The sequence below is a fragment of the Harpia harpyja genome, chromosome 4 (genome assembly GCF_026419915.1).
Source record: "Harpia harpyja isolate bHarHar1 chromosome 4, bHarHar1 primary haplotype, whole genome shotgun sequence".
In the NCBI taxonomy this organism is placed as follows: domain Eukaryota; kingdom Metazoa; phylum Chordata; class Aves; order Accipitriformes; family Accipitridae; genus Harpia; species Harpia harpyja.
This window is the reverse complement of record NC_068943.1, coordinates 75,634,799-75,774,454: the sequence shown is the minus strand read 5'-3', so window position 1 is coordinate 75,774,454 and position 139,656 is coordinate 75,634,799. Positions and strand designations below refer to the sequence as shown.

At 42.4% G+C, this 139,656-nt stretch overlaps 3 protein-coding genes across 5 annotated transcripts; 2 read left to right on the top strand and 1 right to left on the bottom strand.

The window, feature by feature from the left end:
• The first annotated feature begins 30,872 nt into the window (after positions 1–30,872).
• On the top strand, positions 30,873–62,446 carry LOC128140654 (plasminogen-like). 3 transcript variants are annotated; one of them, XR_008234801.1, is made up of 20 exons: positions 30,874–30,987; positions 34,455–34,590; positions 35,233–35,339; positions 41,088–41,202; positions 42,280–42,443; positions 42,964–43,099; positions 43,223–43,341; positions 44,817–44,979; positions 45,872–46,002; positions 46,860–47,019; positions 48,480–48,670; positions 49,669–49,817; positions 50,530–50,623; positions 52,547–52,664; positions 53,707–53,781; positions 54,335–54,475; positions 57,850–57,956; positions 59,799–59,944; positions 60,958–61,175; positions 61,920–62,446. XR_008234801.1 is itself a non-coding variant. In XM_052784851.1 (19 exons), exons 1-19 carry the CDS (start codon positions 30,939–30,941, stop codon positions 61,114–61,116), a joined length of 2,460 nt encoding a protein of 819 aa, XP_052640811.1. In that variant the 5' UTR covers positions 30,874–30,938; the 3' UTR covers positions 61,117–61,235. The 3 variants fall into 3 exon arrangements, 2 of the variants coding, with proteins under 2 accessions (XP_052640813.1, XP_052640811.1); XM_052784851.1 differs by lacking the exon at positions 61,920–62,446 and having other exon boundaries at positions 60,958–61,235; XM_052784853.1 differs by lacking the exons at positions 49,669–49,817; positions 50,530–50,623; positions 61,920–62,446 and having other exon boundaries at positions 30,873–30,987; positions 60,958–61,235.
• Positions 62,447–70,410: 7,964 nt separating this feature from the next.
• Positions 70,411–95,653, top strand: PLG (plasminogen). Its single transcript, XM_052784854.1, has 19 exons — positions 70,411–70,596; positions 73,897–74,032; positions 76,098–76,204; positions 80,660–80,774; positions 81,630–81,769; positions 82,364–82,484; positions 82,607–82,725; positions 83,634–83,796; positions 84,365–84,495; positions 85,236–85,401; positions 86,136–86,302; positions 87,212–87,360; positions 88,844–88,937; positions 90,456–90,576; positions 91,320–91,394; positions 91,754–91,894; positions 93,043–93,149; positions 94,041–94,186; positions 95,367–95,653. The coding sequence occupies exons 1-19, from the start codon at positions 70,548–70,550 to the stop codon at positions 95,526–95,528; spliced, it is 2,409 nt and encodes an 802-aa protein (XP_052640814.1). The 5' UTR covers positions 70,411–70,547; the 3' UTR covers positions 95,529–95,653.
• A 1,896-nt stretch (positions 95,654–97,549) lies between these two features.
• On the bottom strand, positions 97,550–133,610 carry SLC22A3 (solute carrier family 22 member 3). Its single transcript, XM_052784856.1, has 11 exons — positions 132,895–133,610; positions 120,904–121,007; positions 118,778–118,932; positions 115,681–115,846; positions 114,555–114,672; positions 106,440–106,537; positions 106,089–106,303; positions 102,727–102,835; positions 102,372–102,484; positions 100,859–100,958; positions 97,550–100,100 (listed from the first exon to the last, which is right to left on the bottom strand). Exons 1-11 carry the CDS (start codon positions 133,306–133,308, stop codon positions 100,043–100,045), a joined length of 1,650 nt encoding a protein of 549 aa, XP_052640816.1. The 5' UTR covers positions 133,309–133,610; the 3' UTR covers positions 97,550–100,042.
• Positions 133,611–139,656: the final 6,046 nt, after the last annotated feature.

Below are 139,656 nucleotides of genomic sequence, written 5' to 3'. Positions count from 1 at the left end.
TCTGTTTTGGAGCTTGTGGTCCCATCTTTGTTCCAAGTGCCAGATGACATGACTTCCTGGACTATTGGGATTACAAAGAGCTGAGGTCCAAGATACTATAAGGTTTCAGAGAAGAATAGGTTATCTGTTCTACCTCTCTGTCCTACAACAGTACAACTTCTACATCAGTCCTATGAGAGGTTTGTCTAACCTGTCCTTAAGACATCTTTTCAGATTATCTATTCCAGGGCTTTCTTGTTACGCCATGGCAGGTTTTTCTTCATGTCTGTCCTGAGTCTTTCAAATTTAAATTTAAGCTTATCCATCATGAGTACAAGCCTCTTAAACACCTGAAGGTTTCTATTGTGTCTACCCACTGCCACAGAACTGCAAGTTTTCTCTTAATGACAAGAAACATATGTCTTGCAGGCTTTCTTCACAGATAATATTTCAAGATAATTAACCGTTCTTAATGTCCTTGCTCAAGCTGTCTTTGGAAATGCTGTGCCAAAACTGGGCAATTTTGATACTAAGCCTTCCGGCTTGTGAACAGTGGGAAAGCTCAGTCTCTTTTTTGCAGATTTGCTATACATCTAGCTAGCTCCAGGATAAGAGGGGGATCAGGCCCAGTCAGCATGGGTTTACGAAAGGCAGGTCCTGCTTGACCAACCTGATCTCCTTCTATGACCAGGTGACCTGCCTAGTGGATGAGGGAAAGGCTGTCGATGTTATTTTCCTAGACTTCAGCAAGGCCTTTGACACTGTCTCTCATGGCATACTCCTTGAGAACCTGGCGTCTTGTGGCCTGGATAAGGGCACTATTCACTGGGTGAAAAACTGGCTGGATGGCCGAGCCCAGAGGGTAGTGGTGAATGGGGTGAAATCCAGTTGGCGGCGGGTCACGAGTGGTGTTCCCCAGGGCTCGGTGTTGGGCCCTGTTCTGTTTAATATCTTTATTGATGATTTGGATGAGGGGATTGAGTGCACCCTCAGCAAGTTTGCAGACAACACCAAGTTGGGAGGCAGGGTCGATCTGCTTGAGGGTAGGGAGGCTCTACAAAGAGATCTGGACAGGCTGGATCGATGGGCTGAGGCCAATCGTATGAAGTTCAACAAGGCCAAGTGCCGGGTCCTGCACTTGGGTCACGGCAACCCCATGCAGCGCTACAGGCTTGGGGAAGAGTGGCTGGAAAGCTGCCCGGCAGAAAAAGACCTGGGGGTGCTGGTTGACAGCTGGCTGAATATGAGCCAGCAGTGTGCCCAGGTGGCCAAGGAGGCCAACGGCATCCTGGCCTCCATCAGAAATAGTGTGGCCAGCAGGAGCAGGGAGGTGGTTGTTCCCCTGTATTCGGCACTGGTGAGGCTGCACCTCGAGTACTGTGTTCAGTTTTGGGCCCCTCACTACAGGAAAGACATTGAGCTGCTTGAGCATGTCCAGAGGTGGGCAACCAAGTTGGTGAGGGGCCTGGAGCACAAGTCTTATGAGGAGCGGCTGAGGGATCTGGGGTTGTTCAGTCTAGAAAAGAGGAGGCTGAGGGGAGACCTTATCGCTCTCTACAATTACCTGAAAGGGGGTTGTAGTGAGGTGGGTGTTGGTCTCTTCTGTCAGGTGTCTGGAGACAGGACAAGAGGAAATGGCCTCAAGTTGAGGCAAGGGAGATTTAGGTTAGATATTAGGAAAAATTTTTTTACTGAGAGGGTTGTCAAACATTGGAATGGGCTGCCCAGGGAAGTGGTTGAGTCACCATCCCTGGAGGTATTCAAAAAGCGAGTGGACAGGGTACTCCAGGGCATGGTTTAGTGGGCATGGTTAATGGTTGGACTTGATGATCTTGAAGGTCTTTTCCAACCGAAATGATTCTATGATTCTATGATTCTATTTTCCACTCCATTTTGCATAACTATTTTGTCTGGATAAAATTAAGGTCTTGCACTGCCCTTTTTTCCTGACTGGTCCTCCTGTTTGTCAAGATAGTGTGGAGTGCTACTCCTGTACTCGAGTGTACCTGAACACAGTCAAGCTTTGGGTCAATATTAATTATTCCATCATACAACTGAGCCATGGAGACTCTAAGTGCTAGAAGAGTCTGGTTGGTAAAGAAATTAGACCTCTGAGGTCAAATGCCAGGACCATTGTGCATTTTGTAGTCTTTTCAGTCCTTCTTTCTTGAAAACTGCAGCTGCATAACAACAATACATTGTCAAGCCAAAGGACAATGGAACATTACATACTGCTTTTTCTCTGTTTTTCTCTGCTCAGCTGTTTTTCCCCATCTGTGATGAGTCTGGCTTTCAGGTGGCACCTATGTCCCTAGACTAAACCATCTCTTTTCTGGCTGTGGAGCTACGAACTTCCATAAGGGAAACTCAGTTTTAATAAGCTGCCGGGACTCCAGGCAGAGCCTCCCTCTAGGGACACTGTGTGGCTCTAGGCTTTGCCTGGTGCTTTCAAGTAGTTTTCAGTGCAAAGAAACTTCTGTTAGGAGATCCTATTAGAGAAATTTAACTTAGAGAGAATTCACTCCAAACTCTGTGAAATTTCACAGTCTTGTAAATGATAACTCATCCAACTCCTTCCCTATTTACAACAGTCCTTGCTTTCATGTTTTTACCAGAGCTGTAAGAGTTAAGAACAGCCTTCCTGATTGGAGTAGTATGTAGGAGATAAGCTTTCAACATACACAATTTTACAATGGACTTTGATAATATTTTACGTGTGACAGCATGGTACGAGAGGACGAGAGGAAATGGCCTAGGAGGAGAGGAAATGGCCTCAAGTTGCACCAGGGGAGGTTTAGATTGGATATTAGAAAAAATTTCTTTACTGAAAGGGTTGTCAGGTATTGGAACAGGCTGCTGAGGGAAGTGGTTGAGTCACCATCCCTGGAGGTGTTCAAAAAACACGTAGACATGGCACTTCAAGATGTGATTTAGTTGGCATGGTGGTGTTGCGTTGACAGTTGGACTCGATGATCTTAAAGGTCTTTTCCAACCTAAACGATTCTATGATTCTATGAACTCTCCAATTGCAGGGAACTAGACTGAAGGTCCTTTTCAGTCCTGTATTCTTTATCTTGTAGGTAACCCTTTCATAGCACAGGCAATTGGAGTTGACCATGCAGAGTCCAGGATTCTGCTCAGAGACATTGTCCATGATTTTCAGCAATATTATCTACATCTTTAGTTAAACAAAATGAGGCATAGCAATTTCAGAATAACAGCATGTTTAGTAAGATGAGAGCGCCTTCACCTTTCCCAGCACTCAGTACAAACATTTAAATATTATTTTGTAACATCTTACATTCCAGGTCATGTTTGGAGATTAAAAAATGGAGATTGGAACTGAGGAAATTATTAACTTAATTTACCACATTTGTTTGCTGATGTGTAACTCCAGTGAGAATCAATAAAAATTTATGCACTCACACACACAGCTTCCAGCCCCAGCCAGCTGGGCCAAAATGGGCATTAGCAAAGCTGTCTTTCCCTTGCATTGCTATGCTCCAGTATGATTTGTTTGCCTTACATTTGAAATAGTAAAGTTAAAAGCAAATATTTAAAATCAAGTTTGTGAGGTCAGGTTGTGATTTTCAGATTTGCTGACTAACTGCCATAGTCACTGCAAGAACATCAGACCCGTGGTAGCTGAGAATTGCAAAAAATCAAGGACCTTTATTAAGCTGTCTGACTATCATCTGAAAATGGTGACAGGTATACTTAAAGCACAAATGTTAGTAACGCTGTTCCGCATTACAGACTTGTATCATATCGACAGAATCTGTAGCTCTCATCTTGTCTTTGAGAAATATCTTTTGTAGAGGCTTGCACAGGCATGAAAATGGGTGCCATGCTCCTAACAAGCTGCTGCAAGATTCTGTATGATTTAGGAATGGGCTTAAGAAACAGAACTCAAGTACCACACAGTATCAGGCTTGAGGAATTAAGCTACAACCAAGCTGATGTGAAAATGACTGGCTGGGAGAGTGCTAGAGAAGCTGCTCTGTTGGGATACCTTGTTATCCAGGGTCACTTCCTTGGTTATCCCTTTACAATTTTGGGGAAAGGATACAGTCTAGACAAGGATGCCTTTCAGATGTTCTTAGAATTAGACTTTTAAAAGTCTACAAAAAAGCCCTGTTTCGTTGCAGCTAAAACATCTATTGAACTCCATTGAAATGTGGATCAGGTCCTGTATCTGCTTTTTGCCCTTGTTACTATGAAATATTTCATGATTTAGCAACTCTAATTTTAATCCTCCTTTTCTGAAATCCAAACTTTTAAAAAGCAGCATGAGCAAAGGCACAGAACATTCACTCTTTTCTGTGACTACTCTTTAATGAGGCTTTTTTATTGCATATAAAAATAGGAGCAAAATAGGCTTTTAGCAGATTAAAATATAATTTTCAGTTGCCTAGATGTTGCAGGATTTGTTTTCAAGAAAATGTAAGTGGATTTACAAAATGCTAAGCAATATGGTAAACTTTTTTAAAGATTTTTTAGCTTATGTGTAAAAGCTTTGGGAATTTGGAGCAAGCATTTCAGTGAACACAGTGCAATCAGCTTTCATGTAACATCAAAAAATGATAGCGTGTTTTCATTTAGACATTAGATAAGCCTATTTTACTGGTGTAGGTGCATTTTTAAGATACAGTAACAAGCATGCCAATACACTTTGTACAATTACGAGTAATTCAGAAATGCCATATTGTCCTGGTTTCAGCTGGAATAAAGTTAATTTTCTTCCTAGTAGCTGGTATAATGCTGTGTTTTGGATTTAGGATAAGAAGAATGTTGATAACAGACTGATGTTTTAGTTGTTGCTAAACAGACAGCTGACCCAAATGAGCCAAAGGGGTATTCCATACCATATGATGTCATGCCCAGTATATAAACTGGGGAAGTTGGCCGGGGGACACCGCAGCTTGGGGATTGGCTTGGCACCAGTCAGTGGGTGGTGAGAAATTGTATCGTGCATCACTTGGTTTGTATATTCGATTATTATCATTATTAGTATTTATTTTATTCCCTTCCTTTTCTGTCCTATTAAATTATCTTTATCTCAACCCATGAGTTTAACTTTTTTTTTTCAATTCTCTCCCCCACCCCACTGCGGGGGGCAGTGAATGAGCGGCTGTGTGGTGCTTAGTTGCTGGCTGGGATTAAACCCCAACACATATGACATAAATATATAGAAAAATAATAAAATATAGCAGGAATGTGCTGTGTGTACATTGGGTTATTAAGAAAGATTTGTTTCACCTGATCGTCCTTATTACTTCCAGGTAATGCGGTATAGTGCCTCAGTCAAGCTCCCTTTAAATATTTTGGATTAATCCAAGTTCATTTCTAAGAGAAGTATCTGTAAGGCAAATCGGTTTATTTTTATGGTTGTCCTGATCAATTTTCCCGTGCTATTCCTGTGCTTATAATAGAATGGGCTTCAAACCATGATGATGTGTATTGCTTATGTTTTGAAATCAGCTTTTGTATTTTTATTTCAAAGTCCTTGTCAGACAGTTTAAGCCATACTTTCCTTTTCTTGCTGCTGCTTAGAGATTCAGTTAAGTCTCACTCCTACTTGAGTATGCATCCCACCCAAATTCTCTCTTGTTCATCTTGAACCAGCTAGAATGCACACCTCTGTGAGCAAAAAGGAATGAGTAGCTGAACTGGAACCATTTTGAAGAACACAAGGAAATTGAGATTAGAGATGGAGAGAGTCACAAATGGCTTTGTAATTCTGTAAGGGGGTGGTATCTGTCTCACTGTCTACGTACTTCCAAGGTCCTCCTTGCTATCACATTTGATAAATTCAGAACTTTGCATATAATTATCCTCGTGACTCCTCTGTAAGCAAGGCACTTAAAAGATAAGGTGCTAACATTCAAGGAAACTACAAATGAGATCTAAAATGGAATAGTGCCTAGTCTCAGGGCATTAAACCCCGCTGCCATGCCTTAAGCTACCATTTGTCTTCAGAAGCAATACTCTGTACTGCTGAGGGCTCTGTCTTTGTCCTGCCTTCTCCTGTGTTCCTCACTACCTATTCCAGCAACACTACCCTGTACACTCCCAGAAGAATGAGCTTTATTCAGTTTGCCACCATTAATACAAATGAAAGAAATAACATTTTAACACAAATGCTACATGGGAAGCTGGAGATACAGTCACAAGCTGTCAGAAACTGTAGAAGGAGAACAGCTTGAACAAAATGGCCTATTGCTCTTCATATGCTGTCCCCTCTCAGTTTCAACGGGGTCTTCCTGTTGAAAATAGGACACCTTTAATGAATTTCCTTGTATAAGTACTCTGTTTGTATCTCTAATTTTCTTTTACTGATGATAGTGGAATAACATGCGCATGTTTGTGTAGGACTGAGGTTTGAAATTTGCTAAATATTTAATAACAAGTGCAGAACGTCAGTTAGGTAAGACATATGTAAAGTGATACTGATTCATCAGCAGTGTATTTTGTTTCAGATTATCTTCTAGCGTGAGAGAAAAGAAAGGAGGAGGATTACAGAGGAATAAATGATGGAACTCAGAAGGGGGTGCTACGCCAGAAGTGGGCAGGTAGCACACTCCACACGTCAAAGTTTGGTCTTCTCATATTTGTCTAAATATTATGAATGATCCTTTCTGAACTATCCATTAATAGTGTGTTTTAAACAATTCTATACCATAGATTATCAAAGACAGTTACTTATTGCTGAGGTTAATTTATAATGAATAATTTCCTCCACATATCTCTCACTCTGACTTTTATCTCTTACCACAAAAATAAGCACGACAGATATGCTTTTAAGACAATGTGTGATTTGTCCCATTTTAATTTAAATGGTATCATATGCTTCCAGTTTTTGTGGTCCTTGCTCAAGCAAAATACTCACTTGGAAAAAAATAACACAATGAAAATTTCATCCTTAACTTAAATGGGGCCAGGATTTTGTTGTTTGTGTAAGCGATAGTATGTGAAAAATGAAACTGAAATAGTGTCATTATATTGATGAGCCTTTTCACTGCTAATATGTTATTGTTACTATATGAGAAGCATGCAAGAAGGTCTATCTGCTCTTCAGGTAGATTCACACAGTTAGGACATTCATGTCACTGGAAACCCTCTGTTGTTTCGTCAGTGTCCTCTCTCTGTATCTTCCAAAGAAAATGTCACAGTTCTTTATGTGAACTTCTTTTAAACCTTGTAGGTTAGAAACAATAGACATGACAATAAAAGTCAAACATATCAGCTGCATGAAAATATAGAGGAGTACTGTTGCCCTTTGAGATTGTTGAATTTGCCGTAAAACGTGGACATGCAGCTGGTGGTTCTTTGGGGCATTCCAGTGGCAATAGAGAGACTTTTTATGACAGTTTATCTTACGGAAAAATATTCAGGCAGAGACATCAGATCCACAAGAGGAGTATCCATTTTCTTGGCTTTCAGGTGGCATGAACTGAGGCACAAACATTTAAAAAAAAAAAAAAAAAAGAAAAATTCACTTTTTCTGTAATGGTATTTTTCTTTCTACTACAGCTTTACACATGAAATTTTTGCTCATGTATGGTTTGAAGACAACTACTACAGGAAGCCTGATGGGAATGAAAATAGACCCTGGTGTTTCACAACCGATCCTGCTACCAGATTAAATTACTGTGGCATCCCAGAGTGTAAAGGCCAGAGTCTGTATGTTTCTTCCTTCCATTCTCCCCACTATGTTGTCTACCATGATTTTAATTTTCTTTTGTAAGATATATTTGGGTATGAGAGAATAATCAGATTCTTCTGTGTTTGTTTTATTTTGAATCTGGGGTTTGCTTTACATATGAATTTAAAGCATTTTTATTGATAAGGCTGAATATGTTCATATGGACTTGTGGCATAACCCAGCCACTAAAATGTTGTAGTCTGATAAAGTCCAGTTACTGTGCATAGAAAAATGGACTTTGGTTTGGCTTCTCCTTAGGGTAGGGTTCTTCTACTTCTCTGTACCCTGCAGTGCTCCTCCTCATACCTTATTCTTGTCTCTTACGCTCGCTTTTTCCTGCTCTCTCCAACTTTGCTCTTCCGGCTGACTTTTCACATTTTCCTTTCCAGTACTGCTGCTCATTCAACCTACCAATGCTACACTCTTGAGCCTGGTGGAGTGGGATCATGTTCAGCTTGGTCATGTTTCTGCCTGATTGCTGTTAAAAGGAAGTGCAGAACACACTTCAGAACTCCAATTATGTTTGAAAATGTATTATCAAGGTAAAATCCTCCCCGCAGAAGTCAGAGTACGCATCCCCATAACTGGTCCAGTGCAAAAGCTACCTGGTCAGCATTTTGAATATGAGCCAGTCTTAGTGGACTGGTCAGCTGCCAGTACACATACCATACAGTAGGCATATTTTACTGCAAGCATAGAGAAGACAACCTGAAGCATGAAAAACTAATCATATAAAGGCCAGTAAAAGAATGTTTATTGCAGGGTTTGTTAATCACTTCCAAAATGGTAGTTATTGAAATAATGTGTCTCTAGCGTGAATGAATAGCAACATGGGATGATGTTTTATCTGTGATGATGACTCTCCAGTAAATAAAACTACTATTAAATGGGTCAGGAAAACACTTTATACTTTCATACAACAGCTGGTTTCAGATTTCCAGAATGCAGTTATTTTCACTCTATGTTTCTGTTTCAGAAGTTTCAATATAAATTATTGTAGGAACCCAGATGGTAAGAAGAGGCCCTGGTGCTATACCACCACCAACACAACGTGATGGCAGTATTATGGCATTCCTCAGTGTCCAGAGACAGCATCAAAAAACCCTGGGAAGGTGGAGGGGATGCAGCTGTGCTACAGGAGCAGAAAATACAATGGAAGGTGGTCATTCGTATTGTAAAAATCTCTACTAAAACTCTGCTCAGTACCATTGATTGTATATTGATCTTGTGTAAATGCTGCAAAGCTTTCTCAGTCATGGGTAGAAAGTAGGGCCTTTGGATCACAGGGGAACTGACACTGAAGGTTTTACGTTTGCTAACCGACAAATTGGAGAGTTCTAGTTTTTCTTTTATATGTAAGTAAATATAAGAACATACCAGAAGTAAACACAACTGAAGATATATGGTAAAAATCAAAATACTGGGCACGACATCTCTTATTGCATGTATTGGCAGGGTGGGGGGAAAGTTAAAATTAGGATAAAAGAAAAAAATAAAGAAAAGGATAACAATAATTTTTTTTAAATCCTGAACATTAGTCTCCTAAATCTAACTCATGAAAAATTATATCTAAAGAAATTTTAGAGCTGTATGTGAAGATTTTGCTTCCCTAATACAAACAAATGCGGCATGCCGAAGTGAAATTGAAATGCAAGTGCTCTTACCAAGTACCATCTGTTGCATGAAGTCGTTCCAGACATCCTTACAAATGCCTTCTGGTCTTTATTCTCAAACATTCCTGTGACTGCTTGCTAAGCTGTCTGATTTTTCTAACTCACTTTTACCTATTTCCTGAAGGCTGCAGTGTTTTTTTATTTTTTAAATTTAAACACATAAATGAAATTAAGGGACTGATTTCTGCTGTTAATTACAGATACCGTTATGTCAATGCAGTCTTCAAGTCCAGAGGCATGCTATCGAGAGAGAGAGGCTTGGATTACCATGGAACAGTTTCTTTTACTGTCATGGGAAAGAAATACCAAGCCTGGAACTTGGTGATGCCACATTGTCACAACAGAACAGCAAGGGATTTCCCAAATGTGTACGTTTGTTTTGCACTTTGTGTTATGTTAGCTAGTTGCTCTTGCTTTCCACGCAGTTGCCTTACAGTACTTAAAAGTAGAAGGGAATGTCCTTGATAAAAAAAATGTGTCCAAACACTATAAATGCCCCTTTAGTCATTTTTTCACAAAACTCAAATTGTGGACTAAATGTAAATGAAGAGCGTCCCTTTAAATTGCCCTTAAAAAATTTAAGAGTTGTCATTACTCTTCAAGAACATATTGAAGAACAGCCATTCAGACATATGGCAAAATAGCTGTCTGCTTTCCAAAACTGTCTCTTTATAAATATTTGAGAGAGCTGCAATAGCCTTTAAAGTGCTTTAGAGAGTAATAGATGGAAGAATTGAACAGCTTGACATTTATCAGTGGCCTGGACTGTGTTTTATATGGCAAAGCAATCACAATGGCTAGCAAGCCTACCCTTAGTTGTAAACTGGAATGGAAATGATAAGGCTAATATAGTTAATTTAACTCACTCCTGTCATTTTCAGCTTTCTCGTCTGTCATTTTTCCCCAAATCCTTCCAGTGTGTCGTTACTTCTTCCCACATAAATCTCTGTTCAAACCTGCCAACAGCTCATCTCTTATTTTCTGTTCCATCCCAAATCACACTTTTTTGATCAACAATTTTTTTTTATGTGTGAAAGGTTTCTGTTTGTGAAACTGTTGGAGATTTTACCACTCTTCTGATTCAAGATGGAGAAATTAATTGAGATCTTTAAAATTCTTGGGGAGAGGAAGACCATTCCCCTCACTGTCCCATCCATCCTTCACTGTGAAAACACTTATCTGGGGAAATGCTCACTGAATTCAGTAGAACTATTGCTAGATATGAATCCCTGCTCAAATTCACATGCATATGCGTTCATAGGTCCTTGGACCTAAAAATTATAAGGGACTCATCTGTTGTTTTCTCAATTTCTGACAATGAAAAAGATAATATTTTTGATTTTATGGTAAGCTCCTACTTATGAAAGGTATGGTTCAGTTCAAATATGAGTTAAAAAAAAAAGGATATTTTCTGCAGTTGCATATATGTTCTAATGAATGCCAGTAAAGAGAAATACTACGTCATCAGGCATTACTCAGCCCATCAGAACATCTGTGCAGCCTGTGGTTAAGACTCTGCAAACATTGCTAGGTTTTATCAAGAATGAAATGGACAGTTATACTTCTTGCTGGGAAAGTCCCTAGACTCTGTCAGCCCCCAAACTATGTCTTGGCACGATGTGAGACCATGTTAGCCAGCATGGGCCGGAACTATGCCAGGGAATGTGCTAAAAGCTTGCACCATCACAGGATAGCGTGTAAGCCCAGGCTCTGGCCATGTTTAGTTTACTTGTATAGACGTATTTTTTGTCCCTTCTTCAACAGACAAAGGACATCCTGACACTGAAATCATTACCAGGCAGACTGGAAGGACTAGGATCACTGCAAGAACGTTCCAGCATTGGCTTGAGTCGAGGACAAGGAAAAGACCGTATGTATTTACCCAGGGAGTTAGTAGTACATCCAGCTCTGGGCATGAACACAGATTACCCACTGAGATGGGTTGTAGATGTAGTTGCTGAGGTAAAGACAGTCTTTTGTGGCTACTGCTGAATCAGCAAGAGAAAGTACGATCCTGGCACCGTGGCAGGTCACACTAAAGGTCTGGCAATAGTGGCAGATGACTTAGGATTGGGGAGTGCACTAGGGCAGGGGAGATGTCACAAGGCACAACCACAGCTTAATAAAATGAAAGCAAATTCAGAGACAGACAGAAACCCTTGCCCTTCCTCAAGTTCACAGGAGCTAAACTCTCAATGAAGGGTAAGGGGAAGACGAAGGTAAAATTCACTGAAAAAGGACAGCGTGGCAAACAAAACATTCCCTTTGAGTACTGCAATGGAAAAAAACTCTCAGACTTAGTCTTTGTTATGCACATGTATTTATGTGCATAATTATTTATGATTGTCCACCTAGCCAATACACTGCACTACTGAAAAGTAGGAGGGAACACAGACTGTGCTGTGGTCATCGTTGCCCTTTGGAGGATGCATCCCCCTGCCTATCAAATGCACTTATCTTCAGCACTTGTCTCAGACTCTGAAGAAACTTGTAGAAAGTGGATTGGACTGTAGTGTGAGTAGATGGTGAGATAGCAAATGCACTAAAAATAATTTAGGAAAGATTTAGGTCCAATTTCCGGCTAATATAGTGAACTGAGATAAAATTCAAAGTTTCATACATATGTCTAACTTAATACTACCTTCCTAATATAAACAGCCAGTACGCTTCCCTCACAATGAACTCCTCTGTCCTTCAGCTCTGTAGTACGAAGTTCTTCATCCTAACCCACGGGCTATGCTTATCTTTTTCTATTCTTATTGCAAGCCTGTAGAAAGTATATTGCTCTTAGAAGTTTATTTTTCTAGTTCTTTGGTCCTGTCAATATATCCAATGATTTCCTGTATTATTGTTTATGACTGTATTTCAAGTTTCTGCTTGATTCTGTAAGCAAATCAAAATTCTCTGTTAGTCTTTGTAGTTCAGTTCTTCAATTATTACTCAGGTGATATATGCTCCATCATCCACCTAAAATGTAAGAGCTGAAAGGTATGCACCGTGCCTTGTCCTTCCTTTTCTAGCGCTTGAACTACATGACTGCACACCACATTATGCCATTCTTTTTTCTGTTAACCTATCAGGAAGACATGCTGTAGAAAAGGACTACCCCATTACAACTGGTGACTCCTAAATGATGTAAAAGATCTGTCCAAAAACTAATTAGCCATTGCTAACCAAAAATAACCCCAGAGAAATGATGAGGACTCAGGAGCCAGCATCCCTTGTGCCCCACCAGTGATCCTGGGCAGACCACTTGGATGCATAGAGCTCCAGCACCAAGACATGCTTGTGTGCATGTGGGTGTAGGAGAGTGAGCAAGTCAAGTTTATAAGAGAATGAGTTTGAATGGGTAAAATCAACTCCTTTAGGCATTTTGTAAATGAAAACAGCTTCTCCTTCTGTGAGTTTTGTTACATTGATCTCCTGCAGTGCAGATTACAATGCAGTGCAACAATAGCTGCAGACAAGCTCGTGTCACCACCTGTGCTGCTGCAGAGGACTCACTAACTCCTGTTGAACACCGCACTAGTGCTGCTACACCACCTCAGGAGAGGAGCCAGTATCTTCTCTGGATTTCAGTAAACATGAAATATAATACATGAACATACTATCTCAAGCTCAGGAGTGTCTGTGCCAGATACTGTTATGGCTAATTGCTTTAGCTGCTGTATCTTGCTGATGTGGCTACCCTGCTTTTTACTCCAGAGCAGAGTACAAAGCTCTCTTGGGTGAATCGCATACCTGGCAGAGACAGGCAGAGGGAGGATGTGGACGATTGTAAGTGAAGAAAAGCAGTCTGACTCATTGCATGCTGTTTGCAGAAATAATCCCTCACGTTGTTCTATAAAAATATGAAAAGTAATGAAATTAAATGAATTGAAGAATGAAATTACATTAAATAAAAGACCAGTCTTAGCTCCTGGCTGCCTCCAGAACTTCTATGCCTTTATAGCTTACAGATTTATGATAATTATGTAATAGATAGGGAGAAGTCTTCCCTAGCCAAAGTTCAGGTTATGCTATTTATTTGCCCTTGTACAGCTATGGTGATATATTCACTCCACTTCTGTGCCTCCTTTTTGCACATTACTGATTACTGATGTACTATCACTAGCATATTTACATTCTTTCTTCTTCAGGGAGACAGTGGAGAGAGAACCTTTAGTTTGTCTTGTCCAAGCCAGTTTTGTCTAATATGGACTCACCTCTTGGGGTCTTGGTTGTGCCCTGCCTAAAAAACTTTCTATCTTTGTCAGAGTTTCTAGTTACACTTCTTGGATTAAGAATACGACGAGAGCCAACTGATCCTGGCAATGGACTGCCCTCTCCTGGAAAGCAGTATGCATATTCGAAACACAAGATTCCAAGTGCTACTCTAAAATTTTTATTAAATTTTAAGAATAAAAAATAAGTCTCATCCATTATAAATAACTGTAAACTAACACTGATAAGTAGCCAAACTGATGGCTTGTTCCCCTCTTTCAGTATGCTCTATATTTCAGTGCATTCTACAATAAAAACAGGTGAAGCACCCATTCAAAACATCCTGTTCTCTGTGTAGCTGAATCTCACACCTATTTCTAGCTCTCATAGAGGTTGTATTGTTCTAGGACTTTTGTGTTCTCAGCATTTTCACTAACCTCCCACATTATCAATGGCCATACTTTCAGTTTTCTCTCAGGGCCTCCTATAGGTCATGAAGACATCAAGCTGAATTTTGGGAGACAGAGATTCTCCATAGGCGGGCTTTGGACTGTAAATGCCTTTCAGACAGCAGTATGTGGCTCTGGTAGTCTCCATGCGCTGGAACTTACCTAACAGCCATCACAGCAATTGCGAAGCATGAGGATTATTTTCTCCTCCAGATGCTATGGAGGCAGAAGAAAAGAGCCAGCAAAGAACCCTTCTGTTTTAGAGGTTTCTCCTACTTGACAATCGGCATAAGGCAGGATTTTTGCCCGTCTGGTTTGGTGGAAATGGAGGAGACTTTTTCTTCATTTTTGTATATGGCAAATTCAGAACTGTTACTGAGTCTCAGCACTGGAGTACACGTGGTGCGGTAACCTATCAAACAGCCAGCTCAGAAACTTCTCCATTGGACAGGTTGATACAAGTCTTCAGAGTTCTTCAGCATTGTTGTTGACAACCAATTACAGTGCAAAGTAAAAATGACATCAGATCCTTAGTACCCACCTTGTCTCAGTGTGTAAACATCAGAGGTAGGATTTAACTACCCCAAAATAGATTGCTAGGGTCATTTAGAAATATTCAGGTTCTTGAGACATGTGGATGGGGCTGGCAGGGATGTTACTGAATATGAAGGAGACCCAGCCCTTTCTGAAGTGGCAGCTGTAGTCCCCTGAGGATTCTAGGGAGTCTAAAATGGTCTTAGATGTGTTGCTTAAACAAATCCCAGCCTAGCTGTAATTCTTCTGCCCTATTTGTAAAGAATTTATATCACAGTGAGGCTAATTAAGGTTTTTCCCATTAGTTATTAACAGACATAGATATGTTTTACTGCTCCATGGTAATTTAAGACATGCAACGGAGGAAAAGAAAACAAAAAAGCTGTAATGCATTTGAGTCTTTGCCATGCCTTATAACACTAAACTAAAGAACCATCAGATCTCAGTATAGCTATTTTAATGTTTCATTTTGCACTGGCACATTCATCCTTCAGTAACCCATTCCATCATGGTCATCCCTGCATCCAAACAATACCATTTCTCCCAGAATGTATCATAAATAACATTGCTTTTATTTCTGACAATATAATGAAGTGCCATCTTTAAGAAAAAGACTGACAAGCTGTCTAGAAATGTCAATACAGCCAAAAAATCATCTGCACTCATAGCCCCAGGAATAATTTTCACCATGTGTTTAAATAACATGCACCCTGGACTAGATTCAAATATCCATTGCACAAGACTTTCATCATCCTGCTCTTCTCCTTGGAGAGCAGAGAATAGATAGAAATCATTTTTAAGGACTTCAAACTGTTTGAGCTGTGAATTTTGCTGCCTGTGGTTTGATCACGTTAATTTACTTTTTTAAAAGATGCATGCTTTGTTCATTTCCCTGCAGAGTCAGCACGGATATCAAAAGCCAGCCTGACTCTTACTTTTCCTCTTCAGCATCTGTTTTGTAAAGTCCAATGGTAAAATCTTTATTGCTTACAACAACATGTATGGCAGGAAGAGCACTGTTTCATCCCAGTCCTAAAGCCAGTTTGGCTGTATACTATTATCAGTTAAAATGTTGATGTCTTTTATCCCATGTCCTTACTTGCTAATTTTGCTGGTTCAGTAGAGCTGAGAAAGCTTTTGAGCAGTACTCCAGTTATTTCCCACATTGAATATTCTGTACAGATGGAAAAGAGCAGTTGAATAGCTATTCCCTAAAAATATGTATAGAAGGTATTAGATTTCTTACAATAAATGCACACTTGTACAGTAGGAGAATAATGGCATAGGACAGGTACTAATACTGAGTAAGTTTTCTAACAAAATAAAACCCTAACAGTCATTATCATGGCCATTATCTTGGCAAGAGCTAAGCAGATTATATGTATCAGAGAGAACATTACTGCAACGGTTCATTTTCTAACTGAACAACAAAACTTGCAGTTTTTATTGTTAAAGTATCTACTTTATACGTATATTTATATGCAGTATGCATTACTAGATACACGCAGTAGACTCTGGTTATTTTATTTGATTGGATAATACTGTACTTTCATCACTCATATTATTAGAAGAGTAACAGTAGTCCAACATGAATTTTGCAAGTGTCTTGACTTCACTGTCTCTTAAAGACCCCAGGCTAAAACATCTCTTTACTTGGCTTACAAAGCTTTCAAACCCAACGCATTAAGACATTACAAAATTAATTGTCCATATCACTCCCCTAAAAATATCACCCCTTTTTCATCTTAATCACTATGCACTTATTGTCTATGGTTTCACTTGTGCTGTGCTTAATAATCTTACATGTACGTAATAGAAATTGATAAAACTTTTAACTAGGTCTTTCAAAAACTTGATTTGTCTCTATGTTGATTCTATCTGCCATTTTTGCTAGAAGACTTAATCTAAATAACAAAGACTAGCAGTGTGTAGATATTGTTCCTTTTTTCTTGTCATATGAAAAACCTATAAAATGTAGAAAGAGAGAAAAAAAACCCTCAAATAAACAAAAATTACATTGAAAACCAGAAGTATTTGACAAAGGATGATCTACTTACCCAGGCAGTTTTTAGCATCAGTTTACACAGTTCAGTAGAGAACTAGACTGATTTAAGATTACTAATCTGATTTGGTTTTATGTAAATATTTTTCATTCTATTTTGCCTTTAGGGACAGTGGACTAAATTATATAATAGCCTACAAATTTCTCTGTTATATACCGGTTTAGAAGGCACAGGCTGCATAACTCTATAGTTTTTCATTGTCTGTAGGAGGCAGAAATATTTGACGTCAGGTGTTACATTACGGATTTTATACCTGCCTCATAACCCCTTTCTCCATGGTAGGGGTAAGGATACTATAGCATCAGTAACTAGTTTTATTAATTATTTCATTGAGTTGCTGTATTGTCAATCTCACCCTTGCCTGTGAACTAAGTTTTCTGGTTTATCATGGTTTGAAATGTGAAATATGCAAATATTTTGATAAAGATTTTTAAAAGTTGCCGGTGGCTTTTAATATAGTTAAACTTAAAAAAAACTCCATTACTGTACTGTTTTCTTTATAGCAGCTATTGTATGTAAGTCACAAAATTGTTGAAAATACTGTTTTGCTTTTAGACGTAAATTTTCTAGCTTTAGCCTCTTTCAACCAGATGTTCTTGTTTAGAAAAGTTTGGATTAAATCCAGTCTGCAGTTTGGTGTTCTGTGTGTGAGATCACTTCCATTAGGAAGAAAGGAATAATCTGTTACAAATTCTGTTTTTCTTAGACAATGAATTAAAAAAAAGAATTTAAACCAACATTGAAATACTTCTAGATGATGTGTAATTCCAGGATCATATCAACAGTGTTGGTCTCTGTAGATTTATTATAAGATTGAATTGGTTAGGTAGATCAAATTTTAGTATTCTGAGTAAGCCTATACAAAAAGACTTGCTTCAAAGTAAATAATTGGCTCTTACAGTGTGTGTGAACCAACCCGCTCTATCTCCCCACTGTGTATCTCCTGATTCTCCTGCTACCATCTTTATTGGCCCAGACTACCACATTTATCAGCCCAGCTGGCATGGCTGGAAAAATTAGATGACCTTTTAGGAACAAAGAAGAGTTTGTGTGCACAAAAACTCTGATTTTTCCAACTGTATTAGTTGATCTAACAGAAAATACTAACTCTACCTATAAATCTTGTCTTACCCATGTCCTTAGACCACCATCACAGCAAGAACAAGCAAACAAAAAGCCTTTTCCACCTTCATTTGCATGGAGTGGAACTCTGTTCCAAAGGATTCTCAGTCCACAAAATTATTTCCATCTCTTCAGAAGATAACTGAACTGATAGACTTTTCCACCTTAATTGTTCTGCTGTAGTTAAACTGACAAAAATACCCCAAAGTAGATGTAGTTATGGAAGAGTTCATACTCATGCAGATTCTGGCTGTGCCCTGCTGCAGTTCTATGTATGTTTTTTACTCCTATATCCATATCTTTATGAGGGGTTTTACTGATGTGGCTTTGCTAGCTAAGCTTTCTTGAGGAGATCTAGCCATAGCTTACCTGTGACTTTTTGCTTAAGATGCACATAGATAAATTGCTATTCTGACCACTAAAAGTGGGTCCCCTAAAAGTGGATAAAAAAGCCCAATCTTTGCTCAGTGTGAAGAACAATTTGTTGAACAAGCCACACAGCTGAGTTGTTGAATTTTAAATAGTTTTCCAGTCCAGCTGCATGCTCTATTTGCCAAGCATATTATCATAGCAATAACAAATATCCTTGATTATAAACAAAAGCCTGGATACTGCTTTAGTAGTAACCCTCTTTCCTCCCTTCTTTTTAGCAGTAGGTAAGGTCATTGAATGAAAAGATGTTTTTCAAACATAAATAATAGTTTATCTCCCTGTATAAAGGGTAATTAAAGCTAATATGCTTTCTGGAAGGATTCCCATGATAGACAGGTAAATCCATTTCTAGCTCTCTAGATCAAGTGGGCTTGTTTTGCTTTGTTAATGTGAAGTTCAGGTGCACAATAGGAATTGCATTTGTACAATGTCTCTGAAGATCAAGGTCTCTTTCCCAGGGTACGTAGAATGCATTTAATTCACAAATGTAGGACTAAACCTTAAAAAGGCATTTGCAAGCCCCCAAATCTGCAGTTTTTGGAGATGATTAAGGGGCCACACTGTAGAGCTCCTGCTTTCTTTATCGTTGCCTGAGTGCTCTGTCCCTGGGTTTGTTCCCACACATGGAGCTATAAGCTCTTTAGAAGGGATAGGCAAGGACAGAGAGGTGGTGGGGTGGCTCTCTATGTTAGGGAGTGTTTTGATTGTACAGGGCTACACAATTGTGATGACAAGGTTAAGTGCTTATGGGTAAGGATGAGAAGGAAGGCCAACAAGGCAGATATTGTGCTGGGAGTCTGTTATAGACCACCCAACCAGGTTGAAGAGACAGATGAATCATTCTACAAGAGGCTGGCAGTAGTCTCACAATCGTGTGCCTTTGTTCTCGTGGGGGACTTCAACTTTCCAGACGTCTCCTGGAAATACAACACGGCAGAGAGCAAGCAGTCTAGGAGGTTCCTGGAGTGTGTGGAAGATAACTTTCTGACACAGCTGGTAGGTGAGCCTATCAGGGGAGGAGCCTTTCTAGACCTACTGTTTACAAACAGGGAAGGACTGGTGGGAGGTGTGATGGTTGGAGGTTGTCTTGGGCTTAGTGACCATGGAATGATAGAATTCTCAATTTTTGGTGAGGCAAGGAAGGTGGTCAGCAAAACCACCACTATGGACTTCCAGAGGGCAAACTTTGGCCTTTTCAGGACACTGGTTGAGAGAGTCCCTTGGGAGACAGTCCTGAAGGGCAAAGGGGTCCATGAAGGCTGGACATTCTTTAAGAAGGAAACCTTAATGGCTCAGGACCAGGCTATTCCCATGCACCACAAGACGAACCACCGAGGAAGACGACCGGCCTGGCTGAACAGGGAGCTTTTGCTAGGACTCAAGAAAAAAAGGAGAGTTTATCATTTCTGGAAGAAAGGGCAGGCAAATCAGGAGGAGTACAGGGATCTTGTTAGGTCATGCAGAGAGGAAATTAGAAAGGCAAAAGCTCAGCTAGAAGTCAGTCTGGCCGCTATTGTAAGGGACAACAAAAAATGTTTTTACAAATATGTTAACAATAAAAAGAGAGCCAAGGAGAATATCTATCCTTAATGGATACAGAAGGGAACATTGCCACCAGACATGAGGAAAAGGCTGAGGTACTTAATGCCTTCTTTACCTCAGTCTTTAATAGTGAGACCAGTTATCCTCAGGGTACTCTGCCCCCTGAGCTGGAAGGCAAGGACGGAGAGCAGTATATATCCCCCATAATCCAGGAGGAAATGGTTAGTGACCTACTATGCCGTCTGGACACTTAGAAATCTATGGGACCAGATGGGATGCATCTGAGAGTACTGAGGGAGCTGGCAGAGGTGCTTGCCAAGCCACTCTCCATCATTTATCAGCAATCCTGGTCAACGGGGGAGGTCCCAGATGACTGGAGCCTTACCAATGTGACGCCTACTTACAAGAAGGGTCAGAGGGAGGATCTGGGGAACTACAGGCCTGTCAGCTTGACCTCGGTACCAGGGAAGATTGTGGAACAGTTCATCTTGAGTGTGCTCACATGGCATGTGCAGGACAACCAGGGGATCAGGCCCAGTCAGCATGGGTTCATGAAAGCCAGGTCCTGCTTGACCAACCTGATCTCCTTCTATGACCAGGTGACCCGCCTAGTGGATGAGGGAAAGGCTGTGGATGTTGTCTACCTGAACTTCAGTAAGGCCTTTGACACTGTCTCTCATGGCATAGTCCTTGAGAAGCTGGCGTCTCATGGCTTAGACAAGTGTACTCTTTGCTGTGTTAAAAACTGGCTAGATGGACGAGCCCAGAGGGTTATGGTGAATGCAGTTAAACCCAGCTGGCGACAGGTCACAAGTGGTGTTCCCCAGGGCTCGGTGTTGGGGCCGGTTCTGTTTAATATCTTTATCAATGATCTGGATGAGGGGATCGAGTGCACCCGCAGCAAGTTTGCAGATGACACCAAGTTGGGAGGGAGGGTTGGTCTGCTCGAGGGTAGGAAGGCTCTCCAGAGGGATCTGGACAGGCTGGATCGATGGACCGAGGCCAATTGTATGAGATTCAACAAGGCCAAGTGCTGGATCCTGCACTTCAGTCACGGCAACCCCATGCAGCGCTACAGGCTTGGGGAAGAGTGGCTGGAAAGCTGCCCGGCAGAAAAAGACCTGGGGATGTTAGTTGACAGCTGTCTGAATATGAGCCAGCAGGAGCAGGGAGGTGATTGTTCCCCTATATTCGGCACTGGTGAGGCCACACCTCGAGTACTGTGTTCAGTTTTGGGCCCCTCGCTACAGGAAAGACATTGAGGTGCTGGAGCATGTCCAGAGAAGGGCAACCGAGTTGGTGAGGGGCCTGGAGCACAAGTCTTATGAGGAGCAGCTGAGGGAGCTGGGGCTGTTTAGCCTGGAGAAAAGGAGGCTGAGGGGAGACCTTATAGCTCTCTACAACTACCTGAAAGGAGGTTGTAGTGAGGTGGGTGCTGGTCTCTTCTGTCAGGTGGCCAGTGATAGGATGAGAGGAAATGGCCTCAAGTTGCACCAGGGGAGGTTTAGATTGGATATTAGGAAAAATTTCTTTACTGAAAGGGTTGTCAGGTATTGGAACAGGCTGCTGAGGGAAGTGGTTGAGTCACCATCCCTGGAGGTATTCAAAAAGCGCGTAGACAAGGCACTTCAGGACATGGTTTGGTGGGCATGGTTGATGGTTGGACTCAATGATCTTGAAGGTCTTTTCCAACCGAAATGATTCTATGATTCTATGATTCTGTGGAGGCATGATTGTGGGGAGAGAGGAAAGGGACATTTTCTGTAACTGGCCAAAGGGATGTTTTCTGCAACTGTCCTACCTTTAGGTAGACAGGTGTCTCCTCCCTCTCACCCCAGGCAATCAATTTAGATGCTTTTTTACACAAATACCTCCTCCTAGTGTCTCTAGCCAAGAAGCAGCAGAGCTAAAGATTGTATTGTTTCAGTCTCCTCCAGGAAAAAAGCATAACGTCTCAAGAAGGAAATCTGCATAACCTGACAGTCTGAAACGCCAGAAGCAGGGGAAAGGCCAGAGGAGAACCTGGGTGGCAGCTGAACAGACGACAGAGGATCGTGGTGCTGAGAAGCTATTTGCTAACTCACCAGGGAAGAACATAGCATGACCTCACATCAGAAAAGGGAGGAGAATAAAAATAGTTCATTACAGCATGAGTTGGCCAGTATGTCCTAATATAAAGGCCAGTAGCTTCTGCTTGTAGGAATTTAATGTCAAGTTGTTTCCAAGGAAAATAAAACTGTTATTAAAAGGGACTTTATCCAAAAGCATGTATTCTAAAGTGCTTTTAGAGGTGGAACAGTTTCAGCTCTTGTGATTTCCTAAAAACACATCCTTTACAGGAAAGAGAGTAATAGGCTTTTTTTTTTTTTTTTTTTTTTTTGCTAGAAAGCCCAGTTGCCAACAATATGAACTAAGATTTGCTGAAAAGAAGGAGCTGAGGATGTCTGAGATCGTTTTAGGCTTAATGTTACAACTGGTCAAATGATATATGGTTTTCATTTTACTGGACAAAACTAGCTCCTACCTGTGTTCTGAGCTGACTGCTGACAGTTCATTTAAATTAAATGTATGCAGTCATCAGAATTGTTTGGCATTTATTTTATGCTAGTGAATTTCGGTCACCAACAAGTGATCTGTGACAGGATATGCAGCTGATCACTGCCACGTCTATTGGGGGAAAGGAGAGGTTTGGGTGGGAAATGTTCCCCTCAGATGAGAAGGAACAAGATTCCCCTCAAAGAGAGGCCCAGTTTAGGAGAGAAAAGTAGATTTCAACATAATACCTGAGAAATATGGAATAAACAAGGTGAATGTAGGGCTAAATAGTCCATACATTGGGCATGTAAGATATTGTCCAGCATTATAACTTGTGGTGTTCTTATGTACAGTTTTGACATTTACTTTAAACCCAATAAAACATGTACTAATAGATGTCATAGCAGACTATTATCTCTTTGCTCAGTGAAATGCCTCCATGAAATGAGTAAGTTCTTCCCGAGGGCTGCAAGAGGCAATTGTGCCACTGCTCCTTTTGCCAGTCCAGCTCCCAGCCCTGCACCGTGCAGGAAAACTCACAGTGGACTTAAGTATGGAAAAAAATCAGGAAAAATGTCCTTATTGGTGCTACATTTGTGCATCTATGGGCGCAAAGATAAGAGGCAGTCAAGTGTCCTAAAGTTTCAGTTTCTCTGATGAAAGAAACTGCTTTTGCAGATTTTTCTGTACAGAAATGCCTCTGACCTTGGACTCTTCCTCACAGTGCTGGATGCCAGCTTGGTCTGGAGAGAGCAGGAAGGGGTTTAAAAGACGTGAAACTAAACGGGCTTCTTCTGTACACATGGCGTTGATAACAAAAGAAACTACGTGTGCAGAGGAGAGGGACTTCTTAGTTATGGCATGGGTGCAAGACAGGGAAATAAGCTCCTGTTACCTCAGTTCCCTGGCCTCTAGCTGTCAGGGCCCTGATGGCACCGCCAGCCCCGACTGAGCCTGGCCGGCCCCCCGGGGCTCCCCCACGGCCCAGGACCCCACGTCAGCCCCGGGGCCGTCAGCCCCTGCCCCAGCGATGCCGCAGCAGGGCCAGTCTCCGGCTCCCCATGGCCCTGCTCAGCCATGGGCCCCGCCGAGCCGGGCCCACGTTCAGGCCCGGCCTCGGCCTGTTGCCATCCCCAGGGAGGTGCCCGATGCCGGAGGCTGGGGCTGCCCCGGTGCCCCTGGCTGTCCTGTTCCCGGCTGGGGGACGGATGGGCCCTGGCTGCCAGGGCCTGCCCCACCAGACCCATGGGGAGTTTCTTAGGGAGCCAAACAGTTTTCTCCATGGTCCTTGCCATCAGGAAACAGTTTGCACCTTCCTGTTTGATCCCTTGCTCATACCTTGGTTGTCCCCAGGCAGTGATTCCCCCGGTGGGGAGGGTGACGAGTCAGAGCCTGTGCAGGAGCTGGTGCCCAAGAAGCGTCTGTCTCGTTCAGGTGGGGAAGGGGGGGTGACCAGCTCAGCTCTCCGGCAAAGCATCCTCCCAGCCGGCTGAGCAGACACGCTTCATAGGCTTCAGGACCTGTCGCACGCTACGTTCAACCCAGTAGTACTTACACTGTCTCCAGCCCTGCCTGAGCATGTTTCACAGCAGGAGTAGGATAGACCCCCTCATGTGAAGTCATCCTGAGGCAGGCTTTTTACTGAACTAAATTTCTGGAAGAGAGCCCTTAGCCCAAGGTTTACCATCTGCCAAGAGGGTATTTATCATGTAACATGTCAGCGAACCAGTAGGTCTAGCTTTGCCTGCAGCTACAACAAAGGTAATCTAGGACCACTTGTAGGAAAAGGATAAATATGAACAATGTGGGAAACAGCAGGGACGTAGCCCTTCTTGCACTGGCTGTGTGCAAGCTTTGCTGGGATAAGGAGGAGCCTGGCTGGTACAATTGGAGCGCAACTGGAGGGGTAGAGTCTGGGGCCACATGGCACGGGGGTAGCTGTAAGACTGTGGCTCAGTAGAGGGCTATGAGACTCAGCAGTTGTCTCAATAATGTCAGCTCAGATATTTGTTCTCAAACAGCTTTTTGAGCCAGTAGTTATATGAATATGAATTAATATGTATTAGTTATACGTGTTTTACTTGAGGTGTTCTGCATGTAGTTTGAACTTAATATTGCATCCAGTTGTCTGAATGCATTTCAAAAAAGCCTGCTGTTATATTTGTTATGTAAACATAATCCATCCACACAGAGGAACTACTAGGAACTATTAGGCTTGTACTATCCTGGGTTATTTTTTAGAACTCTGCTATTCTACTTGATGCCTTGCTAATTTCTCACATACTGTAAGATGTTAAAGAACTATACTACAGCAAAAAGCTTTAAGTTAGACATCAGGAAAGCCTTAACTGTAAGGATAATTGTTAGCTGCTTTCCTGAGGAGGGTGTGGAGTTGCCATCCTGGGAGGTTTTTAATCTGTGATTGTTCAAGCAGAAGTCAGGAAGGACGTGGTAGAGTTGATTCTGTCTGAGGGAAGGGAGATGGACTAGGTGGCTTCTGGGGACCCATTTCCAGCCCTTCAACCGCTATAGTAAAGGGCACAAATTCGCACTTTGGGTATATGCAGTAAATTTCAAAATAAAGTTTCAATTGTTTGTATTCACATGCAGGAGGAGAAAATGTGGGACCAAACAATTGCAGGAGGAAATGAGCTCTAGGCATGTGCCTCAAACCTTCCTCAAAGGCAGCAAGCTATAGAGACCTTCAGTTTTGGAAGGAGTTAGGTCTAGGCAACCAGCTGTTTCTGACTATTAACAAGGACATCATTCCTCTGAGCATGCTCCATCAGAGTGCTCTGTCCTTCAGGTGAGTCTTGGTCATATACCAATATGTGCAGGTCATACAGACTAAAATGAGTATCAGTCTCTTATTTAGCAAGGTCATTTAGGTCAAGATGTTTTTCTGAAGCATTTTATTATCTGATAATTCATTATCTGGCTATTCCAAATAAAGAGCTTTCAGCGGTGCTGGGAGCACGCTGGTAACACCTGTGGTGCTGGCACTAGAGAAGCTGGTTGGATGAGAGCCTGAGGTGAGAGACCAGCCACTGGGTGGGAGCCAGAACCCCAGTTTGGTGGGTGCCAGAAGGACACAAACTCTCCCTCACCAGCTGTGGGAGAACTGGCAGAGGCCAGGACATCAGGCCTAAACAAGTCTGACTTGCATGTATTTCTCGACATAGCCGGGGGCACTCCAGCTGAAAACAACTGAACTGCCAAGGTGAGGCAACTCCAGAAGTTGCAGTTATGTTGTGAAAAGCAGGGGCAAACCAACTGTGCTCAGTGTGCCAGCCCCAGGGGGAGCTGTCACTTGAATGAAACAATGTTGCTTGTAGGTTCATACTGGAGACATTTTGAGAAAGGAGATTTTTGAGTGTTCCCAGGGTGGTTTGGAGAAGAAGACATTTTTCTTCTTTCTCTGAAGAGTTATTCTGCTCAATAAGTCTTTCTGGGGCAAGGATTCAGTGTGCTGTACTCTTCCCAAAGGAAACCAAAATGCTCTAAGAGATGACCTACAGCACTCAACCGCAGCCTACCAACCAAGCAGAGCATGTAGATATAACCAAGGTGGTTAATGGGGAGAGTGGCTGTGGGAAGTTGAGTACATAAAGCTGTGGAGTCCTGGAAATGCAACATTTCCTCTTTTCATGTCTATGAGCTGTGGAAGGAGATCAGTGGAGAAGGAAGGCAGAAGGTACAAAAGCCGTACTGCAGAGGAAAGAGAAGGATTACCGCCAATAGCTTGTGGAGAGTTGCAGTACAGCTGTTTTGATAAATTGTTTAGGTGTCACAAATCTAATTCACAGAATTAGAAGAAAAAGACAACAAAAAGGATTGTCTAATTCAACCATCATGGTGTAGGAACATATATAGACCCAAAATGTGTCAGACATTTATCAAACCTGTTCTTGAAACTTCCAGTCATGAAGATCCCACAACCCCCATAGGCAAAATTCCAGTCCTTCACTCACCTTCATGTGAAAGAGATTTTTTTCTAATATTGATTTTAAATCTCTTGTATATTTAAATCCACACTGCTTGCCTTATCCTCCACATTTGTGGTGAATAGACCTTCTACTTTTCTTTGCAGTAATCATATATATATATGCACACACACACATACATACATTTGTTATAATAGACATATTTATGTATCTATATTTGAAGATTTTTCTTGTGTATTCCTCTAGTAATATAATCTCTAGCCAAAACAACCCACTCTCATTCTGTCTCCTTTCCTCTAACCCACCCCACACAGCTTCCCAGCAAGTTCTGCCTGATTTGCAGTTCTTTAACTTGGGAGGAGTAAGATGTTTCTCTGTCAGTCAGCCTCATTTGATTTTTCAGGTGGATGGATGAGACCTCAAGTCAGTATTATTTATAAGATTTCAATACTTAGCTATAGATTTTGAACCATACCTGCCTCACAGCCTGGTAAAAGGATTATGCTTATCGCTTATGCCGTCTTTTCCTTTTGACTCCAAAATAAGCCTGAATTTACTAACCTCACAGTAGAGAGGCAGTGAAGTATTTGCTGCCCCTGTTTTATAAATAGGAAACTTGCTGCAGTGTTTCGTCCAGGTGACACTGCCAATGTGGCAGGTGTTAACATGCAGGTGCCTCAGAAACAGTCCTGAGCTTCTGGTACAAGTTAAGCAGCTCCAGGTGGGGAAGGCACAAGCTTCTTGCTGCCTTCTCATCTCCTTTCTCACAGACACTCCCTCTGCTAGTTAGAAACACAAGCAATAAGCTGTTGCACGTGAAGCCAAGAGCTCACGTGCACCTATTTCTGAAGTGGGCAGGGCCAATGTGGATTTCTGACCACGCCACTGCCTTGGCCATGCCATTTTATTTTTTCACCCCTTGCCTGCTACCAGAGTAATCTCTTCAGGCTTGAGAAAGTCTTATATCTCTCTTGAGCACCTAGTGCTTGGGCTCTGATTTCAGGTGGAGGCTCTGATATTAATCAGTGGCATCCTCTGGAAAAAAAGTAAGTATTCATGAGAACAAGCAAATTATCAGTAATGGAGCCCCCCAAAAATGAGGAACCAAAATTTATAAAAATGGCTTTCATGTGTTGCTGATGAATGGAGCTAGGTCCTGCTCTGTGCTCAGTGTATCTGAACAGTGCCCTAATAGTCTACCTGATTCAGGTTTGTGTCAATGGACAAAATCTACCATGAAGCAGGAAACCTTTAGAGAGTTAGAGGACACTGCATTCATTCCTCTTGGAAACCAGCTTGGGGTTGGGAATTCTGTGACTAAACATGGAAAAGTAGGAAACTAAAAAATAAACAAATTGTCCAACCAATACAAAATCTGTGCCCTCTGCTCACTATCCACTCTATTACTTCTGGTGGCTGATCTCTCCCTTGCTACTCCTGTCAATGTGTCTTTACCAGGAAAGGAAAATTAGGGATTAGAGAAAGTACGAAGTACTTTAAAAACTGGTTCTTTGGAACATATTTGCATCTGATGAGGAAACGATAATTAATTTATATTTCATGGAGCTTGTGATTTACATTATTTGGTTCAGGATAGTATAGAGAGATGGGTTTCAGAGGAATTTTTCTGTTATTATTTACTCGCAGAAGGAACTGTCCTTGATGAGGGATATTTGATTTCTTTCTCACTTATTTGGAGATCTGTTCATTTTCTTTTCTATTCCTAGATTTGTTTTCCTCCCAAGAGTCTTTAACTTGATTTTAATAATTAAAAATTATACAAGGCCTGTCTAAAAGCCCTCTGAAGTCAGCAGAAATATTTATATTCCACGGACAGAATTTACTGAATCAGTGGGTGGAAGTATGTCCTTGATTAACTGACAAGTCTCCTCTTCATCACTTAAAGAAAATACATACTCCAAGCCAGTGCAGCAGAGCTGTGTGTTGTTCCCTAGTGAAGGTGTAGAATGAGCAAGCATGTACAATTCTCTCTTTCTCCAAGCCGAAAGCCTAATGAAAGTATTTTATAATTTGGCAGTTGACATTCAATTTTTTTTGTCTTCATTACTGTGCAGCTGTATATCTATGTTTTTCCAAATTAATTTAAGAATATCAGTTTGAGCTCACAACTCCTTTATTCATTTTATCCATATTTATTTTCCTTTTCAAGGGAGTTGTTTCTTCTCCATCTCATTTTTCTAATTGAGGTGAAATCTGCACTATGCTGTCACAAAATTTGGTTTGGGTTTTTTTGTTGTTGTTGTTCCAAATAGGTGCCTCTATTTTCCCCTGTGTCATAACCTTTATTATGTTTTTCAGTATTTTACAGTGATAATGTTACACTTGGCTTTTTTCCCTCGCTCTTTCTCGTTCTATTTTTTCTCTGTATTTCACGCTGGCATGCTGTCTTTCCTACATGGAATATCACTTTGAGAAAATAAAGCTTTAGAAATGAACCTAGAAATAGAAGAAATGGAAACAAACCTATTAATATTACATAAATTCAAACCAATCAACTCTAAGCCTCTCATATTGTGGTGGGAGAACTGAGAAAGAAAAGAAAAGCATATTTGCATAAGACAAATTTCCTTACAAGCTAGTGCTGTGATATGAACAACAAAATAATACATCCCTCGGGATTTTTTCAAGCTTATGGACAAACATCTCCTGCCAATGTATAATGAATGCTTACAGACGGCTTTGCTTATGCTGGGAGTTTACTGTCACCTACTTTGTCGAAAAAGTATCATCTGCTGCACCCTTCTGGACATTACAAGGACAGCACATTCTCCAGAAAATCCCACACAAAATCAGGTAGGATTACAGCACAGTTTTCAGGAGCAAAGATGTGGCTTCCATTGTTTCTAATAGAAAATGAGCATAAAAATCTCTCTGCTATTGATTGGTCAAAGATTTAAATGAGATCCAAGAGAAAAGACTTTTCCGTGCTATTTACTAGCAGATCTAGAGTGGCTTCAGACTTCTGCACCTATAGTCTATGACATTTGGTATCTGAGGGCAGAGCAAGTAATGCTGTCAGTGGCAGAACAAGAGAGGCTTGGCTCCACATAGTTCACATCCCTGCTTATCGTGTCCTCTTGCATGTCTTGGTGACCACACTTTTCTCCTGTGTCAAACTGGAAAATCTTCAGGTCCTCCATGCCCTTCTCACTCCCACATGGTCCCCTAACCCTGCTTCTTCCCATTCATGTCCCCATGATCTCTCTGTGAGGTACTCCTGGCTTCCAGTAGGACAGCCTGTCTCTTCCACGTCCATGTGTATGAGGTGGATGTTCTCCGGATTCACCTATGCATGTGCTGACATGCTTGGTGAAGGGTACAGACCTGCTGACTGGCAAAGCAGAAATGAATGGTGTTTGCTTCCACCATGAGTGTCCTTATGGAGAACAAATTTTGGTTTCTTTTCTTTGTCTGATCACTGATTTTCTGAAGCCTTGTAGGAACATTGGAGTTCAATCCCTCTGCCAGGTCTGGTGGAAGTCGGATAATATGCTCAAAAAGTGACCGTGGAGGTAGGGATGTGGATGAACTGTGGATGTGGTGGTACATGGACACAGATGATCACAAAACAGTTACCAAGACCAACCATCTGTCTTCCTACTGGTGTGATTTCTGCCCATCCTGACTGCAGGCTACACACTGGCTCCCTACTGAGAACCCTCTGCAGTGCCTCAGAGCTGAGGCAGAAAGGCCCGTTCCCCACCAGCCTAGGGTGCATTTCCCACCTGTGCACTGGAGCCATCTACATTTTGACCACTGCTTTTACCCCAGGTGACTCGTCTAGTCATCAATGCTCACAGGGATGTGGCTGCTATGTGCAGACTTTCCAGAACCATCATTCTCCCAGCACAGAAGAGAATATATGGGATTCCCACCTTGCTCCTAACTGTTGTTCTCTGCCCCGCCAACCCCAGCTGAAGGCTCTATGAACTTGCCAGGCAAACCAGCTGAAATTCCTGAGGGCACTCTGGCTAGGAATGCCTAGCTTGCCTTAGCTGAGCCCCATGGGGGTGATGGAGGTGGTGTTGCTGTAATGCTTGGGGCACCCCACATGCACCCTGAGGTCTGGGCAGACCTGAGATATCAGGAACTTTGCCTGGAGGGGCAAAGACACATTATACACTGAACCGAAGTGAACACTGCCTCCCAAGTCATGAACAAAAAAAACCAACCCAGAAATGGGAAACAGCTGAGGGAAGGAAGGTTCTTTCTCCCAGAAGGACACTGGCGACTGTTGAAAGAAATTCTGATACAGAGTTAGCATTATCAGGGTCTAGTTTTGGGGACTGGCTTACACAAAAGCATAAATCAGAATCAGTTCCAACATAAGCAGTGCAACTCTGTGACTAAAAACACAGTTGGGACCCAAAGCTGAATATACAGGATTGTGCAGAATTAGATTGTGCCTGGGTTCCCATACTTTCCACCACCGTGATCCCCATCTTTACCTTAGCAAAGTGAGGCCAAGCAATCTGAGAACAAAACATGCCCCACAAAACAAGAGAGTGCCTTCACATTTCCCAGCATCCAGTGCAAATGATTGAGTCTGATTTGGTAATCCATCCAATTCAAGGTTGTTTGAATGGCCACACCACGGCAAAGGGGGTCACAGCATGGGAGAATGATTAACTCAACCTACCTGCCTTGTTTGTTTGATGCCGCCTCACTCCAGTGTGAGTCAATAAAACTTTGTGCACCGACACACACAACTTCCAGCACCCGCCAGCTGGGCCAAAATGGGGATTAGCAAAGGCGCCTTTCTCTTTCTTTTCTTGCTCAGCTCAGGTAAGAGTCCTTTGCCTTCCACTTGCCTAGGTGAGATGGGGGCCAAATGCTTGCAAGCTCCATTTGGTGAAGGGAGGTCCCCAAATCCCTGTGTCGCCACTTACCTGGACGATGACGGATTTGGGGCTTGCTGGCCAGCGAGAGTTGCTGTTGAACAAAGCAAGAGCTGTGGTTGTTCCAGTGTTGTGTTCGTTAGAGACGCCAGAAAAGCAACAGCCTTGGTGTCTGCGTGGGGAACAAATGGCTCCCTGCAGCCATGCCCCATGGCCAGAAATGGAGGCACCCTTGGAAAGCAGCCCCAAAGCCTGCTACAAAACCCATAGCTGTCAGTGAGAAGGCTATCTCTGGTTTCAGCAGGCTTTCAATCAAATGCTAAAGCTGTTTTTACTGCAAAGCATTGCTATGCAGAGTGATCCTGATTTTCATCCTTTATGATAGGAGTTTTAAAGTTTTTAAATGAAATATTTAAAGCAAAATTAAAAATGAAAAAGCTCCTTTATATTCCAGCAATTTCACATTTTCTGTTGACAAACACTTACAAGAAAATATTCTCCCTTGTTTTCCTGGGGGCAGTAGGTAGAAATTTAATCTTCAGTAACCTGGATCAACATTTCCAGGAATATGTCTAGAAATTTTTTTTTACAACTCCAAAAGAAGATAGGTGTTCCACTGAAGGTAATATATGAATTTCAATCATCTCATCTACAAATTCTTTTAATAAATATTCCACATGTAGTATACATTTCAATCAGATTTCAATCAGATACCATATTCTCTAGTACTTTAACATTGCATGGCCCTTAAATGACTTTTTAAAAGTACCGATAAAAACATATCAGTACATTTTGTATGATTTTCTAATAGCTCAGACCTTTAATATGACAGAGTAACAGGGACATATGATTGTATGATTGTGCTGGGTTATAAAAGACAGATGATAAAGTTATTTTTGTTTGCTCATTGTTATCAGCTCTAACTCACTTGCTCCAAAGTGATGGTCCACAAAACAGCCTTAATACCAATTTTTATGTCTTCTGGATTAGCACTGGTCAAGTCTGGAAAGATACATATGTAAAAGAAGAAATTGGTTTGCTCACATATATTTGAATATTCTGTTCAATTATCATGTGTCATGTCTGGGTTTACAAAGACTTGGACTTTAGCCAGAATAATACATTCTCTGCTGCATTGATGGTTGAACTCGATGATCTGGAAGGTCTTTTCCAACCTAAATGATTCTATGATTCTATGATTTTTAAATCTATTGTATTCTTTCTTAAGTTTACACTTTGCAGTGTTTTTCAGGCAACTAACATCACATTTTCTTTTCTGTTATCTAAGCCTCTGCCAATCTGTGCTGCCTTTTAGCTTATGCATGTCATCCAAAATCTTGTGTGTTTATTCTTAAACTGACCGAAATAAATCTTTTTTTTTATGATCACTGAAAAGGAATGGTATCCAAAGTAGAGCTCTTTGGGCAAACATATAGTTTTAAGATGAGCCAATAAAGTTTGGAAAGTAAAATTTTCCTATTCTTGTCCCCTGCAATTCTGGAACAGTGGCCTCAGTTGGCTTAGGAAAAAGGTCAGGAGAGGAAACACTTGTTTGCTGAGTCCATCAGGAGAAATTGGTATGCTGTTGGTGCTCCATATAGTCCTACTGTAACAGTAAGATTAGATATGGGAGGCCTCAGTGTCAGGGATTTCTTAAGACATGCGATTTTATAGCATTGAGCCAACTCTGCAAACAGTCACAGAAGATTGCCCTCAGGCAATTCATCATCTCACTTTCATTAGTGGCCCAAATACCTTTTATTTTATATGAATATGTGTCATGTGGAGGTAGGTGATGAATGACCTATATGTCACGGGAGTTAATTATACTGGAGTGATGTTGCAGCGAATTGAGCCTAATATGGGTGTTTGCATAAAAGAAAGGTTCGTAACGTTTATGAATTTTGTGTGTCTTTCAATAATAATCTAGCTTGAAAAGTGAAATAATTAAACCATATCACTCCTGTAACTTTGTAACCTGATGCTGGATGTGGAGATTAACTTTTGTAGAAATTAGGAACAGAAACATAGAATCTTTATAGCCATAAAAGGAAAAAAATCAATTAGATGGCAAACTCCATTGTGAGCAACAACATTTTGGAGCTAAGTGTTAAATGTATTAGCAGGTATATCATATACATCTGTCCTAGTTATGACTGGGATAGAGTTAATTTTCTTCCTAGTAGCTGGTATAGTGCTGTGTTTTGCATTTAGGATGAGAATAATGTTGATAACACACTGATGTTTTAGTTGTTGCTAAGCAGTGTTTACACTAAATCAAGGACTTCTCAGCTTCTCATACTACCCTGCCAGCAAGTAGGCTGGGAGGCACAAGAAGCTGGGAGGGGACACAGCCAGGACAGCTGACCCAAACTGGCCAAAGGGATATTCCATATCATATGACATGCTCAGTATATAAACTAGGGGGAAAGCCGGCCAGGGGCTGCTGCTCAGGAACTGTCTGGGCATCAGTCAGCGGGTGGTGAGCAATTGCATTGTGCATCACTTGTTTTGTACATTCTAATTAATTATTATTATTATTATTATTACTATCATTATTATTATTATTATTATTATTCCTTTCTTTTCTGTCCTATCAAACTGTGTTTATCTCAACCCACAAATTTTACTTTTTTTTTTCCAATTCTCTCCCCCATCCTACTGAGGGGTCAGCAAGTGAATGGCTGTGTGGTGTTTAGCTGCCTGCTGGGTTAAATCATGACACCATCTTATGCACATATGGCTTTCAGATATAATACTACTAATTGATTTACTCATTTAAAATCTTGGGTTAATTTGTTGCAACAGAGATGCAGCCTGACAGATTTATTAGTAAGTCTGCTAAACCCATTACAACAAAAATAATGGTGGCCATTGTAAAAACTATATAGTCATTTTATGATTGAGGGGTCTTGCTCCAGGGCAAGACATCTTAGGACACACAACTATTCAGTGACCAGTAAAACTGTAGTGATTGCACCATCCACATGGGAGGTCATAAACTCACATCCTCCCAATTCATGCTTCTCCAAAACTTCAATATTGATAACACTTCCCTTTATCTTTCTCTGACTGGTGTTTGTTTGACACCATTTAATCCCTCTCTCCGGTCCCTCTCACTCTTGTTTCACATTTCTTGTTCTCGGTTTCAAACCCACACATAACTCCATTCAGAGCTCCTTCCCTACATCTCTCTTCTGCTGTTTTTTTCCTATGACATGTTCCAGTCATACAGCTGTGATTGTGTCAGGAGACAGAAATTTCCTCAGAGTTTATCATCTTTTACCCAGAATTACACAAAATAAATGGTGCCTCACCTGTCAATGCTACATGGAAAATGGGACTCAAAGTCACAGATCTTCTTAACTGCATCATTCTCATTTTTAATGTCTGATTCCTTTCCTTCCCTTGTAGTGAAAGGAGATATTCTGGACAACTATTTAAGAACAGATGGTGTTTGGATACTTACTCGAAATAAACAGTTTTACAAGACAAATAATGAAAAAGAATGTGCAGAGAAATGTGAAGCAGAAAGAAATTTTAATTGCAGGTAATTTCTGTTGAATCTTAAAACCATGTCATTGTGGGTGTCTGCATATCAATGATATTTTCCTGTTGTTGCTCAGAACCAACATCCCCATGCTGCTGCAGCTCTCCCTACAGCAACGTCTTCCATGACTGCCTTTAGCTTGTGGCTTATCTGCACCCATAAATTACCACAAGGTCAAGTAAAGGGTGGATTTACAATGTATTACTCATTCTGCAGTAAATGCTCAAGTTTGCTCTTACCCAATGTTATGTGGAGAGCTGCTTATGTCTCTTTAGATGGATGCTGCCCTGTTTCACAAAAGAAGAATGACCTATTTCTAAATCATTGTAAGGGAAGGCGGTAACCTGAGCAGCTAGGATGCTGTTGATAACATTTTGCCAATGCGGTAACAAGCTTCCCACACAGTAACTTATTCATGTAGTTATACATCCTGAAAAAGTCAGCCACTTCAGAGCAGTAGAAAACGTCAGTGTCTTACTCAGTGTCTCAGATACTGAGTGCAGTATCTAAAAGATATAAGTGGATACAAGAAAGTGCTAGTAAAGTAATAATTTACAGACAAATAATTACAAGTTGAATAATTTGAATTGAATTAAAAATAATGCTTCCTATGTCAATATTGCTTCCTTTCAATTTCAACAGGGCGTTCCTATTCACCAGGAAAAAGCTACAGTGTTTAACACTGGCTGAAAATGCCAAAATGACAGTGACGTTCAACAGCACGGATGCAGTTCTTTATGAGAAGAAAAGTATGTATATAGTAAGATGCTACACATTTACATGTTAAGCCTATTTTAACTGCATCCTTGCATTCTCTGCTGCAGTGCTGGAGCAAACTGTTGCAAGTGGTGACAGTTTCAGTGAGGTGGGCCTGCACCCATTATGAACTGGGCTGAAGCTGCCTGAGAATTTCACACATAGCACCAAGGCTCCTTATATCTGAACTTATATTTCAGTCCTTTAGTCATGTATTACTGGTACCAGGCAGAATAAGCATACTCCAAAGCAAAAATCATACATTTCTCTGCCCTTTAAGTAATTGCAGTCCTCTGCTTTGTGGAGCTAGTGGAGTCCTTGGTCATACAAATTTTCAAGACTACAGGATTATCTACTTCTGTGTAACCACTTCTCTAATTTTCTGTATAGTAATTCGGTCAGGAATTATTTGACTGAAATATTGTATTGACTTATAACTTTAAAAAAAATAATAACCAAATGTTCATGTTTTGTAAGCTGTTTTGTTTATGTTTAATTCTTGTTTTATGCCAGGCTTAGATAAGTGGCTTGGTTTTAAGATTATTTGTGGAATTAATTAATTAATGCTTTTCTAAGTTTTGAACAGATGCTATATAGCTGGAAAAATAAATAGATTTTTTTAACTAGACTATCTTCATAAGTTTTGTGGGAACATACGTAAGGCAGTCACAAACACTAACTTCAGTGAGTCTTCCATGAAAAAGAAAGCTCCTATTACTAACTGATGTGTAAGATCAATAGTGAATATGTCTTGTAAGAACATTTCAGTTTGTTTGAAAAGACAATTCTTTTCAGTGCCTTTACAATTCTGAAGCATTTAAAAGATATACAGAAAACTGAAACTGCATGAATAATCATGGGGCAGATCCCCTTTGCCATATCAAAGTTTTAAAGAGAAAGCAGTTCACATCCAAATTCCCAGCTAATATAAACTGATACAATTCTGACGAATTCATTAATGTCTGCTGGAGATCTGACCCAAACATAACGAAAAGCTAGAATGTTAACATTTAAACAGCTGTATCCTAATTCTTCTCCTACTAGACTGGATAATGGGTTGCCAGGTTCACAGCACCAAGTGCAACTGGGTTTGTAACAGATATCTTCAGTAAGTACTAGCTTAACCTCTAGCTGATTATCAGCCAGTTACATTTTGTTCTTATGGTGCAATATGTGTTCCCTGGTGTCTTCTTTCTATGCTAATCACAAGTGGATTTTCTCACCAGTTTTCCTGACCTTGCAGTTTATGTTTAGCTCGGATGTATTACTAAAGCCTTAAAAGCTAGAATTTGAAGTGTACTGCTTGATTCTTGAGTGTTATTATGGTCAGATTCCTTCTTGTTTTAAAAGGCAAAACCACCGTTGCAGTTGTTTTGATCAAAAGACTTTAGCTCTACAGTCATGTCCCCCCTTGCCCCAGTAACAGACCTCACAAGACTAAAGCCTATGGAGACTTCTTCTCCACTTTTATTTTTCACATGTTCCTCATAGACCACTGATGTGTGAGTCACCACTACAGAAAAATATTGGAGCAGGTTCAGCCAGATCACTTCTGGCACAAGTGAAATATCTGTAGAAATATGGGTGTAGCCAATGCCTCAACATTTTAAATGTAATTTTTTTTACTGAAGTCAAAAGTGATTGGAATTTTCCTTTGAGGTTAGAACAGGATAAAGGAGGACTAAGTGCTCTGTAAATTCCTCTGCGTATGTTGAAAGCAAATAGACACATGCACAAGTCATTAACTATTAAGTTGAAATTAGCCCAAGTGAATAAATAATTCTCATTGACCCTAATTACATGCTGTCACAGAAAACCAGACAATAACTGAGGTTTAAATTGGTACAAATCAAGACAATATCCCTAACTTCATCAGGGCCCTTGTACATTGCTTGCTGTTGTCCAAGCTCTTCCAAACTTCTGAAACATCTGAAGAGACGCATCTGATCCTCATGTCAGTAGCAAAAGACTTGATTTTATACCCAGGAGCCTTGGCCTCTCAAGAAAAAGAGAGAGCACTGCTTGGCTTCTCTTCTTTCTTGCCCACCTCCTCCAAAGCTATTCCCTGGAAGACAGGCCTGGTGCCTCCAGCCTCCATGTTCACCTTCCTGACCACATGTAATCTAGAAATTTAGTCAGAGCCTTCAGCTCTGCTGCTTGTGCCCCCACTGAAGCCACCTTTTCCTGCAGAAAAAAAGGCCTAGCTTGGCACCCTCTCGTGCTTCAGGATGGATTTTTCTTGTTTACTTTTTAGCCTTAACAGAAACTATAGGGTGAGGTATGGGTCTGCTCCGCTCTCTCCTCATCCTCTTGTAAGCGGAGCTTTTCCTTCCTGGCCATGACCAGGACTGAAGGAAATTGTCACCACATGAGTCCACTGCAGGAGGAGACACTGTGTCTGGTTCCTCACACCCAGGGACCAGCTCATCAGCCCTGTAGGTGCCTGTCATGGCAGTGGGTCTCCCATGAATGGAGGCACTTGTCCAGGTGTCAGGCCCAGGACAGAGACATGGTTACCTGCTGTCCTTCTGCAGGGTGAAACTCAGTGTCCCACCTAGGCACGGCAGGCAGCCACCTCTCTGGCCTTCACTGCCATCACTGTGTGGGCTGTCAGAGCAGACGCAGTCATCCACAGCCCTTCTGCAGAGTTGCCAGTCCTTTGATGTGACTGGGAGACCTTTTCTGATAATTTAAAGTAGAGGCTGTCTCTTCTCAACCCCCACTGCAGACTGAGCAGAAATCAAGTCTCTTTCATATTTAGCATCTATCAATGTCACTGAAAGCTGCACTCAGGCACTGTCACAGCTTGGACAGTAGGTGATGGATGCCAAATCCCTTCACGTGGAATCTATTTTCTCTTTCCCTATTTTATCCTTGTGCTAATGTTCATGGTTCTTCAAAACTACCCAACCCATATACCCGAGCCTTAAGGCAGCTAGACACTAGCAAGGAAAAAACCATCTGCCTCACAGACTCTTCATTTTCATCTGAGTTATCGGGCATCATTTGCGCATCATCCAGCATTCTTACGATCTGCAGCAATTTGGGGACTGCCTGTCTCATCTTCATCTTTTGCTGCCTTCTGCACTCTGGGAGACCCACTCCTGACACCTGGGACACACACTGACTCCCTTGGCTACACCATTCGGCTCCTATGCTGCCACTATGCAACATACTACCTCTGCCTTCTTAGGAATAGCTCTTCAAGAGAGCCTGCTTCAGCAGGAAGTGCTTTTAGCTCTAATAGCCAGAGAATTGGTTCCTTTTGTTTTTTTCAGGGGACAATTTTTACAGTGCCTGTGTTTTTCAAACAGAGGATGTAGAGTCATCGTCCTTGTATTTTTCACTAGCAGGAATACAAGACTATCTCATTTCTTCTGAAACTCACGGCTACCACTGCCAACATATTTGTCTCTGGATAATCCAAACAGCAGCATTTTGTATCTGTAATGGCCCCAATCCACCTCAAACCAGAGATATTTTTCAAAAGGCTGTTAAAGTGCATTGTAAAAGTAAGACTCGCCTTCCTAGAAGCAACCTAATTATCACAACCAGCGTCACCCAGCCTGAGTCTGAATTTGCAAATAAAGGCATTTAGTTTCCTTAAGCCTCAGAAAAGTTTTCTGTCCCCACCATGACTCCTCAGCACCAGGAAATAGCTGCTGTAAAACTCCTTTCTGCTGAGATATGATGGAATCTGTTCTGCCTGGAGAAAGTAATCTCCAGGACATTTTGTGACTCTGCAACTCCCTTAGGTTCATGGCAACTGTACAATCACACCTATGCCTGACTTAGACCTTGGAGTTTGTAACAGCTACACTGGCATCAGTCTTTGCCAGAGCTTATTTTCCTTGGGAATGGATTCAAAATATCTGTACAAAACATCTACTTTAAAACCAAAAGGTTCATCCCTCTGTGAGTGTAAGAGTTTGTCTGGCTGTGCTGGGCCACCCAATGTTATGCACCCACATTTTACACCACCACAGATGCTTCAGGATCTGCATGCAGACCATACTCCGGATTGTCCATAGTTACAAAGGCAACTCCATGAACATCTGTCTGGCAGTTATAGTTTTACTTTCCTTATGTTAATGACAAAACCTTGTATGAGGAATCCTCTTCTGATTATGTCTTCCTTGTTAATAGTAGGAATAATCCACAAGGCCCAGATACCTAGCTTTTGTGGGCTATGCTCACTACATTATGTTGAGTCAGATTTCTTCTCACCCACACCTCCAAGAGTGCCTTTTCATTTGGTTCTAATTGGCCTCTCAGAGTTTAAGAACCATGGCATTTTTACTAGCTCAGTGGCCATCTGGGATGCTTACCCTCTTGTAGGGGTAATAAAGTTTTGGAACTTAGTCACTGAAACATTTCTTAAGAACTTGGTTAGAGACTTTTCCTTCTTTACAGAGCAGTGTCCTCAGTCAAAACTTAATTTTGTCTTGACATATAGTTTGGCTTTTGATTCCATCCCTCTTCAGAGGAACACAGACTACCAGGTGTTATAGGCCAGCACAACAAACTCCTGTACAGGACAGAAAAGTAAAAGAGACTTTGGGGGTCAAACAGAAAGAAGCCATGTTACTAAAAATGCTGTTTAAGAGGGATCAAATACCAAGGCCTAAATCCATGGTGGTCTTCATGTGCCATTTGAACTGGGAAGTTACTTGCTTGTCTTCATTCCTGACCCAGCTATACAGAGCCTCCACCACCTCTCCCCAGGTGTCAGATGTGTCCAGCTTTTTTATTTAGACAAACTAAAAATCATTTAGGAGGAGCCTGGCAACATCGGAAAGTCCATGGGCAAGGCTATTGACCAGAGATGGTCATGATGAGACCTGCTACTGGGGAATCAGTGTTGCAGCAGCAGCGACAAGACTTTTGGGTGCTCCAGTAGTACCCTGACAACCAGGCAGCAGCTCCCTTTTGGTAAGACACACAGCACAAACATTTGTAGTCCCAGCCACACACTGCGATGGCAGTAAATATTGCAAGGTGTCCAAACAAGGCTCAGCTTTTCCTATCATGTTGGTCTCCTGTTCTTGCTCTAATATTTCCATTTTGTATTTTGGGGTTTAGGGGGATCCTTCTTGTGCAAGCAAATTGCTGGAAGGGGAAATCAGGGTCACTCCCTCCAATAACTGGAGATTTTTCAATGTCTGTTGCCAATAAAAGCATCATCAACATGCTTTGCATTCTGTCTGCCTTGGAATCCCACTAGAAAGTACCTGGGAGTCAGAAGCTAAGAGGAATCAAAGGTTTTGGGGACCACTTATGTGACAAACATATTTTGATAACTAAAAATTTTCTGGCTTGAAGGGATAGTTGCATGACACCCACACTGAGAATGTGCTTATGAACAATGCATTTCAAAGAATCTCCAGCTGCTGGTGAAAGACCTTCCTTTTTATCCCAGTAGTATGATAGTATAAGCATGTATTTTATAAATGTCAAAAACAACTGTAACTTTTTATATCTGTTTTCTTAACTAGGTTTTATTAGCTTTATAAAAATGCTTCAGGAATTTTCCTCTGTAGTTGCCTAGTAGTTGGTAACTAATTTGTTTTAAAATACCTTATGGAATCACATATGTGTTTGCATGCACAAGAGGTTCAAAACATGGGTAAAACATGGTTCATTATGAACTGATGAACTTCAGAGTTGTACCTGCAGATTCTCAGTTTCAAGAGATGCAATACTGTAACACCATTGAATTAATAAAGTCAATTCCATTTCAGTTTACCTTCTACAATGTAGAAGAGGGATTGGGAAGGACTACAGAGGAATGGAAGCCAAAACTTGGAGGGGTATTCCATGCCAGAAGTGGGCAGAAAAAACACCCCACAACCCAAAGTACGTCCTTATTTATATTTGTCTTCATGTTGTTCTGAATCTTTTCCAAGCTTCCGCAGCTTCCTGTGTATAAACAATTTTATAGTGCATGTTATCAAAACCAGTTGTCAGGTGACTTCTTAAGACAACTTTATCTTCATGTGTCTTGTTACTTCTGATTCTACTGTCAGAGAACTGCCATGATCTGGATAGGAAAGGGTGCATTGTCAGCTAGAGAAGTTGTGTCTAAATGCTGGGCCTCTTAAGAAGATGAAATGCTCCTTTTATCAACACCTGATGAAAATTTTTCTATTGGTGACAGTAGGGCCACAATTTCTCTCTTCTTTATGAGGTGTGAAAAAAAAAGCAGTAATATCTGTCCAGCTCTACGACCCCTTGCCTGCCATCCAGACAGTCAGGAAGAAACATCCAGCAAAGTATCCAAGTGCCAAAGGGACCTGACCAGGCAGGGATTTCTCAGGGCTGGCTGCCACCGGGCTCACTGAAGCAAGTGTGGAAGCAGAGGTCCTATTTTCTCTGATCTATATTGGAGTTTTATCTGTTTAAAAAAATATTTTTTGTTGTTATGCTAATGAAATTTGGATGCACTTTGTTAGATTTTTTGTTTAAAAGCTATTTAGTCTTCTCTGAGAGGATTACTATAGGAAGAGGCCTATGGTCATTTGCTTCAAAATCTTTGCAAATTAGGATTCAGTTGTTTGGTGAATAGTCTCTAGACATGCTCCACTTTTAAAGTAGCTCCATTAAGAAAAATACATGACAGAGCCACAGGTCAGTGAGCTGACTAGATCAGCTGGATGTAAGTATCAAAGACAATAATTGTCCTTTGAGACTGTCATAGTCCTTGCAGGCTGTAAGCTCACTCATCATTGGCAGCTGGGACCTAGGGAGAAAGCTACTAACAATGGCAGTTATGGAATGTTTTTTCAGATTTCATTTACAGGTTACAATGGGGAATCTGTTTCTCTCATTTTTACTGTGAATGAATAGAGCCCACAGCTAGCTCAGCAAGTTGGACATTTCCCTTCTGCTCCACTAAATTACTGGAATTAAAATAGAATTTTAATATTATTACAGTTATACACCTGAAAAACACCCCAATGCAGGGTTGGATGAAAACTACTGCAGAAATCCTGATGGGGATGAAAGTGGACCCTGGTGTTACACAACAGATCCTGCTACCAGATTTGATTACTGTAACATCCCAGAGTGTGAGAGCCAGGTCATGCACACTGGAGAAGGTATATTTATTTTTCAGAGGAGTGTTCAAGTAGGTAATGTTATTCTTGCTATTTGTTCGTGCTTTAATATTGCAGATTGGTGTCAAACTTGAATTTAGATCAAGCTGGAACTTAAGAAGTTCTCAACACAAAGGTTGTTTTCCTAATTGGCTGTAGTTATCAAAGTAATTTTGTAAATATGGAGGAACTGAAATTTTTTAAACGTTTGCTGATATTGTCCTGCTCTTACCCCTAGCAATTTATTTAATTTTAACAAGAGTAAAGATTGACCCAAATGCTGTGTTATGTACAGAACTCCCATTGCTATCAGTACATACAGATATGTAACAAAGTCCTCCCTCCAAATGGCCTCCCTAAAGCTTTATTCATTTGGCTAGGCTGTAATGCATGGTATTCTGGATTCTTTTCATCATTAGCTGGAGCAAAACCCTCTTTTCCTTTCAGTGTGGTCCTCCATGAGTAGATCAGAATCAGAATTCACTGGCTGGTGTGAACCTTGCTTTATTTTCATTCTGCCTAGGCCTAGGCCCTATAGTGGAGTGCATGCAGTGTAATGGTGAAGACTACCATGGGGAAGTTTCCAGAACAGAGTCTGGGCTTGAGTGCCAGCGCTGGGATACCCAAGGGCCTCATATGCATGGATTTACCCCGAAACAGTGAGTCACGCTCAGAGCTGAATTCATTCCCACAGTACCTGGGAGACCCTGCCTGCAGACAGCCTAATTGCTACAGCCGGCTATAGCTGACTCACAAGCTTCTCTTTCATTTTCAATGTGCAGTTTTCCAGAGAAAGATCTGAAGATGAATTATTGCCGTAATCCTGATGGCGAACTTCGGCCCTGGTGTTTCACTACCAGCCCTACTAAACGCTGGGAATATTGCAACATTCCTCGTTGCAGTGAGTCTGATTTCCTGAGATCACTCCAGAGGGTAGCTCTTCTCATTAAAATGATGCAGGGAGTGGAAAGACAAGAAATCACAGTTTTGAGTAACCTGAGAAAATCCTTCTGAACCAGGGAAAGTGCACATTAATAAGCAGAATCACTCACTAAATTTCAGTTACATAAAATCATGTAATGTCAGTGAGGATGCAGGTGTCGCAAAGTGCAATAATGCCAAAGATGTTACAGAAACCCTAATTTTTCTTCAATCACCTTACTTTTCAATTTACCTGAGAGGCAGGCATTCAGGTTAAATCAGGTGGTAGTTTTCAGCTGACCTGCTAACTCATGGAAAACATGTAAATAACCATGTGGCCATACTGTGATATTTTACCTGGGTCTGGCCAGCACAGCCAGCACTGCCAGCACAGCAAGGGATGAATCCTGAGAAACAAGTTCAGACCTCAGGAGAAAAACCTGACTTATCAGTAAGCTAGTTTAACCCATTAAGCTGAGCACACTAAATATGGACATTTCCAAAGCACCGAATAACGAGATTAGCACTGCTGTTTGTAGAACTGGACTGCACTTTGAGAAAAATTTCTGTGGTTTTATCTCTAGAGCTTGCTTTCTGATGCATCTGCACTTGCCAGTGCTCTAAGCAGCAGCTCTAGCATGTGTTTGCTAGATGTAGTTCACCTCAGCATGCTCAATTACAGATGGAAGAATGACTATTTATAGACTTTGGAATGATAAAGTAAATTGTGAAAGTTACCATAGCATCTCCATTTCGTGCTTAAAACTAAAAGAAAGTTCAAGGAACAGACCATCCTTTTAGAGTCATACTTGTCTCCTCAGGAAATTCCATATACAAAGTATATATAGTAGGTATGCTCTGTAGATTCATTTTGTCTCTGCCCTCCGCAGGTTCTGTGCCTCTGATTGTTACTCTTGCGTTCTTTGCTGTTCCCCACGTGCCAGACCAATTCACTTTCTTTCACTCCTCCTTCTGCCCCACTTTCCCAATAAACTGACTCCAGAGGCTCAGCTCTGAAGGCTGTTTTGCTTTCTCTCACAATTGTCTTGGCCCTTATCCTTATCCTTTCTGCCCTTCCACCCTACCCATGTGTATTATATTAATGTGCTCCCTTCATCCTGCTTGTTTTTACAAGACTGTACAGGACTACTTACTGCCTTTCCAGCTCTGCTCTCAGGGGACTGCAGGCACAAAGTCTGACTTGACCCAGCAAAGTTATTTACTGACTGCTGTAAAAGGACAGACACAGAACATCTATCTGGCACGCCCGACTACTTGTGAAAATGTTTGGTTTTGCCATGGCTTTCAACCAATGTCATCTCTGCTGAAAGAAAAAAATGCATGTTTGACATTACAGAAAACAAAGGGGTTTAAAATATATTTGAAAGCACTAGTTAGCAGTGTTTCCTTTTCTTTTCTTTTTTTTTTTTTTTTTTTTTTGTAATCCTGTTACAGCTATGCACCCACCAGTCTCTGGCCTGGGCTCCCAGTGTCTTTCAGGGAAAGGAGAAGACTATCGAGGCAGGATAGCCGTCACCAAATCGGGAAATGCCTGTCAACACTGGAACACGCAGTTTCCTCACAGACATGGCTGGATTCCTGACAGATATCCCTGCAAGTACGCTGAGTCTCATCATTTTAACAAATACCACAGAACATAGTTCTTCCTTATCAATCCAGATGCAGAGGCAAGAGGAGCACAGGTTTTCCATAGTTATGTTGATAAGCTGTTTTCTCACCTTTTGTTAGCTCTCATTACTTCTGTTCAGGTCTTGCTCTTCATTTTTTTCTGCATTCCTTTTTTTTTATCAGCTACTTTATCCTCATGTGCTTTTTTCACCTGTCTCCTTCACATCCCACTGCAGTTATAAGTATTTACTACTTTTATGTTAAAAATCCCCTGGTTGTGTTTTGGCACACTTTCAATGCATTACTCTTCTGAAGAGCAATGCTCCAAGGTCCAAGATCCTTGTGCTCCGAGGTCAGAGGAGCTGGGTTTGCAGAGCATTATTAAAGGGTAAGGGTAACTGGGACTGACCAGGCTTTTTGCTCTGTATTTTGATCCTGTCGGTTGTGAAATGGAGCCTGCAAGTTTTCCTGGGCATGTGAAACCCTGTCCATTACCACAGGGCAGAGAGCAGCATGCACTGGTGCTCATAAGAACACGCTTCCAGGATCAGTCTGTGACATCCAGCCTCGCCTGGTTCTTACCATGATGGTCAGGTACACCAATGGCTTGTGTTTGGAAGTCAGCTTTTCCTGCCTTATCTTGGCCCCAAAAACAAGAGTAGAAAGTGTAAGCATTGGAAAAGTTCCTGATATATCATCAGCATTTAGCCTGTAAATTTAAAGGCTTTTGATTAATCCCAAAATAGTGGTGCATGAAGTAATCTCCAAAAAGAATAAATGTAACCGCTGAGCTGAGTTCTGCATGCAGTATTTATTAATAGTCTTGCACACAGCTCCTCTGGATTTCTACGAGTAGTTTAAAGCCAGTGTTTCTGTTTCAGGGGCTTAGAGGAAAACTATTGTAGAAACCCTGATGGAGAGAAGAGGCCCTGGTGCTACACCATCAACAGCAGCGTTCGGTGGGAATATTGTGCAATTCCCCACTGTGATGGGACAGAACAAGGAATTGCTGGTATGAGTAGTTGAGCATACTTGAGATAAAGACTTTAAAACAGTGACAGACTTATTTTTTCTCATTGTAAATGTGTTAAATCTTTTTTCGGTCACTCTGTCACTGTTGTTAATGCTGTTTTTCTGCTTGGCATGTTACAAAACCTGCCAAATACTGGACTTTCAATGGTTAAGGAAGTGCAGTGAAGGATGTAAATCACCAGCTGACCCAACAGAAGAATTACAGGATGAAAGAGATTTATATTTTTTATATTCCTTTTTTTTTTTCCAAAGGTAGGGCATTTTTAGCAAGTTAGTTGAAAAATGAAAAACAGGTTTAAAGAGATGAAACAGTGCTAAACAAAAGGAAGTCCCATTTTTGGAAAGGAGCCACAAAAGAGAGGACAGGCGCTTCCAAAGTAATAAAAATCTCATCTGAAACATCCATTCATTTAAGCACGAAAAATAACAACAAAATCTTAGTGCAATCGAAAGGATAATAGAGAGATTAAAGTTTAACATAATGTCCATTTTAGAAATATATAGGAGAAAAATCACTAGCATCTAATCTTTGAGGATTTTTTCTTGGGACCTTTCTGATCTTCAATTCAAACATGTTCACATATACCAAAATGAAACTGAGTGGTGAACCTTCCACTGAACAACATCTGACACATGAGGGTAATCTGTGAAAGATTTCTAAATATCTTTGGAAATACCTTTCCACTTTTCATGCTGGCCATGATGTTCTCACTGGATGCAGTCTGTATAAATGAGTCATTCATTTTTGTCATCCTGTGCATTTGATGCTTTCTTGTGCCTACTCAGTAAGAACATAAAATCGTGATGCAAAAGACCAGTTTCTGGGTTTTGCTGCAGATGTGCCTATGGAAGTTCCCCTACCAGAGGACTGCTACCAAGGCAAAGGCCAGAGTTATCGTGGCACAACTTCCATCACTGCATCGGGAAAAAAATGCCAGGCCTGGAACTCCATGTTCCCGCACAGGCATGAAAAAACCCCGGACAGATTCCCAAATGCGTATGTTTATATCACCTTTTCTTGCTTTATCTGACAATGACTGTTGTTGATTGTATTATCTATGCTTTAAAACACTGCCAGGGAATGTATCTATAAAGGAGAATATTTCTAAAGTGCAGAAACATTTTCTGTTAGTCTCATTTTTAAAAACTGTGTTTTCTTGTTATTTAAATTCTGAGTAAAATACAGCTGTGTCCCTCTACTCTTAAATCTGAGCTTCTGTAACCAACACTGGAAGACTTGTATCCAGAGTCTGGGCATTTGCTGAAATATGCATTTTGTTTAAGAATTTGAGACCTTTGTGGTGACCTTTCTACTTATTTCATCTGGGGAGAACACAGCTTTATGCTGCAAAACACACAGTCAGATATATTATGATTAGAACTACCATTTAAATGTTCTTTGTAGTTGGAATTGGGCACCCCGAATTGCATACACTGTAATTTTCCCCCTTGATTTGTCTTCTTCAGACTAAAAAACTGGACCAGCGATGACTTAGAGAGCTAATCATAATTACTAATGTGCCAGTTTTTAATAAGGGTAGGAAAGCCATCATTGCTTAGTGAATTACAAGTATAAGCAGGAAGGTTGATACTTTTCTATTTTTTTGCCTTTTTTATGATGTCACACTAAATAATTTTTTTTTTTTAATTTTCAGTCATATTTTGGCATCAAAAATACTGATGTATTGAAACTGGAACATCCTCAGAGGGGATACTGTTTTTCACAAACATTTGAAAAATTGAAATCAAGCTGTGAAAATGTGGAATTAATGTGTTCTGGCATATTCAGAAAAAAAGCATTTCATTTTTTTTATTCTGTGACTGTGCTGTGATTCACGATGGGGAAATACTGCAACTCTGCAAGTTATTGAAGAGAGAAATTCTACTTCCCCCTGCCCCAGCAAGCACAGACATGGGAGTGCTCCCACTGTATTCAGTAGAAGTGGGGGTTTTTTGGGGGGGGGGGTCATTTACATAAGTATTTATTCACCATTCTTTTGGCGAACATGAGAAAGAACCCTTTGGCATTTAAAAATAAAAATTTTGGAAAAGCATAATTGCCCACCAACAGTACGGATCTTCCTGCATATTTATTACTAATTCACACATTCACACAATTGTGTATGCTTACACATATATACTTAGAAATTAAATTATTGGCAGATTGGGCATTTATTTAGCTACTCAGCACATTGACATATTACAGCCAGAATTTAAGCTAGTAGTTGAATTATGTTTCCTTGTGCATGAATATATTCATGACTCTGATGTACATGTGAAATATAACTCTCCACTCATATCACAGCACGTTTTTCTGGTAATAGGATATCTGGCAATAAGTAAAAAAGTAATAAATGTATTTATATCTACATAGTACAGATCCACATCTTTTTGGCAAGATATTCCTATGATTAATTTCAGTCTTATGCAGCATGACTATGGTACTTATTTTGGCAGGGATTTGAGGGACAACTATTGTAGAAACCCGGACGGTGATAACAGCCCATGGTGTTTCACCACTGACCCCAGCGTGACATGGGAGTACTGCAATCTCAAGAGGTGTGATGATCATACACAAAAGCCCGCACCAAATGACCACCCTGCAACGACGGCACAAAATGTTGGCCTGACTACACCCACCACATCTGGTAACAGCTGGCTATAAGCATCACCTCCTGTAGAGTCTGTGGGTAAAGGAAACAGTAATGTATCAAACTTATTCTTGAGTAGAGCTGCAACATAACAGTCACACCCCTCCTCCAGCTTTCACTTGCATACCGTTCAATTTTGCAGCAAGTACTCTTTAGTCAGTTCATATCCTGTAGCCTGTAATATTTTACAGTGCATTCTGCAGGATAACTTTTTAATTTAGGGGAACAAGAGGGAAATAGACAAAATTTCTAGTGTTTCTGTAGCTGTGTGCTATTGAAATATGATCACAATGAATGTTGTTCTTATAGGAATTTTGCCTGTGATGTGCTTTATGTTTTCAGGAGGTTGACCTTAGCTTGTTGTATTGTTCATAGGCAACCATGTTTTGCAAAATGTATGCATCAAGAGAAACAAGTTTTTGCTCTATCCTGCTTCATTGCTTCCTTAATTAATAGTCCATGTTGATCAAAATGGTGTGACTTTTCTGAATGTATAGTAGAGCTTTCCACGGATTATTTACTTTGCAAAGGAATGTGGCAGGGTTGGATAAAAGGTTCCTAAAAGGAGCTGTGTACTCTTACTCACATGCAGCAGAAGAAAGTACCTGAAACAATGTCCTTGGCAGCAAAAATTGCTCTTTCAGTCTAATGGGCTGCTAACTCTGAAATATGCTTCTCTCATGGAAGGTGCTTACTGATACCAACTCAGCAAGAATCCTGGAGTTGTTTCAGATATTTGCAATATGTTACAGAAAATGTTTAGCCTGAAGTTCCTTGAAATTTCTTCCAATTCATTTACTCTGTACATCCAGGAAGACATCCATCTTGACAAACTAAGTGATCACATCAGAGGGTACATTTTTGTTTGTCTTTCTGCTGTAGACACTAGAGAGTGTGCAGGTCCTAAAGGTACTTAATCTGGTTTGTTTCTGCTTACCACCACCACATACAGATTCAGCAGCTAACAATAATTTCCTTTTCCTCTTTTTTCACAGACTGCATTAACGGTAATGGTAAAGACTATCGTGGCACCATAGCAAAAACTGGAAGGGGCAGGACTTGTCAAGAGTGGAGTTCTCAGAAACCTCACAGCCACAAATATTTCACTCCTGTGACTCATCCAAGAGCAGGCCTGGATAAAAATGTAAACAGCTGCTAATGCCATTGATGTCATTGAACATTGTCGTCTTCCTCCACAACTCCTCAGTAAACATTTCATGTTCAGTCTTTATGGACCAGGTTAAGCATATCTGGAAGTAATCACATTGATAGCCCAGACCTACAATAACACTGAAGAGGGAAGAATGCATTTTATATTACCTAGGATGTTGGTACTTCACACACAGAGGTACACCATGGGGTTGACGCTGGCAGGCAAGCAGCACAAAAGAAATCAGCGCTTCCCTGAGTTCTGCAAACCCCAAAGCGATGTCTGTTGCTGTTTGTCACAAACTAAGCAGGCTTCTGGCAAATTCTTGGAGCTGACCTAACTTGCTGTCATTGACTTTAGGGGAAGAAGGATTAGGCCAACAAAAAATGTTTTAGTGCTAAGCACTTAGTCATCCTATGTCAATCTTCTCATGAAGCCTTAAAAAGCACTAGAGCTAGGGAGACTCTTGGTGGATGAAGAAAATGACAGCAATTTTATCATATTTTTCTAATCTCACCTAATGGTTTTGAGATGCAAGAAAGAAAGATTTTTGTGATCAGAGGAAATGGAAAGCATTTAATGTCCAGTGGAAAAGTAGTTGGGGGAAATTATTCAAAGTTTTAGTTAACACTTTTTTACTTACAGACTTTGTCATTCTGTGGCTAACATTTGGAGTCTTCATTCTCTGTTTTTGTAATTATTACAGTATTGCAGGAATCCTGATGGAGATGTAAATGGTGTTTGGTGCTTCACAACAGACCCAGAAAAAAAATGGGAGTACTGCGAAATCCCACGCTGCTGTAATTATCCTTCAAGACTCTTCTGTCCTCCCTTTCTACAACTTGTTACGATAGTTACAAAATGTTTTCAGTCCAACCATAAAAACCACAGTAGGCAGTAGCTTTAGATTTGAATTTACGTCTGTATGGAAGTTTGACACAATCAGGCACCTGTAACAGTCAGCCAAAGTTTAGGTAACCTGGCGCTAAGAATCATCAGTAAGATTTCATAGATAACAATCTGTGTGCTCTTTATTGTCAGTGAAGATAAGCACTCAGAGTTGCTAGCTGAATTTGACATATACAGTGAAGCTGTGAAGAGAGGTATTCCTTCCCTGGGCTCCTCAAACACAGGAGAGGATTTCCTTGATGTTCATGCTAGTCTTTCCATGCACTTTGTGGCAGGACTAATGCTTTGAGAACCTGCTCATCCACTTTTCCTGTTAGTTGGGAGCATCAGAGATTACATCCTTTGAAACCCTTTTCATTCTCTGCTGACTTAATTTTTATTCTGATCTGGATGTTAAAATAATCTGTCCCTAGATATTTTGCCTTTCTTTTGGGGTAGGGAGTGAATTTGGTCCTGGATATTTGACACAGTTTTCCTTAATTCTTTTTTTCTATTTTGGGAGAGTAGGTACACTGAGGAGGTGTAGTGCTTGCTGAAAAATTCAGCAGCAAGAGATTTTACCTTTTGTGGTGCCCTGGCAGGGGACATCAATAACAGCTGTAATGTACTGGGAGCACTGCGTGGCACACCCGGCAGTCATCTCCTTTGCTTTGCTCTTCCCTTCCTTGCCTGCATTTTGACAGAATTTTTTTTTTTAAATGTATCTGGCAGGGATATGGAAAGTCTATTTGTTCTTCATCTCATGTATTATTTTTACTACAGTAACATCCAGAGGCCAGGTCCCTGCTTTGTTGGACAGTGTATAAATACAAAATAGGGAAAAGTGGTCACTCCCTCAGGAGTATGTGATATTCTTCATGTTGGCCATCTAATGTGTTCCTCTAAGCAGCAATACGTTATGATTGCACACATTAATTTTGTCAATCAGACCTAATTGCTGCACAGGCAAAAAGAATAAGGAATGGCATAAAACCAACAAATACCACAGCTGTAAAAACCTGCTCCCTGGAACTGCTGTGGTGGAGCTTTACTTTGAGATCTGATCTCTTTTCAAAACAGACTTTGAATACTAGATTTTTAAATTAAGGTGTAGAGAAACCTTACAGTCTCCTCCCTTTGATTACTTTATTAATTTTCTCATACTGCAACTAACAAATTTAACATCCATAGCATCATATGCAGCTCTGAAAAGAGTTACTTGGGTCCTTACTGAGCACTCAAGCGCAATCCATTTTAAAAACTGTAGAGAGATTCGGATGAAGAAGAAAGTAGAGTGAGCAGTGTGAGAGCAAAATTGGAATATTTTATGACAAGGAGACACTGACTCAATTTTATTTATAATCTAGGGATTGGTTTGAACTCAACCAAGGTGTAGACTGTAATGTTTTAAAGAATTTAGAAGTTGTTATTATTGCTTGGGCAATAAACTTTTCCACTTTCTTTAGCTCTCTTTTCCCTTCAACTTTCCTACAGATTTTCTCTTGGGGGTGGGGCTCATGGTTTTACTTATGTTATCTGACTACATCCAAATACTTGACATAGTTAACAATTTTTTTCCAGGTAAATTAATATTTTGTCACGTCAAATGTGATATATTAGCCTCAGGTTTAAATGCTCAAGGTAATGATAATATAATGGAGTCTAAAGGTTCTGTTTTTTTCTTTACCCTTAGTTTCTATTAACCAATGTAAAGAGTGAAAGCCTGAGGAAGATAAAAAAAAGTCTTATGCCTTTCTCTTTTTCATCTGATTGTACTGTGGATGGCATTCCAGAACTGCTTAAAATTCTCCATTGTAGCTTTTTTTGTTCTGTAGCTTCTTCTGAGCATGACTGTGGAAAAGTCCTAATAAGGAGTGAGCGAGCCTGTGAGCAATATAGCATGTGCAGCGCATCTCCAGGGTCTTGGCCTTGGCACGTCAGTCTCAGGATGAGGTACTGGTATTCCAGACTGTATCACCGTCCGTGAGCACCAGGGTTTCACAGGGAACAGGCATTAGAAAGAGACCGACAGGAAACAATGCATGTGCTTCTGGAGACTGGCCTTGGTTTCTATAGAAAATGCTTTCACATGTAAAATAAACTTTTTTTTTTTTTTTTTTTACTCATAATGTCCACAGATAGCTACTTATTGGGTCATTAATCCCAAACTCCCCACTTTCTCCTGAATCTCTAGAGGGCAAACTTGAACTGCAGACATTAAGTACACCTTTATTTACTGAAATGGGGAAGGAATAATTCCCACTGAGGATAGTGACAGTTAATTGCATTCTGCAGTGGGGGATTTAAGCCCAGGAATATACCCACCAAGCTGCAATGTGTACCAATGGATTGTGGTCATCCCTTTTCACTCAGCATCCAATCTGGTTCAAATGTAAATTGATGCTGTGACCACCCTAGCTGTGTTAGAAGCCATAGGAAGACCATCATCTCTCAGTGTAAACAAAACGATTATGCATAGCATTTCCACAGTCACAGTGAGGTGCTTACAGAAAGGCTAATGAAACTTTCTATAGAGCTGTTGACAGTCACCATAATAAATAATAGCCCAAGAAAAGTTAAAAGTCTATAGTAAGGTTTATTTAAAGAACCAGTCCAAAGCAACCCCACAAATCAGAAGGATGTATCCTTTTATTAATTGCTAATCAGGACAAACCCATTACATCACAGGTGAAATTGTTAGGAAATTTAATTATTTTTATTAAATTTCTGAAAGCAAGAGTGACCTGTTGCAAAAATTTCACCTCGGTGTTAGATTTCTTTTCATGTCTCTCATGTTCTGGAGCAAATAAAGCTTGTCCTTTGAAAATCTGCATTTGATTTCTCTTGCTATTGGCAAAAGACAAACTATGACTGGTAAAAGGTTTGAATAAGGGGCATATTGCTCATTTGCTAATATTTCCCATTGTGCACAGCACAGATGGTGGAGAATTGACTATGCAGTCTTAAGTGAATGTGATTGTCTTCTCTATTCTAGTACCAACATGCACCATTGTGCTGGCACTCTGATACATCCACAGTGGGTCCTTACTGCAGCTCAGTGCTTGCAAGAGTGAGTATCCGCTAGAACAAGTGACAGGCATTTCCTAAATCTGTGAGAAAATCAACAGAGGAGCAAGATGTACCTAATAAGGCACTTTCTTTACCCCTTATTTCCTGTCTTCCTTGCCAGCAAGCTGATTTTTATCTTCTGCTCCTGTCTCAGTCAAACAGCAGCAGAGCACAACAGAGGTTACTTCTATCATCTCCCTTGTCTCCTACCCCAAAGCACGACAAAAATGGGTGCTAATGATGTGCTGGTGCTAATCGCACTTGGAAGAACTGTGGCTAGCAACTGACCCTTAGGGCTTTAGAAGTTGTGAACACTGCAAGAAGATGCCACATTATTTACAGCCCATGGGATTTTTCACCATCATAAAAATCAAACTTTTTAAAAAGCCACATTTTCCTTCTCTCTGAGAATAAATGAAGGCATCTATGGTCAGAAGCAGCAGCCTGACCATCTTGTTAACTGCCATTCTCCAGGGAAATCACTGAATTTTGTAAGAGTGATATTCCTGATTACATGTATGGATGTATAACCTTGCCACTGTCATTTCTTCCAGGTCAACAGAGCCTTCTTCCTACAGGGTGTTTCTTGGGATACAGAATCTCAATGCAGCAGAGTCATCCCTGCAAATCCAAAGCGTTCAGAAAGTATTAAAGGAACCAAGTGGAGCAGACATTGCTTTGCTGAAGTTGAACAGGTACCATTTCAGTCCAAGTTGTCCACCCTTAACACCTTTATTCTGAAGGCAGAAGTTGGCTTAGCCTGGAGTTGGCTCTCGGGGGTGGTTGCGGGTGATATGAGAGAGTGTGAGAGTCCCTCTGGGTATTAGCATAGGCATCTGTTCAAGGGTGAATTCTGAGCATCTCTCCTGCTGAATGACCCCATTGGCAGAACCCTTGTAAGCTTCTTACACAGTTTAGGGAAGGCAAGGACCTGTTAGGATGGGAGGGATGGTCATGGGGAATTCCCATTCGCCACCTGCTAAGAAGCAGCTCCACTGAAGCAGGGAGAGTGGAGGCAAACTAAGGGGGAGTTGTGTCTGGAGGATCTTCTGCTTGGAGGCTTTTCCTACTCAGCTCTGAGGCCTGTGAGCAAGGAGCGAGAAGAAGGGTCCAGTTTCCCTGGCAGTGCTTCAGGCCAGGCCACATGCATGTTTCATGGCCTGGCATGGCTTCAGGCCAGCAGCTCAGTAAAACCAGATCCTGCTTGTGATATAGTGAAAAATCGTGTGCATAACTGTAATTGCCTGAAGGTCTCTTTAGTGTCTTGCTTAGATGTCTGAGCAGTCTGCTCTGAAATGTGTGCAGCTATTTCAACGTTATTTGTTCCCTTTTGGAATGCTCCTGAAACTTTTCTACTTACTCATTGGTTTCCCTCTTGTTCTTATGTTCACCACACATGGATTAAAGATCATGAAAAGCTCATGTTTGACCTGAGAGGAAATTTCTTTTTAAAAATTCACCATACAGCTTTAATGAACTTAGAACAATTTCACTTAAATGTCAAATCAGGTTCTCTGGTGCTTGATTAATCAAAATCCCACTGACTTCAGGTGAGTAGAAGGAACTCATGCTCCACCAGTTTTACTCTCACTAGTACTTGGAACTATGTCATTCGGTTCCTCTTTCACTGGGTGCCCTATGTACATTTGCACTGTAGATACATGCATTCTATAGCACTGTAGGCAGTTTTGCATCAGCAGCACTCACCATCTGAACACAGTCTGCATGTGAGATGCCATAAATAGCAGGTATGGACATCATAACCCTCAGTTTCTGGCTTAGATCAACTTTGCTTGTTTTCAGCTTCATTAAATTCCTTCTTTACGTTTCTCTTCAGCTTGCTTTGTGGACCTTATTATTTCCAAATCTTCACTATTCATAAAACAGATCACCCAAGAAAATATGATGTGAGAAGACTGGTTGCTACTCCTATACCTGCATTTTGTGGCAATAGACAAGACTTGTCAGAGAACTGATGCAGGTCTGCGAAGATCTTGACAAAAATCACCCCAAAGGAGGGCTGATCTATTGAGGAGGACCACTGGTTTCAATAGAAGTCTAGTCCAAGGTGACTTATGTGCCATGCTCCTGAGAAGATGTGTGCTGTCTGGGACTTTATACTTCCCTTTCAATGTCATGTCCTCCATATTCTGGCATGTCTTCTGAAGTCTTCTTCCCTGTTCTCCTGTTCATTTTCCTACCCAGACATCAGAGGCCTCTGAGAAGGTGCCAGTGTCCACCCTGTGTTCATTGCAATCCCATTAGAAGGCCAGTTTCTTGTGTGCCAATAGATTTTTTAGGTGCTGTCTCATCTTAGGATGGATGTAGAATTTCCTTGGTGCAGAATAGGAGCATAGGTAGAAACAAACTTAGCTTCTTGATGTTGGGGAAGCAGAAGCTGCAATGCTCTTTTGCTGTAGTTCAAAAATGTTTGCCTGGTTACTGTCACACCAGCAGGCCAAACAGGAGCCAGAGTTGCTGTGAGGGCCATACTACCAGTAGAATTAGACCTGAGGTGCTAAATACAACCTTGAAGATAAAGGTACTAGAGGAACAGCACTAGAAACCTAGAGAAACCTGGACAGCAAGAAAACCCCCCACCAATCCCAGCTTTCTCACTTTAATCTCCTCTTGTCTATCAATTTTCATATGATAAAAATGGACTTTATTGAGAAGTGAACAAACTAGTTTTGGAAGCTGCAGAACTGATTTCCGTTCTTATAGGGGAAAGAACTCACGCAGGATATAATTTCATGGAACCATGTGAGAGTGGAGGTTTGAGATCACCATCTTGGACTTCAGAGGGCTGGAGGATAGAGTTCAAAATTAGGATGATGGCATTGGCACATCTAGCTTCAGCACAGGAGCTGGTTAGCATCTCCTACCCTCCCAAACTGCTGTGTTCATGTTTCATTCAAATTTTTGTGCTGGAGAAATCTTTATTTTAAGATGGGTCAGAGTCAATTCCCTTTGGTCTCTCATTCTCTTGAAACGTCTTGGGACTCATGGCCCTGGCACAGCCTGATTAGGAACAGGGGGATTTGTTAGTTCCCTTTAACTGGACATTGAAGATCTAACTAGCTATCACATCACATACTTTGAAAATCATTCTGGGCCTGAAAAGAGATTATGAAGGTTCATTTTAGCCTGACTGAACATCTGGAGTTCATTCAGGTCCTTTTACTCTCTTTCACAATCAGAACTAACCTTCACAGGGTAGGTTCCTGACAGTGGCAGATCTCATTTAACAGCTTGTTCAGACGTACTTTCACTGTACTAAAACTGTTTGCACTTGACTGACCCCTAAGGCGATACACCTTCTAGAAGCCACCTCATCTTTTCACATCTACATCCGAAAGTCAATAAGGGATCAGGCAGTCCAAAGCAAAGACCTCCCTATGCAATGTTTTCATCTCCAGGGCCCTATCTGCTCCATATCGAGCTTTATTCCAGTGCTGAAGCCTCCAGGCACAATGTTGTAATGAGGAAGAGTTTTATTTTGGTATTTACTTTATTGAGGTGCTAGACTTAGTAATGTGCGAGATACTGCATGATGTCACCCACAGCTATATCACCCACGCAACCAGAGGAGAAAGGAATTTTCTGCAACTTCAGCTGCGTCTCTTTATTTACTCATTCATCCATCCATCCATCCTTCCCTCCTCCTGTGAAGTCCCTGAGAATGTCCATGACCTCTGAGGCAGGGATGATCTGAGATAAGTCAGGCTCACACCACCTGCAAGGGTTGCTCGGGGCTGGGCTTGGGCTTGTACATGTTCCTATGCACACTGCACACCAGAGATCAGCACTCTAGCACTATGCTGCAAATACAGTCACACTGTGACTGTGCCCACAAACACATCCCAGAGGCTTTCAGTTGCTGTAAGGAACCTCTTTTTTCACTAAGTGACTATGCACCATCTTACAACCATTTATACAGTTTTAAGGCACCATCAGCTACTCCACCCTTCCCCACGCCATTTCCATGCAGAGCCTTCTGAGTGTGAAGACTGAACAAGCTGATGGTAATTTTTCTAAGGATCTTTTAATTATTCTGTTTGTTTTCCAGTCCTGTAACAATTACTGACCGTGTAAAACCAGTTTGTTTGCCTGAAACCAGTCTGATGGTAGAAAGAAACGCAGTATGTTTTCTAACTGCCTGGGGAAAAACAAGAGGTAAAGCATATTTGGTGCAGTTGAAAACTTAGGAAGGCTTTCAAATCTTATCCCAAAATATGTGCACTCATAGGACCTGAAAAACACGTTTTACTTAAGATTTAACTAGGTCAGAGGTCACCAAGCAACATTATTATTTTTATTTCTTTCTCTCAGAGCTTGATTGTTCCCCCTCATTGCTCACATAAACTGAATTCATTAAATAAGAGAAAAGAGAGAGGAGAATTAGACTTAAGACTTTACCACCTTTTATCTCTGTTTATTTTGGTCTTTCTTCAGCATAGGCATACACTGTATTTGCACAAATAAGGACAATACTCAAATAATGCCCTTGCCTTTAATTTTGATCTTCAGATATACATTTTTTTAACATCTGAATGAAGCTTGCACTTGCCTTCCTATAGTCTAAACATTACTGTCTGCATAGACTTCTGTGGGGACCTACATTCACTCTAGACTGCTAGGCTATATGGGCAAGCACCAGCCTTAAGCCCTTGTATCTGAGATAAGATGGCACCCCGGGAACTGTGAAGCCTTTGAGTCAGAGCTTGCTCAGACCCAGCCACCTTTGGGGCATGGGCAAAATGAGTTCAAGCTGAAAGTTTTTAATGCCAGTAAAACCCTTACCTGAATTTTGTTCACAGTCTAGCATTAAAAACTGACCGTGTGGTCTCCTGCTGCCCAGGTCTCACTCCACCTATGCTGAGGGTTGAGAATACCCAGCCCTCTTTGACCCACTTCTGCTGCAGAGGGAGGCAATTCCTTGTCCCTGCAGCTTCCCACAGTGATGCTGGTATCTGCCCTCATTCAGTCCCAGCTCCCACGTACGCATTTGTGGCCTTGCTGAGCTACACGCAAAGGATGCCCTTCCCACCCCATTTGCCAGACAGCACCTTATTAATACTTTACCCGTAAAATGAAGCCAATGGATTCTTCTTTGTGTGCGCATCCACAGAATTTAGGGAAAAAAAAAAAAGACTAGAACATGTCCTTGTCTCTGAGTTTCACCATAAAAATCCTCCACATAGACTGCAGTACCTTTTTCCCCTTCTGGTGTCATTTAGATACAAACCTGATGCTACGAATATAATGCTTAAGAATAATCACTCTACTATTAGTGTAACTTATCAGCATTATCAAGAAACACTTTTCCCCAGCATAGACAGTATTTATTGGGTTTCCTCGCACCTTTTTTCCCTTTCTTACCTTGCATTTTTTTCTTTATTCAGCTTGCCACACGGTGGCAGCTGCTTCCTATGTGCTAGTGATCACAGCCACAAAAAATGGTACAGGCTAGATTTCTTCTGGCAGTGCATTAGGATGGAAAACTCAACAGACCATTGTTGCATTTAGGCAGTGGGAAAGAGGGTCCTGCCATGTCATGCAACTAGTTCATGAAATCAGCAGGGGAGGGAGAGCAAAGCCAGAGCCCCACATCTAAATAAAATGTGTTTTGGGAAAATTCAGCCTTGGCTTCAGAAAAATCCTCCTTGAAAGAGTTCAAATTAATATAAAGTAAACCCAGGCTAACATTTTCCCTCCTGAAACAAGCCGTTGCTACTGCGCTGTTGTAAAAGCCTGCAAACCAACACAACATCTCAGAATACTAAGCATCTGTTTTTATTTATTTAGTAACACTTTGCAAGAATAACCTCTGCTTGTTGAGGGTAGGTATGTTCCAAGCACAAAAAAGTTGAAAGATTTAATAAGGTCCTTCAAGGAGCTCAGGGACTATAGTAGAGCTGGGGCCAGATCCCAGTCCTTTCATTACCAAGGCTTCATTGGATCACAATGCCCAGGCTACCATTTATAACTGTTATATTTTCTTGGTTGTTCATGAAGGTACCGATACAGACAACAGATTAAAAGATGTTGAATTCCCTGTGCTTGAAAATAGAATATGTAATCGCCCTGAATTTCTGAATGGAAGTGTCAAAAAGCATGAATTTTGTGGTGGATTTACTTTTGGAAGCATAGATAACTGCGAGGTAAGAATAATTTTGCTTTGAGTGTAAGCAGGTCAAATGACAATTTGTACTTTCAAGGCTCATAAATAGCTTCAGCGACTCAAGGCTTCTGCATGAAGCATAAGAACTGAGGCATATGTACCATTTCTTCTTCACTCACACAGTCAACCAGAATAGCAGGGAAATTGTGTAGGGTAATTTCGCCTTCTTTTCAGAACTGCGTGCTGACATATCCTACTCATAGTAGCCTAGGGTTGTGAATACACCACCTCACCTGAAATAAAGCCTGTAATACGCTACCTAGACTTCCCTTTGATCCTAGAGACAGAGGGGAAACTAGTGACTCTTTCTGGTGCAGCCTGGAGTTGTACCACATCTTTATTTAATCCCTTGATTAAATAAAGCTGGAAGTGCTTCCAGTTTTCTAATTTTCACAAGTATAAGAAAAGACTTTTTAAATGTAGTTTTCTTAATGGAGGCTATCGTGTTGGGAGCTTTTCAATAAAAAGCTGGTAGCTACTTGGTAACAGAGTCAGATAGCAAATACTGGTCTGTTTGAGCAGATGTTCAAGACTGCTAGTGCAAATGGTATCTCTGATAGTGTGGACAGTGCATTCATTGAGAGGCTCACAAATCATTGGACATAGGTATTCATGCCTGGATTTTAAGGAACAGCATTAGAACGATTAAATTCATTTTGTCCAGGATCAAGTAGGTCAGAGGATGTAGAAAATTAAGAAACATTTTTTTTGTGTGTGTGTGTGTAACTGGGCTCAGTGATCTGGGGATGTTCCCACATCCATGATTGGTAGATCTTCAGACCAGGGGAATGGCCTGGATGCTTAGAAGCAACTTTTTTTTTTTTTCCATTTTTTTTACTCCAGCAGGTCTAATAAAACACTCTCCCTCTCTCTGCAGCCCTTGCCTTAGTCCTATTTTGAGGCCTTCAGAGCTACCACAATATTATTCCTGCCAGTATTTTGATGTTTGCATGTCTGGTGTCTCCATCACTTATTGTCTCTTCTCCTCCCTAGGCTGAAGTTGGAGGACCTCTGGTCTGCAAAGATAAGGACAGATTTGTCCAATATGGAGTCACCTCTTGGGGACTGGACTGTACCCAGCCATCAAAGCCTGTTTTTGTCCGAATTCCTAGTTTTGTTTCTTGGATCAAGAATGCAATGGTTGCTCACTGAATCTGGATGCAGGCTACTTTTTCTGGAAAGCAGTCCCAGTGCCAGAAACAGCATTCCAAGTATGGTTTTAAAATTGTAATAATTCATAAGAATATTAAATAAATATCATTACTGGCTGAGCATAAGTAGTTACTGCAAAGAAATAGCCAAGCTGACCAATTATTACGGTCTGTCAGTGTGTCTGTGTTGTGCCTGGTTAAGTCAACCATGTTGCATGTGGCATCAGCTGTAAGGTTCCTACTTCACCTCTCTCTTTTGAGACATGCTCCAACTCATGAGATTGGCTTCCTCTTCATGAAGACACCTGCTTTTCTCCTCTCTACGTGCAAGCAGCTGGCCTATCTCTGTGTACAAGGTCTTCCCTGTGGAAGAAACTTTATCCCAAATCAGGCCTGTCCCTGTACCCATCACTGGCATCTGCTCCAGGAATAAGAAAGTAGCAACCAAACCTAGCTGCTGCCTTGTGTAAGAAAAGGCCAAGCTAGACTGTGCCTGTGCTGCCAGGAGCTGGATGAAGGCCTGGTGGGGTTGCTTCTTGTTGGGGCTAATTCCCCCCAGTCACCACCCAAGCAGCGCTTTGTGCTGCGCTATGCAATCATCTAACTTTCCTAGATTAGATGTTTGCATGGAAAAAACAACTATCCACTCCAGCGGGCAGAGCGGTGTGTTAGATGTCATATGATACAGTTAACATGTTTGTGAGGCACTTGCATAGAAATCTGCTCTCACTTGTAATACCAACAGTTCAGCCCTGACGTAGAGTTCAGGAATTAAAATAAACTGTTCTTTCTGTTTATTTCCAGAAGAGGCAAGGATGTCTCAGAGGGCTGGACAAGTGAAGCTGGGTGCCGGGGTGCCAGTGCTTGCCTTATCAGGCTTGGTAGCTGGTGCTTCTGTGTGCTCTGTGGCAGGGAGGTGGAGAAAGAAAGGGCACCCCCACGTTAGTCAAGCCTCCCAGAGCCACAGAACCTGGCCTGGTTGCCACCCAGAGCAATGGAAAAGGACTGCCACTGAAGCTGTCAGGAAAGGCTGGGTTAGAGAAAGGCTCTTTAAGCAGTACGGCAGTGACCAAAGGAAATTGTTGAGTGGGGCATGTTCCAGCAGCAGCAGAAATCAACACAAACCCACCTGTCCCATTGACTCCCCGTCGGTTACCAAAGCTAATTCCAGAATTTTCAGCTGTTGTTCCAATCTTCTGCGTACCACTTAAAAACATATCACTTCCAAACAGTATGTGTATTGACCTAATAGCAGAAGAAATGTATGCCTCCTATGGACCTGTAAACTGAACAAGGATTTCTGTATTTTTTTAGTCTTCCATTTGTATGCCTGATTTAAAATATATTGTAAATCTAAATCTAGTATTGAGGTACTTTATTATTGCTATAAAGAACTCTACAGAGATCAGGCTCTATAAACTAATTTTTGGATTTTTAAAAAAGCTAGAGTTAAAAAAAATATATATATTTGTAGACTTTATACTCGCTCCTTGATCTTCTCCATCAATTCTTTATGGTTTCCGTTATGACCCACTCATCAATTTCCTTTGCTCATCAGGATACTGGTTGAATAGCTGTTCTTTAGGCCAGTCTTTCTTAACAGCATCTTTTTCTTGGATTCCTTCCCGATCCTGAATGTTGTTCCCCTCTCCAAGCTTCTGCTCTCCTTCCATCCAGTCTGTCCTTGGTTGTGTGCCCCCATTGCAGCCATAAGAACAGGCCACCTTTTTAAGGACGTGGCCCTTAGTGTGGAGTTTCTCACACTATCACAGACCTCTGTGCTCTGACCCAGAGGATCTGGAGATGGTGGTGGGTCTTTTCCACTTTTTCCTGTGCAAACAGCTGAACACGTAACAGGCTGTTACAGGCAAGCATGTTTCAGCCATCAGCCACTTCTGCAGCCTGTTGTTACCTTTCTCCTCACTTAATCAACATGTGAGACAGGGTTGGAGAAAAACCTGAAGTGTGAACCCAGAAACAGCTCCTTTTGCTCTGTCACCAATATAATACGCTCTCTAGTTGCACAAGTTTTCTGCTCAAGTATAGTACTCAGTGCGTCTCTCCATAGTTCTGTGGTAATACAGCCCTGAAGGCTTTTCTTGAGTTGTATGCTCAGTAAACTTGGACACTTTCAGAACCTGTTGAGCGCAGTATTTCCTGGAGCACATGGAAGGCTTGCTGCCATCTGGCACTTGCTTTCTATTCCCCATGTACTGTTTTTGTAAGTTCTGCCAGTAGTGTTGTTCCTTCAAAAAACATTGGCACAAAGTCTCTGTAATAACTGGCCAGACCCAGAAATTGTTCCTGTTTCTCTTGGTGCCTGCAAGCCATTCCTTGGTTCTTATAGGCATTGCCTAATGGAAATTTCAGATATTTGATACCATCTTTTGCTAGTTGATGCTGAACTGTGCCTGCTGGGGGTCTGCCAACCTAGGTGATACCGTTGCCTGCAGAGATTTTGTACAGTCTGCCTATAATTCACAGATCGCAGTAGCAGACGTATGCAGCTGCATATTCCTCATGGAACCCAACAACCCCACACATTTGTCACTGAAATGCTGCTGCTGTTTTATGTAAACCAAAGGCTATTGTTCTTGATTTCAAGGTTTTAAAAAGGCCATTCTCCCTGGATGCTTCTGTCAGAGTACATCTCAATACTATTTGGTTAGATTTGGGGTGACCATCAGCGTAGCTCTCCCTGGACACTCTCATAAATACGACAGTTTGCATGTCACACTGCATCACAGTTGGAAATCGGGTTTCTTTTCCAGAAATCCGTGTGATTCATTAGCAGTCCATCCTCTTGCTACAGGATGTTTTCAGGGGCTGAAGACTCTCTTTGGCCTTCACTTTACAATATTCTCTGAATCTTCTTTGACTTGGTTCCACAGTTATTTGAGTCTTTTCTGGGTGTCATTTTATGACTTGGGTTGGGGTTTTTTTTTAGCTTTTATGAAATACAGTCTGGAAATCCTGCATTATTTTCACCAGCTGACAAAATGACTACGGTTTTAGCTGTTCTCTTGCAGCATGGGAATTCTTGATTTACTGTCGGTCCTGGTTTTGCCACATAGTGATAAACTACTTCTGGCAAGGTTTCTTGCATTTTCCAGTCTTTTGGTGTGTCTAAATAATAAATCTATTTTTATATTTACGGTGCAACTCATTATTACTAGGACTGTGTCAATACATTGTCATAAAAGTTAGGAACTTGGACGCTGCTTCTGGTAATAACACCAGCACTTTTGTCATCGGATGGCACCCTGCATCCTTGGCACACAGGTACCATCCTCTTCATCTCATCTGTGCTTCTTGGGTCTGCTTTGGAGCACTGTATGTTCTTACTCTGTCACACTTGCAAATGTACCACTGGATTTTTTTTCTTTTCCTGCACCTTAAGTCCTAGACAACTGCAGCACTTCAAACCTTTCTGAGTGCTAGAAGTACATTTTCTTCAAGAAGCTATCTTATACGAGATGTTACAAGACTAATGGGCAGTTTGTAACGAGTGAAGGTATTGCAGACTTTGAAAACAAGTTTGGAAAAAAGTTATGAAAGTAACTCCAGTTGCTCACAGCATCATCTGTTTAAGTTTTCACACCACTTTCATCCACCTTCCACCTCATTGTTTGTGATGAATCTTATGTATCTGCACTTTCTTTGGCAAAAATAGAACATGATATGCTACAGTCTTTTGGACACATGGCATACATAAATGGCATATCTTTCAGAAATTTACTTTGAGTTAAAATATAATAGGAGCAAATGATAAAGCTGATCAGCAAATTTTCCATGATTTCTAATGCAAAATTTCCAGATCTTAGCTCAGGAGTTTACATGAGAGTCAAGGAAAAAAAAAAAAACAGAACAACTTTTCCAATGCTGCCTCCAGCAAATGCAAGATGTGGAATCTAATGGCAACGTCTTTTTTGCATAGGGGCATAAAAATGATTAAAAACTAAAGGATTTTTATACAACACCTATTAAACTGGAACCATCATAAACACTTTTATAAACTGCTTGTAAACAAAGAAGCTGTTATTGTATGTTACACACACACATAAACCACACATAAGCATACACACTCAGACAGGTATGTACACATGCGCACACACACACAATGTGCCAAAATATTAGACTAAATCTGAGGGTGATATTCTCATCTCGCTGACATATTGTTGAAAATCTCATTGACTGATGTGGCTTGAACTGATCCCATTCGACACAGCCTTGAATGGAATAGAACAACATCATTTGCTGCCTTGCCCTTTTAGCATTTCATTTCAGTAAGACTAAACTGGTTAGAACATCCTTCCTTTATGCAAGTTAATGAGTCAAGAACAACCATGGAAATAAACCTACATATAAGTGACAAGTAGAAACTGCACTGGCAATTTCAATATATACATTGTGTGGAAAGTGGAGGTTGCTCGTCAATCTTTTCTGAAACTGTCATAGAAGCAATAACACTCACCCTATTTCAGCAACATTTCCAGACAGCCGATTTTATCACTAGCTGGAGCCATCAGTAAACAATACACTGCTGCAGGGATCATTCTATATAACTGTGTAAGTTTGTAGAAAAATACCAGAACAGCACCTTACAAATAGCAGGCATTTGTTGGGGTCTTTGGAAGCACTTGGGCAATTGTTGGGTAAAATCAAAATCTCTCCATGGTTTCTCTCCTCTGCTTTTCTAACCGGAAGTGGAATAGTGGTTATGCTTCTTTTCTTCATTTTCTCTTCTACATTCTGCTGCCAAATAGCCCTCACCCTCATCCAAGGACTCCCCAGTAACTCCAAACATTTTGAACAGAGTGGTAAAGGGTTAAGCTGCACCATTATGTGTGAGAGGAACGACTGATAAGAGTTCAACAACCCTCCATCTGCATGGGCTCAAGAACAGCAGTCACAGCTGAGTCCTCTGATTTGGGGCAGGGGAAACAGGAACTACTTGCCTGCTAAACCCAAAAAAGTGTAGCCGTGACCTGCCAGGCATTAGTCTTTGAGGAACCTGAGTGCAAAAGACACTGACTTTCTTATAGATTCTTCCAAGAAGAAAACAGAATTAAAAAGAAAAATAGACACACAGGTTGAATTTCAGGCCCTATTATATGCTCTTCTCCGTTTCTGTTGTGCAGCCCCACACGTAGCACTCACAGGCAGGGTGGCGATTGCAGTACACTAAGAGAATAACAAAATCAAGAACGGAGAAGGTTGTGTGCAGGGCACGTGCTCCCACTAACAGAAATGTGGAGTAGGCTACAGCATATCACCACAGTGGTTTTGCTGAATCATTTCCCAAAGCAGTGCTAGTGCTGGGCATTACATGCTGGGACACTCAAGCAGGACTCAAAGCTGCCCACTGGACCCGCTCTACTGTATGCTGTCCTTTAGCTTAGCTATGGTTTCTCCAAAGCTCCCTGTCTAGAAAATGGAGAGTGCTTTTGCCCTCCTACCTAGCAGCGTCATGATGAAGTTGTCCCTTGTGTACAAAGAGTTCTAGAGCTCCGCATGCTAAATGCCACAGCTGCTGAACTGGGCACTATTTCTAAGTATTTACAGCTGAATTCACTCTTCAGCTGCTTACTTTTAAGGCGGGGAAAGGACTGCATGTTCTCTTAATCACCTCCAGTAAAGGCTGCTGTCAGATTCTCTATGGTATAATGCTCTTCACAGCTCTGTTAAAGGCAATTGCAAGGTCTCTGTTTTCCAGATATTTTTTCAGCAACACAGAAACCCCAGTAATTAATTCTTTAGATCTTTCTACTATAAAGATGATACTCAGTTTGCTTACTTCCTAACCTCTCTGCTTTTCATGTGTCTGTCTGACTTATTCTGCTGGTTTCTTATATTTGGCAGCAGCCAGAACAAATGAACATCTCAAAGACTAGAACTTTTACAACTGGAAAAACATCCTCTCTGTTTCCTTACTGTCACCGTCACCTTCCTTTCCTTGGATACATTAGCATCTATGGTCAGAAATTGCAGAGATGAGCTTATCCACCAGGTCTTCTGCCCTCTGTGTTCCTTCATGTGTAGAGCAAGGACAGAATTTATTTTTAACTTGGCTACCTTTTTCCCTTCCTGAACCCCTTCCCACCTTACCCGCAGCAGCCTCTGCCATTAGAAGCCGTCCACATTAACCCTCTGGGGTTGCTGCCCAAAGCGCTCTCTGGCTCTGAATCAGGGCTATGTAAGTCTCACTTTTGTCACTCTGCTCACTTTCTGCTTGTCTTTGAAAAGAAAGTAAAAATACCTTCCTTATTTCCCAGCTACCCATGGATCTATGCCATAGCATTACCCTTTGGAGCTCTTACATGATCTCCTTTGGTTCACACTCACCCCAGTCTTGCAGCTGTGCCCTTCCTTAGAGCTGCCTTTTGAGATTTCCCCTTTCAAGCAACTGAATCTTGCCTTTGGTCCTTTCTCCGCTTAGCAAATAACTGATATCTAAGTGGTTGTTTTCTGACTTTTTCTGATTCTGAAATTTAAGGAAATTATATTTATGTGAATTTATTCAATAAGATGTGACCTGTGTTCTGACATTGTTTGCAATTTCTTTTGCAGGGGATTTTTCTAAGCTTACAGTAAACGCAATTTCAAGGGTCAACTTCTATTTAAAAAGCCTCCTACTGTTGTTTATATTTTAACCACTGTGCTAACTAATGTACCCTGACTCTGAAATAAGGTCTGATAAACTTCCACCTATGGTAGGCCTCACAGTGGTCAAATAAATGAGAACAAACACCACAAGACCAGAACTGGGGAAAGAATTAGACACTGTGTGGAACTATGAGGGAAAAGAGGAAAGAAGGAAAGGCACAAAAGGAGACAGGTAAATCAACAGTTTACAAGACATCCTTGCAAACACGATGCCTTGAGAGGTCACATCCTTGTCACAAGACAGCAGTGAGGAGTGCCAGCCTGGTAGATGAAAGACACTTCTCCTGTTTTGACATTTTCTTGTGGAAAACTTATAGAATAGGCATTTTTGTACCAGGATCAATTGCTGACAATATCCTCAAGTCCAGTTTTCCGGGATCACATCCATTAAGACAGAGATTAATAATATTTCTCCAAATCTGCATTGTCATATTTGAAAGAAATGGCAATACAAGTTTTCTTTCCTTTCCTCAGGTATAAATCAGGAGCATTCACACTGATGTAGGTGCATTTTAACCAGGTTCAAGGCAATGAGACTGAGAGAAGAACCAGACCCAAGCCTAAAAGTGATAACTGCTATAGACCTGAAGGAGTATATGCAGACCTTTAACATGAGGAAAGCTTGCAAGAGAGCGCTTGCTTACATGATGCATGCAGATGTTCCCAAACTATCCTCGACACACATTAACACACCTTTGGCTACCACAATCAGCTCCTTTGGTTTTGAAAACCTGTAGGAAAAGCTGATCGGATTAAAATCTCTAAAACGTTGTGTTTATTAGAGTTTTACAAACTCAGTTAAAACTCAAAGCTTTTCAAACCTCTCCCATTTAGGAGAAACAGCCACATGTAACCCACATATGCAGCTTTTTTCTTACACTTTAACCACCAGATGTGTACCATAATACAGTAACCCAGCAAATACCTCAGTTGAAATGGGGGATACAGAAGGATGGAGAAGGTGCCAAAGGTGCTGGGGAGGGCAGGGCCGTGCAGAAAACAAATTTTGCATTGAAGGAAGGAAAAAACCACTATCTGATAATATCTGATGGGAAGGAGGCACGGGGATTGGCAAGCAGATGCTGGCTGTGGCTGGGGACATGACAGTGGCCAGGGAGTCAGGGGGTGTGGAGCAGGAGAGAGGGAACCCAGGATCTGGAGTGAGAATTGAAAATGGGGTTAAGATTGTTAAAAATCTGTAGGGCTAAACCAGACTTAAGTAGCTCTCAAAAGCCTGCTTGCTAGTGAAGCCTACTTTGTATTCTGCTCCTTCATTTTATCCTTCCTTCCCAATGAGTAATTGTTCCTCAAACCTGATAAACCCAATCCCACATATAATTGTGCAGTATCCAACCCCTTCTCTCTGTCACCCTCCAAGTGTTTCCCTGAGCTGAGTCCACCTCCCACCAGCTCCCTTCTTGGGCCCATCTGCTTTGTTTTCCTGGCCTAGTGTTAATGGTCTCCCAAGCCTCTACAGATATCCCACGCTTTGCTGTTGTTCACAAGCTGCATTAAAACGGCTTCAAGCACAGAAGACAACCAGATAACATGGTATTACAGCACCCTACAGGAGAAACATAGCACAGGACTACAAGCAGGGTCAGCTCCAGTTTTTCACATAATCTGTAAAATAACAGCTAATCTGGTTCCCATAGTAGCATGCCTCTTTTGCGTATTTATTCCTATACCCCTAGCTTTATCCCAAGCCCTCAGTACAACGTGATTTCTACTTAAAGTAAGCGGGACAACAAGGAATTGGATAGGCTCACTAGTTTTTAGAAGGAATTTAAGATTCTATGCACTTTTTGCCTTCAATTGCAGAAGACTGAACTGCATGACCCAACACACCCATTCAAGCCTGTTTTTCCTCATCCAGTATTCAGCCCCTTCCTGCCTCTGGTGAGTCACTAGCACATTTGATACAACAAGTTGTTTTGAAGCAACACCAGTGACCTAACATGCAAGAGAAGCCATGAAATGGTGCTGCAGTGCAACTTTTCCAAGGCAAAGGCCACTTGGGAAATGTAAAGTGAAACGATGTTGAAATCAGGATAACACATGGATGAGCAAAGTCTGACACCCTCACAGGATGAGTTTATGCATGCCGTGTGAGGTTAAATGTCTTCTAAGGAAAAACACTAAATAGCTATCTGTGGGACTTAAACCTAAAGTTATGCTATTGAACTAAAATGAACTCTTACTCCCAAACAGAAGAAAAAAAGAAAAGCCTAGGTCAATGAAACATAGGAGAGAAGGAATTCTTTAATAAAAAAGTAAAACTAAACTATTTTACAGAGTTAATATTATCTGGACCTGATAATTGTGCTTACTCTGACATTAAAGGGAAGTTGGTCCTTATAAATCAATACAGATATACATGGCTGAAATTACCATTGAGACTCTAGTCTCAGGAGAAATTCAAATTCTGCCTGGACACACAATTCCCATGCTTTCCAGCAACATTATTCCTATCTATTCTCTAGCAAAGAAAGACCTAACCATTTGAGAACAAAACATGCCCCACAAAACAAGAGAGTGCCTTCACATTTCCCAGCATCCAGTGCAAATGATTGAGTCTGATTTGGTAATCCATCCAATTCAAGGTTGTTTGAATGGCCACACCACGGCAAAGGGGGTCACAGCATGGGAGAATGATTAACTCAACCTACCTGCCTTGTTTGTTTGATGCCGCCTCACTCCAGTGTGAGTCAATAAAACTTTGTGCACCGACACACACAACTTCCAGCACCCGCCAGCTGGGCCAAAATGGGGATTAGCAAAGGCGCCTTTCTCTTTCTTTTCTTGCTCAGCTCAGGTAAGAGTCCTTTGCCTTCCACTTGCCTAGGTGAGATGGGGGCCAAATGCTTGCAAGCTCCATTTGGTGAAGGGAGGTCCCCAAATCCCTGTGTCGCCACTTACCTGGACGATGACGGATTTGGGGCTTGCTGGCCAGCGAGAGTTGCTGTTGAACAAAGCAAGAGCTGTGGTTGTTCCAGTGTTGTGTTCGTTAGAGACGCCAGAAAAGCAACAGCCTTGGTGTCTGCGTGGGGAACAAATGGCTCCCTGCAGCCGTGGCCAGAAATGGAGGCACCCTTGGAAAGCAGCCTATCAAAGTCTTGCTGCAAAGACATGGCTGTCTCTGGTTTCAGCAGCCTTTTTTCCTAGGGTTGTTTCTTTTCTCTGTTATTGCCAAGTATCATGATCCTTATTTTGATTGTTTTAAAATTGGTAAATGCATCGTGAAAAACAAAATCACAAAGAAAAGGAAAAATTGTTCTACACACTAGAGTTTCAGTCTTTTTCATAGCCACAGTCTTAACAGGAAATTTTTCATTCCATGTGATAGGGAGGCCAAAATCTGGTCAGCATTAGTTTCTGCAGTATTTTTGGTGCTGCAAGACTATTTTTGTAGAAGATGGTACAAAATAATTTGTAACTCACAAGAACTGAGTAAGGCTCTTTAAATACATCTTTTTGGGGTTAGTAGATTGTAACTCATACAGAAATTTTGAATAAATATTCTCTGTCCTGAAAACTTTAAACTTCAATGAACCACGGGATTTAGATGGCACATCTTCTTTCAGGCCTTCTGTATAACTACACAGACTGTTGTGATTGCATTTAAAAATATAGTTATGAGTGTGCCAACACATATTAAAAAAAAAAAAGAAAACAATAAACTGCACAAGCATTTTACAATGTAGTTTTAAAATATAAAAAAGGTAACAGAAAAATGTATGGGTAGGTTTTAGCTAGATATATTATAGACATGCCCCAGCATAAAAAATTCTAGATATTATTTAATGTTAATAATTATCATCTAAATTTAAATTCTAGTTTCTAAGCTTTGTTTTGCAGAACAGCCTCATTCAAATCAAACTCACTTCTCAAATAAGTAAGACTTTTATACAGAGGAGGAAAATATAGGATTTGGGGGTTTGTCTGCAATACTCTGCTTTTGTTTGCAAATCCTTTATCAAATGGCGGTAAATATTTGCATTTCTGAATAAGGCAGTAATATCTTTCTAACACTGAAAAATTCCATAGACATAGGAAAAATGGTAGCAAGAAAATTTACTGCATTTTTATTCAGCTTGCATATACCTTCATTTTTTTTTCTTAAAGTATTATGCCCTGCATGTAACTATAACAGAAAAGGGGAAAAAATATTTTTATGACCTAAATCAGTTATGACCCTGTCAATATTTTAAAAATCAAATGCTGTAATAATAATACTGACAATTTTATTGCAAAGTGTCAAAACAGAACACAATTAAGGTTGCATGGAAACTGTACCATGATAGGAATTCTTTACTTGTATTTCTTGTCCTTGTGGAGAGCATTGCAGCATCCCTATGATATTGTTTTGACCTAGTTTAATGTTTTCTCTCAAAACTCATTTCTTCTTAATGTCATTTTTGTTTTGAAATAACTAGTGGAATCAGTGATTTCTGCGCCTGTCACATGAAATTTTATTGTATCCTTTTTTTCACTTACCTTTTTTTTTTAGCAGCTATCCTTTTCTTTCATGCACGCTGTTAAACTGTTTAACCCTTAGGGCCAAACTTTTCCCTAGTCTACATGCAGCAAAAAACCCTCCAGTAACTTCTCTGGGTTTGCAGTGGTATGAGAGGAAGCATAATTTAGCTTTTGTGCCTAATTTATCAGTTCCGTCTTGTAGGTGCAAAATGAGCTTAAAAAAAATACTCAACTGCAGGCTGAGCTAGCACTCAGGTGAAGGAATTTAACCGTACCAGGAGGCACATAAGCCTGCTTCACGCTACAAAAGAGTGTTACTCAGGGAAAGGAGTAGTTGCCTTCCTCAGCCTGGAAGACCTTTCACTGAACACCCCCGTGGACCCCCGCTCCCAGGCTGTGGGGCTGGGTGGGACGAGGCTGCTTTCTGTCCCTCCTGCTGGCGTTGGGCTACAACTGAAGAAGAGAAGGGTCAGAAAAAGATGAAGAAAGAAGTCCCTCTCTTCAGCATGGCCGTCACGCATGAGGGGGAAGCCAGGGTGTGGTTCATTCCCTGTGTGCCTTTTATTTAGCAATTGCTTAAAGCCAGGCACAAAACCAGGGCACAGAGCAGGACTAAGATGTGTTGCAAACACCATGGGCCAGCTGTCCGTTTGGGGATGAAACCATGCAGAACAGATAACTCCCAGAGCCAAACGGTTGGCAGTAGAGTCATATGCTCATCTGACAGAGAAACTGTAAAAATCACAGGACTCATGGAACAACATGACCCTGCAGCTGGAAGTCATGAAAGTCACAGTACTGTGAACTATAACTAAGCTTTCAGAGATTGCGTAGCTGTAACAGAAAAAGAAAATACTAAACGGCAAAGTCCTTTACAAGAAGAATTGTACTTGAACATTTCTGGCATTTACCACTAAACATAGCTATACTTTTTAGTATCGTATGTATTTCACATGCAGCTGTAGCCCAGAGGTCGTTAGGTGAATTTATTTACCAGATTAATGTCTTGTGTTAATTCACAGCAATGAAGGGCAACATCTGCTACTTTGATTATTAAGTAAGTTCAATACAGAGTTATTACAAAAATGATAAACTGAACATGAGCACAGTGATAACCCCAGTGACTGAGGATGGCTTGTTTCTTGCAAGAGCATTTGAATAGAGGCAGCTATGGGGTGGCTGATAAAACTGAAGTCGTTCCATCTGGCTAGATATCAGCAAAAGACAATCATTGTTTCACATCCTTCTGGAGTTCCATTTCTCCACTTTCTCCAAAGTATGGGTGCCCAATATTTTCTTTCTGAAATACCTCACTTTTTTTTCATTCCTTGGGTCATCTTCTTTGTTCCCATCACTTTATACTCTAGGTTGGTGTTACTTGTTATGACTTTCAGAATGATAGAAAGCACTGTTCAGGCCACTTCTCTGTCCTGCCCTACACTGGGTATTCAGTGATGCTACCCTTTACCATAATAGGAAGGCAAGATTTACCCATATTTTGTCACCATTTACCTAATTATTCCAGCAATTAAATGATGATGTTACTCTACTAGGTGACAAAGAATTTAACATGAATGTTTGAAATAAATCATAGCAGCATTCACATTTTTACCTCTTTCTCTCTTTTTTCTTTTAGTGCAAGGAAACATACTAGACAGCTATGTGAGAACAGAGGGAGCTTGGCTGCTCAACCCAAAGAAGCAAATTTACAGGACAAACAGTAAAGAAGATTGTGCGGAGCGATGTGAAACTGAAAATAAATTTACTTGCAGGTAATTTCCACTGGTTCCCATATATATCTTTCATTACAGATGATGGAGCAGTCTGTCTTATTTATCAGCAGTCTGAAGTTCCGAGGGATTTCTTAGGAGTATGTTTGTCTGAGGTTTGCTGGAAAAACAAAAGACGTATAGAAACAGAATGCCTGGGACATATGGATGAAGACAGCAGAAATAGAGAAATTAAGAAAATTATGTTGAATTTTTATTGGAAAACATTATGATATCTTGATGCACAGCTTGGCACACTGAAAACCAACTTGACACCATTTGATCAAGACTTTTGCACTCCTTTTGCAATAAAGAGTCATAAATAATTGCTTGGAAATTTAGGACAGCAATAATGGCATTGCTTATGTTTGTTGCATTACCTATTATCTTGCAGATACCTCCATTATTCTGAATTTTACTAGAATTTGGACTTACGTAACTTCAAACAAAGTTTTTGTACTTGGCAGACTGACTGTCTGCAGGGCTGTTCCCAGTACTTCGTTCTCCATCAGGCTTTTATTCAAGGCAGGGATACCCTGGTGCTGACTTTTTAAATGTATTTGTAACTTTGTGTTTTAAATCAAAAGGGAAAATGAGACTTATTTTAAAGAGTTGTAACCCTGAAGGATGACAGGAGTTTGCTGACTCTGTGTGTGAAGTACCCCCCGTTCCCTTTGATTTGACTCCCTTCTCTGAAAACTCCCTTCTCTGGAAAGAAAGGGCAAGAGCTTCAGTAGTACTTGGCTCAGGAGGGTAGGGAGGAAGGCAAAGAGAGCAGGTCTGTATATTCAGATTATATATTTATATATATATACAGGTTGCAGAGGATTATTGTTCCCTTTTGAGGCATATTCAGACATAGTATCAGTCCTTAGCCTCTGCCTCGGGTCTGAGCCTACCATCACCTGACACTGCAATAACATCAGGGTGTTTTGTCCTTGCCTCCCTAATTAATGATGTGAGATCTATTACAATCAATAAAGAACAGATGCTATCTGGCAGGGAAGGATCTGGGCGAAGAAAGGTAAGTGTTAGGCAGAGCTTTAGGACCAGGCCAGCACTGCAGCACGCTCACATTAGTGCTTCAGACCAATGAGTTCAGATCAATACTTCAGACTTGTTATCCCACCTTAGCAGTGTGTTGGACCATGCTCGTTAGCTACATCCCTACTTGCAAATTTAACATTACTGAGAGCTTGGGCAACAGTTCCCCGTGTAGTTTTGGCCTAGGACAACCAGCACTCCCCAGACAGCTCATGGACCTGGTTGCCAGCAGTGAGTCTGGATGTGATCCCTCTCCTTTGGGGAGAGGCTGTGTGAATTTACAAGTACAGGCACACTGGGACCATGCCAGTTGGTCGCAGGGCTACAGAATGGGCTTTGTCAGTATTTGGTTTCCTGGTATACACCTACCCGCTGAATGCCATGTTGCTATTGCTTTTTTTTTGGTTCAGAAAAGCCAGCTGTAGAAATTACTTAGCCTGTCAGGTGTTTTCCTTAGATGCTATTGTAAAGGTTACACCATTTGCTCCAGTTTTGCAGACTTACAGCCTAGGTGCTTGCTGAAAAGATAAATGGCAGTGTTTTCTAAAGTGCTTACATTGCTTCATGTACGATGACTCAGAACGGTTATCACAAGGTAATTTAAGGTCCTGGCTTGTTGTGTTTTACTTGTTCTGTGGTAACTGCTGAATACTGTAGAATATCTCGCTTCTTGAATGACCACTAATTTTTTTGAAATAAGGTCAAGGTCCCTTGTTCATGTATCCCCTTCAGCATGTTCTCTGGAGTCTCTGGCACATTATAAACCTTTTTTATCCCTTGTCATAATTTGTTCATGTAGCTCCCTTTCAAACTAAGCTTAGTATGAAGACTTAGGAGTCAAAGTCACCACTGAAAGTGGGAGCTGCAATACTCAGTGATTTGTGAAACATCATGCAATCCTAAATATCACTGAAGTGCAGTGCTTGCTAAAATTAAACCTGAATACTAGAAAAGGTGTTCAGGAAAATAATGCACACATTCAGCTATTGTTTCTTACATTGCTGTCTCCTCTTAATCTCAACAGGGCCTTCTTATTCACCAGTAAAGACCAGCAGTGTTTAACATTGGCTGAGAACACCAAAACAGCAGTGATATTCAGAAGAACAAATGCAGTTCTTTATGAAAAAAGAAGTATGTCTATGTCTTTTTTATATTATTTCACTGAGATATGCTTTCTGGTGGGACTCACATAACCCTATGTTAAGTGGGGGCTAAGCCTTCACTGGGTCAGGTGGGGTGGGTAGGTCAGCCCTTACCTAACACCTGGGTTTTGCCACATTGCTGGTATAGCAGTGGTACCATTTCTTTTCCCAGATTAGTGCTCCGACATCTTTCCTGCTCCCTAAATCCTCGGGTCCGTAGACAGAAAAGACCACTGTTGCTCAGGGAACGCAGAAGGTGCTGGGAGTAACGGAGATGCTTAAGGGTCCCTTCTCTCCTCTCCTTTTAAACCAGCCAACAACCTACAGCTGCATCTTCTCTGTCGCTGCTGAGGGTGCTAGGAGGAGCTACTTGTACTGGCAATGGTTTCTGAGACAGACCTTTGCCCACAGGAAAACTGATAGAAACTACCAAATAATTTCATTTGTATCACTAAAGAAAATTCACAGTTTACTTGGGTGGGACTCAAATCAACTTTCTTTTGGTTGCACACGTTGTCAGAAGTATTAGAGTGTTAACTATGCTTCAGATAAAAATGATCTATTTTTATAGTACTTTTATATCATTATATGAGGTTTGTACTCTTCAGTTAATGAATTTGGTGAAACTTTTATCCTTATCTGTATTTTTACAGTATAATTAATGGATGTGGTGAATTTTTGTATTCTCCTTTTGTACATGTTTTATTTCTGAACATTTCTGTCAGATGAGTATTATTTGACTGAAGTGTATTTGATCTCCTATTTTTTCTGAAAATAGGAAATCTGTCTGTAAGAAATGGCGACTGCCCATTTTTTTTATCATCTCTTTTAAAAATCTATCATGTTATGCTATATACAGACAAATGATTGGGTTTTAAGACTATTTTTTAATTACACAATGAAGCATGGAGCTCTTGCTATATACAGGGAAGAAGGAATGTGTTTTATTTTTAATATAACGTAAGTTTCATTGTGTTGTTCTCTGACTTTAGTAATAAACAAGGGAGAAAAGATCTCCTTACTGATCATTCAGATGTAAGATAATGTGGTAAACTTTGAATAGAATTACTACTGTTCTGTGTTAAATGACTTTGTGAACATTGTCTTTCACCATTTTCTGATTTGTAACTTTTAAAAAAATATTAATGCATTTGAGAATATTTAGAAATTGGAAACTATAGTATCTACCAACTTGGTCTCCTTCAACAAAGAAAGGTGCATGAAAAGGAAAAATGAACCAGGTTCTCAGCTGCTGCAAGTCATGCAGTGGTTTCAATAGGCCAGTTTCTAACCAAAAGTCAAGAATCACAATAACTAGAGTGTAAATACCAACGAGCTCCAGCAAACTGCATCCTTACTTCTCTGTTGACCTGCAAAGACTTGTAGGATAAGATAATGTTATGCGTATAGCACCTGCAAGAAGACTGGATGTAGTAGTTCAATAGCTTCAGCTGGATTGCAGCTGAGCATCCAAATGAGATTTTGTTCAGACATTTTGGGTATAAGGAAAATAATTTTTCACAGGAAGGGGGGGTAAACACTGGACCACATTGCCCAGAGAGGCTGTGGAGCCTCCACCCTTGCAGATATTGACTGGACAAAGCTCTGAGCAGCCTCAGCCAGCTCAGAAGCTGGCTGTGCTTTTTATGGAGGTTTGACCAAAGACCGCTGAGGGTCCTTTTCAGCCTGATATTTTCTGAAGCCTACAGCCAGCTGCCTTTTTTTGTATATATAACTAATAGGTAATTTAATGTTTTGAACATAAGATATTTTTGTTATATCCAGAAGCTGGTGGGAATTTCCCTGAATCATGATTAAGTAATGCTAAGAAATCTTCTGCAGTTTCTATCGTAGAAGGAAAACTGAATGGATCAAGTGGCAAGTAACAAAGCTTAAAGACTGAACAAATAACTTACATGTAAATAATCCTTACTGATTTTGCTTCAGTACTGTGATCTGGAGCTAGACTGTGATTCTGGTTTATTTTTGAGACGTCCCTTAGACTTGCTGAGGTTAGAACCTGGATGAGAGTCCTGCAATATTCAGTGAGGATTTGTTAGTGCATCCTTTTAAGCCTTTTGAAGTCATAGGCATGGTTTTTAGTTTCTTGTAAAACAGAACTCCATCAGTAAAGGTGTGAAAATCTGTAGTTTTACATAACAGAGATGTCCCCAAACTGCACATCTACCTACTGAAAACAAAAGATGTGCCTAGGTATCATGAACATCAAAAACAAAGCCTATTGTGTATGTGTCAGATGGTTTCTCTGTTGCTCATCTCTTCATTAGCAAAGAGTCTCAAAGAACTATGTGTCCATTCTAATGTTAACATCCATTTAATTTATTGTTACAGAACAGAATGGAAAATGTAGCTTTTACCTAGGCAGATTACGTCACTGTCCCCAGCAGCTGCTGCTGTCCTGATACTTCAAGGAAATTCCTTTCACATGCCCAGATGCTTTTGCAATACTATTGCTGAAACCAACTTTATTTTTTTCAGTTGAAGCAATTACTTGATAAGACCTAATTGCTCTTTATCACTGCATTCAAAGAAAAGGATGACAATTGGTATAAAATTCCCAGTTTTTAAAATTATTTTTTCTATGGTATGTGCTATAAAAGAGAAAGTTAACCTTCCCTGGCTTAATAGAAAAAGTAATAAGAATTAAAGTTAGCATTTCGGAGTTGTTATCCACATATCTGTTTGTAAATAGTTAACCCAAGGGACACGGGTTGAGTTTGGGGATCAAAGTTAGTTATTTATCGTCAGACAGAAAAAAACCTAAAGGTTATATAAACGGTCAAAAGTTTACGCAAACAAAAAGAGTCAGCACTTGACTGATTCAGTGTTCAGTTATTGAGGTTTTTAATGTTAATTTATTGCAAAATTGTTTGAGGGAACCAAATGGCTTCCAGCTAAAGTTCCTAGAGTAAACTTGCCCATATATATACACATTGAAATAAAGACGTGCCTAAAGGTACATCTATAAATCCACATCTAAACTATCTATCGGCCCACAGAAGAGCTGGACCTTATTTCAGATTCAAATATTAGTTCTTTTCACTTTTGACAAGACAGATCTGTGTAAAATGGCATTATCTCTCCAGATTTATGTTAAACTTCTGCTTGTATGTCAGCTTTGGTATAACTCTGATGCTGAGAAAAGCTGATGCATAACTGGGTCTCCACAAATACCTGATCTGGACACTACTTAAAGACATTGAGACAAGCCAGGTCACAACCTAAAAGTCAGATTGCTTTATTGCAGCTAGAAAGGAGGAACTGGCTGATGAAATATGCCCTGTGCATAGGGAATTGCTAAAAGATTTTCCTGCTTAGTTTTCCAAGCCAGAGGACATGCTGCCTGACAGTGACTGTCCCTAAACTGCAGACATAGAAGCTCTGAGGGAATGTGTCAAGATCGGAGTTCCTTCAGCCATGCCTTGGCAGAGCCACCCCTTGCAAGCCTGCTCTCCCCTCGCAGTCACCAGCTCTTTGCTGGGAAAGGGGATTGTTCAGTCCTCCCAGCAAAATCTTGAAGGGTGCAATGGGTTATGGTTGCTCCCTCCTCCTGGGAAAAAAATTGCAACACTGGGCTTTCAGTTCTCATTTAATTTAATGATTAATAATTTAAAATGATTTAATGTTTTTAAGGTTACTGATACAAACCCCAGGCTTATTCAGCATTAAAATTCCCCTTGGCTTACATGAAGACAGGATTTCATTGCTGATTCTTTCACTCCTTTTTCTTTTTTTTCATGAAGGTACTATTAAGTTCCAAAATCTCAGAGTACAAAAGCATATATAATATGCACCTTCAACCAACTCTCCATTTTAACTTGTACAGCAGAGAGTCCTTGTTTTAGCATATCATAAATTAATTAAATCTCATTCATCACGTGGTGAACTTTAATGAAACAGTCATCCGCATTTATATGAACTTAAAAAAATTTGCTTATTAAACTGGTAAAATGCTATGTGTATGCATCTGTGATTCTGTCCTGCTGTCTTCTACAGCTGAATTCAGGTGGCTGTCTTTTAAGGTTTGATTTTAATTACTGTGCATAACTATAACATCATAGGAGGCAATGAAAAGAGAATGTGTTTCTATTTTGTTATAGTGCATATTTAAATGTTAAAAGCATATTTTATTATTTAAATGTACTATAGCATGTTCTCAAAAGGGCTGGGTTGTATTATTTCTCTGGAATTCTGCTTTGGAACTTTTGGGTTTTCACATAAGTTTTTCAATGTTAATTAATTCAACTTAGACATCAAATAACTAGTAGGTTTTTACAATGTGAGCTGTCTACTTTTGATGGCATAAGAAAGTCAAAATATGACCAAATGTATTTAAATGTATTAGCATGAAAGTGGATTTTGTATATGTTAAAATCCAATGGACATGTCATGATACTGATTAATTAAGCACATATCATTTCAGTTTATCTTCTAGAATGCAAGAAGGGAAAAGGGGTGGATTACAGAGGAACAGAAGCCAAAACTCAGAAAGGTGTACCATGCCAGAAGTGGGTTGATAGTGCCCCCCATAAACCAAAGTAAGGCCTTTTCGTATATGTTTATATGTTTTTCTGAAATTTTGCTAAGCCATTTATATGTGCTAAGTAGTCTTATAAGCAATTTGTTTGGTGTTCAAAGTCTTCTTATAAAATATTTTTCTACACTTACCCAGAATAAGATAATTCTCTAATCTGAGTTGTAACTCAGAGACCTGCAATTGGGGCTACATGATCAACAGGGACATTGTCAGTCTCGGCAGTTGCATTTAAATTTTGTGGTCCTTACAAGAGCAAAATGCTAGACAGGGAAGCACCTGGTTCTGCTGAAATAAGAATTTTCCATTAATCTCACCAGGGCAAGAACTTCTTCTCCTGGCTAAAGGTATAACATGTGGCAGATGAGACAGATGTACATCGTTTTATCAGCGAATCCACAGACAATTAACAGTGCAGTATTTATTGTATTTAATGAAAAACACCCAACTGGGTTTATTTAGTAACCTCCTATTAAGAAGGCATAGCATTCAGGTTACAGAGAACTCTCACATTTCAGCAAGTATCTTCTCATTGCATCTCCTGGGGAACATGTCCCAGAGCAGACTTTTCTCTACATGCTACATGATACCTCAGCTGAGCAAAAATTACTGGAAACTGAATAGCTGGAGGAAATGCAAGTATTAAAGTTATGACTGGCCTTAGAGACACCATAGTTCTTGAAGTCTATAGCTATGGCACTTCTAATGCTTCAACAATGGCACACAGTAGCAACTAGGAGACTTCCAGTGAACAATATCTACAAAATGGTCCTCAGATAAAGATTTCATCTTTAGAGTCCTCAGCTGAACAATTGGGACACCTTCCTTATTCTCTAATCCCATTTAATTTCTGTTCCAGTTACACACCTGAAAAATATCCTACGGCAGGACTGGAGGAAAACTACTGCAGAAATCCTGATAACGATGGAAAGGGACCCTGGTGTTACACAACAGATCCTGCTACCAGATTTGATTACTGTAACATCCCAGAGTGTGAAGGTCAGAATACGTTCACTGATTTCTTACCCTTTTTGGAAGATATGTTAAGAATGTGAAGTTTTTTGGGTATTTTTATTTCTAATCAAGTATTTGTTCCAAACTTGAGTTTAGTTCAACCTGAAATTTCCAAAGACATTTTCAACACCAACAAGAAAGATATCAAAAGACCCCCAAAAGAGCTATACAAAGTTGGGGTTTTTTTCTCTAGATAAAAAAAATGGTATGAGTGTATTCAAATATCATAATACTAGAATTGAACCAAATTACAATTGCTAGTGCCAAAGTCAATAAAACGTGACAGCAGCAAGGCACAGATTTTCAATTATAGCTTAGCAGTTTTAATTTAGGTCTTTCAAAAACTATAGTCTATAATGTTAGGGGTTTTTTAAATGGAATACTATAAATGCAATCAACTAGTTGAAGTCATCGTACCAAGAAAAATAAGCTTTTACTTTATCAAGAAAAAAGACTGTCCTTCTGCCTTGCGCTCTGATCAGGCTCTTGAGCTTCATGTCAGATGAGTATGAGTGTTTATGGACCAGTTCCCCAGGGACTTTCTGTCTCTCTTGTCCTCATTCTGCCTTGTTCCTACAGTGGAGTGCATGCACTGCAGTGGAGAAAACTACCACGGAGTAGTTGCAACAACAGTGTCTGGACTTGAGTGCCAGCGTTGGGACTCCCAGCAACCTCACTCTCATGGATACCTCCCAGAAAAGTGAGTCAGACTCTGTGATGGGTTGTTTATCATCAGTGGTGGCCTGAAGACCACCCTGCCCCAGACAGGATAATTGTTACAGCCATTAGTGACATTTTTAAAAAAATATTTTTCCTGTTCAGTTTTCCAGAGAAGGATCTGAAAATGAATTATTGCCGTAATCCTGATGGTGAACCTCGGCCCTGGTGTTTCACAACCAGCCCGACTAAACGCTGGGAATATTGTGACATTCCTCGTTGCAGTGAGTCTGACTTCTAGACTTCTAGACGCAAAGACGTCTAGGCACAAAGACGTCTAGGCACAAAGACATCTAGACAGCTTCCATTCAGGGTGGTGCAAGGAGCTAGAACGATAGGAGAGGGCCCAAAGATAAAGGAAAGAATAAAAAACTGCTGACTTTTATCTCAAAGAAAAGAATAAATAACCTTGAAATGAACCTCTGATAGCTCTTTTGAGACTAGACATTTCTGTCATAGGCTTTTCTAATGGTTTTGCGTGGAGCACATCTCCGTTCCTTGATGCGTTTTTCCATGACCAGGCATTTCAGTGGTTCTGATGTTTCTTCTGATGTTCCTTTTTTGATGTCAAACAGTTTCACTCTTCCTGAAAATCTTCTGGCTTTTGTTTTGCTCTTCCAATTCAATTCTTCACTTTTTCAATTTCCTTTTCCCCAAAGGCCTGTCCTTGCCATGACACTTTTCCTTGGGTCTTCTCACCAGACCTCATCGTTGCTGTCTCTGACTCTCACCAGTTAGAGTACATCTCTTTTATATCTGCACCTATACCTGTACCTATCACTGATGGGCCTGCCACTTTCGCCCCAGTTTTATTCACAGTATTAACTTGCTCACTTTCCAGCTTTGTTCTGATGGGGCTGCTAGCGCTTGGTTGTGTTGTATCCCGGCTGCTGTAAATGCAAGTGCCGTTCTGGCAGTCTGACTGCTTGTGAAGATGTTAAAATGGAAGAAAAAAAAGATATTTTTAGATTTTTTTCTCTACTTTTTGGACTTTCCAAACATTTTGGTCTTTAAACCTTACCTGCAAAGAAAGCTAAAAAGCCCGCTTACTTAAAAAGCTCACAGTGTTTGGGTTTGGTTTTTACTATGTCTGGAAGGCACTGCTTAATTTCAGTTCCTTTTCCTGTAATAGCAACACCCCCACCAGTTCCTGCACCAGGGCGTCAATGTCTATCAGGAAGAGGAGAAGACTATCGAGGCACGATATCTGTTACTGAATCGGGAAATACCTGTCAGCACTGGAGTTCTCAATCTCCTCACAGACACGCTCGCACTCCTGAAAACTATCCCTGCAAGTAAGTGAAGCCTCTCCATTACTCAGTGTCCATGAGAAGTACTTCGGCAAAGTTCTTCAGTTACACCAGCAGTCATCACCTGCTGGGTTCCATCTTTTCAATTTTTTTGCACATTTCTTTTTATTCACTTCTTTGTTCTTGAATACTAGTGTCTCCTCTTCTGACTTTCAAGCTCTGCTTGACTGACTTTTACCCTCTTCAATTCATCCTTTTACTGTATTGTTGGTCAGGTGAAGCACTGTGGAGTAAGAAAGTTACAATTATGATATTTGCTTGGGGCTAGATTCTTTCACCCTGTGTTTCTGCTGTGCTGCTCTTGGCCTCAAAGTACTACGTGAAATAAAATCTCTTAGTTCATCCATCAATCTACGAGGTGTCTGGTTTAGCACATCCAAAACACCAGTGCATTGCAATTATTCATCTAGTAAATGGCATCAGTAAATTACAGCAGCAGTTACCCACCCATAAATACAACAGTAAACTGGGCAGCGAGGTATATTCTCCGGTTTTTCATAACCTTTACCAGGTTTCCATGAGAGGCTTTTCTTAGCCAAGTTTTCTGTTTCAGGAGCCTAGAGGAAAACTACTGTAGAAATCCCGATGGTGAGAAGATGCCATGGTGTTACACCACCAACAGAACCGCCCGGTGGGAATATTGCACCATCCCCTCCTGTGATGGGGCAGAGCCAGAGGCCCCTGGTAAGAACAACAGGGGACATCTGGAAGTGAAGGGTCATCACAGTTTATTTTGAAAAATCTTGGGTGGCTCTGCTTAGTTGTATTATTGCTGTCACTCTCAGTATTGCTACGTATCAGCTGAACGCCTGAGCCTGGTGTGGAGCCCAGGATGGTATGTTCAGTCTGGTGGATAAGTGCAGAAGTTTTAAGTCACCCACTGACCCAGCTCAAGAAAAATTGCAGTAACAGAGGTCTTTTCCTTTTGCCGAGTGGTGGTTCCCTCCACCTCCATGGAAAAGTTAATTAGCTTTACGTGCCAGCTCCTGAAAAACTGAATCCAAAGCAAACCAAAGATAATTTAAGAGCACTGAACCAAGACTGCATAAAAAGCAATCAAAAGAAAATTCTCCTTACACAAGGCAGGCTTGTTCCACACACGCATCTGTGGCAAAGCCACAGACATTCCCCCACCCTGGAGAAGTTTTGATCCATATGTGAACTGTTTGGATCGTTAGCTGAAATAAATCACCATGCATGACAGTTAAATTGATGTACGAGTGCTTTTAATCTAGCATATCATGAAATTTTTACAAACATTTTTCGAAATCTTCTTTTGATCTACAGTCTGGGAAGGATTCTGTTACAGAGAGCATGCTGTGGCGGTCAGTGAAATACTATGGCTTGCTGTTTTCTGTTGGCTTTCTATGTATAAATATCAAAGTATGAAGATGCAAGGGACTGGTTTCTGTTATTCACTACAGCTGTTGATGTGCCTGAGCAGGCTCAAATTACTGAGGAGTGCTATCAAGGCAACGGTGTGACTTATCGTGGCACAGCTTCTTTCACTGTCACGGGAAAGAAATGTCAAGCCTGGAGCTCAATGTCACCTCACCGACACAATAAAACGGCAGACCAGTTCCCAAATGCGTATGTGTATTTCCCATTTACGTGTTTCATCGGACAATGACCATTCATGAACTTGTTTTGATTTGGATCATCTTTACACAACAATGATTTTAAAGCTGGGAAGGGAGTGTGCTTGATAAAAATAATCCCTTCCTTTTCTTTTTTTTAATGTGGAAACATTTTCTATTAACCTCATCTTGAAACAAACCACAGTTGTCAAAATTATGCTTTAGACTAATTAACTGTGTGTTTCTACATTGCTTCTAAAGGAATTAAGAGTTATCATAAATTTTCCCTTATACTGAAATGAACTGTTTCTATACGTGAGGTTATTCATGAGTTTAAGTCTTTGCTTCCTAGTCTGCAGTTCATTAGAGCTTTGAGGAAAGGATAATATTCCTAATATTTACTATCTATTTATTCCAAAATGCAAAAAATTATTTCTTCTTAAAAGCTATTAATGTATTTTCAAAAGTAAAAAGAATTATATCTTTAATATACATATGTGCACTTACATCTGGATTTGTAAACGGTATTCTACTATAAGCATTAATCAGTGAATAAGTATTTGACATATTTAAATATTCTGCACATGTTTCTTGATTTCTTTATGCTGGAAAAAGGATTTCTGTCACACACCGTACATAATAAATGATCTGTGCTAACTCCGTAGCAGATCTGCTGTCTAAAACGTTCTTTCAAGTTCTTCTCAGTGCAGTGGCACAGATGGGAATATATTATGCTTACATTTGTAGGGACCTGAAGCAGAATTATTGCAGAAACCCAGATGCCGATAGCCGCCCATGGTGCTACACCACTGACCCCAGTGTGAGATGGGAGTATTGCAACCTGAAGAAGTGTGATGACCCGGTACAAGTGACTTTACCAAAACCTCCCCAGACAACACTGGAACCAAATCCTGGTGAGAATACTTTGCACTTTCCCTGGAAATGCTTATAACCAGCAAGCTGTTTTTTAGGGAAACCTCATCAAGAATTTAATGAGGATGAAATACAGGAAACTCCAGATAATTACAGAATTTAATATAATACTGTATCCACTCTCTTCATTTTCTGAACTTTCTTGTAGAATTTTATAGCAGGGTTTCTGTATTTGATTTTAGATTAATGTCACATCTTTTATCTACTACATCTGGCAATATTGGAAACACAAGGAAACAGATGGCTAGTAGTCTCCAGGCTACTGTGGGAGGGCTACTAGCAATGACAGCAGATATAGAGGTGATAGCATTTTGCTGGCAACTGTTCTGAAAAAGTCTTTTCCTGTGCCATGCATTCACATTTCCAGGGTTCCATTTGCCACCAGAGGATGGCTGGCTTTTTTAATTCAGTTCAGATGAAACTTTGTTATGCAGTAGATGGTTAGAGCACTGCAGCTTTAATTGTTTTGCTATGACATGTTCTTCTCATTAGAAGGCTGTTAATTTTGGCTGAACTCGTATTACTGCTTTTTACCTACTGTAAAATGTGGAACTGGACAGATATCAGTGTCCGTAAGGAAAAGACTTTATGAGTGCATGGTCTTTGTGGTCCTGGCTTCTGGAGTCACAAGGGGTCAACTGAATCTAAGCCTCTTTGATCTATGACTTTCATGATCATGAAGAAAACGTTCAAAACGCAAGGAAATGAAAGTGTGATTGTTAGCCATCACTGACACTAGGTTGTCCTTCTTTCCTTGTATACATATTATGTAGGACGTGTGAGTCCTACTAGTATTTCCTCAAATTTAATTCTCCTTCACCACCACCAAGTATGGACGTGGCCCAATAGCTCACAGCTAACAATCATTTCCTTTTCCTCTTTCTTCACAGACTGCATTAACGGTAATGGTAAAGACTATCGTGGCACAGTAGCAAAAACTGGAAGGGGCAGGACTTGTCAAGAGTGGAGTTCTCAGAGACCTCATAGCCACGACTATTTCACTCCTATGACTCATCCAAGAGCAGGCCTGGATAAAAATGTAAGCAGCTGTTCATTTAATACTTGTTGTCATTGAGCTTCACCCGTCTTCTTCATGGTGCCTCAGCAAGCATTACATGCCAGGACTTTGTAAATTAATTTATTTTCCTCAGTTCAATCTGAGAACCTGATCGTGCTAATAATTGTTGACATGAGCAGTCTGTACTTCTGTGGGACACACAGATGCCCAGAAGCTCTGTTGAATACTTCTGCAGCACGGCCAAGGGGCTTCAGATGGGCACTCACTTCTCCTCACTACCGAGGATTAACTGGAGTCGGTCTGTGGGCAGCATCTCTGCCCCCTCTGCCAGAAAGAGCACCTGGGGTCATGGGTTTCAGTAGTAAGAGTGACAGGTGAGATGGCGGTGGATCCAACGTTCAGTGCAAGTTCCTTGAGATATATAGCTGATGGATTGCAGCCCCAATCCTCTACTAGTTCCCCCTCTAGCCCTCCAGCTTCTGCCGCAGCCCATCATACAAGGATATACATGCATCTGACCCATCCTGTAAGTCATTCTCCATCTCTAACCTTCATCCCCCTAGTCCTAACACACATACTCATCACTAGTTCTCTAGACTTGTAACATCCCATATACAATACTTGCCTGGTCTGTGAACAAGCTCTGTATGTGATATAAAAAGCTTGTTTGATGTTGCCAGCTTGAACTATTTTTATTCCAGGTACATGACTGTAGAGCTTGCTTTAGTCAATCCTCTGATGGCATCACATACCCTGTATTGAATTCCAGCTCAGATTGGGGAAACTCCTTCTGAAAAGCCACCTGACATAAACTTTTAGTTCTTGCATTTGGTAGGGACTCTTGGGGAAGGGCAGCAGACATTTTCTCCTTTTTCCAAAGACACGGGGTATATTTCAGAGTAGGGAAGGGAACTAGAAAAATATCTGGTAGCATGCAGTTGTATGAGGTGCCTGTGCTGAGCAGAGATCAGTCAGTATGGCCAGTGAGACCTAGAGAGTGATTCAGCTAACCAGGCACCCCACAGCAGGGAGAAAACTGCACCCCTGCCCCTGGGACTCATAGGCATCACCAAGTTGTGCAAGAGCAGCTTACACAATACCCACTTGTCCCGGAGTCGTGCAACCAGAGTGGGTGTGAAAAGACCTCAGGGCTGACCCTACTGCTACTAACTGCAGTGGAAGCAGGAGCAGACAGTTTAGTGCTTTAGAAAATCCCATCCTAGGTCTAGATCTCCTATTTTTTGAGAGCTCAGAGTCCAAGCCTGCACTAGTGAAGCTTACTGGCTGAAGACAGTTGAAAAGGTTTCATTTTTATTATCTTTTTCTAAACTCAAAGAGCAAATAGAAAAATGAAACAACTTTTGACAAAAGGAATTGGAAATCACTATCAAAAAGGAAGTAAAAAAAATATTTCCCAAATTTAGTTTTATTTTATTTTGAATCATGCATTGGTAGGCTTTTTTGTCCCCTGGTTAACAGCTGGTGTCTTTATTGTTTGTTACAGTATTGCAGGAATCCTGATGGAGATGTGAATGGACCTTGGTGCTATACAACAGACCCAAGAAAAGCCTGGGAGTACTGTGACATTCCCAAGTGCCGTAATTATTCCTTTAAAGACTAGTGTCTCCCTTTCCTGTAACCTTTTAAGACAACTGGAGGACTTTCAGTGATTAATCTGAAAGACTGATCTAAGACAGTGCAATAGCTTTAGATTGGAAATTAAGGCTGCGGGGAAGTGATGCTCAAAATCTGTGCCTGAGGTCTTAAGAATGGTGCTTATTCCTTGGAAGCCCCAAACCCAGCACAAGATGTACCTGAAGCTCATGGGGATTTTGCCATGTGTTTCAAAACAGGGCTGTTCCTGCAGAAATTTCCCCTGCTCCTGCCTGGTCACCTGGCATAACTGCATGTGTGTGGCCAGGCTGAACAAGGGATGCTCTTAGCCCAGCAAAATTTTTGCACTCCCTGCTCATGTGGCTCTGTCCTGGGTGTAAACAGATTTTTCCTCCTCTGATACTGTACCGTATCAGATGTCTGGAAAGTGCATCTGGCCCTAAATATTTAACCAAATGCCCTTGTCTTTGTTACCAGTAATCAAGCCATTCAGGACTCTGAATGAGGTGGTGCAACTAAGTGTACAATGATGAAGTTTTACAACATTTTGGTTTCAAGTCCTTTCATGTCCATCAACAATAAAAGCTATGCCAGGAAGAGAGGTAGTTCCCACTTGAAAGAAGGGTGACTTTCTTGTTGCTCTATCCTCTCAGCTGTGAGTAGCAGAAGATATGCTCTGTTCAAAACCCCAAAATGGAGCAAACAAGAAAAAGGAAGATGTTCTATAACATGCATATACTGTAACTAAAAATACTGCTGCATTGAAGTGTTGGGCTGGGACTCTTAGGGGAAAAAATGGCATTTTCACAGGGTTATTGTATTCATTTTGAAGACCCAATTTCTTTTTAAAATTCATAATTTTTTTGTTCAGTTGTTCAGCTAAAGAACAAAGAAAATGTGCCTTTTGCCTTTAATTTCATAAGTTAGTTCCTTTTGCTGACAACAAATTCTAAATTCTGTGTTCATAAAAGTCAGTTTCCCATGGCTAAATAGGAACTATGCTTTTTTAATAACTTGGAGACATCTGAAGTACCAAAAGATTCTAAATAAGAGTGGACAAAGTTTTGCTCCACAGAGACAGTGATTGAATTTCACGTGCTGTACCACCAAGATTAGTTGGAAAACAGCTGCCAGTGCAGCTTTTGCATTGTTGGCATCTGTAAGAGTACATTTAAAGATGTTGGGAGAATTTCTTTTTTCTTTCTCTCTGTTTCCTTCTCTTTCCCCTTCTGTTTTTTTCTATCTGTCTGTAGATCTATTCATGTGTAATTTGCTGACTACTAAGAAGTGTATGTGAAAAAAATTTGCCAGGCATTTTTAAGTGTTCCAGATGAAGGTAACCTAACAAAATATAGGTGGTGCATGGTATATAATTGCCTGCAGAGAATCAAAAGCTGAAGTGACAAATGTAGCAGGTTCACCTTCTAGTTTTCTGAGCACATAATGAATGTATAGCAAATACACTGAAGTTACTTATAGTGATTTTTTTTCTTATTCTGTAGCTCCTGCTCAGTATGAGTGTGGAAAATCCAAGTTCAGACCAAAGCTGTGTGCTCAAAGGATTGTTGCTGGGTGTATTTCGCATCCACACTCCTGGCCCTGGCAAATCAGTCTCCGGACAAGGTATGGCCATTCCCCATTATGTTAGACGTTACATGCAAGAAAACTTTGCCTCTCATAGGATGTTATAGTATGTGGTTGCAGCATTCTAAACTTGATTTTAATTTAAAAATAGCTCAAGGCTATACATTATGTGTGTTAATCTTAAAGAACGTCATTTAAACAACCAAGAATTCTGTTTTGTGATAAATACCTATAGAATCAATACAAACACTAATTTCAAAAACATTTTCACAAAAAGGCAGAATGACTTTAAATCTGTCACTATATCCTACATTAGAATCAGATCATATCAGTAGAACCAACAGTTTGAAGTACGGCTGGTACAGATCTTGATCAGTCCTTCCATGTAAGTGTTTGATCCTACTGGCAAAGTTATTAGCAAAACTAGGAATCAAGGCCAGTTGCAGAGCTTTCTGACTGTAATCAGAGCTAGATAAAACCCAGAATCTCTAAAATGGTATACATCACTGCACATAAGGTTTTCCAGTAATAGAAATACCGGTTAAGAACAAAGGTCTAGGTGTTTTCATACAAGGCCTTATAAAAATGTCCGCACAACACTACCGTCATTGTAAGAACTATTGTTCAAGGAAAGTAAAATGTTGATTCTTAATGAAAATGTGGAATAATGTCTTTAGTTTGTAAAGGCGTACATGTTAGAAAGATTGCCTGATGAACTGCAGTAAAATTAACCTTGCCACCTTAAACTAATGCCCTTTTCATGCCTTTCTGCTCTATTACAGTTCTGGCATGCATTTCTGTGGGGGAACTCTGATAGACCCTCAGTGGGTTCTTACTGCCGCTCACTGTTTAGAAAAGTAAGTACCTGTTATAGCCTGCAGCAGCATTTTCTTACACTAGATAGAAAATCAGAGGAGAAACAAAATGGACCCAATAACCAACCTGAGCAGTCTCTCAACTCGGCTTGCAAACAGTTGAGAATTGAGCCAAGTCTATTCATCAAAGCAGAGTTTTGACTGAGGAAACAAAGAGTGACAGTGATAACTTTTGCCAACTTGATTTCATGTACCATAAGAAGGGATTAAGAAATCAAGTTTGTGCCAAAGCTGGCTTTATTTTTCTAGCTTTGACAGAGCAAGGTTTCCAATAGCATCATAAGTGGTCTACATCCTGGATGTGTGTTCATCAGCTCACCATGTGCAATCATTTCCAATAGGTCCTCATGGCCAGCTGCGTATAAAGTATACCTTGGATTACACAGAGAAGGAGCATCAGAGGCATCAGTGCAAAAACGAGATGTTGAGAAATTGTTCAAGGAGCCACACAGGGTGGACATCGCTCTGCTAAAACTGAGCAGGTACCCTTTCACCTGAAGCGTTCCTTCATTCTGCTGGGGCAAATTGACTAAATAGTGGTTGCTGGGGTCATGGAAATGTGTGTTTCTGTACACACTGTGTTCAATCAGTGATTTAAGGCCCTCTCTTTCTTCCCTTTCTGCAGAAGCTCCAGTGGAAACCAAGATGATTCAGCTGCAGGGCTTCAGAAAGGGAAAGGGCTGCCTTGGGAGGGGAGGAGGGCGAGGGACAGTGACCCAGGCTGGCAATTCACTGGGTGCCAGCTGCTGGGAGGTGAGGCAGTGGCAGCAGAGTAGGAGGAAGTAATGCCTAGAGCTTTCAGTCTGTGTTTCTACATGCTTCTACCTCGATAAGGTAATGAGGATTGAAAGCTGCAATATTAGCGTGATGTCACCCCATACTCCTCCCATGTTGTGGTGGGGAGATTTCTTCTTCCAGCAGGTCTGTCCAGCATGCAGGCAAACAGTATGCACATTTGATCCAATACCTACTATGGCCTTTCTTGCACCTGTTTCCAATCATCTGAACTCTCACTGAGGCACTGTGCAATCAAAAGGAATACATCCATAAGCTGCAAGCAGATGTGAACACATGGTGCTTGTGCTTTGATTTCCATGGCTGCAATGCAGGTCCAAAACAGATGCAGGGTCAGCACAATTAATGTGGCTTCTTAATTGAGCCTAGCCTTAGATGCACCCAAAGGCAAGTCAGACTGACTTGGGTTCTGGTGTGTACTACGGGTACAGTTTGAAAGTGATTTATAGTCAGACTGGATGCAGACAGAGCAAGCTAACACCTATGTGTTAAATGCCACTAATTCATACCCCTAAGTAGTTTTGTAATTAGGTTTCGTTGGCTATGCATTAGCCTAAGTCAAAGCATTCTCCTGGATTTATGTTATTAATTTTAGTATCAAAACCTCTAACTGTTCTCCATTTCAGATTTTTTCCTTTTGTGTATCACATTCTGAGGGATTAGAGCCTAAAACAAAAGCAGTTTTGCACATCAGAAAAGCCCTTTACCTGAAGTTCACGATTTCAAAGAAAAAATGCTGACCGTATATAAAACCTTTTTAGAAACCTGAAGGTGGTATTGGGGAGAAATGTGCTAATGATTGTTCCTGTATGAGTCTCTTGTTTGTTTCTTTCAGCCCAGCAATCATCAATAATCATGTTATCCCAGTTTGTTTGCCAAAAGAAAATTCTGTGTTAGGAGGAAGAGAGGAGTGCTATGTCACAGGCTGGGGAGATACAAAAGGTGAGACAGAGTTAACACAACTGAAAGCTCTGTGTCTGGAGATTGGTATGTACTTGTATCCAAAGTGTATTCTCTTTGTGCCGAAAACATCCCGCGCAAGCTTGCGTGCATACCTATTTCATCAAAATTCATCAGGTACTGCCATTCTTTCCACTGTCTTCCTCTGATTTAGATTCTCCTAAATCACTCAGAGCCATGTAAACTGAAACCCCCTAAACCAATACTAAAAGAGGAGAATCAAACCTAAGGAGCTGCTAACTCATCTCTCAGTCCATTCTGCTTTTCCCCAAAGTGGGCTTTTACACAGTCAGAAGCAAAGTTTTTCTAGACTTAAGCTATTTCTTAAGCACATGAAGGTGAGTTTGCTCGTTATCCTAAATGATTTTTTCTCCCAACCAGCCTGGTCCAGAAGATCTCACACAAATATAAACATAACTCTCATTTTCAAAACCTCCCACTCCGTCTTGGTTGAGAAGAGCATCAGTACCTTCTCAGCCTCCTTGTTTCTGCCCATCATGCCATTTTCAACTGTTTACTTCCTACCTCCTTTCTTCCACAGAGGAGAAAAATCGGATACAAAGAAATAAAATGGCTTTGGAATGACTCCCACAAATATCAGTGGGTACTGGATCTGTATGGGTGTATTGTGGGAGCAGGAAGGTCAATCAGTGCAGCGTGGATTTTGATGCGTGGTAGAGTGTGATAAGTACCATGATACTGATAATGCATACTGATTTTGGTATGACTTCATATTATGCATGGAAAGTATATGTACAGTGCACAAATACTAGGCTTATTTTACTGCTTATTGATATCTTGATGTTTGTTTTGTGAAGATGTTCATTTACCTTTGTCATTTATCGTGTTTTGGTTTTGGTTTTATTTGCAAAGGAACTGGTGGTGATGGCTACTTAAAGGAAACTGGTTTCCCTGTAATCGAGAATAAAATATGCAACCGCCCTGAATTTTTGAATGGTAGAGTCAAAAAACACGAGCTCTGTGCTGGGAATATTCATGGTGGCACAGATAGCTGCCAGGTAAGGAAGTCTGTGAGCATCAGAGTTAGTTGTAAGCACATTCAAATCAAATAGTGCTTTGCTTTCCAGCCTTAGAGGCTCAGAATTAGCCTTAGGATGTTGCCACACCATGTGGCATGTGAGCTGAAAAATGCACATGGATTCTGCTCTTCCCTTGCTCCCTTGTCTGCGGCTAGGAAGTGGGGCAGGTAATTTTTCAGATAAGCCTGAACAACAAAGCACATGGCTGCCCGAGCCAGGTGCATGGAAGACAATGGTCTGATTTTTTTTCCCAGACCACTTTGCTTGCCTCAGCTAGACTAGCTCCAATGTCCAAGCTAGCTCAGTTAACAACCTGAGACATCTCCTTTAGCAGTCAAGTAACAATGCAGTAGAGTCTGCCATGCAGGCATACCAAGGGCCAAAGGAACTACTAACTTCCAAGTATCAGTGCCAGTGCCTGTGAAAATCGCACTGGGTGAGGCAAAATGCATGCTGGACTTCCCTTTTGCTGAAAAGGAAGAACATGGTTGGCAATAGCTCATCTCACAAGTGTGGTATGAAGGCTTTCTCCAGAAGTCTAGGTTTTGACATTGAGTTCTTCAGTTTCTTTAAATAGTTGAAAGGGCTCAGAAAAGCTTAACATACTGAATCAAGATGGAAACTTCCCTCCCTGAAAAGCTAGAGATGACTCTGTAAAGAACTGTGAAAACAGCAGACTGCCTGCCCCAGCCGGCAGGTCAGCACCATTGCCAACACAGCATAGATACACTATGCACAACCACTGTGATGGGCAAGCAGGCCATTGAGGGGTATGCGCTCATGTCTTAAGACACATGGCTTGAATGCATGCACTCACTTGGTCTTGGATCATCTAGTAACAACAGGAAGCCATAAAGACCTCAGAGAAGAGACTGAGGGAGGAAGCACAGTTTGAGTTACTAAGGGCAATCAGGTTCCTTCTCACCAAATCCCCTTACTTCAAAACTAAACGTCCCACTTGGATGACGGGAAGAGATGACTTTACAACAGTGTTCAGCAACATGAATAGAGAACTCTTCTCTGGCTAGAGCTCCAGTGTTGTCCTATAACTTGAGTGCTCTTCACATGCGAGAGGTACTTCTTCTTCTGTGCCTCGTGTGAGAAGGCCACTCTTACACATGGGGCTGTGAAGGAATCATCCTGTTCTTTCTCTGTTTAGGGGGACAGTGGAGGACCTCTAGTCTGTCTGGACCAAGATAAATTTGTCCAGCATGGAGTCACCTCTTGGGGTCTCGGCTGTGCTCAACCCATGAAACCTGGTGTTTATGTTCGAGTTTCCAATTATATTCCTTGGATTAAGAGCATAATGGAAAACAACTGAGCCTGAGTATGGACTGCCCTCTCCTGGAATGCAGTATGCACATTAGAAATACAAGATTCCAAGTGCAATATTAAAGCTACAATCATTCATAAAAAAGTAAAATAAATATAATCATCCATTTTAAATTGCTATAAATTAATAGTTATTGCCAAGAAACCCAACTGACAGTGTGTTACCCTCTTTCTGTATGTTCTACTGTTTGCTATGTTTGACAATAGACTTACCCACCTCTGAAATACGTGTCAAAAATCCCAACCTCGACTGTAACTGGACATCTGTATTTCAATCTTATATTAGGCTCTACGATGACTTTTTTTTCTAAGGTTGACTCTCCCAAGATGTTATGCTTCCAACAAATTAAGAAAGGAGAATACTTCTCACTTTCTATGAGTTGTCTGAGCCTCTTATTGATTCAATGATATAAACCAAAGAAGAATCTCACTGTAAATATCTTATATGCATGTGAAGTTTTATTAGATATGTCCGATAGCATTAAATACACGGGATGAAAAAAAAAAAAAAGCAGCAAACACATTTGTTTGTATTTTCATACTTTTTATTGACATGGAAATCTGTGTGTCAGCAAAAGTGCAAATATTGCATCAGAGATATAAAACAGTGAATAAAAAATAGCCTCACCCTAAAGTTAGTCCATAGTGAAGACAGCAAAATAACTGTCAATCATTACAGCAAGTAATGACAATGTGTTTAACGTATTATAAAATTTTGTTGTCCATAGTACCCATCCTGTTTCACTATATAACTTTATCTCACTATACAACCATTACATGTATATTTTTCTTCTCTAAAAGAAAACAATGTAGACATTCCTGTGGTTATAGGAATGGAAAGCTTAGACCTTTACAGATGCTTTCCAGGGAAAGCTTGGCTCACACTTGCCAAAATGAAACACTTGCTAACTATGAACCTCTGCTCTCATCCTGCACCACTTGCACATCAGCCAGGGAGCACCCCACAGGTGCCAGGGGACCCCCGGCTCTGCATGGTCTCCTTCCTGCGTCCCCCGGGTATGCTGATTGTGCCCCAACTAACACAGCTACTTCCTGGGCTGGGATTTGTCTTGCCCACTTTCTGCAGCGCAGAGGTCCACCCCCAGGCATGCCAAGCTGCACGTCATTTAATTTGTCTTTTTTTTTTTTTTCTATGCATGTATGTATAAAAGGGATGGGTTGCATCCTAGGATGCAACCTACTTTTTTGTTTCTCCCATAGGCTATAAAGGGAGATAAGAGCTATAAAACAGACTTAGGTGACAGGATGGTTTTTGCAGCTTCTACATCTGGAGTGTGATTCTGGGAGAAGTAACGATCTTGGGGCATTGTCTTCCTGAGAAGGAACAGCTCTAATAAAGCATTCCCCATCCACCTCTCTGGTCAGGGGGGATTCACTGGGCACAAATACCCTCCTGCATATCTTCTGCATCTATTCATTTGGATCATTACGTCAGCCAAGAAACATGCACAGTACTTCCCTGACAACAGAAATTCTGTGTTGCAGCTTGATCTTGGATTTGTAAAGGTCTTCAACTATGAACTCTTGCAGGCATAGTTAATACCTGGCTTGTAGGCAGACAAGCCTACTCCTGCTGTCCTTGCCAAATGCACCAGAAATGCCTGGACATGCCTGAGCGACTACAGAAGCCCCACCTCATAACCTCTTAAAGCGTGTAAATTGTGATCTTTTCCTTCTGCGAGAGTGTCAATGGCAATAAAAATTGCCACTTATCAGTAACCACTTGCACAGACTAGATGAAGTAACAAGGCAAATTTGGTGGTGGTGGCACATTTGGACCAAATAGCACATTCACTTGTTTGTTGGTCCGGGGAATCTCTTTGCAGGCAGGAAGAACACAGCTCCTGGGTTTCTGAGGTCATGTTGAACATGTGTCTTTGGCGGTGATAAGGCGATCCTTTGTCTGCTATGTATATCACATCTCTCACTGAGCCGCTGAACTGTAACACATGCAACACAACTAAAGCTGGCAGCGTTTGGCCCCTCCTGAAGCGGTGCCTCTCCCTGAGGTGGGTCACAACAGCCTTTTTATTGTCAACCCATGCACTTTAGGAGAACACCGCTTTGCCACCTGAGATGTTTGTAGGACTTTCCTGTAAGGCTCAATGTATTAAGTGGTTTGAGGCACATATGAATTTATAAATAACTCTTTTTAAACAAGCAGCTTGCCCAGTGGTCTGCACGACCTTGGCTGGTTTCCCCCAGGGTCCCTCCCTCACTGAAGTTCTCTCTCTGCTTCCACCACTTCATTTGTCCTCTCTCAGCCAGAACAGTGTAACCCCACAGCCACCAAACCGCTGGCTGTACAACAGGTTACGACCCACTCCACAGCCTTCATGAGGCAACCCAAAGTCTCACAGAGATGGGAGGATTTTCCATCTTACAAAATCCCCGTTAGGGGTAAGAGCCCAGGAGCCATTACCAAATACAAACTCTACTTGAAGTTGTTAAGTACTATCATATTAGAAGTCAGGCTTTTTCCTGCTGTCCTTTACATATGAATTTTTAGAAAATAAATACATCCAAACTTCTGACACTGCTCCTAGCCATTTTACATACTGAAATATTTCACTTATATTCTCTTCTGAGCAACATATGATGCTATGCAAAACAAAGAACAGTCTGAAAGGCCAGAAACAAGTCTTTGAGTCTCTCACTTCTCAATGCATTTTAGTTGCCCACAAACAGCAGCAGCTGGCAAATAATATTGAGATTTCTTTGGCAAGCTGTAGCTTTAAATGATCTCCACAGTCCTTCTCAGACTGCTGCAGCGTTTAAGAAACCGACTGAAAAAATTTAAAATTGACAAAGAAACATTAAAAGGAAGAGGAAGGCTCAGCTCACACAACATCGCACCTGATTGCCTCATCCCGGCTCTCTGAAGGCCGCGCCTGCAGTGCAGGCTGGCCGGGTGCGAGGAAGGCAGGGCTGAGCTCTGTGGCCAGGCTCCCACCCTGTGCTGAGACACAGCACCCAGCCAGTGCAAGCCCACAGCTTCCAGTTCAGGGCTGGTCTCTGCCAGCCAGCCCCAGGGGAGTTTACAGCAGAAGACCCTCTTGGTGTAGGAGGGGTTTTCTCCCTGCGGCAGTAGCTCCAGTTTTGGGTTGTCTTCTAGATATTGCCAATTAGCCAGATATATTATGAGAGGCTCGCTTAGTTTCATCTCTTTCAGTCACTACTGACTTTTACTAAGCATCCCATTGACCTTTAACTATGCCTCAGAGGAAGTTAGAAGCAGCCTTGAAAGACAGCCCTTTATCGCTCACTGCTCAAAGTATGCAAACATTAGACTGAGATTACCAGTAAAGGTCCTGTTTTCCTCCGGCAGGCAGGGTTGGTGGTACGGGCAATTGCTGGGAAAAGGCAGGGAGAGCTGGGGACTGTTGAAATGCACAGTGTACTCCCCACCACAGGAAACCCCCCTGTGCAGGCACCTGCCTATATATGCTCTCAAGATGGTGAGACTGGAGCAGTAGTCATTCAGCTGCACTGACTGTGACATTAGCACTACTCATTTGTGCTATGAACCTTCAAAACCCAGTCCTATATTTGCTTATGCCAAATACGTTATTTTCTGAGGTTATAAGGCCCTTTACAAGGCTTTCTAATGTTTATTTAATTCTCTGTTGGTAACAGGATACCTTTTCAACACCACATCTTTTCAAGTCCTTCACTGTAATGAGTGTAGTGTTTACCTGTCAGTGGCCAGTACCCAGTGCTTGATGAAGAAAGTCATACAGGTGAAAGGGAAGGCAGGCTGTCCCTGCTATCTGCTTGCAGAGCTACAGATTCAAGCTAGTCTGCTACATGTCAGCTTCAAACAACCAGGACCAGCTAACACTTCATAACCAAAGGTCTTGCCCCATCCCTGCCCATCTTCCCAAGACAGCTTAACATCCCTGTCAACAAACCAAATAATTTACCCGAAGACAGAAAGATGACAATCATCATAATGGAGAGAAGACAGAAACTGGAGGTCCCGTTGGTGGTGGTCAGGGCAAGGGAATTTGGCTTGTAGGGATGGGCAGAGAGCATGTTTTAGAAGGGAAAAAGTCAGCATGCTCTTGAAAGAGAGGGTTGGAAAAGCACCTGACAGGGGAGAGCAGGCAGAAGCCCTTCCCTTGGAGAAGGAAACCCTCCCCACCCAAAGGTATATGCTAACAACAGGAATAAACAAATGGCTCAAATATATAAAGAAATAAATAAGAGCTCACTGAGCTGGATAGTGCATCTTTTAAAAGCTGTTCTGTCCTCTGCCAAGAACAACAGAGTGCTCCCTTCCTGCAAACAGCATACTCAGAAAAAAATGAATTTATTCCATATTTATAGAAAAATACACTGCTTGTTTTAAACGTCCTTATGCTTAGAAGAAGAACATGGAATTTAATCCATACCCTGCAGCAAATTTTGAAGCGGTGGCAGGTGGAGAACAAATTCCCAGTATGGGAACACGGTTCTTTGCTTGGTGCTGTCCTTCAAAGGTCAAATATAAGAGTTGGTGGCCTGGTGTTTCCGTTTCTTGCCACATTTACCAAAATGACTGAAGAAACAGAAGAGGAGAGGGGTATAAGGGTGAAAGAAATAGGAAAATATGTAGTCCAAGTTGTAGTCCAAACTGCAGTACTGAAACATTTACTTTCTGCATAGAAAATTTCCTCTTTCTTTAGTTTGTACATTGAAGCAGGCAAAAGTTGTTCATGTAATATTCAAAGCTACTGCTTGAAACGTTAATGTATAGCGCTAGGTCCTCAGGAAATTTGGTCAAGGTGTAAATGTTCCTTGCACACCTGCAATGCAGTGAAGAGTCTGGCTTGCTGTGTGCCAGGAGTGGGAAAGCTGTGCCTACAACTCTTCAGCTATAATAAATTCATCTTGCACGTGACTTTTCAATAACTTCACACATTGTGGAAATGCTCCCATGATCAAGGGCCCTTCTTCACAGGGTGCTTTGATTGAGGTAAATGGCTGGTTTTCTTGAGCAGAGAGCTGCAGGCTATACTTTGCAGTCTCTCTCTTGCACGCTATTACTTTCTGCATCTAGAGGTACATAGGACAACTTTTTGTCTCTATGAGAAAAATACAGATTCTACCCCCATATTTTTTTAACCACCTGCCTTAGTGGTACTGAAAACTCATGTTTCTATTCAGGAAAATACCACCTGCTCACAACATCAACCTGACTAGGGAATTTACTCTGGTACTTGGAAAACATCAATAATTTATGAAAGCTGATAAAGTCAGAGGAGAACACCCTCAGGAAACCTCACTCAAGTAAAAGTAAGAAAATACAGATCATACCTTGAAAGCTGCTCCACATCCTCCACTGTCTCTGGTAAGGAGATTCCCTTTGTCTCTGGTAAAAGCAATACTAGGAGCCCACAGATAACTGCGAGAATACCTACAATGGACATGGAAGAAATGCAAAAACAATAAGAAAATTTTTACTTTTCTTATTTTCAGGGTTTATCCACTGAGAAAAGTTTATTCAGATTAAGGCTGAAGTGAGATTTTTAAAGTGCAACTGCTATTTCTGATCACCCTACTCTTATCAAACACCTTTATGCTACATTAATTTAACCTATTACAAAAAAACACTTGAGGGCTAGGGCCTCACTTGCAGCCTGAATTGCCCCAAAAGGGAAATCTTAGAAGGCAAAAACCTGAGATAAGTGTGCATGGGCAAGTTCATACAAATTGCACTGGAACCAGGATGGTATTTCTCACATAAGACAAATCTGCCTTTGTTCAAGGGGCTCTATCACGTAGATGCATCTGTGTTTCTTAAGACCATTGAGATTTTCCTGAAATACTCTGTTCATGTATCAATGGCCAAAGTAGATTATGTGATTCAGAATAAAAACTCATCCTTGGGAAAGAGCATTCAGATACAGAGCCAATCTGAAATAGTTCATCAGGAATGGTTCTTTTGGAATAATTTCTTGCATAGATATAATTTAAATAATGTAATAAGTCAAAAATAGAAGGGCTGGAGCAAAAAGTAAAATGTTCCCTGACTGCTGCACAGTCCTCTGATCCTGTCTGAATTTGTAGCTGTTTACTCAAGACAGAGGGAATTCATCCATCCTTCAACAGCAGCAGAATTTCAGAATCAGATAAAGTGAACACCGTACTTCTATATGTCTATTCTTGGAATAATGGTAATCTTTTAAAATGTCTTTTGTCTTTTCATTTTTGTTTTCAGCTAAAGTTGTCATTAGCATCAATTTTCCTTCTTATTCTATCCTATCCCTTTTGCTTTTTTCCCAGTCATGTGTATCTCCTAGAAGTCTGGTTTAGCCACAGACTCCCATTTCCTTGTTGGAAAAAATTAATTTTTTTCCACAGAATTACTCTGCAGGGCTCATTTTTTCCAAAATACAGCCAAGGAAAAGAGTTTGACAGGAATACAAAGTTATGGTTAATACAACATCCATAGTCATAACTGTATCTACCAAAAAACCCAAACCAAGTATTTTTTTAAAGGACATTAATCTACTTTTGGGAGACTAAGCTTACTTCTCTGCTATTACAGAACTCAGCTGTAAGGTTTCTCAGTCTTAAAGCACCTCACATAGTTTATTTTATGCTCCTTCAGCCAAGTTACCCAAGCAGACCTGACCTCTTCCATAGCGTGCCGTGAAATCACCCACATTTCACCCATTTGCTGTTCCGCCTCTTGCTCTAGGCATGAAGGTTGAGAGGGGCTGGTCTGACAGGGAGATGAGGCCACACACTACACTTTGCCCCGAAAGAAAAGCTCTGTTAGGAGGAGGATACTTAAACCAAAAGTACATTTTAAATCAAATCTTACTGAAAATAATTAGAGGTAGCTCCAACCAAATGGCTGCTAATCGGAAAAGCAGGAATGGGGCTATGATCCCACCTAGGTCACACAAACTCGAGCACAGGGAAACACCAAAGTTTCTGCAAAAGAAAAATAGTGCCAGATATTTGAGAAGTGCTACCAAACAGATGAATCAGCAGTTTAAGGAGCAGAATGTAGACTTAGCTCCAAAATTATCTCATCAGTATATGCCATCCACATTGAGCAGTGGCTATTCAGTTAGGAAACTGGAAAAAACCAAATTTTACTAAACCGCAGTGAAATAGGCAATGGGGAAAAGCAGAGGGAAAAGTTGAAAGATTCCTGGGAGCTTCTGACGTACCTCAGTGTTGTAGGGTACAATTCAGTGTTCACAAGATAGACGATTTCAAAAGCCATTGTGATGCCCAGTCTTCCCAGTGTGGCAACCGTCGTTTTGAGCCATGGGATATCTGTTCATTCAAAAAGAAACGTGGGTGAAGTGTGCTCTGCTGCACCAGCAGAGCATTTCTGAGAGCCCCAAGCACTGTCAGGAGAAGCTACATCACAGAATCCCCGGATCAGTGCAAATCAGACTGAAAGGCCACTGCTGTAGATATCAATCTATACTGGCATTTATTGCTTTCCAGCATCATGCAAGGCTGCTTTGGAGAATCAGAAATCACTTCTAGCCGATTGATTCAAGATGCTGGTGGGGCATAACAGCATGGGTGGGAGAATGAACATTATAAGCTTCTGTGACCATGTCCAAATTGTCCAAAGGAGCATTTATTTATACAGGGATGTTATGCTGTAGGAAACACTGTTGAGTCACCTGCCAAAGACCTCTGACCACAAACGAGCTACCTCTAAAGGTGCATAGAATCATAAAATCATAGAGTCATTTAGGTTGGAAAAGACCTTTAAGATCACCGAGTCCAGCAGCAAACCTAGCACTGCCAAGTCCACCACTAAACCATGTCCCTAAGCACCACATCTACACGTCTTTTAAATACCTCCAGGGATGCTACAGTAAAATAATTCTCTCTAGAGCAGGCCAACTACGCTTCATAATTTGTCTAGCCATTGCACATTAGACACACTCCGAATAAGGCTATTCCTGGCCATCCTCCCCCTTCCCTTCCCTGGTGCTTGTCTTTGTGCCTGACAAAACAGGCCCAGGGGCCTTAACACTGCCCCGATGGCTCTGCCCAGCTCTCCCGGCCCTGCTCAAGCCCTGGTGCACAGCCACTGCCCTGTACACATCATCGGGAAGCCTTTATACATCAGCAGGGGATGCGGTGGTCACATCCACACCGCAGAGCAGAGCCATCCTGTCTCGCTGTGTGCAACCTCTCAGCAGTCCGAGTGCCCTCTCTGGAGAGCCGGTGGCCTCTGGAGGAGCATCACAAGGAATGCAATAAGCACGTCTGCAATGCCCTTGGGAGAGGACAGTCTCCTGTATGGTCTAACCATGAAACCACGACCGGGCAGATGGGGAGGCCAGTGAAAGAACAAGTTTGAGCCTGGCACGAAGGGGAGCTCTGCCGCTGGAGAAGGCTCTGGCAGTGGTTGTGTTTTCTCAAAACTTCAATAAGAAGAACAAGAAAACATTTCCGTTTGCTCTGAACCAAAAAATGAGACACTTGGGGTTATTTCCCTTCCAAAACAACCAAACAAACCCCCATCAAATTTCATCCCATGTTGGGACACACTGCCTTTGCTCCGAAAAGTTCTGTTTTCAAACATTTGTAAGAAAAGCAAAAGCTGGAAAGAACAAAACAAACCCACTTTGTCTCCCTGGCACCCCTTCGGTCCATCAGACCCCCGAGGTGAGAGTGACGTCCGTGTGCCTCCTCGCTCTGCCAAGGGACATGAACTGTGCGAGCAGCCCAGCGTGACGGAGCGCTCACAAGCTGCCGTTGCAGCTTTTCCCATCTGTATAAACAGACTTTTCTTGAAAGCAGGACTTGGACCTCAGGTGTTCCATCTGTGAGTATCTTAATCCCCAGGCTGTCCTCTCCTCACCTGGGCAGGGTCCCCTCAGCACTTCACCACCACTGAGAGCAGGCTGGTGGCAGCATCCTGCTGGCCCCAGGTCACCGCTTTCTCCCCTCGCTCAGGCCATACCAGCCCCACACGATACTCCTGCTCTAACCCCAGACCCGCTGCACTGTGCTCAGCATATGGTGTGGCCCAAAATACATGAGGGTGCTGGAGGCAGGTGTTCTGCAGGAGTAATTCCCCAGTGCTGCTCTTTGTTTCCCCCTCCTGCAACAGCCCTAGGTCCAGGTGATCAACAGTCCCCAGTCCCTGCTGTCCCAGCGGGACCTTTGTACTTTTTTAACAGGTGGAAAACGATGCTGGCAAAGCCAGCGAATGAGACGGTGACCAGGCCCTCTGTGCCTGAATTACCATGCCCTGTATTGGGGGAGCTGCCACAGGGGCACGGGGCAGCTGGCATCCAGTCGCTGTGTGGTGGCTCTTCTGAGAGGCACACGGAAACGGGGACCTTGGGAAAATCTGCCAGGACAGCATGGTCAGTCTTGATGGGCTTCAGTGGTCAAACCGATGAGTGCAAATAAGTGATGACAACGTGATATCCCAAGGCATGATTGCACAGCCACCAGTGCTGGCATCAGGAACAGACTGCTGATCTTCCCTCTCCCTTCCCCATCATTTCTGCTTCTACTAAAGCAATGAAGCTTCTCAAGCATACAGTATTAATTTTAAGTACTTTTGGAGGAATCCCTTTAATGGGAGCTTAACTGAGACAGAGGTGAACCAACACACCTCTTTGAAAGATTTCCTTTTGCACTCACCACAGACCTGCTTCTTTTCTTGGGCACATCATACTCTTGAATTGGCTTCTCATGGCTCTTCTCTAGGAAAACGATTGCCCCACGATATAACTTTGGGATCTAAAACCTCTAAGTCTGGCCAGGACTGTACCTTACTTTGACAGGAACATCCCTGGGGAGGAATAAGCCTCACTAATGTCTGTTCAGCTGCCAGTCCCCAGCTATGCTAAGGCAAAGCGTGCTGATACAGTAATATTCACTTCAGAGCACCTCCAAATTCTTCCCCAGGGATTAAAAAAAAAATACACAGGAGGGAAAACAATTTAAAGAAAAGATAGAAGTGCTGGGAAGCCTGTGTGCAATATCAGACCTTTCAGTTGTCCTTGAAACCAGATAAAAATGACTTAATCAAAAGCCATATCTCCCAACCCCTTAACATTGTCCAAACCCCTGGGAGAGTGAGGGCAGGGCAACAATCTCCATGTTGTCTGCCACAGCCCCTATAGCATGTTGTGGTTTGCATTGTTTTATTTGTAAATGAGAAGACCACCAAGCTGCCTCAGCTAAATCACCGATTTCTGACATCATTAAGTGTCTTTCAATTCAGGGAATGTATTTTCCCTTTATGTTTGTGTACTCTTGCCTTGCATTTGCCTTCAAAAAGAGTACAGGGCCTTTATACACATTTTTTCTAAGACTACACCTAGCCGCTGCTCACCACCCATCAAAGATATGGCCATTACATGTCTCAGGGCGATCTATAAGCAAATAAGGTAAGGTATGTTGTTCCATGACTGCAGTGCTCCTTGCATCACCAGACGCTTTTTACTTTTATCTACAGTTTTGTGTGGCCTGCTGTCCTTGCTTAAGGGGTGTCAGAGAGAAGTCATTGACCTAAAGAGCCTGATGTTGGGAAGGGAATTACCTTCTGGCAAGAAGGCAGTAATGAGGCATGCAATTCCTGCCACGATGTTGCTTATTGCAAAGGGAAGGCGCCGGCCAATGCGATCAATTGTCACTAAAATTAGGAGAGCGGCAGGCAGCTCCACAGCTCCTGAGATGAAGAAGTCTAGGTAGAGGTTTCCTCCGACAATTCCTAGGCGCATCACAAGCCCTTGGTAGATCAGGGCACTTGTGAACCTAAACAGCAAAGGGGAAAAGTGTTGAGAGACAAACAAATGACTGCAAGCAGCTGGAAAGACCCTAAAAGGCACAAGGGATTTTTTCTTCAAAACCCACCATCCTGGTAACAAGCTGGACTGATGTGAGCACTCACCAGGCATACATCAGGATGAGCGTGTTCCTCCTCATCCGGGGAGTCCTCACCAGGTCGAGAAAGGAGGGGTTGCTGACCTCCTCATTGCTAATAGTGATCTGAGGAGAAAAGCGAGCAGTAGAGTCAGCTGTCGAGGTCAGGCAGGTGCTGGGGCAGAGTTTCTATGTAAACACGGTGCTCAGCAATATTCCAGTCCAGTGAGCAAAGGTGCTGACGAGCCAGCTTGCTGCTTTTAGCACTCCAGAGCTGTGCGCAGATATGGGAAATAGCTTATCACTGAACACAGCTGTGGGCTCTCCTTAATGATGATCATGCGAAAATTGGAAAAAAAAAATCCCCAATCTTGACTTGAGAGTGGAAAAATGATTTCCTTCTTGTAAACTGAGAGATGTTGACTTGGAATTTCTTGGAAGGCAGTAAGAGGTCATTGTCACACCAGGGTCACTGGGAGCAGAGCTGCCTTCTGCCAGAGGTGACAGAGAGGAGGAGACGGTGGCAGGAAGGGCAAAGCGATGGGCTGGGGGAAGCAGGGAGAGAGGGGGTGAGCAGCAAGCAATGGGCTTGGGAACATGGCTGGTGGCACAGCTGTGCAGCAGGAAGAAAAGAGGAGCGAGAGAAAGAGCAGATCTGTGAAGGCACTTGGGTGCTACAAAACATTCAGTCGGTGAAATTCAGAGGGTCTTAAAATACACAAGCACTGTGCTGAACATGGCTTTTACCCTGGAACAAAAAAATCCTGCAACGTATGAATTAATGGTCCTCATACTGCCTACAAAGTATAGTAAATCTGTTCACAGCTTCCTCCAGTACAGTCACAATGAGGCACTTGATGAAATCATTAGTTAAAAGGTTTAGCAATAACAGAAAAGGGCAGGATTTCACACAGTCTGTGTTTACACATTCAAGTTCATTGCCATAGGATATTGTGGAGCCAGAATATTAGCAGGGCCAAAAAGGGTTTAGGCTCATTGATGGAGGCTTTTTTTAACTGTGGCCAGCAGTTTTTAACAGGAATGTCCAAGCCAGGTAGCAGCCCTTTTGTTTGTGTGTTCATTTGGCAGGTGAGGAAGACGAGGTAAGAGAAGGCAGAGGTAGTTTTAGGCAGGGGCAAAACGTGAGACCGCCCAAGAACCGGCAGCCGCCTCTGGGATTGCTGTCAGCTCTCCAAGCAGCAGTGGGAAACATGGGGTTAAACCTGCTGCACCCTTTTTAGGAGGATTTCAGGCAGCCTGGCTGCTTTGACTCTCAGCTATTGCCCCCCTCCTGAGGGGAGGCCTAAGAGAGCAAAGAGAGGAGTCAACCCCTCTCTATCACCATAGCACCCGCTGCCCGTGCAGGAGCCCAAGGAAACGATCCCGGCTGACAGGGGAGTCATGGGTGAAAGGATGGAGAAGCACGTGGGAACATGCAGATCCGTGATGAGAACACGGGTAAAGCCAAAGGCATTGTCTGAGAGTCTTGTCGGCTCAGCCAGGGCTATGCCCAAAGCTTTCGCCCTGTGTTTGGTTTTCATATCAGAAGGTAGCACAGATGTTTTTCAGTGAGATTTGGCTGGATGTATTTACACTTGGCTTTTTCATAACTGAGTGACACAAGACTTTGTAAGTGGACAGAGAAACCCCACATTTCTGTGAACCCCCTTTTTACTCCCTCTTGCTTTTCTTCTGTAACCAGAGCCAGAAGTTTTCTTCAAAGCACTGCCACTTCTGCCGCATGCCAGAGCCCTTTGTGGGGCAGGCGGAGGTTGCTGGGTTTCTGCACTGCTCTGGTCTCTCTCATATTATGGTTATAAATTTGCCACGACTGTGTTTATAAAAGCAGGCTGCCAGCCATCAGTTGTGACTTTGTGCAAATATGGTTTTAGTTTTCCAAAGGACTAAAGATAAATTCAGCACGGCTGCTACCATATATTTTTATGTCTTAATAAAGTAATAATAACCCCAAGCATGACTGAGCATTTTTTCATGAATGAAGAAAAAAAATCACTGTGGAAAGTCAACTCTTTGTAGGGAAAAAAATCCTCTTTTTGTTCTTTGAAGTCAAGGAGAGCTTTGCTATTCACATCAGTGCAGTCAGGAATTCAATGACAGGGCCTGTGTTTCCAAAGATACACTATCTGAAAACTCTGGAGGAAGTTTTGTAACCAAATTCCCTGACATTTTTATGTCCCAGCAAAATTACGTATCAGTTTTTCTGCAATATTTTTTAAAGATTCCTCATAGCACAGACATATGGTTCTGCACATGCTTAATTCTGCACAGGACACTACATCCGTGCATGTTTACAATACATATGTATGTAAGTTAATATATATTAGAAATATATATGTCTAGGTATGTCTATATAGTAGAAAAAAAAATATATCTATATATAAAGGGAGAGGGGATTTTGACCCACAGGTCTCTCAAGAAGCAGCTCTTACTCAGCTGGTTGCAGTCCATTCTGCTTTTGGACAGAGACCAAGAATGAAAAAAATATCTTGAAAAAAAAACATGCTAGGATAATTATGAGCAACTGGGAAAAAAAATAGTTTATAACTTACAATTAATTTCATGAGTTCTAGATGGACCTGAACTGTATCAGTGTTGTAACTTACAGAGAAAAACAAAACAAGCAAATGTTTATCTGTTTTCATTCAAAGGTCATTTGTGGCTTCTGCATGCCAATAAAAATGCAAGGTTGCTACATCCAGAGCCATGTAAGGGACTTGACCAATGAAATTGTTACAGACATATTGGAAAATCTTAGCCAAAATGCATAGATGGATAATGCCTCTCACTTCTCCCTGTCCCTCCACACCTGCAGCATTTTAACTGAAATTCTGGAGTTGCTTTGTGAAAGAGAAGTCTGACATGAGAAAGACACTTGATGCGCGACTAATGCGCTTCCTGGAGATGCTCTCTTTCCTCTGGGCACAGCACCAAGGATGACAGACATTATATATGAAAAAGGTCACAGGAACAGATCCAGTATGAATCTGGATGTGTGGAGGTCAATCTGCTGCAGCTGTGGGTGGCTTAGGGTCATGAGCAGGGACACTTCTGAAAAAAATTAAATGTAACTTAAAACAAAAAGCAGGGAAAGACACACATCTCCATTCTGATGTGATGCTTTGAAAATGCTGATGTTTAGAGAGGGGAAGTGGGTGTAGGAACACAGGGCTGAATGTGGAGGGGGAGCTGCAGCAGCACAACCTTCCTGCTACATGTCTTGGGCCACACTTGGCACTGGGTAATGCTGACCAGGACAAGGGAATCTCACTGGTGTATATGCCCCAGCCAAGGACAATAAATCACGGAATAGTTTGGGTTAGAAGGGACCTTAAAGATCATCTAGTTCCAACCCCCCTGCCATGGATAGGGACACCTTCCACTAGACCAGGTTGCTCAAAGGCCCATCCAGCCTGGCCTTGAACACTGCCAGGGATGGGGCATCCACAGCCTCTCTGGGTAACCTGTTCCAGTGCCTCACCACCCTCATAGTGAAGACCTTCTTTCTTACATCTAATCTAAATCTACCCTCTTTCAGTTTAAAGCCATTACCCCTTGTCCTATCACTACATGCCCTCATAAAATGTCCCCCTCCAGCTTTCCTGTAGGCCCCCTTTAGGTACTGGAAGGCTGCTATAAGGTCACCCCATAGTCTTCCCTTCTCCAGGCTGAACAACCCCAACCCTCTCAGCCTGTCTTCATAGGAGAGGTGCTCCAGCACTCTGATCATCTTCGTGGCCCTCTTCTGGACTTGTTCCAACAGGTCCATGTCCTTCTTATGTTGGGGCCCCCAGAGCTGAACGCAGTACTCCAGGTGGGGTCTCACAAGAGCGGAGTAGAGGGGGAGAATCACCTCCCTCGACCTGCTGGTCACTCTTCTTTTGATGCAGCCCAGGATACGGTTGACTTTCTGGGCTGCAAACACACATTGCTGGGTCATGTTGAGCTTCTCATCAACCAACACCCCCAAGTCCTTCTCCTCAGGGCTGTTCTCAATCCACTCATTGCCCAGCCTGTATTTGTGCTTAGGATTGCCCCGACCCATGGGCAGGACCCTGCACTTGGCCTTGTTATACTTCATGAAGTTCGCACGGGCCCATCCCTTTAGCCTGTCAAGGTCCCTCTGGATGGCATCCCTTCCCTCCAGCTTGTTGACCACACCACACAGCTTGGTGTCATCAGCAAGCTTGCTGAGGGTGCACTCAATCCCACTGTCCATATCACTGACAAAGATATTAAACAGCACCGGTCCCGATACTGACCCCTGAGGAGCACCACTTGTCACTGGTCTCCACTCGCACTTCACGCTGTTGACTTCAACTCTTTGAGTGTGGCCATCCAGCCAATTCCTTATCCACCGAGTGGTCCATCCATCAAACCCATGTCTCTTCAATTTAGAGACAAGGATGTTGTGTGGGACAGTGTCAAATGCTTTGCACAAGGCCAGGTAGATGACATGAATTGCTCTTCCCTTATCCATCAACACTGTAATCCAGTCATAGAAGGCCACCAAATCTATCAGGCACTATTTGCCCTTAGGGAAGCCATGCTGGCTGTCACCAGTCACCACCTTATTTTCCATGTGCCTTAGCATAGTTTCCAGGAGGATCTGCTCCATGGTCTTGCTGGGCACAGAGGTGAGACTGACTGGCCTGTAGTTCCCTGGGTCTTCCTTTTTACCCTTTTTAAAAATGGAGTTATGTTTCCCCTTTTCCAGTCAATGGGAACTTCCCTGGGCTGCCACAACTTCTCAAATATGATGGATAGTGGCTGAGCCACTTCATCTGCCAGTTCCCTCAGGACCCATGGATGCATCTCATCAGATCCCATGGACTTGTGCACCTTCAGGTTCCTTAGATGGTCTTGAACCTGATCTTCTCCTGCAGTGGGTGGGTTTTCATTCTCCCAGACCCTGCCTTTGCCTTCTGCAACTTGGGCAGCATGGCTGGAGCACTTGCTGGTGAAGACTGAGGCAAAAAAGTTGTTGAGTACCTCAGCCCTCTCCATGTCTCGGGTAACCAGGTCTCCCGTTTCCTTTCAGAAAAGGCCCACATTTTCCCTAGTCTTCCTTTCATCACCAACGTACCTATAGAAGATTTTCTTGTTGCCTTTGATGTCCCTGGCCAGATTTAATTCTATCAATCAGGGCTATAGTTTTCCTAACCTGATCCTTGGCTGCTCGGACAATTTCTCTGCATTCCTCACAGGCTATCTGTCCTTGCTTCCACCCTCTGTAGGCTTCCTTTTTGTGTTTGAGTTTGTCCAGGAGCAGCTTGTTCATCCATGCAGGCCTCCTGGAGTTTTTGCCTGACTTCCCCTTTGTTGAGATACAACACTCCTGAGCTTGCAGGAGGTGATCCTTGAATATTAACCAGCTTTCTTGGGCCCCTCTTCCCTCTGGGGCTTTATCCCATGGTACTCTACCAAGGAGATCCCTGAAGAGGCCAAAGTCTGCTCTCCTGAAGTCCAGGGTAGTGAGCTTGCTGTGCACCCTCCTCTCTGCCACAACGATCTTGAACTCCACCATTTCATGGTCACTGCAGCCAAGGCTGCCCTTGAGCTTCACATTCCCCACCAGCCCCTCCTTGGTGGTGAGAAGAAGGTCCAGCATAGCACCTGTCCTCATTGGCTCCTCTATCACTTGGAGAAGGAAGTTATCATCAACGCATTCCAGGAACCTCCTGGATTGCTTATGCCCCGCTGTGTTGTCCCCCTAACAGACATTGGGGTGGTTGAAGTCCCCCATGAGGACCAGGGCTTGTGAATGTGAGGCTGCTCCTATCTGCCTATAGAGGGTCTCGTCTGCTTGGTCTTCCTGGTCAGGTGGCCTGTAGAAGACCCCCCCTATAATGTCACCTGTCCCTGCCCTCCCTTTAATCCTGACCCATAAGCTCTCGGTTGGCTCCTCATCCATCCCCAGGCGGAGCTCCATGCACTCCAGCTGGTCATTGACATCAGTGGATTTACCCTTTTCTCTCTCCTTAGTCTTTTCAGTTTGTTTCCCTCCCACCAGTTTCAGTCTGGAGTTCTCCAGCTGCATAAGATGCTACTCCAACGTGACTAGCAAAGCTCATTCTGCGTTGTGGGACAGCTGAGGGCAATTTCCTGACCTTGGCTGGTATCACAGAGATGCCTTGGCTTCCATCGGAAAAATGGTTCACTAATTGCTGGCCTAGCTTGTTATTGCTCATCAAAACTCCTTCTGTCATGTTGCTTCACTAATGTACAACGGTCTCATCCGGTGCATCCCATTTCTTGGCCAAGGAGGTTATATATAACTCTTTTCCCCTGACAACCCTCCCTTCCCATCATTAACCTTTGTGTGCTCCCCCGAGCAACATAACATTCATAGAAATGCCATTATAGCAACGTTATGGCACTTGAACAAGTTGCTTATGAATAAAGCAGCTGGCTGTGGAAATGTATGTTTCAGCATACTCATCTCTGCTGATAGGTCTAGTTTTGACTTTACAAAATCATTAGTCCAGAGTCATATATCCTAAGAGTCATAGCATAAGTTAGGGCCCAGCTTCTCTGTGGAACCTGTTGTGTGAACTTTACCTGGCCAGAACTGGCATTAACATATACTTAATGAAGTGGAAAGAAATGGAATACTGGTATAAATGAACTGGCCATTTCTATACTTCTTCTGTTGCCACATACCTCTTCCTGTGTGCACTTCATGCAAGGTCTGTATTTATAGCAGGAATGGTCCTGAATAAGCAGAGCTGCTTAGGCTGGCTAGGTGATTTATGGAGCCTGTTTCTCACCAGGTAAATAAAATCCTATGGATTTGGGAACAGCTATCTGATGTTTCAGAAGAGTGCCAATAGTTACTGCTTGGGTTTCATCCAGAATTATACTCTAGGATTCTGGTGAAGCAACCCCACTTTTCTGGCTACGCTGGGCTAAATTCTCAGGTTCTCCCTTGCTCAAGAAGAGCAATGAGAAAGACCTAGGTAAGATATCAAGCTGTGAGAACCCAGGTTGCCAACTACCCATTACAAAGCACACGCATCATGATGTTCGTTCCTGACAGAATGGGACACATCAGTCTCCTCCAAACACTGCTATCCCAAAGTCTTTGCCTTTAGTCTCAGTGAAAATTTAGTTAAAAGTCACACGTCATAATTTTGTATATGTATAAAAATGGATGTATATGCATATGCATGTATGCAGGCATAAAGGATACTACTGTGTACTGATAGACAGACATTTTATGTAGGTCATTTCTTTTCAATAAGAAAATCACAATTTCTTTATGAAATACTTGTAGTGTATTCAGTATGTCACCTCCAGGCTGCTGTGTGCTAACAATTTGTGGCTGTTTTCCTTAGTTCAAATAATGATTTCTAACATGACTATTGCTAGCATTTAAGTTCCAGACCTAGCTTGTTACAGGACAGGAACCTTGATAACATCTGTTGTCATCACTGAACCATAAGGCCAATGCCACAGTAAATATGGTCTGAGAGCCAGGCATTGCTACCCAACGCTGAACAAGGCAAACGCTGCAATGACACGACAGTGTAATTTGAAATGCATCAGTCCTTTCAGTTCTGTCAAGACCACTTGTCAAAGGACTGTAATTCTAACATACATTGTCCTATTTTGAAAATAGTGATCTTAGACAGTGCTTCTCCTATTTTGAATTTGGGGGCATATTTTGCCCCTATTGGGATGGAAGCAAATTTTTACTTAAATTCTGATTTTCTACATCATCTTCTCTTTGAGTTATAAAAGGAAGGTCTAGCAAAGAAGCCAGGAAAGTGGATCCTGCTGCCTTCACTCACTTTGTCAGCTAAAACGGCAGCTGCTGTGAAATACCATTGGCCCTCAGGCTAGTTTCTGATGTTTCCTGCAAGTTGTTAAAGTAGGAGTGTTGCAAATGAAAGACCTGACTCATTGTTTTGCAAACTTCTTTTTTTCAGGCCATGTCTTTCCAGCCAGTTCACTTTTACCCTCTTGCAATTAACAAAGTAGGTATGGGACTGACAATCTTGTTCGGGTGTGACACTTCAGGAGTGTTGCCCACCACATAAAGAGAATGCATTTTAACACAACTGAACCTGCAGAAGATTAAGAAAGTTTAGAAAAAAGATTTAGTTCAAAGAGATGACAGTACCTCTGAGTAATGTGGTGAGAGATATTTCCCATTGTGTTTTGCAATGCTGTGCATGATTTTTAAGGCCTTCTCTCCCTTTTTGCGTGTCAGGAGCCAACGTGGAGATTCAGGAACCACCCTGTTAAGAACACAGAAGTGATAAATGGGGAGGTTGCCCTTCAACATCATAAGTAAACCAAAGTGCTTCACCTTTTGCCTGTGTTAATACACAACACACCGATTTTTCAGTCTTTGGGATATAGAAACTCTTTTGTGACTGCTTTTCCGGGCAGTCTCCTGTAAAATATCTGATCCTTGTGAGCAAGAAAGAAGAAAATAGACTGTATCAATACTCTATAAAGCTGAAAGAAATCTATTATATTTGCACAATTGATGTCCAAAGTATGATAACCAACAAGCAAACGAGGTGCCCGTGGAACAGCAAGGAACAATGAAAGTCAATACTAACTACACATAGTACGAAGTACAGGCAGATCAGGAAACTTCTAGCTGTATCATTGTAAGATAGACACACACACACACTCAAATGTATACATATTTTATAAACTGAACACAAAGTAATACTACTGATCGGTGTTTCAGTTTCTGCTAGCCTAGGGTTAAGGCAATGTTTAAGGAAACGATGTGCAGTAAGAGGGTATGTGGATGAGTTTCTTTGGATCCAGCCCACAGGACGGCTGCACTCCATTGGGACAGGTGTTCACCATGGCATAGTGCTCTGCTTTCTCATTAGCTGTACTGCCCAACTCATGGGACCTGTAGGGCAAGTTCAGGCTTGAACTGAGTACATAATTAGAGGTAAAGGTGGGGTGCCATAGCTGATGGGAAAAGCAGACTTTGGTCAAGCTAACCAGATAAGCAGCCCTGGGCTAAGCAGCCACAGAACAGGGTTCTGTGGAGGGCCAGCTGTAGCTGAGGAAAGAGGCAAACCTTGGGCAGAAAAAGGAAAGTAATGCATGTCTGCGATTCACAAAAAAGAATTTAAAATGCCAAAATCAACAATATGCAAATATCTTCTTCCTCACCTACAACATCTTGCACACTGGAGACTTGGGACCACAGCAGGAGTCTCAAGGTACTCGAATAGCAATAGCAATAATGACAAGAGCAACGACTGCAACGTTACCAGTAGTAGAGCAGGAAGAGGAAGTTTGGCAGTGAAATGGCCAGCTGGATGCCCTGCCAGGTGGGAACCAAGTATGCAATTCCAGGGAGAATCATAATTCCCAGGGTGAAGAATATCTGAATCACGATCCCAACAATCCGCTGGTCAGAACCAACAATCTCCGTCACTGAGCAGAGAAAGCCAAAATAAACAACACAGAGACAAACGTAACTCCAAAGAAAAATATTAGTGGTGGAACATAAGGAAGGAGAGCACTATATCAGGTCACAAGTCTGTCTAGCCCAGCGTCTTGCCTTCAGCAGTGTAAGCATGTCATCGAGACTGCCCAGGGCAAGCACGGGTGACATCTCCTCATCAATTCACACACTGTTCTTCAGCTAGAGGGTTTTCTGACAGTATGTTTGCTAATGAATTAAATAGGACCAGAACAGGGGTTTGAGACTGCATCATGATCATGCTTAGTAGCAAATTGTTAGCACTCTCCCTGGCACAGTTTTGGCCCATGCCCCAGACTAGAAGATGCGCTGGGCAGGTAATATGGACAAGGCATCTGTGGGCAAAAGAGTTGAGCCATACCATGCTAGTTGCTCTGAGGGCTAAGGTATGGTCCACAGTTTGTTTTATTTACTAGAACAAACATAGCCTTTGTTGGTTTTTTTTTAATCCTTTGGTGGATTTTTTAATTTTGTGAATGTGTCTAATCGCTTCTGAAACCCATGTAATCCCAAATTTCAGGCAATATCCCATGGCCATGAGCTCCATAGTTGATATGAGCAGTGAATGAAGAAGTGCCTCTTGTTTGCTTCAAAACTGTCACCACTACCTAGCCTTCAGAGTAAAAGCGGAGGGTTTTACCTTGGTTTATAATACATGGAAAACACTTTTTTTTAATTATTATTTTACTAAAGGAGAAAAAATTTTACAAGTAACAGTGATTCGTTTCAGCTGGCAATGCAGAAAAATATGACACCATTACTATATTTATTGACTATTCATCACATCTGCATGGCTCAGGGGCAACTCTACTGCCTAAAGGTAGCTGCTCAGCACCGGCCCGGGAGGAGCTGGGTTGTACATAAGAGCAAAGAGAGGTTCTTGGGGCAGCCTGTTGTGGTTCTGAAGCACAGATCAGTAGCTTGGGACGTGGGCAATCATCATCCTGGTGCAACCAAACCCATGATCTGTACAGGCCTCTTAAAAAATGCTGGGTTGGTAAATACTCTGGGTGATCCTGGGACATAAGAGTAGATCCCTGAAGGAATCTAGATGGAATCACTCTCTCCAAGAATTATGCACCTTGCTTAGGGCTGTGGTAATACATTGTCCCTCAGGATGCTGTATCTCTGAACCTTTCCCTAAAGTCAGGCAGTCTGATCTGAGCATTGCAAAACATTCCTTTCTGTTAAAACTTGGCCATTTTAAGGAAGCCATGGGTCTGTCATAAAACATTTTGCTGGTTAGAGCACTTGCCAAACTTTTAGGATAAGATTTCGGTTTCAAATTAGGCCATGTGTTTGGAAGTGAGGGGAAAAGCAGCTTCTGGCCCTTTCACTGGATCTTGGACCTGAGCTGCTCAGCAGTGTAACTTTGCCCAGAAAACTGAGGTGCTTCTGGGCTTTAGATGCTGAGAGGGCTAGACAGGTATATTTGTGCATACATCACCACAGCGTTCCCAGGTCTCACTGTAACTGTTTACATCTGGTTGCAATTCTGCTCTCACTCATCTAAATTCCACTAGAAATTTTAAAAAATTGTCACAGGCCTCACAGACTACAGTGATGGTACAAGTTTTTGCACTATATAATGATGCTATCGCTGTGTTTTGGATTATCACAGTAGATTACTGAATGGTTGATTTTCTTTTTAAGCAAATCTGATGTCTCATCTCTAGTAGGATGCTTTCCTCAATGTCTTGCTATTTCATGCTCTAGAGAGGAGTTTCCCTTTCTGAACCTGGCAGTTATTCAAGATGCCACAACAATACCCTTTTCTCATGAAAAGTCAGCTTGCTATGCGAGGAGCTTCATCCCTGGGCCATGACTATAGCCTATCAAAGAGTCTGGATCCCTGCTGTTTTGATGCTATTTATAAAAAAGCTTCCCTTCCTTTTCCCTTTTCAGGAAATAATAATCCTAATATGGACCCTGGTGTCCAGCCTGGCACTAAGCAAAGTCTCCCAGTTAAAGAATGAAGAGCAGCCATCCAAGTGTCTGTTCTCCCAGTGAGGAAAAGCAGTTAACTCCTCTGAGTATCTGTGGAAGATGTTCAGACTCTGCCAAAATTAATCATGTCCCTCTTTGTGTATCTGGTTTATTCGGGGCTTGCTCTGTAGATTTTGATCACCTTGGTGATCTTCTATGTAATAAGAAAACCTTTATATATACACATTCTAATCATCCACTTCTTAATTATTTATGTTAATCTCTCCCCATCGGAGTCCATACATTAGACAGCCATAAAAGTTCTCAAATAACATCAACAGAAAGTGTTGGCTTGCTACTGATATTGCCTATGGCCAGCTGCTCACAGGCATATTCAAGTACCACAGTGCTGGGTACAAAAGGAGAGCTTGGACAGTTCTGAAGGAACTGTTAGTCTGGCCTCGTGCATTACTTCTTCCTCACTCTTCTCCATGGGATCCTGTGAGGTCAGGCAGGCACATACACTGCTGCTCCTTTCCATCCTATATCAGTACTGAATAACAGAAAGAGTTTGCACTTGCTGCCATTCTCAGAGGCCACCTCTGTACCAGTAAATTAACAGACATTGCCAGGTAAGGAAACACTATACTGTTTAGCTGCTAGAAAGGTCCCTAGCATGGTCTGGACAAAGGCCGGTGACTGCTTCCCCAAACATTCAGTTCAGGCATGAGCTCAGACCATGGATGCCAAGTTAAAATTTGCATGCAGGTACCTTGTCTTGGAGGACAAATGCATTAACTAGGATGGACTTGGGTTATTCATTGTCTGCTGACCTCAGGGCCAGTGCTTTATTCCCAAGAAAAAATATTATCAAGAGCAGATGTAGCCAGACTCCTTGTCCTCCAAAAATCCCTCACTTTTCCTAACCGGAAAAGAAAGAAGATAACAGCTCTCACCAATCACGTAGCATGTCATCCAGGTTCCCTTGCCAAACACGCCTTGGAGAAAACGGAAGATCAAAAATACAGTAAAGTTTGGTGCGAATGCCACTATGATACCACATATCCCAACCCCGAGACAGGAAAGCAAGTAGATGAGGATTCTGCCATATCTGTTGAAAAAGGAAAAGAACGTGAAAATCATGAAAAGACACAAAGATTTTTTTTTTTTTTTCTGGCATCTCACTTTAATGCTAGATCTGAAAGTGTCTTTTTGAGACTGGCCTTGTTCTGAAGGGAGGCTGCCTGAAACTTTTTAGTGTTGGCCCTTGGGATATGGGACTCTTTTCCCTGTGGCAGTTATCACTGCCTTTATGTCACTAATTTTAAAACTGGTGATGCCTGCACCAGGCCCCCTTTTAATTTAGAAAACAATTTGTATCTAAACTGTGGCCCATATGTTAAAGTTCAGATTTTTGATCCCGTTGAAATAAGGGCAACTTTGTTTGTGGATTTCTGTTTTCACAAATTAGTTTCCTAATAGTAATAACAGCCAGCTCTGTGAAAGTAAGTAATTTCTTCTTCAATTACTTTATGTGATTTTCCAGTGTTTTGTTTAGGTTTAGACTGTTTGTTTTCAAAGTCTGCCTAACGTATTCATGAGTCTCATTTTCCAGCAAAAAACATCATTATTAATAGGTGTCCCTGAGGTAAGCCATAATTCCAAAAAAACTGCCAACAAAACTTCCCTGTGGTTTCATGGCAACTGTGTCCTTGGAACACAACTAGAATTTCCATTTTGATCTCTTCTCCATTGTTATTGTTGCTGTTTTAAGAAGAAGAAACTGTGAGTAGTGATGTAGCTGTTCATCTTACCAAAAAAAAATCTCTCTTATTTGAGAAAATATTTGTTTTTTCATTTTGTTCAAAAGGTTTCATGAGAAGAATTTATACAGGCCAAAAATCAGGGTATTTTCAACCTGGTCCATTCTTTTGAGTGCTGTCAAGGAGACAAAAGTCTAATGGTCTGGCTGCAGCACATCCCCCCAGTGCAACCAATGTACAACATTCATAGTTGTACAGTAGTTACATTATGCTTAAAACATAAGTACTCCTAGACATACTATTTTATTTTAATAATTAGCTGTAATATCTCTACTCTTACACAGTCTTCAGGTGCTAGTAGGCTGCCCAGCCAGACACTGAGCAGAGATATCTTAAGTTAGCCAGTGCCATGGAATCTTTTCTGCCTTATTTTTTCCCTTATTACTATATCCCTTAGAAAGATGAGGTTTCCCTTGAAAGTACTTTTGTTTGCTAGTTCAAAATTTGTTATCTGAGATGACATTCCAGATAATTCTGTATTTCTGCCTACAAAGAAATCGTACTTCAAGTTATTATTACTATTATTACAGATATCAAAGAAAAATAAAACAGGCAGAAAGAAAGAATTTTATGAACTGAAGAAATATGCTCTGCCATTGAAATCATCAGGGGTGCTCTCAGCCAATGCATAGGTTGACTACTGTTAATTATCAGCACAAAGCACAAACCAGGCTCCCTCCTTTAAGAGCGAGGTAGACCTTACAGGAGCTCCCGGCTCTGGGGCTGCTCAAGCCTGAGTATCACCCGCATCTTTTCCTTGGTATTCATCCAGCTCTAACAGAGTTGAGGACCAGCTGGAGGGAGCTCTGACCTCGGTGGTAAGTGTATGAGTCCAGCCTGTGAATGGAGAGAGTTACCATACTGAGTCCCTTCCTTCTTTCCTCAAGTAGCTGCTTTCTTCATCAGTGGTGCCTATTAAACATCCCCCAGTAAACACCAGTCCAGAAAACTCCTCTGAATGCTTCCTTTTCATTTCTGTGTACTTCTGCCCTTCCTGGGTCCAGATGTGTACAGAAAACATCGGAAACCACAACAAAAGCTCTTTGCATGACATTGTAAAGTCCAAACAGGATCAGTAAGTATGATCGTGTGAAGTTTCCAGCCCAAAAGGAAATGAAGATTACATTGGCTGGGTTTTGTCAACCCAGGCAGGGAATGTTTATCCGAAGCGAATTAAACCTCCAAAGTATTGATGCATGCATACTGCATGCATATTTCACCTCTGAACAAAACAAAGGACAGCAGCATTTATACAGTACCTGTCTGCAGCGTAGCCCAGGGTGAACGCGCCAGCCAGAAACCCCAGATTGAGGATAGCCTGTGACAGATCCAGCATCCAGGCATTGCCACACACAAGGTTATACTGCGGGAATAAGGGAGAGGCATAAACACCCCAGGTGGGTCACTCATCATCCTCAGGGCAAAACATTATAGAAACTGCATAGAGCTGAGTGGGAAGGGGAAGGGGAAGGGAAAAGAGAAGAGGAAGGGAAAGGGGAAATTCAAATGTGCTTGTTCAACACCAAGCACCAGTGGGCCAGGGAAGTGCAACCATAGCAAGCACTCTTCAAGCTATCGTGAAGATAGGGGGAGAGCTCCTCCTCGCCAAAAGGATGCTGTGTTTCATACATCAGTTGTCCAGATATGGAAAGCAAATCGGTCTTTTGCAAACCAAATGCAATGCTGTTAAATATGCTGCCAAGGCAAAGCCATGACTTTGTTTAGTGTAGAGTAAGGGTGCACAGCTACAGCCAATGAAAACATCAGTTTATAGAAATGGTTTAATTATTTTTCTTAGTGCCTTCTAGATAAAAGCAAAAACATGTGGTCTCTGAGGAAACTGAAAACAGATCTCAGATCAATTTCTGACACACTGAATATGTATTTTCTTGGTGTAGCTTTCCCAGACCTTTCTACTCCTTATACTGCAGTAGGCATAACTCCCTAACACAATGTTACATTGGTGCATATCTGAAGAATTCATTAACAGGGATGGGGATGGGGATGGGCAGGGGTGAAGGGAAGAGGGAAGTGGGGGAGAGAAAGGAAGACAAAGAGACTAGGAATTAAAACTAAAAAGAAACTAAAAATAGTTATCCAGACAGCATGTCATTGGAAATTACTTTAGAGGTTCTTTGAGCATAAAGAAATACCAACCGCTGCCTGCCAAGTTCTGCAAGACCTTATGGGAGTCAGGAGGTTTCGATCCATAGCTGGGGTAACCTTAGGAACAATGCAACTTCAGGACCAAGGGAAGCCACAGACAACAGCAGCTGCTGCCATTTACCCGAGAGAGACCCTTTTGCTTTCAGGCATAAGCTGTAAGAAATGTTTTCATTGCTAACAAGGTGCTGGTTGTTGAAGCACACACAGCTTGTCTCATTTTTACTCACCAGCATATGTACCACAATACCAGTGCTCAACCACTGTGCTTGGACAAAGTGGCCCCAGGGGTGTTTGGAGAGAAGATTAAAAGCCTCTTCCGCCACTCACAATTCTCCAGACTCTGAAATTTAGTGCTGTGAGTCCGAGCTCCGTCTTAGCCTATTTGCCTGCTGTAACTCCCAGCAAGTATTACCTGGGGCTGGGATTTCCGACATGCTTACACCTGAGACACAGCAGGCACCCAGACTTAAGATTTCACTGAGCTTGAATCTGGACCCTTAAATTTTTATTTATGTACCTACATAAGAAACAGTTTCTTTTAATATTCTGAACTCCACACAGGTGCCATTCACACTCATTTCTACAGGCTATTCTTCACTTTTTAAAATGAAACTCCTCAGTTTTGGTTCCAAATGTACTATTAGCACTGTCAGTGACAGTAACTACAGCAGAATCATTGTTGTTAGTTATGATGATTTTACCAGAAGTCCAGGATTTGGGTTTGTTTGTGGCTTTTTTTTTTCTTGAAGCCGCAGGTATGGAAATTTTGTGACTGAGAACTGCAGTTTCCAGCCCTCACAACTGTGAAGAAAAACTTGGCTAGTAACTTCATAGGTCTCCAACCTGATAGATATCCCACCCCCACTGACTTAAACAAACTCATGGTTTTGACGTCAACACGGTGACTCCGCGGAGCCAAGCCAGGCCATCAGCACCTGGCTTCCACTTCTGTAAATCTTGAGCAGGAGCTGCAGAAACCTCAGCTTCCTCTGAGAGGAATAAAACCTGCTCTCTGCTGTCATATTCAAGGGCTATCGCAATGCTTTCCTAAAATAGCCTGAACATGGAGCAGCGCTTTCAAACTTCAAACACTGCTTAATCTCTTGCTTCTTGAAACTATGACAACCCTGACAAATAGTATAAAAAGATGCAGCTTTAGAAAGCAGAGTTTTTTCATGAGAATGACCATTAAAAGAAGATTTTAGAAGGCAATGCAATTGACTGCACTGATGGCACCGGCTGGGGCTCTCAGAGGAGCATCTGAAGCCACCTGTACAGGGCAATACAGCTTACCAGAGAGCTAAAGACTAGCTATGAGAAAATACTGTCTTCAAAAGTGTACTGCTGAAGCATAACAAAAAGAAAAAATCACATGAAGAGACAGGCAGAGAGGGCAAGCAGGAAAAGCAGCTTCACATGGGCTCAGGGAAACCGCTCGGACTTAGCCAGAGCTGTACTCAGCTAGACACCTCACAGGACACATGTCTGGTGCGGGTCCCCCCGCCAGGGCCTGTGCTGGACACCCTGGCACTGCCACCTATGCACCAAGGGGACCGTCTGGGCAGCTGCTGGACTGTTACATTCGCGAAGAGGTATATACGTTGCCTGGTCGGTGGGTCACCGGCACGGCTCCTCTGGCTGGCTTGGCCTGCATTTCAGGCCCAGGTGTTTCATTCAGGTGCTGAATGTCGCTGCTCATCTGAGCTGTCGCACCACGCAGCCACAGCTCTCCCGCGACCTCAGAGCACAGCACAGGTCTTTCCCTCTCCTTGCCCGTCTCACCACACAGCTGCACTCTTCCCTGTGGGTTTTTGGTCAGAGCAGTGGCAGCAGGAGAGACCCACGCTCTGCTGGGGGGGTGACAGCTCTAGTGAGAGCTCAGAGCCCGATGCCACAGGCTGTTTTACAAAATGCTCCGTTATTTCATGCCGTTTCCTACTGGTGGCGCTGGCTGTGGTGCGCTGGCTTTTCCTAGCCATTTACAGCGATGGAGTGTGACAGAGGCCAGCCTCAACCTGTGTCTGTGCTCCAGCTCTGAACGCTGCTTAACACGAACCTTCGCATCATTATTTTCTGCTTCCAGCGGACGCTTGTGGAGTGACCCTGGGAGCACCATTCCCCAAGAGGAACCCTCACACCTCCCTCATAGCAGTCCCCAGGAATAAGAGAGGTCTGGGCCCACGGTCTACAGAGTGAGTCAGCGCCCTGTTGAAGGTTAAGGTCACTCAGCACCTCACAAGCAGCTTGGCCCCTTGACAGATCAAAACCTTGGAGAGGAATATCAGGCTGATTGATAGATCAGCAGGGAGGGCTTCATACAGGACCAGGTTTAAAAGCCCTGCACAGAATTGCCCGTCAGAGAGCAAAACGTCCTCCGACACTTGCGATTGCTACTGAAGAAGATGGTCATGAGAGAGGACTCCCCCTCATAAGCCAAAACAGCCGAGGAGAGAATGGGGGAGTAAGCACATTATCGCCTCTCCAGAATCATCAATAAATTAGTGTGAGAGCAAAACTAAAAAGTGCATGTAATAACAAAACCTTTAAAGCAATGTCAAAATGAGACGATGCTTACACGGACATAAAATCCGTAAGTAAAAACATTGTAGATCACTTAAAATCCACTCGCCCCTGATTTCGGTTGTCGATTTCAGAGACCAAGGCCCAGATTTCTAACACCTATAAAGTGCATCAGGATTACAGCTCTCCCTGAGGGGAGAAATATTCTGGGAAATAGGAAAACACAGAAAAATTCTATGAGCTCTTTCTGAAAAGATTAGGGACAATATGCTAACTGTACTCTCCTAAATTAGTCTTGTGCTTTGTTATTTTCTAAGTATGTAAATAACTTCTGGTACAGATAAGCATTCTCAGACCTTTTCTGTTTGCTTGAGTAGCACCTAGCATTTAAGTCATCACCCTGCTAATGTCTTGCTTTTCGTTTGCAAACATAACCTTTAGAGGGGAACGTAACCTTTAAAAGAGAATTCCACACCCTGTAGAGATCTTTTTTTGATCCAAGCTGCCTGTCAGACCCACATCACCACTTCAGCTGTGACCTGGTCTGATTGTGCCTGATAGTTATCCCCATTTGCATCACTTGGAGGAAAAGCATCTGCATCTGTTTACCCAGGATTTCAGCCTGTCTGCAGTTAACCAGTAGTCCTCCTATATGACACTCCTCCAAAACATCTCCCATGTCCCTTACTAGCAGCTTTCACAAAAGGGAGCAGAGTGGTGCCTCCTCTCTCTTTCTGAACGGTCGTATGCCCATCCATGCATGGGCTGATGTATACACTCCTACCACATAGGCTGCTCCTATGCCCAGGCAGATGCAGTCCACGTTGCAAGGGGCTCACTGACCAGGAGCACTTCCATGCTAATATCCAGTGGCATCGAGGAGCGGAAGAGCTGTCCCTGTTAGTAACCATCTCCCACTGTGAGTAATAGGAGATCCCATTCCCTGAAAGTGCACGTTCTTCTCATGACATACCAAAAAAACCCCAGCATATGGTCTTTAAATGTCACAGACTACCCTCCCGTGATCAAACTTGGTTTCCAAAATTGGTAACATTGAGAATCAAAACCTCTAGGGCTCTCTATCTGTCTAGACCACAGCTACCTGACTTTGGTTTTCTTTGTTTTCTTCGTTTTTCTTCCTGAATGTTCCAATTTGGCACCTCCAGGGAAGAAGAGCTGTAGCTCACACCAATTGCAAATAAGCTGCAGAAGAGATGTGAGACCAGTGGCTCATTGCTGAGCATCACACAGCCCTCAGCAAGCCAGCACCCAGCTGAGATTTCCATCCAGAAGCATCACCTCTACAGCTGCAACAGCACACCCCTGCTCCTTTTGCAAAATTTGGGACACATTCTGGACAAACAGATGCTGGGGTGAGCAAGGCTTACTGCCCAGTCCTCCCTATGCATTTGTAGATGTCTCTGTCCACAGTGTCCTCATTGTGCATGTTTATGCTGTGAAGTAAACATTTCTGCTTTCACTTGAATAAGCTCACCCAGGATAACAGGGTAGAAAGGGAATGTCACCACGTCCTGTTTTCAGTGCCTTGTCCTCCACAGACTTGAAATTTAATTGCTAAAACATTTACTGCAGTGGGGGGCAGGGCAGGAAGGATGTGGAAAAGGAAAGGAAAGCCTTAGTTTTTTTTGCCCCTGATCTTAAGCCTATTTGTTGACCTGTATAGCTCTGGCTACACCTAAACCCTGTTAAAGCCTAGCTAGCCAGCTCCTCATTTCAATCAAGCGGGTGAGCTAGCTCAGCTGGCCAGATCCAGCTAAGGGCATGTCCTCTTCCTCGGCCTTTCCGTGCTCCCTGCTAAGCCCCTCACTGCACAAGTGCATGCACCCAGCACAACCCCACACCTCGTGTCTGCATTCAGTGCTGCACTCGCCTGCACAATTTCTGTCCGCTGTATGACAAAAAGCAATGTGTGCCTGGACACAGCCTCCTTCCATTTAGGGAGCTGGCTAAAAAAAGTTGTACTGCCCAAAGTGAGAAACAATCCACATCTGCGCTCCCTTCCTCTTAGCCTTGCCGATGAGCTGCCATCCTGAGCAGAAGTGAGGTGTTGCCAACAGAGGGAGGCAGCAGGAACCAGCTCCTTCAGGACATCCCCTTCTATAGTGTTCTTAAGAGAGTGGGGAAAATCAGTCCCTTCCACAGTATGGGCAGGCATACACTCCTACTTGGAAATATATCCCTGTGATGACTGTTTTCCCACCCGCTAGAGGCTTGAACATCAATGTGAAATCCCAGTGTGGATTTACAGTAGCAGTGGCGTGGCTGGAAGGGACTATGCCGGTGCATTTTGCTAACCTCTAAAGCAGCAGCAAACTGCCTGAGCGAGATTTCCCTGGAAGAAGGAAGAGGTTTTGCACTGGGTCTCCGCTGTGCAAAAGCCAGTGGAGTTCATTAGTGGTAGTTCATTAGTGGAGTAATCTCTATAGAAAGAAGTGGGAACTGGCTGAGGTGGGAACTGGCTGAGATGGGAACAGAAGAAATGCTCATACATGACTAATGACTGGGAAACACGGGGGCTGTGGCAACTGCTCATTTCTTCATAGCCTTGGCAGAAGGCAAACATTTTCCATTTTAGTTTGACAAGCAGACTAATCGCAAACTTGTAATTCCTGGTACTTGAGGAGCCTTCGTGCACCAAGGAAGTCCCAAAACACTTCAGTACACCTACCCCTGCAGAAATGCATTTCTTTAAATGACAACATGTCGTTAAAAGCTCCTCAAAATGCAGCAGCTTTGAGTAGGAGTTTGGAAGCATTTTACTGCCTGTTACAATTAGATTTCAAAATGGTGGATGAGACTCTTTGGTCAATAAAGAGATCTACAGTGATTCCTCAGTCCAATTACAATAGCATATTGAGAGCCCACACACACGTTTTAAGTGGCATTCATACAAGTGGCCAAACAGAGGCTGGTTTACCCTTCCACTCCCAGTGACAAAGGTTTTAGGGCAATATTCATTGTTTAGGGAAACCTGGGGAGATGCAGACTGTTGCTGCATGTTCCTCATTTGTTGCTGGGCAGCTCTTCTCCATCTCTCTTATCCTCTGGGCTGTTAAACCGCTATCTTTCACACATCCTTACTGCAAAAAAACACCCTGCAAGCACATGCAGTAGACAGGGAGAAATTACCTTTTTTTTTCTCTTTCTGTCAAAGCTTCTGTCAGAGTGCAAAGGGACTAAGCAAGGACACTGTTCTTCTCCATGTCTTGTTTCAAGCTGAGCACTTAACAGGACAAATGGAGTCAGCCTTTAGCCTGCTCCCAGTGCACTGTGGCTCAAGGCCAGTGGAGCAGCTTAGCTTTGAAAGCTTTGGAGGTTTCTCTCCTGTGCATGGCCCAAGGCCCAGCTGGTACCTTTGCATCCCTGCCACTCAGATCACCTGGGCTCATTGAGCCTCCTAGGACAGAAGACCTATTCTGTCCTTCTTTTTTTCTTATGTCTATCCATGGCCAAAGCAAGAAGGAGGCAGAGAAACTTACCATCTCCTAAAGGGGGGAAAACAGCAGCTGTCCTAAAAACAATAAGAAAAACCAAGGCACGAACCCTCAGCCAGTATCAGCTGGCTCGATGGCAGTGACAGAAATGTAGCCCCACTGGCGTAACCCGTGCAAGGAACTGCTCCAGCCCCTCTCATATGGGGAAAGCTTAGTTAGAGCTTCATAAAAAATTCAGCAATTGCTGCTCCCTCCGCTCCTCTGTCTGCCCTTTTTCCCTTACCCTCCACTACTTATTGTTAATCCCACCATGATGGTGGAAATAAGACAGGGTACTGCCATGCCAATGACAATAATCACACTAGATCAACACTTTGAGGGTGAATTGCGTTGTTTATCGCCTTGCAGGAGGACAGCACAAGGACCAGCTGTGCTTTCTCCATCCTGAGCTTGACTGCCATGTTATCTCCTGCTCTGAGGGACTGTAAAAACTCTGAGACAAACATTATTGCTTTGCTTACAGGTTTCTCTGCAAATGCTGGCTGACTGTTATTTTCTGAGACAGCTGGCAAGCAGAGGAGTAAGAAGATTTATTCCCAGCAGGTGCAATAGGATATGTTCAAATGATCATTTGTCCACCTCAGACCTCACACTTTGGCAACAAATTGTTGCTGGGTCTCAAAGTGACATCATCTACGGCGTGAAGACTCGCTGCAGACAGGGCATATTGGAATCGGTCCCTTCTGCTGAACTCCTGCCAACAAATAAGCCTGAAATATGCCAGCTGTGCTGTAGCTTCTGATGACAATGTAGACTTCCCTCTTGCTTTCGTCCACCACTACAGGCCATTCAACCTGCAGACGCAATTGTAATTCACGCACATGCCTCTAGGAGTCATCACCGCCAAAAATGTTGGAATAAAATGGCTATCGCTTTGCAAGATATCACCAGCCACCCTTTTGCAGAGTGCTAGACTTTCTCCGCTGAGATGAAAGTACAAAGTGCCAAGCCCCAGCAGTATTAAAGGTCAAGTGACTCAGCCTTCAGCACAGTTTCCTGGGGAAATTAGGTTTATTGACTTTCGTATGTCCTGGGTATGTCCGTCCCTTACAAGGCTCACCCGGCAGGGGTTGGCAGGCAGCACGCATCCTACTTCAAGTGTTACGGAGTGCAGGGGGTGACCTGGGCTTCCTTCCAGACCCCCAGGCCAGCGCATGAGGCTGCAGCCCCCCCAGTCCACCACAGTCCCCCGGCACCCCTGCTTTTCCTTCTTCTCCATCTGCTGCGCAGAAGGGCTGTCCTTTCCCGCCCTCCTCCCCTGTGAAAGGTGCTGCTGTCACCAGCCTTCCCTTCCGAGCAGCGCCAGCCACCTGCTACGACCAGCATCATTTCAGATGGCACCAGCTGGCATGAGCCAGGAATGGATTTAGCTCGATAATTACCCCCACAGCCTCCCTCTCCAAGCAAAATCTGAGAAGCCACTGGGTTCCCGTCCCGCCGCTGACGCACGCAGCCGCGTCTTCCAGTGTCACAGGGTGCTGTGCGAGACCTGCTCAATTAAACGGGAGCGGATTGCACTGGGCCAAGGTCCTCCGCGCAGATCCACCACCTGCGACACCATTGCGTCGGAGGGGTCGCTGCCAAGTTTTACACATAGCGGAGGACTTTGCTGATATCTCGAAACCTTTACATCATCCCAGCTCCAGTTTGCTCAACTCTAACTCAGGCACCACAGTGCTGGGCTGTGTGTGCAGCACCGGCAGACAACTCCTCCTCTGATCTGGATTGCCCTCACAGAAAAGCCTGACCTAAAGCAATGGAGCACAGACACCCTTAGGCATGTCACTGCAGAAGTAGGGACCTCCTTTCAGAGCCTGTTAGACATCAAAAGAAGATTTTAAAAGGCAATCTTTAGCAGTGCTTTGTTGCCTGTCACTAGACCAAGCTAACTGGCTTTGCCATGTGTTGCTCCTGTGATGATTTCTTAATAAATTTTACTTTTCTCCTCAAATGCTGAAGGAGGAAAGCCCTGGTACATTCTCCCAGCACCCCACTGTACCCCAGCACTGAGACTCAGGAGTCCTGCAGCAGCAGGTGATGCAGCAGGCATCCCAGGTACTGCTTACAAAGCAGTGGGTGCTTTTTATCAGTCCACATTCCCCCTTTTTCCTCTGCTTCCTTCTGCTGATGCTACTGTGAACACCTTCACAGAAGATAGCTAGGATGAGAGCGGCCAGTGAGCAATGTGCTCTAGTCATGCACAAATCAGAGCAACAAAGTCAGGTACTGCAATAGCTTTCATTTCACAACTCCTCATAAATCAGTTCCTCCAGCCATAAGATTTAGCTTATTTAGGGTGCTCAGAAGTGATTGCAATAGCCTGTGGATTGGCTGCCAGACCTGCTCTGTGATACGACACCTTTTTCCAGCAAAGGCTTTACATGCCTGCATTTGCCCTCTGCCTCCTCCGCCACGCTGCAAATCCACACCAGATCTGTGCTTGCTATAGGCCTGGAAGAAGTCCTTCAGTATCCTGACTTTTTTTTTTTTTCCCCCTTCTCTCTCTTTCTCCCTGAACATATGTCCTTCAGATTGTCATATAACTAATCCTTTTAACTTTGTCTCCCTGGTCACTTCCACTGTTGATTCAGCCAGACATAAAGTGCCAGAAATCTTAAGATAGTTCAAAGAAACAGAAACGTTTCTGTACACATGGACAAAATGAAACATTTACCAGTAGATACATGAGAAAAGACATCTCTGGTGATTAAACAGAGCACAAATCTGCTTCAATTGAGTCATGATTCGTTAGAGCCTCAGCTGAGCGAAAGGAGACTAAATTAAATCAGGGATTTAAATTGTCTTTGCTGGACGTATAACACATTAATAAGATACCAAGCTCCTTTTAATAGCTGAACTCAAAGCAACTGAGCCAGGATGTGATGCCACAAGCTTCCTTTTTAGATGAAGAAACCAAGCCTCATGGGATGTGATTTATCCAGCAAATGTTGCAAAACTTGGAACAGGATGCAAATGCCCCAGGTCACAGCCCAGCACCCTCCGGCCGAGGTGCACCCAGCCAGCAAGAGTCCCTCTGGGAGCTGCAGTGACGGTGATGATGGGACCTGCTGCCCCGGCACAGGGGACAGAGAGTCTCAGCCTGTCACTCCTTGCAGACTGTTACTGCCTGGTTTTCCTAACGTGCACCTTTGGGAGCACAGGCGGGGAGCGCTTCCCCAAGCATCCCTTCATCCCTCCTCCCTCCCTTGGCCCTGGAAGGTCTCCCCAGGAGAAGAGAGGAAGAAGGTACAGATGGACGAGGTGTCTGCCCGAGAACATTGAACCTTTCACTCCCATTTATTGCTGCAACACAAACACTGGTTTCCTTTTCTCCTAGTACCCAGTGGCTCAACACTGCTGGAAAATCACAGTGGCTTTGCTAGATACACAAACTGCTGCCATAAACGGATTCTGAGCACAATCTTACAGACACAACTTACATGCTTTCACCAACAGCAAGGCTGATGGAAAAAAAAAGGAAAAACAGAAGAAAAGGAATCTCTATATTTTTATTTTTAAGCTCTGGGTGGAACGGCTAGCACAGACTGCCCAGGTAAAAGACACCATGACCTAACCCCTCGCCATCCCCCAGCAGAGATACCTCGGAGGCAGCGGCATAACCTTCCCACTATGGCCACCTCCTGCAGTTCGCTCTGGAGCCACGCTGCAGCTCCCAGGCAGCAATCGTCCTCCTGCCCACCCAGCCCTGGCTGCCACTGCCAGCACAGTCAGAGATACGTCATTCCCAGGGACCAAAGTTTGACGCCAGCTCCCTGCATGTCACTTGCGGCCCTCCAAGCAACCTTGATTTCGGCAACTGCACACAAAAGCCAGTTCTGAACCTTTGCTCTAGGGCCAGGCAGGTGCACTCATTTATCTTCTCCTGAGCATAGATCCTGGCTAAAGTTGATCATGTCAGACGCGCTGCTCAGGGCACAAAGCTGCTGCTCTGAAGAGCCTGAAGCCTACAAGCAGATCCAGTGGTCCCAGCTGGATGGGGGAAGGATGGTGAATTGAAAGGTTGGGATAGGCACTGCTTTTCAGTTCAGTGTTTGCTCAGGGCTTTGCCTGCTGTGCCCTGCTCCGTGTTTCGGAGGGCACTGCTCCAGTGCAAGCACCCGGTTAAAAACCACAGCGGGGGGCTCATGAGACAGGCAGAAGCCAGAGCCCATGGCTGTGCTAGCACATTTTGCAGTGCATCTTGATGATTTCCTAGACAACCCCTCTAAGCACACTTCATATTGTTCATCACTGCATCGGTGAAAGTTACTGTCAGGCTGACCTTAAAATGTACACACTCCTAGTGTGCAGAGTGTATGCTGGAGCCAGACCACAGCACATCCATGGCACAATTACAGATTACGCAGAGGATCTCCTAGGAAAGCATCTTAAATGGCCTTTCGCAGCCTCATTAAAAAGCCACTACATTTGCCAGTGCTTACCACCAGTAGTAATAGTCTGCGGTTCTCTGATGCTGACATTTCAGGAAAAGCTGAACGATAGCTTTGGGCAAAAATGTTTGTTTGTTTTTTCTTTAGTAAGCACAATCATTTCTGCTGACTCCTGTCAGATCTCAGAAGGGCAGTCTGCCACCAATTTTTTTATTACCTGCAGACTTAAATGCTCACTACTGGAAATACAGAGAACAGATAATATACAGTGATCCAGATCATCAAGTGGTATCAGTCAGCTACACTTGGAGTTTACACCACCAAAGTCGCTGGCCCAAAATTGAGCACCAGAAGCCTCAGCTGCAAGGACTTAACTCTTTATTTTAATCTGACATTCCTCTAGTGACAGAGCAGTCTTTGTGTGGGGTGCTTGGCTTTGGAGAGCCAGCCTTCAGATCAGCTCACCTTTCCCTAAAAGCTTGACACTGACACTTGATCATACTCATTATCCCAATTTGCTCGTGACTCGGAACAAAACAAATGCAGAAAGGAAACCCAGCCACCAAAGCAACGACCCTTGCAGCAGCAGTCCCATTTTGCTGCTGCAATCCCACACCGGGATGGAAGCTGCTGATTCGAGGACGGGGATTTTCCTTACCTCACTGACGATGGAGGAGTGGGGCTGTTCATACACCCAGTTATCATGGCACGTGGTGAGCGGCAGGTTGCCCGTGCTGCGATTGCCGTAGGGGACGAGCAGGCTGGCACAGCTGATGGAGGCGTCCCACGCGATGTCCAGCCTCTCGCACTCCCCACCGGAGGACCCGTTCCCCAGGCGCAGGGGCAGTACCGTGAAGTTTCGTTCCTCTTCCAGTGTCCAGCCACATCGTTCGCTTAATTCAGCTGCCCCGGGAATCCTGCACCAGTAGTTGTCAGGTGCCTGCCCAAGGAAAACCACGCTGGCGAACAGGAAAGAAAAAGTTACGCCCGTCTGGCAAAGGAGGAAGAAGACCCTCTTTTGAAATCTTCCAAACTCCCCGGCTTCCTTCAAAACCTCATCGAAAGATGGCATTATGTGAGGCAGTCTGTCCACTTGCAGCAGTCCAAGAGATGGCAGAGTTTGCTTTCACACTTCGCAATGACTGCTGGCACTTCCTATAAATGTGACCGTCTCGCCTCCCCTCGCTCCGCTCTTCTCATGTGCGCACACACGCGCGCACACACGGAGACACGCGGGTGTACAACGCCGCCGGTAGCATGAGCGGAGCCAGAACAGGGCAAAGCTGCAGGCAGGCATGCAAACGCGCGCCCAAGCACACACGCGGAGGCTCAGGGCATGTCAAGTGGCATGGGGCTTACACACAGCCGGGGCGGAGTGCGATTTAAAGTGCACAAACATATTGTAGGAGAGGAGGGGCGTGCGTTTCCTATTCATCCCGAATGTTAAACAGATTATGTAATAAACCCAGTTAACTCCTTCAGGGCAGGCAAACTGCAAATGCCAGCTCCCACCGTGGCTGTGATAAATTAATAGGTGCAAGGATAAAGCAGAGAGCTAAATGGGAGAGAGTGCAGAAGCTGTTGCAAAAAGCAACAGTGAGTGATGCAGCCTCTCTGCTGGATGGCAGGGGCAGGAGGAAAGTTGTTTCAAAGAGAGCTATAAAGTCTTTCCTTCAGCAAATAGAAACAAATACTGCGGCAACATTTAATTACTTCCCCAAAGCACTACTCCTCCATCTGTACAGATTTAATTTGCAAGAGTCTTTCCTTTCTGTAGGGTAAATAAAGTGAGGCTCACAAACTGCACCAGTCCAAAACCCCGGATTTTTTTTAAAAGTTGGATCTACCTGTTCAAGAAGGCTTTTATATGACCTTGTTAATTTTAATTTCACAAAGTCTTCCAAATATTTAAAAGAGAAATGACCAGATTTTGTTCCTCAAAAATGAATAGAAAACAAGTTATTTCACTTTTCTGTGAAAAAAGCTGTTTCTCTGAGTGGGGGGAGAAGGGAAGAGGGAGCCAGGACTGGGGTGCATTTTGTGTGCACATAAGCACATGATGTGCAGAATTCCCTGAATCAAATCAGACATGCAACGGCAGGTGTTTTGCACTTTGTTCAGCATCATGAGGTCCATGGGCACTCTATTCTCTTGCGAGAAGGAGCACAGGGACAGCACCTATCAAAGATGTCTCCTGCAATCCCTTGTCTCTGGTTACCTACAGCTTTGACCATGGATGCCTATGGTTTTGAAGTGAAGTACAATTTCTAAAACAGATCCAGATGAAGGAAGGCTTTGATTACTATACAGACTATCTGACATGGACTTTGTAGCAGACGTGAAGACTGATGCTGTGGTGTGAGCTTGGCAAAGATGCACGTTGCTAGGTATACGCGCTGCTGTGCTTGCATCAGGAGATGCTTTTGAGGGATTTTTTTTGACTCCTGGTTACCCTGTTTTGCAATGATCAAGCTTAGAGGCCATGAACACATCACCTTTGGGTCCAGGTCTGTGTCTGAGGAGATGGAGCACTGTCTGATGGCTGGTTTCAAACAAGAGAAGCTCTTTTATCCCAACAGGGCTAACAGGGGGGTCAATCATGCTGAGATGTCAAAGGTGAGATGGTTTATCCTGACAGCTTCCAGCAACTGGGGAGGAGATTGTCTCTGTAAGGACCACCACAAAGACAAATAAATGGGGACAGAGCTTGATAATCAGCCTATGCACTGCTCTCTCAGCTCTGCTCAAGGGTGTATTAAACCTCCATTGCTCCTCAAGCCTTAGCCCAATAAAAAATGTTGCTTTTATCCCTGTTGGGTATTAGTTCAATTGTGAATCATAAGGGTTAGTCCCCTGTAAGCCATGCACCAATGTAGCTGTGCTCAGCATTTTACCTGCTTCAGAAACCCATTGGTGCAACTACCACTGCCACCTTTTAGCTAATCAGTGGAGCTAGACCAGATTCGGTTGAGTGAGACATCAGTCCACTATTGCAACATTGCTTCTGGAGCTACTTTCTTTCCCAAAAGAAAGCATGGTCTAGTAGCTGGTTGTCAAAATTTCACATATTTCATCCATTATGCTCTTGTCATGCACAGCATGTGCATCGCAGTCTGCCAGACCTGAAGCCAGAAAACTTAGCAGCTGGGAGAAATGAGTGCTAATGTCACAGCAGCAGACATCTGGGAGTCTTCCTAACATTCCCCTCAGTTACACTGCTGGTCATACACATGAAGATTCATTCAGTAAAATCACTTCAACTGTCTGCATAGGTGATGTCAAAGTGACCTTCGTTCCTCAGCGTTTACCCATGTTTTCATTTCTTTGTCCAAACATGGCTTGTCAATATTTGCCACCCTATCAGTGTGCTGCAAGACTCCAGTTTGTCAAAGAAATCTAAAACATCCCAGTGACAGATGCATGAGAGTGTGCATTAGTGCATGTATTCTACAGCAAGCAGTTAGCAGTTCCCAGCTTCCCTGAGTTTTTCCTGGAACTTCAGTTCTGCATGCTGCGAGAGCTGAACACAGCTAAGGATGGGAAGATAATGGGTTTGTATACAAAGCCTGCAACTGTAACCTCTTGAAAGAATGCCTTTAAATCTTTGAGGACAGATCTCAGGGTCAAACCAGCATTTTAAACATTTTATCCTATACATACAGTAAAAACTGATGCTCTTTGATACTGGGAAAGAAGGAAGGGAGAAAGAGCCAGGGGAGATGTTGACTGATGAAGAAGGCAGAAGCAGTAAAAATAGATGCAGAGAAGAAAACAGAGGGAGGGGGAAGAGTGGGAAGGCAGCAAGCCAGGGAAAGAGCAGAGGCAGAAGTGGTGATGAAAGGGGAGCAGAGGAGAAAGAGATATAGAAGTACAACTACATTACAATCATGAGCATCTTCAGTTGGAGCTCTGTTTAGAAGCCCAAATGTCACAGCTATTTCGGAAACAGAATGAAAACTATTTAGTCTAGAGGGGAAAGCACATACACTCCCCGTACACTCATGGCACTAGACTACCGTTTATACCTGCCTGGGTAACAGCATGAGACATTTGGATCAATAGCTACTCTGAATCCTGGAAGGTTACAACTTTACTGCAACACCTTGGATAACCTTCGCCAGTGCTTCAGACAACCCCTTAAAAACCTTGAAGTCCTTCTTTAGAACACTATAAGCAGTGGGGCAGTGACATCAGCCAGTTCGCAGACACCTGAGGGCACCATCTGACGTAACAGCACTGTTTTCATGACGAATTTATGCAGAAAAGCATGACCTAGGTTTTGATCTCCTACAGACACGTGCCTCTTGCTAAATAAAAGAGGGCCTAGGAACAAGCTTGTGCAGCAATCGCCCACCCTGCCTGTTATCTCACTGCTTGATGCAGCTTCATATTGCACCAAATATTGCTCCCCAGACAAATCTGCTACAGACTTGATAGCCCTAAGCAGCAGGGGTGCAAACCAGTCAGCACCACATCCTCCTAGGTCCAGGAGACTGCCTACACCAGTCTTTTCTCCCGCCCTCCGTGCCAGGAGAAGGGGCAGAGATGATCTCTACAGCCCTGCATTTGGGGATTGTCTGTTCCTCTGCTAACTGGTGACCCCACAGCAGAGACTGCTGTGAGGAACCGGGCAGTAGTAGCTCAAAGTATGTTGCACAGATCTTAATGGCAAAGCTTGGTTCGCAGCAGAAGATGGCAAGGCCCTTCATCATTCTTCACTGCTCACTTCACCTTTCATGCATCTTCCAGCTGCATCCTGTGGGTTTGGCTCTTCTGTGCAAAAACCATTGCTCTTCCATGCTGGAGGGCAGAAGCCTGATGCCAGCCCCAGAAATACTGCATGTTCATAGGGCTCATATTGTTACAACATATCTTGTTAAGAAGCCATGCTGAAAAAGATATAGGAGCTCAGTTTTGGAGATTAAATAAATAGTAGATTTTTTGAGATCAGAGCAAGACCTCTTCATGGGGCAATTAGAGATATTTACACTTCCCTCTCCCACACGATACAATCACATTCCAAGTCAGCACACTAAATTACATACAGCTTTTTTCCTGGCAGTTCTTGTGTTTTGGTTTTTGTTGCTGTTGGTTTTTTCCCTTCACTTTATTAATCTTTCTTCTTCCTCCCACCACCCACTTTCATCTTCTTTTATCTTGCCCTTCTTCTTCTTCCAGATTTCCTCTTTTTCTTCCCAAAAGGTGGCAACTCTACTCAACGGAGTATGTCCTTTCCCAGGCCTCCAGATCAACTTAGTGAGCTGCAGGCTGACTTTGAGACATGGGAAAAGTCAATTCCAATCAACAGGGTTTCCACCTTTTGGCAATCCATGAAAGCAATGCACAATGCATTATACTCCCCTCCCTCACTATTTCCATGGCCTTTAGGCTATTTTTACCGTCTTGGTTCCAAGAACAAATATAAATAAATGTAGTTCTAGGAACTGTGGAGTACAAGAACCAGGGGGATCTGTACTCATCACTAGGACAGCAGCTGAAACAGCAGAGGAAAATGGGGACACGGGGAGAGAAGGGAAAATCCAAGCGAGGAAAAAAGTGGAGAGTGAGAGGAAAAGCAAAACAGGAGCAAAAAGGCTCCTGTTTCTCTCCTCACAGGAGAGGAGAAAAAGACCCAAACCAGACCAGTAGTGACCGCACCAGAGACAGCCCATATCTATGTCATTTTGAGCACATGTAGGTAAAAAACTTACAGTAGGGGAGGAAGCCATCCTGCACCCACAGCCCATGCTTATTCTCACACCCTCGGCTTTTCCTCCTGCTGTCCCAGTGCAGAGGGTGGGAGGCACACGGGGTTTAGGTTCTCACAGCCCCTGGGGCTCCCACAGGCTCATCCCCACCGCAGCCAGTAGCAAGGGCTCCTTCCCCGCTGCCCCAAACCTCTCTTTGCCCCCTCTTTCTGGGGGCAAAGCATCCTCTGCTGCAAGGCAAATGGGATTCTGGGGGGTCTGTGTTTTCTTACCCAAACACAGTGCTGTTTCACCACCATGGGGCTTGCACGCTATTCCTCTTTGCCTGTTGGAGAAGATCAGGTGCCACACATTTGGGTGCCTGTGGATAGCCTGTGTCTGCTCCCCACTGACTTTAACCCTACTCAGGGAAAGCAGCGGAAACCAGTGGCTCTCCAAGCACGTCAGGGAACACCTGCTCATCAGGATTTCAGCTCAGTATCTGAGAGAGACAGAGGAACTGGAAGGGCTCACCAGCTTTTCCAAGGCCAGCTGAAGGAAGGGCAGCCAGAGGAAAAGGGGTTCCTACACACATTTTTATAGTCCGTATGTGGCTTCCCTCATCCTTTTCCTCTTCACCTGGTCACTCTGCAGGCCAGTGGAGGGGCTGCACCAGGCTTTGCCTTCCTGATCAGATAAATATACCATAATCCCACAGCGCGTTCGTCAGGACCCTTGCTAATGACTTCGAATAACCAAGCATTTCAGCCATGAGATAAGACAAGGCAAGTTCACCAAAGGCTATTTCATACAATGGAATGAACAATGAATATTTCCAGAGATGGGTGTAAATTCCTGATAAAACAAAAATGTTTGTGCCGCCCCCTCCATGTTACCAGACAGCTGTAAATCGCAAGCTTGCTTGCTCTCTCAGCCACACCTGCCTCAAGTCTGGCCTGGAAAGACAGGGGGGAAATCACATCAGTTTTGTTTGTGATTTCTCAGGATTGCACATCCCTCCCCTGTGACTCGGTTTCCATCAAGTTTGGAAGCAAACATCTCCAAATACTAAGAAAAGGGCTTTGCATGAAAGTCTCCAGCCCTGTTTTGTGAGAATAAAGGTGAAACTTCTAAACCATATCAAGAAGGGTGTCAGTGCAGTGAAGACTTCTGGCAGTGCCACTCACTAGCTGTCTGCTTCCCTAGACGCTTCTGAAGTGGGACTTTCATTAAAAAAAGAAAAAAAAAAGACCACGAAACCCCTTGCAGAGTTTCTTAAGTGAATCTTTTTTATCTACTTTCATACCATTTCTCAGTTTGCTGTTATATCAAATATTCCCAACAAGCCTTTTTTGTGGCCTTCCTGTTGCATAATTTTTATTGCTGAGAACTCTCAGGAACTTTGAAGACCACTAAGCTGGTCAGTGTAACAAAAATGTTAGCATTCATACATATGAGAAGAAGGTAATAGAGCAATTCTCCTAGGCCATCACTGTCCATCTTATGACCAGCTTTGGGTAGAAGCAGTATGACTTGCTATAGAAGATAATTCAGGTTCAAAATACCCCATGAGCCTGAATACCTAGCTGATCAAACTCCATGTGGGGGAATTAATATACATTTCATATTTATGTGAAAAATTATTTAGTGTCAGCAAATTCCTGTTTCTGGCTTTCCAAGATAATAACAATTTATTTTTTTTTTACCACCACTGAAAAAGAACCGAGATACAG

Excerpts from the sequence above, each read along its gene's own strand:
- LOC128140654 (XM_052784851.1), top strand. The coding sequence starts at position 30,939 with ATGGGGATTAGCAAAGGCGCCTTTCTCTTTCTTTTCTTGCTCAGCTCA. Across the intron at positions 41,203-42,279 it reads AAAACACCCCACAACCCAAA|TTATACACCTGAAAAACACC; the intron begins GTACGTCCTTAT and ends ATATTATTACAG. Across the intron at positions 47,020-48,479 it reads CCGGACAGATTCCCAAATGC|GGATTTGAGGGACAACTATT; the intron begins GTATGTTTATAT and ends TTATTTTGGCAG.
- PLG (XM_052784854.1), top strand. The coding sequence starts at position 70,548 with ATGGGGATTAGCAAAGGCGCCTTTCTCTTTCTTTTCTTGCTCAGCTCA. Across the intron at positions 81,770-82,363 it reads TAACATCCCAGAGTGTGAAG|TGGAGTGCATGCACTGCAGT; the intron begins GTCAGAATACGT and ends TTGTTCCTACAG. Across the intron at positions 82,726-83,633 it reads TTGTGACATTCCTCGTTGCA|CAACACCCCCACCAGTTCCT; the intron begins GTGAGTCTGACT and ends TTCCTGTAATAG.
- SLC22A3 (XM_052784856.1), bottom strand. The coding sequence starts at position 133,308 with ATGCCATCTTTCGATGAGGTTTTGAAGGAAGCCGGGGAGTTTGGAAGA. Across the intron at positions 115,847-118,777 it reads GATGACATGCTACGTGATTG|TGACGGAGATTGTTGGTTCT; the intron begins GTGAGAGCTGTT and ends TTCTCTGCTCAG. Across the intron at positions 102,836-106,088 it reads TACTGCCTTCTTGCCAGAAG|ATATCCCATGGCTCAAAACG; the intron begins GTAATTCCCTTC and ends TTGAATGAACAG.